The sequence below is a fragment of the Amphiprion ocellaris genome, chromosome 18, assembly GCF_022539595.1.
Source record: "Amphiprion ocellaris isolate individual 3 ecotype Okinawa chromosome 18, ASM2253959v1, whole genome shotgun sequence".
Taxonomy (NCBI): domain Eukaryota; kingdom Metazoa; phylum Chordata; class Actinopteri; family Pomacentridae; genus Amphiprion; species Amphiprion ocellaris.
This window is the reverse complement of record NC_072783.1, coordinates 11,428,423-11,535,118: the sequence shown is the minus strand read 5'-3', so window position 1 is coordinate 11,535,118 and position 106,696 is coordinate 11,428,423. Positions and strand designations below refer to the sequence as shown.

Here is a 106,696-nt window from a genome sequence, read left to right as displayed (position 1 = left end):
ACAGACCTACCATAATCCCAAGGCCTCAGTTCACTCAAAGAAATTACACATCATATTTACTTAACTTAGTTATGTCAACCGGTCCCACGAAACTAAGTTGAATAAATGGGAAAAAGACCAGAAAACTAATTATTACTACCTGCTTTAAATTAAATCTTAACAAACCATCTTGCTTAAATGCTTCATCATACAGTTGATTTTACTAAAGACAGTAATATTAAATGTAGTAAAAATTGTTATGCTGACCTCAATAAATACACTTATGCTGAATTTACTAAGCAACTTTTCTGAAGTTACCTACCACAAACAAGTTGTATTTCATTGACTGTACTTAACAAGACTCTATCTTACTTGCTCTGTCAATGTGAGTGGGTCAAATAAATACAAGTTAGTCATTTCACTTTACCTGACTTTTTAAAAAAATATTTCTGGCCATTACCAGTAAGGCATGCATCAAACAAACAGGCCCCAAGAAGTAAAGCTTGGTGCTAACTGACATGGAAAAAAACAACCAAAAAAACATCAACCCTGCAACCAACGAAGAAACCAATGTTAACAAAGTGACATGTAAACAAAACTACACTATTCAGTGCTCATCATTTTACACTTACAAAATAAATTGAGAAAAATAAATTAGAGAAAATAAATTATGGATAAAAAGACAAATGTACAAATAATGATCATGCTTTGGAAAAAATATTCTTGGTTTCTTCAAAGTTCACTAGTCATGACTAAATAACATTATCTCAAACATGAAAAAAAATTGATGAAAACTTTAATTACTTGTGCTTTATGTTACACAGATATTTTTTAAAAATCTGAAAGCTATAAAACGGCAATTAAGAAACCACAATAAACACAATTATGGAAACAAAACTATGCTATTTAGTATTGTGCATTTAAAACTTTAAATAAATTGAGAAAAGTTATAGAAAAGAAAAAAAACAAGTGTGAAAATAATCATCAAGCCTCAAAAAATGACAATACTCTGGATTCCTTTAGAGTCATGCCTGAATAACATTGTCTTAAAACATATCAAGAATTGAAATGAAAATCTTTCTTAACAATTACGAGAGCCTGATGTTACACATTAGATATTAAATTTAAAAAAACAAAAATTTCAAAACCAAGAAATGAAAATGTGTGTTATATTTGAGAGATGGTCGACCTCTCTGCAGCAACATTTACCACTTGAGGGTTAACAACAAACGAAAAAAAGCATCAGATGTAATGATGCTCAGCATAATAAACATATCATGACCCCCACTCCAGCCCCTGCATGGCTCCCTGCTTCTCCCTCCTCATTCTGTCTCACTCTCTCTCACTTATACTTTCTTTTCCTCTCTCTCTCTCCTCCTGTCCTCCCTACAACCTGCTGACCGCAGAGATTGGAGACAGCTGCACTGATCAGCTCACCTGCCCATAATGACCTCCCTCTATAAAAGCCCAGCTCCCTCTCTATCGATCATCTACTCTCTGCCAGACCATAACCCCATATGGATTTTATTCACCACTCTGTCTCCAACCTTCTCTCCCCGAGCCGCTGCCTCCCCAGTTTCGACAACACATTCACCAGCCGTTGTGGCTTCTCACCTGCCCGGCGATGCACTCGCAGGGCTCTGGATTCCCCAAATCTGCCAACCCCTTGAGTTCAGTTTCCCATTTTTTGTGAGTACGCCGTTTTGTTTGCTTAGTTGCTATCCTTTCCTGCTATGGTTTTTGGAGGATTTCCCTTTTGAGCTTAATTGTTTTGTATTTTTGCTTATTTTCTGAATAAGCCCTGGTCATGCTGGTTCCCATGAAAACCTTGACAAGGAATCCTACCAGTACTTGTTTGCTCTCATTTTTAACAGAGTTTGGAAGCGGGGGAAGAATGATAGAATTAAGTTGTCATATTCCTCTGACATGGCTCAGGGATTCATTACCTGCGTTTATTTTGGACTTTTAACATTTCTAAATCCCAGTCTACCAATTCCTGGCCTGCAAGCCTTGAGACCACACCATGAACTGTTAGGGTGGGTGTGGTGAGCCTGCAGCCAGTTGACCTCCAAGACTATCCTCCCCTGTGTCAATGAACCCATAGACTAACATTCAGTCCAACACTTTCTGGTCAAGCAAGAAATGTACATACTGGGACCTGACAGTTTGGCCAGACAAACAACCAAACGGTACCCGATTGGCCAGCTATAACCCATTTTGGTGACAAACGATCAAACATTTTGTCTAGGGTGGAGAACAAACTTTTGGGACATGGTGTAGTCTTCAGTGGTTGGTTCTTCACCTCTAATAAAAGTGCTTGTTTTTCCAGTTCAAGACTCTTTTGTTTCCCCTGCAGGATAATCAGGACAGTAATGGACCTTTCTGCGGCCTTTTCACTTGGTTGGTACATTTGCCTGTTGTACCTCATCTTTCTTTGACGGCATTTATGCTCAATTCTGGGCATCCAATTTTCCACAGTCTAGTGAGGTAGTTGGCCATTTTGTGCTTTAGGCTTATTTTCCATCCATAATTGTTACAAGGAAGCTGGAGAACCCCGGCGCAGACATTAAAAAAAACGGCAGACGGGAAGTAAATGAGAAGGGTTTTATTTAAAAGAACTAAACCAATACATAGAATTGGGAACTGAGGGGACTAAACTACTCAAATTCTACAAACATACACTACAACCTCAAAAATGGAAGTCTACAAAACTAAGAATGTGTACTCACAAGAAGGGGGGGAACTGAAAACAGAGGGGAAATCCAGGGGCTGATAGAAAACAAGATGGGAACAACATTCTGGAGACAAAAACAGGGCTGGTGAGAATTCAGGAGAAAAACTGAGTCCAGGTGGAGAGCAGAACAGGAACTGGCAGGAGTACGGGGGCAGAGTAGGATCCATGAGAGGCTATTGCAGTTTAGAGATGAAGCAGCAATCTGAGGGAGTCCAAAGGGGGAACTGGCATCCATGTGTGGCTCAGCAGTCTTTGGTCCAGCATAGAGTGAATGACTGAACGGGCTTATATACCATGAGGTGGGATTGAGAGCAGGTGAGTTGAGTGAGCTAATTACTGCAGCTGATTCACATAGCTGCAATCAGACTGCAGGCAGGTGGAAGGTTCAAGAAGCAGAGAGAGAGAGAGAGAGACAGACGGGCAGACAGATGCAGAAAGAGGGAGCCAGAGGGAGAGAGAGAGACAAGGTGTGAGGAGAACCGGGGCCGGAGCAGGGATCGTAACAAAAATGACCTGAGACTGACCCTTGCTCCTTTAACAGGAATGTTTTATTAGAGCCAGAGCCATATCAAAATCTTCATTCAAGGGATACATTTTGTATTTGATCATTTCTAATGCCAAACCCTCTGAGATGTCAGACTTGAGTTTGGATTCAGAAGAGTGCCACTGTTATGAAAGGCTGTACATATGAAAGACGTAGATTCAGGGGAGGAAAGTAAGTCTGCCTGCCAATAATGAAGAGGAATCAAAATCTAATCTTTGATGTGGAGCAGTACGGTGAGGGCTAGTGCGTGACTTACTGTGCAAGTAAATCATTTTAATGGTGCCCTTGTCTGCAAATTCTGTGGTACTTAACAAGTTAACAAACTCATTGTCAAAGTCTTTGTCTCTGTACTTTAGTCTGAAATTTCCAGACAAGTTAAAAGGTCTTTTAATCTCTTGCTTCAGGTCCTCTGCTGAATCCAGTATTCCAGTGGGGAGAGTCAGTTTGGATGCGTTGTCTATTTCAAGTATGACTCTTAGGGTTGCACTCCTCTTGTAATTACTCTGAGAAGAACAACTAATTTCTTTTAAAATGGTGGGTTATTATTAGGGCTTTGGTGATCACAATATATTCCTGCAATAACCCAATGCTTCACACTCTACAATGTATTCACAAACTGTCCAAAAGCGCTTAATTTAGCCTCAACAGTCTATTTGTAACACAGACACAACAGGGCCAAAGTGAGTCACCAATCTATGCACTGTCTTAAGGCATTGAAAATTCATTTTCTGAATCTGCTTTTTAATGCAAGTAATGTAACCCTATACAGATGCATATTTTTTCACGATTTTAATAAAACAAATGAAATTTAATCCAGTATCTCAAAATATTAGATTATGTAAGACCAAACAAAAGGATTATAAGGATTTACAATACATGTCAAACTTTCAATGAAGTATGTTCATTTATGCACTCAGTACTTGGTTGGAGCTCCTTTTTGCACAAATTCCTGCATCAATAGTGCATAGAATGAGGCAATCCGCCTATAACATTGCTGAGGTGTTATGGAAGTCCAGGATGCTTTTTAAAGCAGCACTTCAGCTCGTCTGCTCTGTTTGTTTGGTGTCTCTTATTGTCCTCTGCCCTTGACTGGACAGAAAACTCACCTGACCTGACCTCCAAATACAATCTGTGTATTAAGAGGATGACAAGACACCGCACCAACAAAATTCTGCTTCCATAACATATCAGCAGTGCTACAGGTGGATTGTCTCCATGCCAAGGCCCATTGATGCAGGAATTTGTGCAAAAAGGAGCCCCAACCAAGTACTGAGTGCACATTGTGCCATTTATAAATGACCCCAGCTGTGGAATAAACAACCCTTGCTGCTCTGTGGTCACTATATCATGCAAAAGGATATTTTCTTACAGCCAAATGCTTTGACATAATGACATTTGCACAACAATGCTTGGTAAATTGAGGATAAGGCTAAACTGCTACCAGGAGCTACATTAAGGAACTTATTTTGATAAGTGAAAGATGCTCACCCCTACTGTTGAGTCGCTGGCCTTGCATCCATCAACTGAACCACTCCCAAACATCCATCCATCCATTATCTATACACCGCTTAATCCTCACTAGGGTCACGGGGGGTGCAGGAGCCTATCCCAGCTGACTCAGGCGAAGGCAGGGGACACCCTAGACAGGTCGCCAGTCTGTCGCAGGGCTACATACAAAGACAAACAAGCACTCTCACATTCACACCTACGGGCAATTTAGAATGATCAATTAACCTCAGCATATTTTTGGACTGTGGGAGGAAGCCGGAGTACCCGGAGAAAACCCACGCATGCACAGGGAGAACATGCAAACTCCATGCAGAAAGATCCCGGGAAAGCCGGGACGCGAACCAGGGACCTTCTTGCTGCAAGGCGAAAGTGCTAACCACTACGCCACTATGCAGCCCCACTCCCAAACACAACTTGGGAAATCTGGAATTCCCAGTTGATAACGGCTTTGATCTAGTTCTAGTAATGAAGGCAAGCTAAAACAAAGCCAAAAAAAGTAACTAATGATTAAATTTACTTGCTATATAAATGTAGCTGAGTAAAAGTATTATATCTGCCTCTAGTGGAGTAAAAGTGTTGAAAAAGCTTCATGACATGGAAACATTCAAGTGAATTAACATTAAAAATATCTCAAATAAATACTTAAATGCAGTACTTGAGTAAATATAGTCCTTTGCATTGCATCACTTCACAAGCCTGACTGCAAGGAGTCTCCAAAACATGAGATATTTGCTTACCTTTAGCCATGCAGATGAAGTTTACATTACCAAAGAGCCAAATTAAGTTAAAATCATTATTTACAGACTATTAAAAACTTCTACAGATAAGGTTTGAAATTTCACTTCTCTGATGACGGATTCTGATACTTATAATACTAATAAATTGTGATGCACTCAGTTACCAAAATTATGAACACGTTTTTAAGTTGACAAGCTTAAAACTGTTTTGTTTGGGGGTTTTTTGTTTATTTTCTGCAGTAGCTCTTAAGAAAGGCATTCATTTGACAACAATTTATTCGGCAATAGTGTCGTTTAAGTTTTATTTTTGCTGTTGTGTGAAATACACACAATATTGAAATCTTGAAAACTAAAGCAACAAATAACAAAGCTGAGTTTAGTTTGCCCACATATTAAGTTGATGCAGTTACAAATATTATTCTGTCAGCCAAACGTATCAAAATATTTTTTTTATTTTTATTTTAAAGGTTTATCTAAGTTAATAAATTTGATTTTTTTTTGCATTTATTTAAGTGGTGGGTGTACTGGGATATATGTGACGTGATGTGTGATTTACTATTCTGCTTTGCAGGGGCTGTTACCTGTGGCTAATGATAATTCCACTGTCCTCTAAATATGAATATCCAGCTGCCTTATGTTGCAGTCAGGGACCTGTAATACACAAATTGCGTACTGGCCTTATTGTAAGAAAGACTGTGAAAATAAAGGTTGTAAAGAAGCAAACACTTCACAGTGAAAACAAACATTTAATTTCTAACTCTATTATGATGTAGCAAAGTTTCATAACTTATGCTTCAGTGAAACCATAAGCACTCAATTAAAACTCCAAAACTGTGAACCAAATTGCTTTTATTAATTAAATCGTTAGTGGTTAAGCAATGCAACATTATACAGGAATCAGTTACTGACAAAAACAAAAGCAAGGAAACAGTTAACCGTGAACTACATTTGTGTTTGTTTGGCACAGGCTTCGTTGCAGCTGCATGTTGTTAGTGCTCTGACAGACATGGCACTGTTGATCCATTTTGAAGGCCTGAGCATTAAACCACTGAAGGTCTCTACCACAACTGCACAAGAAAAGGACAGAATCTTTTTGGTTGCTTATATGTAGGTGTAAGGGTCATGTGTTGCACTGGGAAATCTATGCAAACATCATAATAAACACAGAAGAAGTGCAGGCGGCAGGCAGCAAAACCGCTGGCTTAAATCTGCACTGGGACTGTTTCACATTATATGAAAGAAGGAACACAAATGAAATGGTTATGAGTTTGAGCTCGAAGCTAAACTTTGATGCTAGACATACTGTGGTGACCTTTGGCAAATGCTCTTTTGTCTTACTTGGATTCAAACATTGCATCCTGTGTTTGTCTCAGCAGTAGCTCTTTTGACTACAGACCTGGCCAGGGTGAACACCCTTCAGCGTTCCTGGACAGGTTGCAACCTCCTCCATCCCTTGACCAGGATTACTTAAGAAAATGCATAGGCAGATGAAAACGTATCGGCTACAAAAATGCAGTCAGAGCAAAACATTCAAGAGAGAAAAACATGAATTCTTAAATTCATTTTTGCAAGGCATTCCTAAAATACCACCAGTGGCGGTGAATACACGAAACACATTTATACATCTTATTTCAAACAAGTAAATGTGAATAAAAGTAGGCATATCTGAATAAAATGATCATTTGAAACAGAAGCTGAAAGATCTGGTGAAATGCATCTTTAATCTGGAGCAGAGAAAATTATAGTGAGATGACTGGACACTAGAGGTCAGTGTCAGACTGCAGCAGTAACACACACTCACAGTGTCCATTAGAGTCTAAACTATGTGTGCTGAACATATTGGTCCTCATTTAGTTTATTTATGGAACACATTTTTGAATAACTCATAACAGATTTTAAAGAACAAAATTCTCATCAGAAAATAACACAAGTAAATTTCATTAGTGAGGGAAGTGTTATGTCTCTATTTTATATTTTGCAAACCTTCATTTTCACAGGTAATGATTATTCTTTGGGAGCAATGACAGCAGAATGTTTCATAAAAATACTGCATTAAACGAGTTGAGCTGAAGAGACGGCCATTAGGCTACATTCTGCCAGTAATGAAAAAGAGACAACATCTGCCTAACGTCATGAGTGATCATATACAAAATCATACACAAATACTTGTGCATATTGAAAGCAAAAAAATATAACAGACATCACTGTGTCACTAAATATGGTAAATGAAGCAGAGTAGAATAACACTTAAGCATTAAAACAGCTGAACAGCAAACAACGTGGAAGGAATAGTTCTGTGTGTGTGATATGTGATATTTCTAAAGCACAAAGAATGTCTGGATAAGCATGAATATATACTCAGTGTGTTGGGAATCTGCTATACCCAAGATCATTTTCATCAAACGCTGCTGAAATTCAATGGACAGGAGAGTCATTTCCATATTCTCATCACACTAGCTGTGAATGGTTAGTGTCTTGACATAAAAAATGAAACAGAAAATGAAAATCAGACACTTTGATGTAAGGGAATGATGGTGTCCTGTCGCCCACTGTATCTTCCCCAGCCCTACCCACCGCAAAGTTGTTCCATTTTTGTCGTCCTCTCTTAATTCATCATCATTTACTCCACAAAACACAAACAGACTCTAAACAACCCTTGAAGTGCTTTTGCAAATGCGAGAAGAATTCCATTAAGTCATTTAAATTGTAATTCTCATAAATGATAATTACATTTTTCCAAATTGCATCATATTTTTACAGTTTTGGCCATCATTCTTATTCTTAGTACTAAGACTGTCTTTTCTAAGTTACCTGCTGACACTTGGAAATGTAATAACCCATTGCCAGATTGGTGGCTGGAGGTTAACAATGAGCTGGGATTTAGGGAGCTAGTATCTTCCATTTCCTCCCACTGTTTTTGTTCCATGCAATTTTATGACCTTTTAAAAGCAGTACAAGTATCTATAAAGAACACAACACCTACCATCACTTTATAAAGTGTGTAAAATGTGTTAGTGAATACTTATTTACAACTCTGGCAAACATGAAGCACTGGCATCCATTTGGAGTTGTATATAGTCTAAGATATTGTAGTTAGTCCAACCTGAGGAAAATATCTGTCTGCTTAGCTGCTAGGTGTTCTCCTTTCTTCATGATCATTTAGATAGCTTTGTCTGCAGCTTTCACACTATTAGTTACTATTTCTTTATGAAAAGAATACAAAGGCGGACATGACCAGCCTCCTAGTATAACTTTGACCTGCAATATTTACCGGTGTTGTGCTTGCACAGACAGTTGCTGTGCAATGAAGAATTACTGCAAATAAATTTGGCAGCGCTGTTTCTGTTGGCTTGTTCACCACCAGTCTGATCATCTGGCTGATCAGTCAAACCTGTAGTGACATTGGCAGCATCTCAGAAGGTACTTTGATGAGTACAAAGTTATCTTAACTGGAAAAAATAATGGCCAGAATTATAAAAATAGGGCCCCATTTGTAATTAGCCTCAATCATTTTTTAGCAGTGTTCTGAATCCCAACATTTTTTATTTTGCTTTTCACAAAAGAACCTCAGGGTTGGTGCAAAGGACTTTGAAGAGTCTTGGCAAACTCCTTGTTCTATATTTAGTCGCTGTCTCTATCTCTGTCCTCATTCTCCTGCAAGGCATCATGGCTGTCCTCCTCTTCATCTTCATCAACCTCTTCCTCATCGCCGCCTCCATTCATCATCTCCATCTCAACCTCCACTGCCCCTTCCTCAACTTCGCCATCTACCCCACTGAAGGGGTCAGCATCCTGGGACACCTCCACCATCTCAGTGCCTTGGACCACCTCAACAGCACCTTCACGGACTTTCTTGACATGGAAGGTAAAGGGGGGCACCTTGTACACAGCAGTCTTGGACCGAGCGTAAACGACGTGGTCTGGTGTAAAGGCCTTCTTCATCTTTTCACTGGACGTCTTCATCTTCTGTTTGCGGTCAGGATTGACAGTCATGCGCGTTTGAAGCTTTCCCATCTTCTTCTCGATGTTGTGACGTGTTTTCTCCAGGTTCTCCTTGGTCTTCTGCTTGGTCTTTTCTAAATTCTCCTTGGTTTTTTGTTTGGTCTTTTCCAGGTTCTCCTTTGTCTTCTGCTTTGTTTTCTCAAGGTTCTCCTTAGTCTTTTGCCGGGTTTTCTCCAGGTTCTCTTTGGTCTTTGCTCTGGTCTTATCCATCTTCTCCTTTGAGAAAACGGTCTTCAGGGTTTGCACACGCTGCAGGCTGCTGCGCTTGATCCGTTCAGCTCGAGTCTCCTCAATGGTCTCCTCAAGCTCCACACCCTCCTCATCTGACGAGAGGTCTACATGGGGTTTGTCTGCCTTCTCGCCTTCTCCTCCCTCCTCTTCAGCCTCTTCCACAGCTTCCTTGAGCTCTAGCACACTGCCACCTCTGCTTCCTGACACAGACTCAGAAACCTTCATGGATTTAGAGATGCTGAGTTTTGAGGGAACCTTCACTTCATCCTGTGGAGAAGAGAGCACAAAGAATGTTACTCAAATAAAGTCTGATTAGATAAAAGATGCTCAAAGTTCAAGCAACAAGAAAAGAGTTGTTGAAAAACCTTCTGAAAATGTTATACGTGAACTTTTGGTCCCACAGAAGTCAAGGTAACTGCAATAGCACACATTATAATTAATATATGTATTATGTGTTAATTGATGATCTCATAAAGCTGATGAACTTGATACTTTTTAGAGTTTGACTGAGATGTAGAGGAACATCATGAGATCTCTCAGAAAGACAGCATTACTAAAACTGCATTTGCACATGGTTGGGCTTCTGCTAAACACTTCTTTCACATCTTTTTTAATCCCAAAATAGCTAAGTAAAGATATAAAAAGGAAGTTGTCAGTGCTCAGTTGGATTGATAGTTAAAGGAGCAAAAATGAACATCTTCAACCATTAGGGAGTGGTGGAACAGGTTTGAAATACAACACTGGCATATTATCACATTATAAAATTCATATGGCAAACGTGTAAGAAAATAGTTGCTTTTTGCATATCTAGTAGTTACAGAGCATGTTAGTGTCAAACTGATGGGGTTTAGTTGAATATTCACTCTCCATTTAGCTCTGCTTTGGTGTCCATATGTTTGTTAGTAGCAGATCACTAATTTGTGCGTCTTCTGGTCGGTGCTGAACAGGTAGTGTACAGTAGTGTACCAGCAGTGAGAGAGAACGAATAAAGTCAAGTCATGAAACAAACAATGCCTGAAAGGAAGTTGAAAAGTTTTGTAAAGCTCAAGAAAAACTAAAGTCAGATGTTTTTCTTTCTGGCCTGAATGTAAGTGAAAACATTCTGTTGTATTACATGTCATCATTTCATAATTAATTAATATAAAAGAGATTAATTGGTGATTCTTCAAGGATAGCTAAAACAGGGAGGTGAGATTTAGGGCTGTCAGGGGCTCCAGCTTGGGGACGGGGTGCTGGTGTAAATAATGAAATGGTCTTTGCTTATGTGAAATGTATGTTCCTCTATTTGTACATTTTTCCTCTCTGTTTCCATGTGCTCAGGTACACACAGGGTAACTGAGGTGAGAAAGATGACTCACCAGCTAGAGTTTGCTAGCTTAGATTACAGCTTAAACAGAGATGTTGGCTGACTACATTTTGACCAAGTGGAATCTGTAACAAGACTTCAGGGTTCACTGATTTATGTCATACCGGAGGGAAGACACGACAGAGAAAAATGTTACCGTCTCAGAGACAAAGGAATGGAATCTTGGTCATGGAAATAGGTTAGGGGGCATTTCTGTTAGTGTTAGGCAATACAGTCACAGCCGGAGTACAAAGCTGCGCATACTTTCTACTCACATTCATAAGATATGCACAGTCCTGAGCAGATAATACACACAAAGTGGCTGGAAGAATGGAGGGGAGGAGAGAACTAATGGATGTTTCCATCCAGATGAGGGTGAGTTGAAGTTTTGTGGTCTAATTGTGCAGGCTGGCACATGCTGTCATTCTCCCTCACCTCCGATTCACCCACAAACACTCCATCACTTGCTTTTGGAAACATGAACAGCCAAAACAGGAGAGAAATTCTATGTCAGTGGAACTTTGCTGTTGTTCATTATGACTGGATTTTGTGGGAGAGATAACCCAATAACTTAACTACTGTCAAGATGCTGATTGTCTGTGCTATGCATATGGTTTAGTACAGGGATGGAAGCTACAGGACGGGTTAAGTCTTGTTTTTGCAAGTCACAAAATCTCGTCTCAAGTGTCGATTATGTCTTGCCTCCAGTCCAATTGAAGTCCTAAAGTTTATGGTTTGAGTTCTACGCAAGTCATTACGCCTAGTTCAGGTTGCACATGTTTGTCACTCAAGCCAAGCACTGGAACTACAGGCTTTGCTTTGCATGTAAAGATTGCCAGTATGCATACTGAAATGACTGTAATTACCAAAACTGATTAATTATTAGCTAGATTAGCATGCTAGAACCCATGTGCACTATTGTTTAATAATGCTAACATAACAGAGACTTGGGTCACTTAATGTAAAAAAAAGACCGGTGCAATGAAAACTTAGCCCATGTTTAATGACTTCATGACCTTTCCTCCAGCAGCCCCTTCAGCACACAGTAGCTCCACAACGGGCAAGACTGATTGTAACGAGCTTTTCACCCTCCAGGGCCCAGGAGTTTGGTTTTGTACATTTTGTTACATAACATACAAGAAGACAAAAGACAAATAAGCATGACCTGCGTCCATCTCACCCTGGCCCACCCTAATAAAGCATTCCTGCACAGCATCGATTCCCCTAACGCTCACATCTCCCACTCACCCTTTTCTCTACCGTACCCATTTGCATTCCAGATGAGGGAGCCTTTCTTTCCCTTCCTCTCATGTGCTCCTTCACCTCATACATACAATGCTCTGGCTTGTTAATGAAGGGATGGGAAGGAGGGGTAAGGGGAAGGGGTCTTCCTCTTTCCATCACGGCAAATCTTCATCCAGTGGGGCTCCTGAATGTCTGCATGTACTGCTTGTTGTACATATTGTCTTTTCCTCTCTCCCTACACCACTTTTACGATCAAAACAGGAACACAGCAGAGTCAGAACAAAAGACTCCCAGGGCGGGAGGTGGAGGGGTGTGTGTGGAAAGTGGAGATTCTTTTCTGCTGTGGTATGAATCAAGTAATAGCACAAGTGGGATGATTCTTCTGTGTCTTGGAAAACCATCTGCTCAGCAGGAAGATGATAGCATCAAAGTGTTAGCTGGAAGGTGCCTATTGTGTTCTGTTGCAGTGTGATGGTGGTGTATTGTGCTGTAGTATCTTGGGTAAACTTGACTGTGGATGAGGGATTTTGGCTTTCCTGAACAGCTGTGTTGACATAGGGGGGTGATGGAAAATATCGGCCTTGCTCAAATTCATTACATCTTGTTTTGAACTCAAGGACAATGCAATGGAAGTTACAGATCGCTCTGACGTGGCCTCATGGTTTGTCACAGCTCTAATGAAACGTGGATTTTAGTGCTGAATGATTACATACAGCCTTGTGAAAAAAACTTAATGAGCTTCCTGCTGTAGCACGAGTTAAACAAATAAGTAACATTTTTGCATTCTTTCTGACTTGTACAGTATCCCAGTCTAGCCTGGAAGCAGGAATAAACAACCAGTCTGACTTAGTATGAAGCTAAAAATATATTCCCATGTACACTTCCAACACCTCTAAAGCTCAGATATACTCATACCAGCACTTCTAGACCACAACTTACCCACAGACTGCAATGTACATTGTACATGGACATCCATCCATCCATTATCTATACACCGCTTAATCCTCACTAGGGTCGCGGGGGGTGCTGGAGTCTATCCCAGCTGACTCGGGCGAAGGCAGGGGACACCCTAGACAGGTCACCAGTCTGTCGCAGGGCTACATATATAGACAAACAAACACTCTCACATTCACACCTACGGGCAATTTAGAGTAATCAATTAACCTCAGCATATTTTTGGACTGTGGGAGGAAGCCGGAGTACCCGGAGAAAACCCACGCATGCACAGGGAGAACATGCAAACTCCATGCAGAAAGATCCCGGGAAAGCCGGGACGCGAACCAGGGATCTTCTCGCTGCAAGGCAAAAGTGCTAACCACTACGCCACTGTGCAGCCCTGTACATGGACATATGTTTGAAAAGTCTTAAATATTTGATATGCAAAGCTAACATGTTGTCCTCTCACTTACCCCCAAATCATTCATGTACTGGGTAAACAATCAAGCAATCTACTAAATACGCGTTTCTATTTCAAAAGCAGTTATTTTACACTAAAAACAAGGCTCCTCTGATGAAAAAGGTTCAATGAAAAACACATCCACCTGTTTGAAGGGGCTCAGCATTGCTACACTACAAAACCAAGAATCCCCAATTCCATCCTAACATCTATGCTTTGTTCATGTACTTATCTCTAATCGCCATTAAGCACAGTACAAACAGCAGACAACTACTGGTAGCTGCATTATATTATGTCTCTTGTACAGTAACAATGAAAAATTACTCACCCATTTTAACTGAATTGAACTACCAAAATGGACTAATATGCAGCAAATCCGCATCTCTTTGGGGTCCTGGGGTCTGGAACTATGAAGCAATGGCTAGTTTGCTCTGTGACTTTTTCTCATATGGATGTCGTTGACATTGAGGGACTGGTCAGAGTTGGATGTTCAATGATGGACAATTTGAAGCACAGGGAATATGAATAAATGAAAATCAGCCTGATTATACTGGAGTCCTCTTATACTTCATGGAAAGTAATAACCAGGCAAATGCTGATGTAGATGAAACCTATTAGCGCTAAAAATGAGGTGTAGCTGGACTGCTACCTTATCTTCCAGGGGCCTGGAGCCCAGTCTGTCAGCTCAGAGAGTAGGAGGTCACTGGTTAATGTGTTTGCACAAGAAGACTTCACAGGGGCTGCGCTGGAGGGAATTCTATGCTGCGTGCATGTGTGTGTCCAAAGTACATGGAAAGAGTGTACGGGGAAGTTCAGCCATTCACCTTGGTGTGTTGACTTCCTGACCCTCCTAATTTAATGAGACATTGTTCTCCATGAGGCCGCTGTTCCAAAGACAGGAAGGTACACTCAGAGCCATGGAAAATAAATGAATGAGGTATGTAATGGTTCTGCGTGTGTGTGTGTGTGTGTGTGTGTGTGTGTGTGTGTGTGTGTGTGTGTGTGTGTGTGTGTGTGTGTGTGTGTGTGTGTGTGTGTGTGTGTATGTGTGTGTGTGTATGTGTGTGTATGTGTGGTGGTGGTGGTGGTGGTCTAGGCAAATTTGTGAGATCACATTTTGACTTTAGCTCTTGCAAAACACACACAAGGAAATAATTTCCATATCTAGTTTGCAGTTAAATTACAAAATAGCAGTTGGGACAGAAGTTTGTTGCAAAACACAGTGAATGACTGAGAGAGACGGAGGGAGAGACAGACAGACAGAGAGAGAGTGTCTCCTCACAATATTAGGCTGCACTATTTTATCTGTTTATGTCTTCATGTTTGTTGGGTGTTATTAAAGAATGTGTCTTTTTGAAACACACAAGTTTCAATATTGCTTTATTAACATAATTTCCTTTCTTTCTTTCTTTCTTTCTTTCTTTCTGCTGCTGGACAGATTCCTGCTTGACTCATGGCTGGTGGAAAAGTCATTAATCTGAGAGGTGTTTACAGTGCTTTTACTCTGACTCTCTCTTTCTAACAGTCCACCACCCACTATATGTGTGTGCTCTAAATCATGAATGCCCACACTTTCTTACATTCTGGCATAGTACATTATGAGGACATTGTTAACAATATAAACAATATATAGCAGGTCTGATTCTGTGGGGCTTGTCCTTACATGACAGCTGTATGTTGAGGAAATGTATGAGGAAACTGTAGCTGCTGGATGTCTCTGTTACAATTTGATATTTAAGATTTAACAGCATTTATCAATTGTTAAAACATTACACTTACACACAAGCTAGCCTCGGTCCCATTTTAATCAAATCTGATAACAGCATTGACGTGGAACATGAGTAGCCTGGTTGTTAGTCTGTCTTTGTATGTCATCTGTGTGGCTCATCCAGCCTCTCTGTCTCTTGTCTTGTATGTCTCCCACATGTTTCTAGCAGCAACACTCCAGGTAAAGGTTTTCAACACCAGGACGGAGCTTTATCCTCTCTTTGAAAACAGGATGTTAGGTTTAAATTAACAACAAATAAACAAGATGCTCCAAAAACAGCATAATGACTGGATATAGTTTAACCTTTCAACATAAACTTTCCCCCTTTCCTTACTCCTTTAAGCTGAGATTGAAATAATGTTACTAGGGAGTGGCGAAAAATGCTGTGAAGCCTATAGTTCTTGCAAAAGCCTGTCATTGTTTATGCTTGTGTGTGTGAGTGTCTCTTGCTGAGATCAGCTGACTGATGCTCTGTGTTGTCAGCACAACACAGTGTTTCTCTTTCATGATGAGTGTGCACAGTGACTTCTGTCCCACCGTCCATTCCGCTGCTGGATCACTCAGCACAGACCTCTAGAGCTGAGCATTTACGTTTTTCACGCTTTCACATTGGATGTTAACAGATTTGATTCCCAAGTACATATGCATTGCCTATTTCTGATGGATTAAATCAATAGATCTAAAATTGAGGTGTGCATATAAAGAAAGAAAATAGAGAAAGAATAAGCAGCTGTGGAATGACGAAACAAAAAAAGTCAGACAGACATGACTTTTTACACACATTATGGCAATCCATATGTCATCTGACAAGCGAATAGCGCTCTACAAAAAATGCGCTATGCTGCCAGTGGTGTTCGAAATGATGATTTAAACGTAAAGTGTCTCTCTTCCTGTGTAAAATCACTTGTGCTGAAAGTGTGTTTTAGGTGTTCTGAGACAGACAACACTAGACTACAGGAGAAATGACTTTCTGATCCTCTTGTTTTTCTTTTCTACCTAATCCATTATTCCCTGATGCCATGACATTTTGTTACACATTATTATTTGACATCCAGGGATGTCAGGTTTCAAGTCTGTGCATTTCCTGAAAGTCACCTTTCAGAGATGTCTTTTTCCTGTTAGAAGACCAGCATCTTTTATCTGCACCTTGACAAAAATTCTGAGCTGAAAAAATGTCATTTTGACCACTGAGTTGATCTGTCTATCAAGCTTGAAGGTCCAACTGGCCAAAGATAATGTTCTCAGTCTAATTTCCATCCAAATTTGAATATTTTTGAAGCAGTCCAGCAAGGGCTACATTGAGTCTTGCCTTTTTATTTTCCTCAACAGATAAATTTGTCAGCAAAACAATGAAAAGTAACATGTTTCCTAAAAATAGACCCCAAGTGCAGCATATATAATGAAACAAGAACTGGGTTTAAAAAGGAGCCTTGAGAGGCCCAGAAGTAAGCAGACTGCTACCTCTTTGACTTTCAGATCTGTGCTTGCATACTTCATGTCGTTATTGTTACATTGTAATTTGTAATAGCTGCAAATAAAAATCATGCCAGAACTGAGTGTTCACTGGGGGTGTGGAAACTTTCCACTCTCACACTGCAACCACTCATCAGGCTGATGGAGAGGGAGAAAGGAATCCTGCTGTAACACACCCCTCTCTGTTTCTGTTTTCCTGTTTAAACTCAAACCACCAAGAACTCCCCAAGTGCTGTGGAAAAGCCAGTGTGTGTGTGTGTGTGTGTGTGTGTGTGTGTGTGTGTGTGTGTGTGTGTGTGTGTGTGTGTGTGTGTGTGTGTGTGTGTGTGTGTGTGTGTGTGTGTGTGTGTGTGTGTGTGTGTGTGTGTGTGTGTGTGTGTGTGTGTGCGCGCTCTGTACCTGTATGACTCACATAGATACAGCACATACATGCGTTCTGTCCACATTCCATTACACATACACGCGGACTGAGGGGGTTTTCCAGTAAATCAAGGAAAAAGGGGAATCCTCATGACTGCTGATGTAGAGAGGAACTGAGGGCAGGCTAAACAAGGACACTTTTTTTCCTTTTGGGGCTTTGGATTCAAAAGAGCAAGTTACAATTTCACCACAAGGAAGTCCTTCTGGAGCTTTTATTCATGTCAGATGTCATGAAAATATAGTTCTGTTTTTTTCTGAAAGCTTTTAGTACTAGTCGGTTGTTAAATGCAAGCTCTAGAACAGCTATTAATCAGACTTGGTGGTCTTGGTGGTTCTCAGATGCTATTTCAAAGATCGCTTAACCTCAAGCCACTTACTGTAACTCACACACTTAATAGCTCAGAATGGGGGGGGGGGAAAGCGAAATAGAAAGGAAAGAAAAAGAACCTTAAACATCTTCGAAAGGCCTACACATCTTACTTTTAGGTAACGCAGGTTTTCTTGGCCACATGAAAGACATATCTGGTATCCACTTGTAAGAATTCATTCCACAGCATATTGTAAAAGCACATGAAAGCAACTAGATACACACAACACAACTTAAGTCAAGCTGAGGCCGGTGCCATGGAAACAGCTCTGGAACATTTTAGACTTGGGACAGATGGAACATTGTAGGCAGAGGAAACCCGCTTAAATGGGTTGTGTGGTACTGCATGAGACACATTAGCAGCAGGAGGGATCTTCCATCTCTAACAGCTGTTGAGAAAACAGCAACAGATGCTGTGGTAATTATTAAAAAAATATATATATATAAATATATATTTTATATATATTTATATGTGTGTGTGTGTGTGTGTGTGTGTGTGTGTATGTATATGTATATATAAATGATGAATTGTAAAAGTAACATCCATCTCCCTTGATACCACTAGAGGTATCTAGCCATGCTATTTAACTCATACATTTTGAAATGTTTATTTTTTATTTTTTAATTTATTACTTATCTTTTTTTATTACTTTATTCCACCAAGGAACAACAGAGTAATGTGGCAATTGGCGTATGTTTGTCCGTTGCTTGTCTGTCTGTCTGTCTGTCTCTGTCTGTCTGTCTGTCTGTCTGTCTGTCTGTCTGTCTCTGTCTGTCTGTCTGTCTGTCTGTCTGTCTGTCTGTCTGTCTGTCTGTCTGTCTGTCTGTCTATTCGCAACATTACTCAAAAATGGACAAACGGATTTGGATGAAATTTTCAGGGAAAGTCAGAAATGACACAAGGACCAAGTGATTAGATTTTGGCAGTGATGTGGCTTATAGTCTGGATCCACAGATTTGTTAAAGATTTCTGTATCATTGCGAGATAGCTGCACGGCGTCACTGTAACTATGACAACAAGTAAACACTACGTCAGCTGCCTGCTGATGATCACATGATTGTGATCCTACTACAAATCCACTGCTGCAGACTTATCAGGACTTACCCATCAGAAATGATACAAGGAACAACTGATTAAATTGTGGAGGTGTTTCTGAGTCCCATCAATTCCCGCCGCCCGCATATACATATTTAGGTGACACAATTCGGTATCCGTACATAACATACGTACACATGCATAACACACACCTGTGCTCAGCGCAAGGTCATATTGTTTGTGGGTGCATCTATATTAAATGGCCACACTCTATGTTGCCATGATTTTTGCTGCAAATTTTTTCAAGATTTCAGCCACTGGAAATGATACAATGACTGAGCAGCCTTGGTGGAATACTGCATTCTCTGACTGCTTTTCTTGTTTGTAAGTTGTTTAGACCAGCCTTCAGGATATTACTTCTGAAATAATATCAGGAAGCAACTGGGTCTAAGGTGCATATGCTGGGTTTACCATAAAAAAGCAAAAGGGCTGTTCAGCCTTGACCAGCACGTCAATAATTTGAGGCAAACAGTAAACAACAGTTTATTTTTAAAAAATATTGGTCATTGCTAAAATATTTAAATTTCTCACACAAAATCAGAGCAAAACTGAAATGACAGGTTAGTGTATGGCATGCAGCGTAAGTCTAATGCACAACAGCACATGATCTGGATTTACCTGACACAGTGACCACTGAGGCAACAACTAAAACCAGCAAAAACCAGTGACATATATTGGTCTAATCTTAATAGGCCGTCCTGTCAGACTGGCTCTATTGGGTGATGGATGTGTAGCTATTCACTGCTCTAACCAGGACTGTGTGTTTATGAAAGCGTTTCTTCTGAGTGCCATGGGAAAGAGTGTGACGGTCACACAGCATAAAACTCTGGGGAAAGAACTCCCTACTCTCCTCCTGTTTTCCACTCGTCCCCTTTAATCAGAGACATGGGACCAGAGAGAGAAAGGGAGATTTCTATATAAAGTGATGGCATGCCACAGCTCCCTGAAGGGGGAGAGAGAGGGATGAGTCACCACGCCTGCAGTTGCAGTGGAGTACAGCACCAGATTTCTTTTTCCTGCTTCCTCTCTCTTTCTTTCTTTTGATCTTCTTCACTTCATTTCTTTGTTTATTTCTGCTTTCCTTGGTTTTAACCTGCCGTGGTTTCCTTAGAGTGGGAGAGCAAAGTTAGGTTGTCAGATGATGAGATCGCTGAGGAATGAGACAGATCATCGTCACAACTCCATGGCAACAGAACAAATATTCCTATGCCAGTTGTGTGCCAGATCATAGCACTTATTTCTCATTCCCTTTCACTTGGTCATTGGTATGATGGCAGATTATTCCAGTGGTGTCGATTAAAGAGAGAAAAGATTTGCATGGAATCAAGTCAAATGGTCTTAGTTCACAGAATGTTATCTAACCTGGATTAAGCAATCAAGACATAACAAGGAAGTCAGCAATCTTAAAGGTGTTGCCAGGTTTAATTTAAACTTTAAACAGCATCAGGCTTGTTTCTTCATGAGGGTACTTTATAAAGTTTTCAGCCACACTAGAAAATGATACAAGAGAAAGATTGCTTTTGCATTATTTTTCAGTATAGTCTCCTTTAACTTCAGTGAACTTAGCCCACTGTTGTTCAAACTTCACACTCACTTCACAAGAAGAAGGTCACGTCTTGAGTCTTCTGTCACTTCTCAGTGGCATGCATGGCTTCATCATCACTCTGAAAATGGCTAACATGCAAGTGAGATTTCAGTTTGGTAATCCAGTAGAAGTCAGACGGTGCTGGGCCAGATGAGTACGATGCATAGGGCAACGGTTCACTGGCAAATTTGGTTGTTTCTGCCTGCTGGACTGTGTGGATCAGTCATTGTCCTGGAGCAACAGCAGCAGGCTCCAAACCTTATCCATTAACTGCAAACATCTGAGTTTTTGTGGACTGTGATGTATGACTTTATAGTATACAAATGGGAGTTATGATGCTTTTTTCTGGGTGAGGCTGAGAATTTTTTTTGAAGTACCCTTGTATGCTAAACTTGTTATGGGTTTCAGTTTTGGTTTAGTTACTTCCTGTTTCATGTTGAAAGAGTCCATCCTTTGGGAGACCACAGCTACAAGGTTAGAGCGGGTTGTCCAGAGGCCTGTTCTACAAAGCAGGATTTAGGGTTCACAAGGTAACTTCAGGTTTAACACTGAGTTTTCAGAATGATGTCAGAGGTTCACTTTTTACTGCGGTACATCATATTAATAACACTTATCCTGCTCCATTGCTGACTTAGATGACAGATCATTGTGTATAAAAGAATCACATATTGACAAACCAGCTCTGTTAAATATTGGCATCACCATTAATAGTAGATCCCATGGAGCTTGATGTGTGGATAGTGAGAGGGAAAGGTAAGAGTTTTGATACTGTATCTGCAAGAAAATTGCTAAAACAGGGATTCAGAACAGTCAAGTGTTTGATATTTATTGACCTTATATCTGCAGTAAGTCTACTTATCAACTAGAATTATGTCTTCAAACCCTCGGGTTTGGGGGGAGTTGCTTCCCCAAGTGAAGGAGTTCAAGTATCTTGGGATCTAGTTCATGAGTGATGGGAAAATGGAGCGAGAGGTCAACAGGCGGATTGGTGCAGTGGCAGCAGTAATGCAGGCATTGTACCGAACCGTTGTGGTAAAGAGGAAACTGAGTCACAAGACGAAACTCTCAATTTACCAGTCCATCTATGTTCCAACCCTCACCTATGGTCATGAGCTCTGGGTAGTGACCCAAAGAACAAGATCACAGATACAAGTGGCTGAAATGAGCTTCCTCTGTAGGGTGGCTGGGCTCAGCCTTAGAGATAGGGTGAAAAGGTCAGACATCCAGAGGGAGCTCAGAGTAGAGCCACTGATCCTTTACGTTGAAATGAGCCAGCTTAGGTGGCTTGGACATCTAATTTGGATGCCTCTGGGGAGACTTCCTTTGGACGTTTTCCAAACACGTATGCCTGGGAGGAGACTCCGAGGTGAACGCAGAACTTGCTGGAGGGATTATATATCTCGTGTGGCCTGGGAATGCCTCAGGATCCCCCAAGAAGAGCTGGAAAGCTTTGCTGGGGGGAGAGACGTCTGGAACGACCTGCTGTGCCTGCTGCCTCCGCGACCCAACCCCGGATAGATGGATGGATGGATGGATGGATTATGTCTTCATATTTATTCTCTATTGCTCTGAAAGCAGTTTAATATTTTAGATATTTGGATAACAGTGCACTGTTTAATGTGACAAACAGCATAAAATGACACTGTAATCACTTATTATATCTGGGTTCTGTAAAGCGTCTCGTGACAATATGAATTGTAATTGGTGCTATATAAATAACTGAACTGAACTGAATACCACCAGGGCTGCAGCTAAAAGATGTGCTGTTTTGAGACTGTATTATATTTTCAAACTCCTCACACTGGTTCAGGATTATAGTTTGTTCTTTTTGTGAAAAGCATGCAGCTCTAGATCCGTCCACGTAGTCATCTGGTGCCAACATCATGTGAATGTGTTCAAAGCTAGATTCACAAAAATAATTGATAACCAGCCTCATGTGACTACTCAGAATAATTGCAGTTTAGTGAAACCAGATAATAAAAGATGTCATGGCTATGAACTCGTTTTGTAGTACAGTCCTCATAAATGTCTCCTTGTTCTCATATTTTGTGGCCAACATGTGATCACGGTATTTCCTACAGTCCCTAAAGGTAGGAAGGAATGTTTCTGTGTATTCAGGATGTGGTGCTTGAGGCCACAACAATTTGCATAAACCTATGGTCTCCCTAACATAGGAGCTTTGTTGGGATGTGTACATGAATCTAGCACGAATAAGGATTTTTTGAAGTGTTTCCAAGGCTGCAGACACGTTTGCGTGAGGCAGCTCTGTGCTGTTTTCACTCGAACTCCTTTCAGCTCTCACTGCAAGACACAGCTTGCCATTGTCAACTATCGCTGTTGTTTTTACAGCATACTTTGCTTCATGGGTATTCCAAATCATGTACTTTCATGCACAAGCACACATCAGCAAATCAAATGCAGTCTTATAGACACACACAAACCCCGTGGGATGAGTAAACCCTGAACCCTATCGTTAATAACTCATCCTGTGATTGATGACATCTATTGTAGATACCATGAGTGTACCATTCCACTGACCTATCCAAAAGCATGTGAACTCTGTGGAAATTTACAATATAAGCTTTCCATTCAGAAATGTTACATTTTTCTTGCACCAATCAACTTCTGGTAAATCCTACTGAGAAGAAAGATAATTATGATATAATAAGTGGCTGACACTTCAGCTTTGTCTCCCTCACCTCTGTCCCTCTCTGGGTCAATGTGCAGTTCCCCATGATTGACTAACACAGAGTTAGGCAGCAGGGATGACAGTGGTCGTTTCCATGGCCACCCTGTGTTACTCTTTCCAATAACAATAGAGGAAGCTGATGTTTACGGTGAGATTTATGGAGCAGCAGAACAAGTGGCTTCCTCCTCTGCTGTTTGCTCTTGTTCTGCTCCCTCCATTCTGTCCTCTGCTCTAAGCTAACAGGAGTGCTAAGCTACAGAGGAACACCAACCATAACAGTGTGTGGAAGCTGAAAGTGGCCTCTCATTTTCAAAACCACTACAAACATTTTACATTGGACTTCCTGAGTGTTGATTTGAAACAGATGGAATAAAAGAAAAATGTTGAAAATCAACATGGCAGAGGTCGTAGCCAACAGTTAAGATGAGATAACCTTCATGGTGTAACTCATTTGGGTTATTTTCAGCTGAAAATTTGCAGCTCCCTAAAGTCCTGTTGCCATAGTGAGGTTGTATGTTTGGCGTAATCTTGCCTGTACACGAACTAAAATAAGCCATTACTGACTGATGAAAATTCCGCATTGAGGTAAAAGGGTTATTTGTGATGAAACAGATCCTGCATATGACCCCATTTAAAAAGCAAACATTGTCATTTTTACAAGACATAATTTCACTGTCTCATGGAGCCCACAGCTTTTAGCATTCACAATTGATACTGCAAGGAATGCAACGTTGTATGGCTCCATGAGAAGAAATGCAACAATTGCACCAATTGGATTTGGACCCATCAATGGAATAAGCAAGCAAGAAACAAACATAGCAGCTGAAAACGATGGTTTTTACTTTGGAACCCAAAATTAAACCACTGAGCGAGGAAACAAAGAGAAGCATTCAGAGAGAGAAGCCAAGCTGGAAAAGAAATTGTACACAAGGTCATATTCTGAATATATGTTTCTAATCAGCTATGGCAGATGTGTTTGCCCTACTTAAATGTGTCACGTATTAGTATTTCAACCAAAAAAGTTAAAAACTTACTGGGAAAACTTCTCATAATATGACTACTATTATCATCACTACTAATACTACACTGCAGTTCAAAAGTTTGGTGTCACCTAGACAATTTCATGTTTTCCATGAAAACTCACACTTTTATTCACGTGCTAACATAACTGCACAAGGGTTTTCTAATCATCAATTAGCCTTTCAGCACCATAAGCTAACACAATGTAGCATTAGAACACAGGAGTGATGGTTGCTGGAAATGTTCCTCTGTACCTCTATGGAGATATTCCATTAAAAATCAGCTGTTTCCAGCTAGAATAGTCATTTACCACATTAATAATGTCTAGACTGTATTTCTGATTCATTTAATGTTATCTTCATTGAAAAAATGCTTTTCTTTCAAAAATAAGGACATTTCTAAGTGACCCCAAACTTTTGAACAGTACTATATATCCTACTTTTGTTTTTTAAAGGTCTGTGATAATTCTAGATTGGAATTTAGGTCAAGAAGTCCATTTGTTTGTCAGATATCTCCTTGTGTGTCTTTGGGTTTAAATCATTTGAAATGTATGTGCTGTATGTGTATATGTATAGGCATATATGGGTGTATGAGGGGTGGCTTTTCTAGCTATGCTAGACGTATGTGATTGCAATGTTGCTCAGTTTATCCAACACTAGGCCCAGACTGAAAAGTCTGTACACATATCTAAGCTGCTAGAGGATCCAAAGGACTTTTTTCTTTAACATAAACAACAAATCAGAACTGATATGTCCAGTAAATGTTGTCAAACTCTACTAAATGTATTGGCATTAAAGAATGTAGACATTCATGATGCCTAGAGGATGAGTTCTACAATTCTGAGGACCCCTTGATGTTGACATGAGTAGTTTTTAGTAAATTGTCTTGTCAGTTATTGGAGGGATTGTGTGACATGGTTCACATTCAAGTTCCCCTCTGGATGAATTGTAATAACTCTTCATATAGTGTCGTAAGGTCAAAATTTCAATAGGTCTAAAAACCTTAAATAAGGTGGTTAGCGGTGTCATTGTGAGCATGCAGCACAATGCAGCCTCAGAGTCACTAGAACTCATGTACACTACTGTTCAAAAGTTTGGGGTCACTCAGAAATGTAAAAGAAAGAAAGGCAGTTTTTTCAATGAAGTTAACATTAAATTAATCATAAATCCAGTCTAGACATTGTTAATGTGGTAAATGACTATTCTAGCTGGAAACAGCTGATTTTTAATGGAATATCTACATAGAGGTACAGAGGAACATTTCCAGCAACCATCACTCCTGTGTTCTAATGCTACATTGTGTTAGCTAATGGTGTTGAAAGGCTCACTGATGATTAGAAAACCCTTGTGCAATTATGTTAGCGCATGAATAAAAGTGTGAGTTTTCATGGAAAACATGAAATTGTCTGGGTGACCCAAAACTTTTGAACAGTAGTGTAAATTATTTGTTTTATTGAGCTATGTGGGGAATAATCAAATGTACAGCTCTTTCTAAACAATTGAAATTGAGACATTTGCTATCTATACTCTGTCTACAAAAAGGCAGAAATCAATTCCATAAAATATATTGGTGCTTTTTATACTATTGTCATGTCAACACCGCAGGAGGCTCAAATAACATTTTTTCTATCCAACAAACAGAATTCCTGCCAGAGTACCAAGTGAAAAATAAGTGTTTAAGAAAAGGAGTATTTTTCAAGTCACAATCAGAAATGCCATTCAGTTTAATTCATTAAAGACGCTAACTTTCTTTGAAATGAAGTTTGCCGTTTTAAACAACAGAACACTAAATGGAAGAGAGTCTGTTGAGGCTAATGACTAAGAAGATCTACACAGCAAATATGACTCTTGCAGGCACTAAACATCTCATACACACAGTTTTAGATGATTGTAGATCAAAAGCAGATCCTAAAGTCTGCATAAGAGGGTGTAATTATCAAGTCATTTTAAAAGTAAATGAGTGGTCAACTTATCACAAACATCCCTCTTTTCAAGACCAATAATGTAACAGGCCATGAGAGGATTCAAAGCTGGAGTCATATGACTGAGAAGATCATATGAGGGAAAACAAACTAATGTTTTCAATAACCACAGCTTTTGACTATGAGTCACTGACATTTGAGTCATGTGGAACAGTTCCTACTTAGAAACAAACAAATAAAAAAGATCTTCAGTTTAACACAGATCTGACAGATAGTTTCTCCATGGATGTCAAGTGAGCTGCATTAGAGCAGGCTTGGCTTGCGTTGTGCTACAGTGAAAAAGTGGGAGGGCATTTTTGAACAACTGAGCTGAAACAAACTTTAAAGAGTAAGTAACAGTGGTAAACACAGTGGTAAACTGCTCCTGTTAAACAAGTAAGCACTGTGCATAGACAACCTACTGATGACTATGTGAATAGGATCGAGAGATGTGAGTGCTAAATTAAAACAAAAAATTCACACATGTGCTCAACAGAAACTGGGTTGGTAATGATTTAAAAGCCAAAGATGTGTTATAAAGCAGCATATTCCATTCTGTGGTCTCTTACTTATGGATGTTTTCTGTCTCGTTCCAAACTATTGTATTTGAAACACATAATTTCTGCACCATTTATGCCTAGCATCCACACTACTGCTGGACCCATTGTAGCTGAATGTTGGTGTGGATATTCAGGGATGAACACTCAGGGAAACGATGATGCAGACCTGTGTTTACTCTCTGACGGGGTCTAATGTCACTATGTGGTGCTCCCTGATTTGCCACATTCCTATTATGTAACAGTCTTCTTGAAGAAAATGAAGACATCAGCCTTGACCTCCAGTAATTATTTTAACATGGATAATGAATTTCAGGCTTGGCTGACCTTGTTGTCTCTGCTGGTAGTTTGTATGGATGGGAGGCTCATCACAGTTTTTGAAATGAGTCGATACATTGGTCACTAAATATTGCTGAATATTGATAGGTCAAAAATGTTATTTATTTGTCATTTTGTGTTTCTTATTTGGGAACACAAATTGCCAAATAATTATACATGCAGCGTAAAACCTACAACCATCTCCTTGGAGCCAGCAGCTGCCACAGGAACTGCCACAGGAACTGCCACATGGGTCAAATGCACTTGAGCATTCTGCCATGGAGGCTGCAGCTTCACTGAGATGCTTGAACAGTTCAGGTCTACATCATGATATTAACAGGGAGGTTTGCCTGCTGAGACAAAATAGCCCAAAGTAAAGACAGAACAAACACTGGAGCACATAGATACTAGTTGGTGTAAAGATGATGTGTACAGTAATGGCACCACAATACAAATAGTTCTTTTAAAGTTATTTTTTGGCCTTTATTATATAGGACAGTGGAGAGAGAGACAGGAAATGTGGGGAAAAGAGTGAGGGAAACACATGCAGTAAATGGCCATGAGATGGACTTGAACTCATGACCGCTGCATCAGGTCTATAGTCACTGTTTATGGGTCACCTGCTCAGCCAGCTGATCTATCTGGGCACCCAATACAAGCATTTCTAAGCAGAACTGCACATCTTGCAGAAATTTAGTAAATTTAATGTAAATACACAGGTTTTATAAATCTAAAGTTAGTTCAACTTAAAATCTCAGAAGATACAAACATAATTTTGACGCATTTTGACTTGAAGTGATGAGTTAAATGATTGAACTGCTTTAACATTTCATCAATCTTTTCAAATTTTAAAGATGCCCAGTCTTTCATTTTTACTCCACCAAAGAACATGGCGGAGTTATGTGTCGATTGGCGCTGGTTTGTCTGTCTGTCTGTCTGTTAGCAAGATTACTCAAAAATGGAGTAACGGATTTGGATGAAATTTTCAGGGAAAGTCAGAAATGACACAAGGACAAAGTGATTAGATTTTGGTAGTGATGTGACTTATAGTCTGGATCCATGGATTTGTTAAGGATTTCCCATTGAGATAATGGCACGGCGTCACTGTAACTATGAAAACAAGTGAACAGTACATCAACTGTCTGCTGACGATCACATGATTGCGATCCTACTACAAATCCACCACAGCAGACTTATCAGAAATGATACAAGGAACAACTGATTAAATTGTGGGTGTGTTTCTGAGTCCCATCAATTCCCACCGCCCACTACATATTTAGGTCACGCAATCCCTACATAACATACACATGCATAGCACATGCCTGTGCTCAGCGCAAGGTATGGGAATGAACAGTGTTGGCAGAGTACTGTGCTCTCTGAGTGCATTTCTTGTTAAAGTTGAAATAGCAAGATATATTTTACAGTGTAAAAATACAAAGGAAACTCAAGTATTCAAGCCGAGTGAGAGCACATGCATTTTTTAGCAGACACTTCAGAATCAAGCAGAAAACAAACTGATAACTGATGACAAACAGTATCTCCATGTCACAAACAAGCTTGTAATGTCTACGCCCCGTCCTCGGATCTCTACAACTAAACAGGAACACAGTCTTTTAAAGGCCCTTTCCTTCTCGCAATCAAACAAGTATGTGATAGTTGCTATTTTTAGATTGCTCTCCCCTTCTCTCGCTGTCTCCTTTATCCTCTCACCCTCGTCCTCTCCTTCTCTCTGTCCTGTCCTCCCCATTTTGTCATTAAGCTCTCTTCAGTGGAGCTTTGACCTGCCGCCTGATGTTCACACCACTCCTACTTACTGTTCCAAAGCCAAAAGCTCTCCACTAAAAAAAAACATGCTCCAAGCCCAAACAATGTTACACACAATCCAGGCTGTAAAATGAGCTGGGCACAATTCTGGCTCACATGTCCATATATGGACCTGGTCTGACCTGTCTGAGAAGAATGGGTTCACTCTTGATAAATGTAAATGCAAAACATCACTGTGAGTCTGATCATTCTCAGGCTGTACTTCATAGTGTTGCAGATATGATTCAAATCTACAGAGAGCAAACCATGAACAATTTAATTTGTAACTTATTCAGCTGAAGCTGTGACCTGAGCAAAGTAAGAGGGCAGTTTAAAACCATCATTAAAAAACGTAGGGAACGATATGGCAACAAGTGTTCAGCTTAGACAAAAAAAGCTGAGCAAGATCTGCTCTGACAGAGTGTTTATGAGATGTTCTTTCAATAGGCCAAGATCCTGATTCCTTTAAAGGTCAGGAGAGGCAGAAGAAAGAAGGAAAAGGACAGACTTGCATTTGTGTTTTGAGCATTTGGCTGATAGAGCATGAAGGAACACAGAAGAACTTATAAATTAAAAATTAAGTAGTGGTTGTGGCATGGTGACTGCTGTTTGGCCACTTACTAGTAAAGCCCCATCTGTGACATCAGCATCCCACATATATAGTTGCTACAAGAGACTGAAGTTAACATTCACAGTCTCTTATGTGGTATATCCTACAAAAACGTTTGGTTAAGGTCGGGAAAAGATGGTGATTTAGGCTGTGTGTAGCGTTCACTCTATTAAAGAAAACCATGGTCTTTCCATGACTGTAACAGTGGCTGCTGGGCTTCTTCATTGTTCCAGCACTGTTGAATAAGAGTCTTTGATTTCATTGCCACGTGGTCCATGTAGCTCTCAATAATTCTATATAAATCTGTCTTTGACTGCATTTGCTGTAATTTACAGAAAATATTAATGTAAAACGTGCACTAATTACCACATTCACAACAGCCCCTCGCTTTAGTATAGATATAGGATGTATTTTTTCCCTTGCTCTTTTGTCCATAATTACCCACATCAAGACCTTCACATAAACACACAAAACAACTATCAATATTCCTTAACATAAAACAGCACTCCTTTACCACAAAATCAAACTGTTAGTCAAATTTCCTTCCTGAGTCAACAATGACATCTAGATTCCTGCCGTGGGGATGTAGATTGGCTGACAAATGTCCTGAGAGGCTGGTTATGATTGTTGTTGTGTGCGGGGGGACCAAACACAATCACCTCCATTTTATTTTCATTTAGCTGACGCCAGTTTTTAACCATCCAACACTTCACCTCCTGGTAGCACACTAAAATGACCATGAGGGGTGACGGGACAGCGACACAGGCTGAAGCTCATTAAAGTTGGCAGAGCAGGCAGGCAGGCACCAGAGACGGATTGTAAGCAGGCAGACAATAACCCATCATATACAAACAATTTCCGATAAGAAAAAGTTTCAAAAATCTGTGTAAGTAGTTGGGGTTGGCCAGGACAAGACAGGACAGGAAGCAGGAACAGTGTTAAGAATGGAGTTGATAGAATTAGAACTTGTTGTTTAGAATATTAAGCAAGGCTTTAATTGCTATCATTCCCTTTAAGGCGTGGCTGCACAGTAAGTGCAAAGCTGGAATAAAAGTTTTGTCTTCAGATCAAGCGTAAAGAGACTATGGTTATGATGTGAGATACTATTGGAGATTCAATACTATATATGGATAGCAGTGTACATTCTCAAAAAAAAAAAAAAAGTCCCGGTAGGCAATGATACTGTCGTGTTGAATGGGATTCTTTACAAAAGCTAAAAAAAATTGCTATAGAAAGAGAAGTACTATGCCTAACATAGGGGGGACAATTACAGCAAAAACTGACTTTCAGAAAGTTACAGACCCCCATTCAACAGTCGAGAGATGTGTTAAGAGCAGCTCACAATACAAACTGAGCATAAGACATGCAGTTTGTTGAGACTGAAATTCCTCACTCTCATTACTCCATAGATCCGAAAGACTGAATACTCCTTAGAAACACAAAGATGCTTCTTATTTGGGTTTGCAGACAGGGCCCTTAATAAGTAATTTAAACATTACTGTGAATGATGAGCTCCAAGATGTTATGTCCAAACTGTATGCATTGCTTTTTGCTGTTACTTTTCATGACCTTTGAATTTTTTTCATTTCAGATCTCTTTTGACAACATGTGATGTAAATTATCCTGGTGGGTGGAGGACCTGGGAAGAAGGAGAAACAGAGTTGTGACTGATTCCACATGAGGAGGAGGAGGCAGGAGCAGGTTAGAATGGAGAGCTGAGGATGCCTGAGCCGTGAATCAGCTGTCTAAATATGGTCCCTGCTCTTCATCGCAACGCACCCACCCACATCCCATACAAAGTAAATGGACGCCTCCCCTTCTTCAAGTTTATCCTTCGCTCTTACTACTCCATATACTGCAAGACCATAAACTGTAGCATCTCTCCTTGTAGCCATTCATAGTGTTGCACTCAGGTGCACACAAAAAAGTGATGGAGCAGTGGGTTGAAGAATGAACAAAATGCTCAAGTACATGCTCAAGTGGCTCAAGATAATTTAGTGATTGATTTGCGCTTTGATTAATTTGCAGGACAGCATTAAAATTAAAACTGCAATCTTTTTTTTTTCTGCTAAATGTTCAACACTGATGAGTGGAGCTTTAATTTTTTCTCTCTCTCCTGCACACTTTGTTGTGAAGAGTCACATTCTAGGCTAAATACTGAGTGAGCACAGGAAACTCTAAACTCTGGCATCACCTGTCAAGCAACTGGACACAGATGTAAAAGAGTAAACCTCTGGCTCGCTGAATGTTCACGTTTAAAAGAGCCAAAGACAGACACATAGACCCAATCACATGCCGACACAAACACACCCACGAACAGACTGCTGCACATGCAGGGAGCCAGGCGCTTCCTACTGATGTGCTGACAGAGACGCCACTGATTAGCATCCACACCGTACAGTAGCCTGGGCTAGCCGGCATACCAGCGGCATTATGGGGTATTGTTTCCCTTGTTGGCAATACCTCAGCCAGATTTGACTTGGATCTGGCTGCTCCTAGATTTGATTAATTGTAGTGAGTCATGCTAGAATTAAATATAATATGTGACGGCACAAATGTTCAATATTTGTAAAATTATATTTAAACCCATGAGAAATATATTCTTGCACGTCAGAGTGCAATGAGGTCACTAAGTCTTTCGTATACTACTAAGATGCTTTTAGAAATACATAAATACATGTATAAATATTTGTTATATATGAGATTGATGACATTTTTCCACAAGAAAACAAGATCAACTTCATCAGTCTATGTTTTGTTAGGACCACACTTGTGAAGGGGCCCAGGAGAAGCGAGGCAAAGACAAGCAAGTCGACAGCTGCTAATAAAGCAGAGATTAAGCACCCTGTTCTCCACTACAAAGCCCTCTTGCTGCGTCCTCCCTGCGTGAGCTGGCCCTCTGTAACACTGAACACCACTCAGTAACAGTATGTTTTCATTATCAGCGGAGTGCCAGGGCTGGGCTTTTCCTCAGGGCTCTAACAGCACAAGTACAGATCAGGGTGTTTGAATCAGAACTCAATATCTTGTCTGACACCGTCTAAAAAGGGCTAAACACACAGAAAACCGTATCTGCCACACTGTAAAAACCACTCAGGAACAGCTTGAGGAACACAACAAAGAGCCCAAGGTGTTGACTTGGCCTCTAAACTCCCAAGATACCAATCCAATCAAGAATCCACAGGTGTAGCAAAACAAACCTGATTCATGGAGGCCCCACTTCACTACCCACAAGGCCTAAAGGATCTGCTCCCATGGTGCCAAACACTACAGGACAGCCACAGTGGTTCGGTGCTCATGCTCCAACATGTCAGAGGTGTTTTCACAGCACATGAAGGACCAACATAATATACAATAATAGGCAAGCGGTTCTGATGTTGTGGCTTTAATCTACAACTACATTAAGGCCATCTTCTTTCTGCTTTGCGTTATGTTCCTGGAGTACAATCACAGAATACAACTACTGCTGCTGCCTTGTATGTCCATGTATGTTGTGAGTGGTGTTTGTGATGATGCATGGAGGAATACATTGACAGCCCTGATGAGTCCCAACAAAGGCTAAGTACTAATGTGTTGACACACTGTCAGGGCAGCCAGACGAACAGTGTTACAGTTCACTAGGGGTGTTGGTGGGTTTTTCACTATTTACTGCTGATTTTGAAAGAATCTGACCTTAAGGAGCAACAGAGGAGCACAGAAAATTGAAAACAGAACAACACATTGTGGTTTGCTTTTTTAATGAAGATGAATCTGGTGTTATGTCATTGTTGGCAACCATAAACAAAGCCAGTGTTTTCAGTTAGTGAGGGAGCCAGAGATAAGCATTTCTGGGGGAGTTTCTCTTGCCACAGGGCCCAAGAACTTAGCTGATGCTGGAAAAATCCCAACCTGTCTTGTTTTTCACTATGCAGTATTCACGCATAGATTGTATTGGAAACTTTGCAACCCTCAGCTTCGAGACTTTATTAGATACTAATTTAAACTGATTTATGATCCTCTCAGATTGGGAAACAGCAGTCATTGAATTCCTTCATATGAAATAACGACATTAGCTTTTTCTTGCTCAGAGCTCTTCCATGCTCATCTGCAGATGGCAGGATAACAACACCATGGTGTATGCCAAGTCAAGGTAAGGCCAAATAAATTGTGCAAGCATGCTAGACTGGCATTATTGTACAACCATTCACAGTCAGTCTGGGTTGCTAAAATGGAGCACTCATTTGACTCCTGCCCAACTCTTGGATAAAAACTGAGGGAAACAGAGAGCGTGTGGTTGGTCCAAGCCATGATGTCTGAGTCAAGGGTGGAAACTCTGAATGTTCTCGCGCCACTGTGCAAAAAGCTGCAAGCTATTACACATCACACTGCAGCCTCACAGGCTAAAAAAAGAAACAGGGTTCTCCTCAACTCCCTCAAAGAAAAAAACATTTTGCTCTCCGTCTTTTTAAATGAAACATCTGCCCCTCAGAGCTCTCCTCTCTGCTGTCCCTCTCTGCTACCACTCCTCTACCTTGAACAGAACCTTGAGCATGCTTGTGGTATTTTCCATCTTTGCTTAAAAAAGTGGGAAAGAGTGAAATGACTTTCCGAATGGATCCCGTATGACTTTGGCAGGCAGTGAGCTTGGCTTACATGTGAAGGCTTCAGGGAAAGCTTGTGTTCATAGTCCTATGCATAGTGTTCTGCAGGAGAAAACTCTCTGGAAGCCATCTGTACTGGATACTGAATATTCAACCATTGTATACTCGATTTGGGATGGAACAGAGATGATGTAGAACAACATATAGGAACATAACAGTCATAGACCTATGATCTCTGCTTCTGTATGTTGTCTAACAATGCATGATCTAAGTCTGCATGGACAGTGGACACAATATAAATCAGAAGACACTGGCACAAATGTTTGTATACTGATCACAGTCACAATAGTGTTGCTTGGAGCATGTTAGTATCTGTATTTAGAAGCTATTTCATGACATGTAGTTCAAGAATACTTGGAAAATGTAACACATACCAAACTGGAAAATGACTGGAAGCTGTGTTATCTGATAAATAAGCGTGAATATTTGCCTGTTGTATCCATGGCTGTGGATGTGTCTTAGCAAGTTGCCATGTTTTATTGGATTATGTTTAGTATGAAAATGTCAGTTGCCTCATGCTGTAAGACTGTATATTGATTCACGGTCTCCATCTTAGCAAAATACTTTTTTTTGTTTTGGTTTATTCAATTATTGTGCATGGATTCATCCTAATCATATACTGTATCTTTATGTGCTTTGCTCCTTTTGCACATTGTGAGTATATTTTAATTACACTTTAATAGTTTCACTCCATACATTTGCAAATTTTGAGCCACTTTGTAATAAAGTAGTAGCTGACAAATTCAGATGTAACAGTGTCTCTTTATTTCTTATCTACAGAAAAATCTTACTGTCTGAGGGGCATGTTTTTAGTACTGTCAATTCAGCACTGAGCACTGGCCAGCAGTAATTAACCCCTCCCTAAAATCCTCTGCATTTAAGTAAAGTGAGCAACATTTTTGGAAATCCAAACGTTTTACATTTACTTGCTCTACACCACCTCTGTATCATTTTCAGTAAGATTTTGTGATAAGCGATGTAGCAGGAACTACACTTCCACCCACATCCAAAACCCCAACAGTTGTGTGGTTCACCCATGGGCCACACCCTTCCCTCATACGATAACATGACGTTTATATGAACAACCAGATACCACAAACAGACAGACATGATCACACATGGAAACAGGTACATGAACACTCTCTCACCTGGTAGATCATGACTTTAAAGTTGCGTCTCTTGAGCAGCTCTGCCTCGTTGTTCTCCAGCTTCTTGATCTGGCCTCCCTGCTTCTCCAATGTGGCCCTCACTGTCTTGACATTGACGCTCACCTTGCGTACCTTCTCCATCATCTTATTGACACTGTTGGATGTGGTGCTGTGACTCTTGGACAGTTTTGTCAGCTCGCCTTGGATGCTCGTTACTGAACGCTCCATCTCCTGCTGCCTGGCCTCCAGCCCACTCTGGGTCTGCTGGATCTGGTCCACTGCCCCAATGATCTTGTCAAGCAGAGACAGTACCATGACCCCATTTGCCTGTGGATCCAGCTTCGCTGCCTCATCCTTGTCTTCGGTGTTGTCCCCCTCTGCACCCATGGTGGACAGCTCTTTCTTGGCTGCAGCCAGGACATCATCTTCATCATCTGAGGGTGGGAGGTTGACCTCATCGTCTGAGATCTCAGTGAGGGTATGAGGCTCCAGCTGGCTACTTGATGATTCCAGTGCTTCCATGGCTGCCATGTCGGTGGATTTGTATTATCAGCCGATCAACCTCTTTTCAGCACTTTACTTTTAGATTCCTTCTCGACTGCTTGTCTTCTCAGCCGTTTCTTCCTTTTTTCTGTTCCGTGGACCTCTGTTCTTTTTCACTCCTACTTATGAACTCACTTGTCTCTCTCCAGCATACATGCACTCTGTATTTCTTTGCTGTCTGTCTGTTCTGCCTACTTCAAGTCCCTGGAGTCAGGCCAGTGAGCAGGGGAAGCCAAGCGATGCTGGATGTGAATGCCACACCAGGCAGAGAAACCCTCCAGTCAAGCGGCAGCCGGCAGAGTTTTTTCTCTCTCCAGCAACACCCCCCTTCCCCCTTTTTTTCCATTGGACTCTCCCTTTCACCTCAAACTCCTCCCTTGTCTCCTCCCTAAATATACTCACACATCAGAAAGACTCCACCTCGATCCAACCCTTCCATGATTCAATGACACACCCCCTTGGTGGAGCCTTGCCCCATCAGCATGGTAGGAATAGTCAGCAGAGCTGCACTGATCTGCTTGTATACAAGCCGAGGCACAGCCAAAGGAGGAATGTCAGGCAGGATTTGTTCCTGTTTCCACCCTTTTCTCCACTCTGAAGAGCATGTTCAGGACATGGGAGGCAAGGCTGGGTTTATTATGGATGAAGACATAAGAAAAAAGGACAAAAACAAGTCCTGATTGGAAACAAAAGATCCTTTGATGAATATGATAAATGTTGTCCCTGTAAAAGCTAATAATGTGGCTAAAAGTCAACTAGCTTTAGGTGAATACAAATAAGATTTTATGGTCCTCACTTAAACTCATTTACCAGTTTTTTAAATTTGCATCTCACTCATGAAATTATTTTGACTCAGTATTCATGAGTTTCCATGAAAATGCAATTCATTACTAACTGTAAAAGGCAGCTAAAAGTTCATGAAAACCTACAAATTAACTCTGATTATTCAGATTCACATTATTTTGTCAAGCTAATATTCTCAGGATCAGGAAAGAATATACATGCTCAAGCACTACCTGCAGCACTGGCTTTGACTTTGATCATGTAACATCTTAATAGTTTTTTTAAAAAATCCTGTTAATGTACAATTTCACCCATGATGTCAGTTCCAGGCAGAGCGCTTGTCTGAAGCATGTAATATACCCCAAAATACGAGCTCAACGGTAAAAATGTTTTTCTTAAATGAAGTTCGGCCGTTGCAGGTAATAACAGCTGAGGATCAAAGTCAGCAGCTGCAAGAAATAAAATGTTTTGGATAAGATTTTAGAAAGGCATTGTCTCATATGGAATCAGTGGAAAGTCTTTTTCCACAGAGCGCATTGGCATCATAACGTTCATACTGAATTCCATATGCAGCTCAGTGGCACTGTCTGTTTCACTCTGTCTCTGCACAGCAAGGGAAAACATTCTAATGCATGCATGTTATGAAAACCACATGGTACCCCAGAACGAGGCAGAACGCTATCTTCGAAAAGCTGTTTCTCGTAGAAGTCTGCCACAGTAATTTATGTACATTATGGGAGTTCCATGCTCCCAAAATTGCTCACTGGAAGCAAGCCAGTGTCCTGGATTAAACTCTGCACCATGTGGAACTGAGAGGGGTGAAAGTCTACTGTGGCCATTTGTAAGAGGAAAATTTCTGCAGGATCTCATTAGTACTGACTCAACACTTGGCCACTTGTGGACTATTCAGCCACATCTGGTAGGCCTTATTTCAGGATGTTTAGAGAAGTGGTATTGGTAGCACTTTTCTTTGGTATAAGAAATAATGTGTAATAAGCATCTCACAGATGAGTTACAACATGACAATCATTTAATCAGAGCTTTAAATGCAGTAGTGAGCCAAAGTTTTAGCATGTAAAAGTACAGGGAGGATGCTTTCAAATATTCCAGGCATCTTAGAGAACTTGTGTAGTTCTTCAGTGGATTCAAGCTGTGTCAGTGTCTCCTGTCTCTTCATATAATCCAGAGTGACTCCATGATGTTGACATCGGGGTTCTGTAGGGCTTTTATCACTTATTGCAAGACTCTGTTTTTTTCCTGATGGTACTGTGCTATAACAGAATCCAAGCATCTACAGTGCCTACAACTTTTGCACAGCACTGTAGTTCAGGCTGTAGAAAAGGTAGAATGTTTCAGGCTTCATGGCGTGACTGACTAACAGCTGCTATAATAAATGATTTTAGAATAATAGTGGATTAAATGACACGTAAAGTGAAAAGTGTTGCTCATGGTGATGGACCCTGAGACCCTACTACCTGTCCAACATCTAACAGAAGATCAGGCTGCATCGCAATGCCAACCCCTTTATCCTTTTGAATGAGTTGAAGGAACCTTACAATGCAAGCCCATGTCCTGCAGAAAGATGTTGCTTGGACTGATATGCAAGTGCACATTTTTGGTGGATTACGGCGACAAATATTATGCAACAAGTATTATTACTACCACACAACAAAAACACTATTGCTATAGTTTTACTGGAGATTGTTGCTATAAAAAATAAAATTATGGCCCCCATGGTAAACATTCTCATTATTTGGTAGAATCTAAATCAGAGCTTTAAAAAAAAAAAGGGCCTACTGGACTTTCATCAGGGGGACATTAAACTAACTCACCGGATGTGGATTTGGGGTATAAGTCTGGATTTCACACGACTCTCCTTTCCGTCTGTAATCTACCATTTTCAAAATCCCCTTCACTACGGAAAACAACAACCTCTGGGCCTGTGACTTACCACACTGAGAATTTCACATATTTCCAAAGGTTTGGATTGTGCAAAGTAGCAGCCTTGCTATTTTTTATTTCTTTATTTTTGGGGAATTATCCATTTTGATGACAGTTCTGGCCTCCATTCATGCAAATGTTCAACTAAAACAGTTCCCCTATTCTAACACTGTCACTGCATCCTGTTCTTTATCTCACCCAAGACAACTAGAAGTCATTTAGCTGAACAGAAATGACCTAAACTTTTTTCTTCCTATATCAGGTTGATGACTAGGTGCAGCCAGATCTTTCTGCACAGTGCTGTGTCAATGCAAGAGAATGCTCTTTTCATGTAAAATTAGGTGAAGACAAACATAATAAATAAATAAATAAAAGGTAATGCTGCTCTGTGTCTGCTGGATGTAAATGGAAGCAATAGTTTGGTCACAATTACAAGTTTGCTAAAAGGTGAAATCATGTCTGATGTTGTGTTTTCAGCTTCTTTCAACTTTTGTCTTCAAATGGACAAAATTATCAGTAAATATAGGTTTAGGAATCCAACGTTTTGCTGTTTATCTTCTCATTTACTTGCAAAAAACAGCAATCTCTGCTTTTCATTCAGTTCTCTGCCAGAGATCCATAACAGTTTATTTATTCATTTCAAGTTTTGGATGCACAATCAAACCATCAAGCTGTTTCATGACAAGCTTCACGTATTCCTGCCGACAGTAAATGTCTAAGCAGATCAGTGATAGCTTCTAATGAGGTTTTCATTCTTTAGTCTCCATCTTTACTAAATTATTTTTGTTTGAATTTGTATTTATTGGTTCTCCTTAAAACTCATTCACATCCTAAAACAAAGAATTCATTCAATCAATTCACTATCGCAATAACATGCGTGTATTGGTTATACTGATTTGATTATCCTAAAGTTAAGGTGATTGGTTTACCACGTTACATTACTTTTGCATTTTACATTTTTACATTCATTGTTCATTTAATTGAAAAACAAAACTCAATTACTTTATTATATTAATTTATTGTATTTAAAATCCGTGGTTACGTCATCTATAAATGTGCGATGTGGATGTTATGTTTCCGTTCATTCACCATGTCACGCTAATCCCTCACATCCTCCAGCATCCACGTCAAGTTGACCAAATTTCAAAATAAGCTACCGGTTGATTTTTCAAAATTAAAATCCAAATGACGAATCCATTAGCACGATTTTGTACAGAAGAAAGTTCAATTGCAGCTTATTAATAATATCACATATATGAAATGTATTGCTATTATTAAAATGTTTGGATTCATTTTCAAAAGATACAACATTTCCTTGAAGTAGCGACACAGTGCTTTTATTTTGTACTCCTTTACTCTCGGGGTTTATTTTCTACATTTCACTGCGGAACTTGACGCTCCGCGGTGACCTCCGCATCCAGCAGGCAGCATCCAGGAGGGAGGACCGGACGGGAGGCAGCAGGTTACCGGGTGAGTAGCTGCTGTTCTGGGAATTATTCATATAGACGCTTAATAAATGTTTGTCAGTGTTAGTGGGAGAGCTGTGAACTATGTAACCCATCAGTCGATATTTAAACGTGCAGGACTGTGATAATAAATGCTTATTTTACCGAATTGGTGTTCGAAATGACGCAGTTTAGCGCATTCAAGTCTCGTGAAGCGAGTCCTAAAGACCGTTACCGTTAAAACACAGTCTCTATAGAGGCTACATCATAGCCTGGTTTTGGGCCTATATTCAGCGCTCAATGTCAATTTTTGGCATAAAAACAAAAACAAAAAACGTAAATGTTAATACCTGTTATTTGAAATGAATATTAGTTATTAGTATTCGTTGGTATATTTGGAAGGAAAGCGGGCAGTGTGTGTGTGAGAGGAGCTAGGCCGGATCAGCAGCATCATGGCGTCCTTGAGCAGTGAAGGGCAAAGCAGCAGCAGCAGCAGCAGCAGCAGCAGCAGCAGCAGCAGCAGCAGCAGCAGCAGCAGCAGCAGCAGCAGGGATGCTTCAGCTTTAAAAGGCTCCACTCTCTAAGACAGAAATACATTTACGTAGAATAGTCACGACGTGTAATTCTGCGGTCTGACACTGCAGCCCAAAGCTGTGGCATTTGAGTTTTGCCCGTCTCTTGCAAATAAATGAAAATTAATAAACCTTCCGTTTCTTATTTAGCATCTGCTTCTTTTGCATAATCTATTTACGTAGATTACACTGGTAATGAATGGATAACATCAGACTCGTGGAAGAAGAGTGAATGGAATAGGTCTTTATTGTCACTGTTACAAAAAAATTAAAATCCATTTAGCACTCTCCACATAACAGCATTAAAAATAAACTGTACAAGGCAATATTAACACACACTAAAAATATATGCAACCGAAATATAAGAGGAAGTGTGGAAACAGTTTGTGGTTGGAGACCTGCTCTATGCATAATTATTGCACATGATATGAATTGCACTTAAACATGAATATTGCACTTGTTGGCATGTGATATTGTCATTCGGGGGGGGAGGGCGCAGACATTTGACATCTTGACTGCTTTTGAGTCAGTTGGTTGTGACTCTAAGTGTCCTGTAACGTCTACCTGAGAGGATGGGGGGAGAAAAGAGTGTCCTGAGTGTGAGGGGTCTCTGGTGATTCCCCTGGCTTTCCTCTGAAGTCTGCTGGTGTAAACATCTCTGAGGGGGGTAATGTTGTCCCAATCACCCGCTCTGCTGCTCTCACCACCGTTGCAGATCCTTCCTGTCCTCTGCAGCACAGTAGCTGAACCAGTCAGTAGGCTCTCAATGGTGGAGTGGTAGAAGTTTGTGAGCGGCGAGATGAGCCTGATGCAGCTTCCTGAGGAAGCACAGTCTCTGCTGGGCTCTCCCCTCCTGGTGTGAGGTGTGGGTGGGCCACGTGAAGAGATGTGGACCCCGAGGAACCTGAAGCTCTCTACCTCCTCTCCATCAATGTAGAGAGCAGAGTGCTCCGTTCGCTCCATGGTCATCTCCTTCGTTTTTCCAGTGTTGAGGTTCAGGTTGTTGTGGTGACACCATCGCCGCAGATGCTGGACCTCCTCCCTGTAGGCTTATTCATCATTGTCTCTGATCAGGCCTGTGATGGTGGTGTCATCAGCAAACTTGACGATGGAGTTGCTGGAGTGAACAGGAGAGCAGTCGTACGTGAACAGAGAGTAGAGGAGGGGGCTGAGGACACACCCCTGAGGAGTACCGGTGTTCAGGATGAGAGTGGAGGAGATGTGGTCTCAAATCCTGATGTTTTGGGTTCTGTTGCTGAGGAAGTCCAATATCCAGGAGCACAGTGAGCTGCCGAGCCCAAGGTTGCTCAACTTCATAACCAGTTTGTGAGGGAGAATTGGAGTGGTATCTGTCCTATATGTAAAATAATAGAAATGTACTGCAACCTAGTCCAAGCCATTTTACTTGTCTCTGAAAAGTGTGGCCTCTATACTCTACATTGCACATTATCCTACGAAACAAAACAAAATCTCAGATGACATGTAAAATATATGCCCTGCAGGTTAACATCCACATGTCTGAGCCTGTATGCAATGCTCCAGCTCACTGCTTATGTGCCAGTTTATTCTAACACAGCCTTCATGGAAGCTTCTTTTCCTTTTCTACATCAAAATACTGCCAAGCTGGTTTTACCAATTGTCGTCTGTCCCACTTTTTAGGTTGCTGGTTTACAACATCTGGGAATTTGCCAGGACAAGTGGCAGGTGGCTGTGTACTATCTTAGAGGGAACACGGATACAGCCTTGTACATATCAGTATTCGTATGATAACTAGTATATATGGTCCCAACTAGTGATGGTACAAATGTTTATTTGACTAACCACACAGGTCCTTAATAAAGAACCTGTTGTTATTATGTCATGTCAGGGCTAGCCTTCTTTCTACTAGCTGCAGTAACTCACGGCCTTCTCTCTTTGATCTGTCAGTGAAAAAAAGCTTTTCTCTCCATCTTCTGAGACAAATCACTTCAGCTGGAACACCTCTAGAAAAAACCATGACCTACATGACTTTAACCTGATCTGCATTTACTTTGTCAGCACCAAGAAAATGTCATGAATAGAAACTACTGGAAGTTTTCTATCTATAAAACTCATCAACATCATCAGAGTTTGATTGCAGTATTTCTCTTTATTAGCATTTAACTCAGCAACACAGACCACCTTTATTTATTTACATAATTATTTACATAAAATGAAAAATAAGTCTTCCAATGCAATACAAGACTACACATATTCCTTATACTTACTTGTAGGGGACAGTTACAGATTGAGGACAGAATTACAACTGTGGCAATAGTCAGCTCAGTCTTCTGCATTTGGTCGTAAGTCCTCAAGTCCTTTCAGTAGACTTGGGAAAGAATCTTTTTCCAGCTTGATCCGTCACTGGCATGTTATGCAAACGTGTACAGACATCCAGCATTCATTGCATCCAAAAAGGAGATCTGATCATGTGACTCATGGTCCTAAACTTTCCACCTCTGTACACCAACAAATTTCTCTAAGGGGCTAAGGAATGGAGAGCAATGTGAAGAGAAAAATTACACCATCCTGTAATGGGCTGTAAAACACAGTGACTGAATGGTGTTCACATATCAGCTCGCACAATTACAAAATTACAAAAACCTCTACATTTTGCCTTAATTGCTGCTGCTTTTCACCACTTGGTACAGCCCCTTTATGAAGGTCATCAACAGCAGAGATAGGAGAGTGGTTATGCTTATTTATTTATTTATTTATGTGGCTGAATTTATCAAGTTGCAGACACATTTAGCTGCCCAGTGCTGACCTGTGGGGGCACAGACTGGTTGTAGGGATGTGGAATGTCACCTCACTGGTGCTGGTGCATTAGGTGGAGCGTTACCAGCTAGATATGGTTGGGAGATCGCTAGAAGGGCTAAGACCCTGTCCTCTGTTGAAGTTGCCCAGGGTGAGAGACACCAGGCAGCTGCTGGGATACTCACAAGCTCCTGACTGAGCACCGTTTTGTTGTATTTCTTCCCAGAGAATGAGAGGGTCACCTGTCACTGCATGTCGCTTAAGGGAAAACTCTTATTGTTGTTTGTGCTTCTGCACCGATCAGCAGCTCAGAGTACACAGCCTTCTTGGAGTCTCTGGGTGCTGTCCTGGAAGGGGTTCTACTTGGGGGATTTCAAATCAAAATCGCAATTTCAAATGATTCTTTTTCCCTTAATTCATGTACATACACTCAAACCTTCAGGGCTTGTTTATGCTCGCCCACAGATTAATGTATACTACGTGGTTCAGGCATGTATGTTGTCATTCAACTGATATAAGCCCAGTCTTGTTCTTTAATAGCTATACCCATTACAGCATATCTGACCCAGAGTTTAATTTCCATGATTTTACAAATCCATGCTCTGTCCTTCTCCTGTGACGGTCATACAGACACACAACTGGACGATATGTCATGTGGTAATGCTTCTTCACATGTTGTAAATCTTTTTAACAGTGAGTTTTGAACTGAAGCTTGACTTGAAAGTAAATTGCAACACCTGTAAAAAAAAAAAAAAAAAAAAAAAATTACAATTGCATATTTTAATCAAATTGACTTTAGTATAGCAGAACAGATGAGTATAGTGGCACTGATTTTTATAGGATAGTAGTATATTATTATATTAGTGTTGTGCAAAACGTTAAAGCATATTTCAACATTTCAATAGACTTAATTAATCCCAGAGAGAAATTCTAATGTTACAGTAGCCACTTTACGTGAATCAAAGTAATAGTCATGCAGCTAAAATATATACAATAATTAAATATTGTCTAAAAAAATAGAATAGCACAGTACAAAAATGGAGAACATATAGAAATTTTTACATTTAATGGTTTAGTGGTTTATTTAATGGTTTGTGTTTGTGTCCTTGTTGCAGTGTTTCTTCATTGTAGGTGAGGCAAAGTGTGGTGGCCATCATGGGGGAGCTGTTCAGAAGCGAGGAGATGACGCTGGCCCAGCTCTTCCTCCAATCAGAGGCAGCCTACTGCTGTGTCAGCGAGCTGGGAGAACTGGGCATGGTCCAGTTTAGAGATGTGAGTGTAGATGTTGTCAAGCCAACATTTCTTCTCCTCAGAAGGCAGAAATAATGTCTATCGTCGAATAAAGGTTCTGTCTGTGTGTGTATATATATATATATATATGTATATATATATATATATATATATATATATATATATATATATATATATATATATATATATATATATATATATATATGTATATATATATATATATATATATATATATATATGTAACATTAATATAGCATTGACATAACAGTGAACAGCTACCTGCTATGTAAAGATACCGTGAAGTACTGGAATCCTGACCTGAGAATGAAGTCACAATCCCAAACACATGAATTGATGATAAATAATGATTGTATACTTGGTAGTTTTTAGTTAATTTTCTGGGGTGTTGTCAAGTTTAGTTTTATCAAAATGCTACAATTATTGTTGTTTGTAAGATTTTCTTTTCTTGTCTTTTTCCACTTACAGTTGAACCCAGATGTAAATGTATTCCAGCGCAAGTTTGTGAACGAAGTGAGGAGATGTGAGGAGATGGACAGGAAACTGAGTGAGTAATAAGACAAATGTAATGCTCAGATCAACCACACTCAGGTAGCTGCTAAATCTGATTTACTCCAGCTTCAGTTTAGGATTCTTTATTGTTCCTATCAGATGAGTACCACATAATGTTGTATTAGAAATGAATGGGAAAAAATGATCAAATTATTTTCATCAGGAAAACTGTGGTAACAGGTTGAATCTTTGATTTTTTTCCCCTGGTGAACAGGGTTTGTTGAGAAGGAGATCAAAAAAGCTGCCATCCCAATGGTGGACACTGGAGAGAATCCAGAAGTACCTTTTCCCAGAGACATGATCGATCTAGAGGTAATAAAAGATCAATCAGTTCAGAAGTTTCTTGTCCCACAAATTAATTTGTATAACTACATTGTCACAGTTTTTTTTATATCTATCAAAATGAATTGTGCAGTTGAACGCTAACTGTGATCATTTGCTGTTTTTTTTTTTTTGTTTGTTTGTTTTTTTCCGCAGGCCACATTTGAGAAGTTAGAGAATGAACTGAAGGAAATAAACACTAACCAGGAGGCCCTGAAGAAGAACTTCCTGGAGTTGACCGAGCTTAAACACATCCTTCATCGAACACAGCAGTTTTTTGATGAGGTTGGCCTTCTTCACCCTCTCAGACATACAGACCACCCATCTGGAATCTAATGTATCATTGAACTTATATATGGTGATCTGATGTAATCTCTTATAGCATTTGTTTTATTTTTTGCTTTATTAAACTGGTAGTTAGCCAAACTATCAGAGAGTCTGAGGATGTGGGCTATTGGAGAATGTAGGCCAGTCTACATTCTAATCCAGAGTTTAAAAACAAGTGCAAAACCACAAACATTCAGTCAAATGAAACGTGATCATCACACTTTAACAGGTAAAACAACTCAAATTTTTCTTCTTTCTTTCTTTTTTTCTGACAGATGGAGGATCCCAACCTCCTGGAGGAGTCATCAGCTCTAATGGAAGGCAGTGAGGGGGGGCGTGGGGCCCCACTCAGACTGGGGTAAAGCATGAGAGCCACATTATAATCTCTAAGAATCAGGATTCCCTTCACTGAGCAAATGTTACAATAGTCACATAGTCAAAAGTCACAGACTAAATGCATTTTGAAACTGCCGTTATTGTCAAGAATTTTAAAGAATTGTTTAGTCACAAGACTTTCTGATTCATCACCTGGCCAACTGAAGGCTGTAACAGAAAAGTTAGGAAGGTGATGTTTTCATATAAAATGCTACACGCCATGACTACTGGAGTATTTTTGTCAACACTGTTGTGATGTCAAAATACTATGATGAGAAATAATTACATTACTATTATCTAATTTGTTTAACAAACCGTGATAGCAGTTTATTCAGCAGGCAAAATAAGGGCTTACTACATACAGTATGTACTGTGGTCTGTTTTCTTTTGTTTGTTCCGCTCTAAGAACTTTGTCTGTGCAGGTTTGTGGCTGGAGTGATCAGCAGGGAGAGGATTCCCACCTTTGAGAGGATGTTATGGAGGGTGTGTCGCGGTAATGTCTTCTTAAGGAAGGCAGAGATCGAGGACCCTCTGGAGGACCCCACCACGGTCAGCACACAACAGATGGAGTTAGGGACAGTAGCAATATCAGAAATATTACATAACCAGAATATAACACTGCATAGCACAGCATAAAAGTGTACATATAAAATTCTCGGAAATTGTCTGTTTTGCATATTGCTGTTAAATTTGGGGTTAGACAACATTAACCATACAACTACAGAGCTATATGTGTTCTAACACCTTCTTCTCTTTTTAACAGGGAGATCAAGTCCATAAGTCAGTGTTCATCATCTTCTTCCAGGGCGACCAACTGAAGAACAGGGTGAAGAAGATCTGTGAGGGGTGGGTGTCGCATAACGCAACCATGTGCTCTTCCCAGCTCTACTTCATAGCACAAGTTAGAATCCTAGATTACATTTAGGCTGATGTAAATTAAGTGCATTTTGAAGCTACAAAAAAGATGGGATTAAGATGAGAATGAACATAACAAATATGAGAAAGTATGATATTAGAGTTCTTTTGCATCTGGGAACAAAACTGCAAACCTCTTCATGGCTGTCTTGTTTTGCAACTGGGCAGAGCAATTTTGAATAATACTGAGCTTCTTTAACTATTGTAGAGCAACTGTAACAGATTTTAGAGCGACTTTAACTTATATAGAGCAACTTTAACATATATAGGAACTTCAACTCATTTTTGAGCAACTTTAAATAATATAGAATAACTTTAACTCATTTACAGCAACTTTAACTAATAGGCTATAGGACAATTTTAGCTAATATAGAGCCACTGTAACTAATAATATCAACTTTAACTAATATAAGACAACTTTAGCTAATGTAGAGCAACTTTAACTAATATGGAGCTACTTTAACTCAGGTATGCTATCGATTAAAAGTTTGGGGTCACTTAGAAATGTTCTTATCTTTGAAAGAAAAGCATTTTTTTTTCAATGAAGATAACATTAAATAAATCAGAAATCCAGTCTGGACATTGTTAATGTAGTTAATGACTATTCTGTCTGGAAACGGCTGATTTTTAATGGAATATCTACATAGGGGCACTGAGGCCCATTTTTTCTGTGTCGTAATGGTACATTGTGTTAGCTAATGGCATTGAAAGGTTAATTGATGATTAGAAAACCCTTGAGCAATTATGTTAGCACATGAATAAAAATGTGAGTTTTCATGGAAAACATGAAATTGTCTGGGTGACCCCAAACTTTTGAACGGTAGTGTAGATTCAGGATATTCAAAGCATTTTAAGATACAAGTTGGGACTTTTTAAGGAGTATTTATTGCATTGGCTGTGCATTCAATGCTCGACTGTCACCATGCAGGATCAGAAGCTACACATTTATACCAGAAAAGCTGTGTTACAAAGTGGGGGAGAACGCATGTGTTACATGCAGTGATCTGACTCTGATGATGGGTACATTTGTCCAGGTTCCGTGCCTCTCTCTACCCTTGTCCAGAGACCCCACAGGAGAGGAAGGAAATGCTGGCTGGTGTCAACAGCCGCATCGATGACCTCCAGATGGTAAGTTCAGTATTGCCTATGTGTCACATTAGATAAACTTCAAAAAGGGGTTATGAATATGAAGAGGGAGGGTAGTTGACCTTGGAGTGATGCCTGATTACTGTTTAGGCCACATTACCAAGAGTGATGCAGTTGTTTTTTAATTTAATATTTTTTTTCAAAGGCTCTTTGTACTCTTTGTTACACTGCTGCTCACTAAACAACAAGCAATTAATCAGAAACTTTGCACAACAGGATGTCTTTGTTCAGACTCCTGCTCACTTTTCCTCGATGAAATTTATTTCCAATGAAATTACAAAAGCCCTCATATTGTAGGTGGGTGTTTTCTTGTGCATTAGTTCTTATCTGTGAAAGACCTTTTGTCCTGTTTCATAGTGTTGTTGTTCCCCAACTTTTCCCTTATTAAGCCTGGAAAAAGCTCTGGTTCTGCTTGGGAGCGCTGGTCTAGTCTGAGCCTGTCAACCACACACAATGGATTACACATACTTCAACAGAGCATACGCTTGCATGGAAAATTCAGATCTGTGCATTAAATGTTGTAGGCTAAATTTGTCTCTTGAAGTTAAAATTTTATTTGTATAATTTTCCAACACATTTCTTTGTAAATACTATGCATTCCAGGCATCCAGCTGACTTTTTAATCCAGAGAGAACATTATGTGTGTGCAGTCGTGAAGTTTAAGAATTTAAGGATCATAAACATTAAATACGTGCAGTTGGTAGGTAAGAAAAATCAAAGGTCAGAGTATGGCTGCACAATTACCAAATAGTAATAACGAGTTTGGCTTCCTGCAAATAAATAAACATGATCAGTTGCCAAAAGTTATGTTGGCAAGAAATAATAGCGATTCTGGTATTGTAACCCTCATAAGATCTAACGTCTGTCAACACCAGCTTTATCAGATACAAAGTTTTGTTTTCAACAAGGAAATGTAAAAAATGAAACAACCCCACCCTCACAAAAGACTCCTCCTGTGTTTATTTTCTTGGTTTGTTTATTTTTTTAATAGAAACATATAGGTCAGGTTAACCTTTAGCACTGGCAGGGCTCGATATCATTGAAACATCCAGTGATGATTAGCTCAGGATCCAGAGTCTCAAACAAGCCCTATACTTGGCTGTTGTAGGTGCTGAATCAAACCGAGGACCACCGTCAGCGGGTGCTGCAGGCTGCCTCTAAAACCATGCGGGTGTGGTTCATCAAGGTGAGGAAGATGAAGGCCATCTACCATACCCTCAACCTCTGCAACATCGATGTCACCCAGAAATGTCTGATCGCTGAGGTGTGGTGTCCTGTCTCAGACCTGGACTCCATTCAGTTCGCTCTGCGTAGAGGAACCGTAAGTTTGTTTTTTTTAATTTGGTTTATTTGTGTGTTAATTGATTAACAGTGTGGTGAAACAAACTGTAAAATGCCACATACTTCCCTCCTCTGTTCCTTTACACTATGGATCTGAAAGGTCATAGGCAACTATGACCTCCTTAAGCAACTAAGTAACTTTGAGTGAGTTTTCAAAAATGGTTTCTTTACGTTCATAACATTTCAACACCTGCTGAATTGATAGCAGGTTGTGCACACTCATCTACTGTATACATAGACATTAAACTTTATAAACAGTTTATACTTACATCCTTAGTCTGAGGTCACAGGTGCAGTTAAGCTGTTCTTCGGTTTATTGTTCAGTCACGTCTAGTTTTGCACCTCCACCATAGACAGTGTGTGCTGATAAGGGATGTTTTATTTGACAGGAGAGGAGCGGCTCAACAGTTCCTTCCATCCTAAACAGAATGCAGACCAAGCAGACTCCACCAACCTTCAACAAGACCAACAAGTTCACATCAGGCTTCCAGAACATTGTTGATGCCTACGGCATAGGAAACTACAGGGAAATCAATCCAGGTTATACAGGAATTCCTTTGTCGATATTTGAATTCATGACTTATGCCAATAGATAATATTAGAATTAATAATCACAAAAACTTGTCATAATGACACGCAAAACAAAAGTAGATATGACTACTGTTGTTTTTTCTGGCTGAGAATTGGCCATTCTTTAACCTTCCTTACATTAATAATGTAGAAATTATGCATGATGAGAAATGCACTGCTGCAATATTGTACAATTTTTGCTGCAACAATAATTTTCTATTATTTCTCTAATATTATTTTTTCTTTAATACTGAATTTGGTGTCTTTTTTCCACTATACATATTTATGCATATTTGGGTGGCTTTGGTTGTTTGAGCCTCAATATTTGATCGTCTGTTTCTGTGTTTAACCTGTTACAGCTCCATACACTATCATCACCTTCCCCTTCCTGTTTGCGGTGATGTTTGGTGACATGGGTCATGGTGTGTTGATGACCTGTGCTGCCCTCTACCTGGTCATCCGAGAGAGCCGCCTCCTCTCCCAGAAGAGTGACAATGAGGTACACTACTACATATAATCAGGATGCACAAGTATCTTTGCCGTTTAACCATATTGTACAAATATTCAAAACATTTATTTCTAAACGGTTGTTTGCCGCTGTAGATATTCAACATGGTTTTCGCTGGTCGCTACATAGTCCTTCTGATGGGGATCTTCTCCATCTACACTGGCATTATTTACAATGACTGCTTCTCCAAGTCGCTCAACATGTTCGGCTCTGGTTGGAGTGTGAGGCCCATGTTTGGTCCTAAAGGAGCCAACTGGACGTAAGTCATCCAGCTCTCTACTTGGACTAACAAATCCCTGATATTTGCTGTTTTCATCTTGTTGGTCGAGTGTTTTAGCTCAGTTCTCTACCACCTATCAATAGATGAAGTTGAGCATCACATCAGATTTATATATTTCTGTAATTATGTAAAGAGGAAACAAATGATCAGATTAATACTTCAGCATTTTGGGAAGTATACATATTAGTATTTTTTTCCAAGTGTGAGAAATTGGAAGTCCTTAACTACAGAACATGAGTAGGAGTGTGGTTTGCCAAGTTTAGCATAACGACTGGAAGCAGCTTGCATGCCTCTGTCCAGTGTTGAGCAGTAGACATACCAACACCTCTAAAGCTTTGTATCTATTTATTATTTGCTCTAGTATGTTGAAGTTGGACATATCTGGAGGAACAACAGTTCCAGCACTGCCTTTACAGAAACCTATACTTAAGCCTGTGCTCACTGGCCTGCACGCCACTTGTAACTAATTAGAAATGTTATTTGAACTCCAATTTCCAGGAAAACCTCCTAAAAAATAAGTTGTGAGTTATGGGCCTCTAAAGGAGTCTACCCAACTATTCAGCATATAGAAAGATAACCACATATTCAGATGCATTCACTGTCAGGAAATCCAATTCGACCCTGTAGAAACCTTCTTAGGCTAGTCAAATCCATTCAGGTATCTTCTCACTGTTGGTTCTGTCAGTATAGAAAATGTCACTAAAATCCATGTCACATATGTGGATGTCAGTAAAATGTGTGTTTTTTCCTCTATATTTTTTCCACTGTAGCATGTACTTTAAGTATTGTGCTTCATTTCAGTACATGTATTCATTTGCTGTTGATTTGTCCTAGGTTTGAGACACTTGATGGAAATGCAGTTCTACAGTTAGATCCTGCTGTTCCTGGTGTGTTCAATGGGCCCTATCCACTTGGAATCGACCCGGTAAAAAGATGCATACTCACTAACACAAAAATATTAATAGATAGTTGCCATTTTCCCTGGTGTAATCCACCCAAATACTCAATAGAGTATCAAATGTGAATGATTCCACTGCTAAAGGAAATCTACAAAAGAACTATTTCCTTCTGTTTCGGTCAATATCCAACTGTTTTATGTATTTTGACCTCTTTTATGAAACTAAATTATGTTTGTTTTTGTAAATATTTGCATCAGCTGAATCTGATGGGCTCATAGCTGACTTGTCAAAGTAACTAACGGGGAGGGAAAAAACATTTTGCAATTCAAATGAACTGTTCACAACACATTAGTATATAGTATATTAGTACACTTTGGAATAAATAAATGAAGAGGAACAGCCATATTGCTGTGGTGGTGTCAAACATTCAACCCTGTTTTGTGGTCTCTGCAGATCTGGAATGTTGCCACCAACAAACTGACTTTCCTCAACTCGTTTAAGATGAAGATGTCAGTGATCTTGGGTGTGATCCACATGCTATTTGGGGTGTCTCTCAGTCTCTTCAACCACCTGTAAGTGCCACACTCAAGGATTATTCTGAATGTTGACACTTTACAATAATGTATTTATTGTCTGCTATAAATTATTATAACTATTTTGGCTTTATGTTTAACATCTCCAAATTGAAAGTACCAAACAAAGCTTTATAAAAATCTGATATGTCTGAGGTTTGGTTGTTGTATGCACTCTCAATGCAATGCAGGTACTTCAAGAAGCCTCTGAACATCTTCCTGGGCTTCATCCCAGAGATTGTCTTCATGTCCAGCTTGTTTGGCTACCTCGTCCTGCTGGTCTTCTACAAGTGGACGGCCTATGACGCCTTCACCTCCAGGGAGGCTCCCAGCCTGCTCATCCACTTCATCAACATGTGTCTCTTCAACTACAATGACCCCACCAACAAACCCCTCTACAGGGGACAGGTGCTCCCTCCCTCATCCACCCTCTGCCTCTCTCATCTTCTCTTTCCTTCACTAACATGTCTAAACACTGAAAAAGAGGTGCCTAGTCACTCTTAAAGATCCAACACAGATTTCCTTCATTCAGAGAGGTCAGAGGTCAGCCTTCACTGCCAAACAGCAGCACAGGGGCTGGATTTTGTGTCTTACTCTAGGATTTTTTTGTAGGATTCATTTTTGCTGAATTGAGGCTTGAACTCATATCCCAGTGAAATGAAGCAATGAATATCAGTTTAATAAAAATCACTGTTATGTTTTGTTCTGTGCCAGCAGTGAGAAGGAAAGGTGATTTAAACCTCACCTCGATCTGGAACTAACTTTTCCTGATTAACCTCTCTCTGTTTGAATTTGTAGATGGGGATCCAGGTTTTGTTGGTGCTGATTGCCCTTGCATGTGTTCCCTGTATGCTGATTGTGAAAACAATGGTGCTTCGGCGTCAGCACCTGTGGAAAAAGCACCTGGTATGTGGATATGACTCCACCTATAACCTTACTGCTTCCTTTGATTGAATTGAACTTGATTGAACAGTTGTAATCTTTGATATAACCTTTTTTTTTTTTTACTCCTATTCTGCCATTCATTTCAATGCACATTGTATTGTGTAATGTGATTGGTTGTGTTGCCATGAAAAATGCTTAAAGCCTGCCTTGGAAACGCTAATATTTTGGTGGGAAATTTGCTGAAAAAAACTTCACAGACTGAGGGCACCCTAAACAGCTGATGATGATCCAGCCATCTTTATTGTTTATATGTAGTTACATATAGCTGCTGAATTATTATCTAAAATGTTTCACATAAGGCTAACATTTATCATCTAAATTTTACCTTGGAATAAATTCTATCATCATATCAGATTTTCACTACAGGATTTGTGGCTGAACAAATTCACTCCATATTCATAGAAAATTTGTCTTGACTATCTGGCAAATTCATTGCTGACTTTGTTTTTTGTATTTTGACTCTTTCTTTGCAAATTAATTACATGTAAAATAAGTGGAGAGAGCCTGTAATTCTAATGTTGGAGTGTCAACCAGACAGTTACTGGCTCTGGATTGTTTTCAATAATATCATGTGTGTTTTATTATCATAATTTAAGTATTTGATTATTCTAAATTCCAGTTGGTATTCAGTTGTGTTAAAGTTTTAATATATTTACGTGATTTCAAATTAGATGTTGTAGTTTTTTGTTTTTTTTTTAAAGATATATTGGCTTTAGTCAAATTTTAGCGAGCTTATTACTTTTACTTTAAGTGATCCCAAACTAAAGAAATGTTGTGTTTTGATCAAGGAAATTTTAGTCAGATATTTGTTTTGCGTTTTTTAATTTCATAGTAAACCTCCTAAGGCTGAGTTTTGCCCTAATTTACAGTAAGTTAAAGATACATTTATAAATAAATATAATAATGTTTTTTGCATTTAGAGCATCCATGTTGTGTTACAGCAGTTTAAAAATGAACTAAAAGTAATATTAATTACTAATATTGTGCCAAATCATAGTAGTAAGTAACTAGCTACTATTCCAGGTCCAAAGTAGGAACCAAAGCTCTTAGTTACAATTACAGTTAAACTTTACTAAATGAAGTCTTCAGCTTTATTTGATAGGGTGTAACTCAACCAGTGAGACTATTTCACACACCAATAAATGGTTATTCCACTCTAATAATTTACATATTTTATATTAAGGTACTGGATGTATTTCTCACTGTCTGGGTGTCCTGCTTGACTTGCAAATGAAGTAAATTGAGAAGGAAGCGTTCATCCTAAGGCTTGCTTTAAGCTAGAAACAGCTCTTGTGGCTTTTGTATCTAGTCCGAGAAGAGGGAAGAAACCCCTGCTGAGAATCTAGAGCAGTCTTTAGAGCAAACAGGCGTGTCCTCATCATGCACCGGACTCACCCAACAGGGCACGCAGAAGTTTGGAGGAGTGCGAGTGGGCAACGGGCCCACGGAGGACGAGGCTGGCATCATGGACCACGACCAGCTCTCCCAACACTCAGAGGAGGGAGATGAGGTGAGCCATGAAGTATCAAATCAGCACTAATTCCACCTCGAGATCTTTTTTCTTTTCTTTTCACATACTGAATAGTTTAGTAGGGTTGTGATGCTAAGTGTGCTTCCATTATGATATGTGGAGTTTGACGATTATGTGAGTTCTAAATGTTGCAAGATTTTTAGATTACCATAAAATGCAGAAATGAGATTTTCAATTAGGAACCTCAGTATACTCTCTTACAATAGAAGAGGCGTAAAATAAATTTAAAGGGCATGGTGGCTCAATTCGATTTCTTATGTGTAAAAAACATATGAAATATGGACCTCAAAAAATTCCCCTTTTACCTGCTGTGTCTTTTAAGCAGATGTTTTATTTACAGATTTAATTACACCGCACTGTGGTACTGAATCTTCTTCCAAACTTCTAGAGAAACTTGGTTTATCTGATGTATTTTTTCTTGTTAAGCGAGCCTTTTTGTGATTAGATGATAGTGAAAGATGGGAACAAGAGTGTACAAAGAGAAAGTTTAGGCTGGGATGGGCTGGAACAGATAAGAAATGGATTTTCCATTTCAGAAACATAAACAATGAGGTGGTTTTCATAAGGAAGTGGAATTTCTGGAAATACCATCCAATTTTTTTTCACTGCTTTCTGTGACTCAGAGGTTTGGTGTCTCCCAGTTTTCCTACATAATAAATGTGAAGGTTTATCTTGTGATAACATATTATATAACTGTAATGTAATAAGCCTGAATTTTGCCATCATCCCAGTGTATGAAGCTTCATTCAGGCATGACTTATCAATGAGGTTATGGGATGTGTATGATGTTTGGAGTACTTTAGCAGCTGACTTTAAGACTGAGTGCTACAGAAAGTGATAACATCCAGGTGCTTTTTATTGGTGCAGGTACCTATATGGAAAAAATCTGCCTTATCTCCTGTGCATTCTCTGGTTCTTCTGAGTTGTGTATTATCATTTAAAGTATATAAACTGACCTTTAAGCTTTTAATCAGTGGTTTCTTGCCATGATGGTTTTTTGAAAATTTAAACATATTCAGCTGGACAGGATCAAAATGTTAGCTCAAGGTGTGGGTGTACATTAGACTGAGGCCAGGCTTTTTGTAATTTTAATGCTGAGGTTAGGATCCACTTCGTTATTAATGTAATAAGCTCAAAAAGCTTTACCATGTCAAATGGCCCAATCACAACACTGTTGTCATTGTTTGTTATGTTTGGGTCACAACCTGTGTCATGTGAAATAAACTGCCAAACAGTAATCCATAAGTATGGTGAAAGGTCTGGATCAATGCAGTTGCTTTATTCTGCCACTAACCTTTGGCTTTTGCTTACTTTCAAGCACTCAGAGGAAGAGCCGGTAAGAGCCTGAGTTTATCATCTTCTTAGCATGTCTGGATGCTGTCTTGCCCAATCTGTTTTGTGCCAATATTACCAAGTAGTGCTATTTCTTTCTACTCTGGCTGATTTGTCTAAACATTCTATACTCAACTATGGAAATGCCAGTGCCAGGCATGCATATGTGGATGTGTACGTATGTATTTGTGTGTGTGACAGAAAGAAGGTAAAATATTTTTATCACTACAAATATATACAGTTGAAACCAAGGAAGCACTGTATTTAATGCTACCATCTGAGCATATTGACTTTGAAGCTGCAGTGTACCGATAACAGATTCACACTTCAAACTAAATTCAGACCTTCATATGTGACAAACCTAAGAACCAATCCTGACAGCTTGCAGGGTAGAGCCTTTTGTATCATTATTCTAGCTACAAGAACAATACAAGTCCAGTTCAAAGCCGTCAAATCCTAAGCTGTCTCTAGACACTGGAGAACACTTTGTCCCAACTTGAAAAGTGCTACCCAAATCATTTATTATACTTATTATAGAATTCTTATCTCTCAAAACTACATTTAATACAAGTCTGAATCTAAACCCACACGAGAAGTGTTTGTCAAAGCAGCCATGAGGTCAAAACAAGCCACAGTCAGAAGGTGTTTTGATTCAGTTAGGTCTGAATCAGAACACCTTGGGGGCTCAAAGCAAGTTTGAGACTAAGTGCTTATAGGCTCATGAGCCTCAGTCAACACCCACAAGACTGAGACAAGTCCAGAATACTGACATGAATCTGAGTATAGAATCTGTGTATCCACCTGAATTCTACATTAATACATCTTGGTCTCCAGCACTGCAGCCCTGCTTTTACCATTTGCTCTGATTTAGACTCAGCACTTGAGTTTTCTTCTGTCTCCCTTTCAAGTGTTGGTCTAAAAGTAGTTTATGGATACTGATGCACTTTTTTGGCTAAGCAGATTTTTTCTTAATCCATCTCAGTTCCAAAGTATTCCCTTTTGTGAAATGGTATATTGTTAAATGTACATTGTGGAACCAAATGATTAGATTCACTCACTTCTATGTCTTTTGCTGAGACTAATGCTTTGGCATGTTAGCGTTGTTTTCATTGGCCACTTTGGTCGGAGATCCTTTGAATGGAAACAATGAGTGCTGCTTCCATGAACTCTATTTCACGTGTCCAAGGACAAAACAAAAGCACGGAAAGAGGAAAACAGGCAAGCGCCAAGCCAAATCTAACAAGAGCAATGTAGAGCAATAGACACCCCCCGCCCTCCTCATACAGGAAAGGCTAGTCTTGCTCCAGGATGAAGAGAATGGAGGAACTGTGTTGGCTTTACAATACACAAACAAGTCCCTGGGCTGTGATCCTGCTGGGAAAGAAAGAGAAACAAACTTAAAAAAAAAAAAAAAAACAACTAAAAAAACATGTCTTTGCATTTTATCAGAGCTGAGTCTTAGGCAGGAGTGAAAGGTCAAAGCAGCTGCTCATTTGGATGACAGCAAAAGTTCCATTCCAAGTCATTTCCATGGTTCAGGCCAATCTGAAGTACATTTCTTTAGATTGGCCTCATTTCTAATAACAGAGCTATGTGATAATCTTCTCTGTGTTAAGTGTTTACTTTACACGTCACTTTTGATAAACTGTGATTTTTATGTAGTTAAAACATAGATTCAGACAGAAAACACACATTAGTGATTGGAGCAAAGCTGCAGACTAAAGAAACAGTACATTGTTGAAGGTGCAGTCCACTGATTTGACTGATGTCAAAGTTAGTTTGCAGGTTACTTAGGTATTCCAGTTTCAGGAATGGATGTTAGTAAAGCATTCATAACATGCCACAGCAAAAAAGAGAATTTACCTGGCAGAGGGGTCTAACAACAGACACCATACACGCATCAGCCACAATGTAAAACCTACTGATAGGTGAAGTGAGTAACATTGGTCATCTTGTTATAGTGCAGTGTTCTGCTGGGAACCCTGAGTTCTGCCCTTAATGTGGATGTTACTTTGACACATACCGTCATTCTAAACATCTTTGCAGACCAGGCAAAAACCTCCATGTCACAAAACGTGCTTAAGAACAGCTGGAGGAAGAGTCCAAGGTGTTGACCAGCCCCCAAAATCCCCTTGTCCCTGTCTGATCAGGCATCCATTCGATGCACCTGAGCAAATCTGATCCACTGGGACTCCATCCCTCAGACAACATGACCCAAGTGCTGTCAGTGTGTCAGTGCCAAACACCACCATATTAAGCAGGTGGTTTTTAAGCTGTGGCTGACTGATGTAGCATTCTATTATGGAGGATGTAAGCATTTTTAGCTCTTGACCACTGCGGCAGTTTTGACCTTTGATCTGATCTGACCTGGGAACTCCAGGACTTAACCAGTTATTGTTAATGTTCCTGTTGATACCACAGAGAACAGAGACACACTTGCCGATGAAGGCAGCAGAAATAAAAGCAGTTTAAAAAAAACTGCGTCAAATTAAAACACAGTGGAGGTGAGGTTAACCAAAGTTTTGTTAGTTGGTGATCCAGTTTATCACAGAGAATCAGTTCAACCTTTCGACTGGTAGGATAAGGAAAAGAGCAGGATTTGCACCTCACTACCACTGCTGATGATTCACTGCATGTACATGTGGACTAACAGGAATCAGGTTACTGCAATGCATGCAATGCGACCACATAAATCAGGTACTTGCTTGGCATGATTTCCAGTTACCTGGTATCTTGTGTGCATGTAAAAGTAATGGGTGATATTTTTCTGGTTAAACAAAGAATTGTACAAAATGTCTGCTTGTTTTTTAGCAGCTGTGCTGCAGCTTGTCTTGTGTTTTTAAACAAAACGTTAAAGTCAGTAGAATCTGGATTTTGAATGTAGAAACATACTAAATATACACAATGCTGTCTGTGCTAATATTCTTGTCTTTTCATCACAGTTTAATTTTGGTGATGTAGCTGTCCACCAGGCTATCCACACCATAGAATACTGTCTGGGCTGCATCTCCAACACAGCCTCCTACCTCCGTCTCTGGGCCCTCAGCCTGGCTCATGCTCGTGAGTATTGGCATGGACCACCAGACATGCGTGTTTTATGATTCATATTCTGTATAATAGTGTCTTGCCTAAGGACACTTAGGCATACGGAGGAGCCAGGGATCGAACCGCCAACCTTACAATCAATGGAGAACCTACTCTACCACCTGAGCCCACTTTTCTTTTTTTTTTTTTGATTGTGCCATTTATTTTATTACCACACACACATACACGTGACATAAAGACAAACACATTCTAGTACAATAAGCAAACATACTCTGCTTAAATTACTCAGCTACAACAAAGAAACTGGAAGTTCTTGTCTACAAATGTGATCACTGTTGGGGGAAAAAAACAAGAAACATTTCCTTTTTAAGCAAAAAAAAAAACCAAAACTAAATGTTAAAAGAGAAAACATACAACTAATATGAACACAAGCAAAGAGAGTGGTTTATTAAAAACTGTTCAAGTCATTAAAATATTTTGGTAGCTCTTTTTTAAAAATCCTCTTCTTTTTTGTTCATCTGGTGATTATTGAAGTACAACGTGGTGGGCTATTGTTATATTGTATGTTTTCCATTTTTTTAAGTAATATTTGATTAAAGGTCCATCAGAAAATGACAATATCTCAGATGTATTATACACATAATATTCACAAATGTTCAGAAATGATGGATTCAGTGATGCCTTGTCTCTATATCAATATTCTAAGAATGTGAATTTTGTCTAAACTTCGTTGTTGTCACCTTTGTGTGCATGCAGAGCTGTCAGAGGTGCTGTGGTCCATGGTGATGCACTTGGGTCTATCATCCCGGAGCGGGGGTGGTTTCTTCGGCCTGTCAATCATCTTCTCTGCCTTTGCCACTCTCACAGTGGCTATCCTGCTCGTGATGGAGGGGCTGTCAGCCTTCCTGCATGCCCTGCGTCTGCACTGGTTAGAAACACACACATACATAATACATATGATGCCACTTCTATGCATGATAGGAAATGTGTAGCGTAAATACATATGTTCACGGTGGACACGTGGAAACACACACATTATTTGTACAGAGCACATGCAGAATGCAAACACTCCCATATGTCTGCACACTGAGTTCCACATTGATGGAAAACATAAAACATTTATTTTTCACCTTTTGAACCGAGTATCTCTGCCAAAGCTGCAGTTCTTCAGTTTTTCATGCACATCAAGAATGCTAGCAGACAAGGCATTCCCAAGGTGGTTTACTAAACTGAGACGATACATAACTTCAGATAACCTCACACACCCTCCAGCTCCATCGCCTCCTAGCACCACCTCCACCCAGCTAATCCGACCTGCACCAGTGTACACTGCACTGACACAGAAGATAAGTCAAACACTGAAGCATGTAGAATTACCCCTGTAAGGTGATACTACTCTGGGCTGTCATATCTAACTTACATGAAACCACTGTCAAATACAGCTTTGCTGTAATAACAGGTTATAAAATGTGTATCTACAAGTTCTAGGTGTAATTATGACTTGTTAAAAGATAGCAACTGAATAACTGTAGATGAACCTGAGATGTGTGCACAGATTGATTACTGCTGGGCCCATGAGGAGGAGGTGCTGTGGAAGTGATGGATAATGAAATGTTCAAGATCCCAAGAGGGAAACATCCATTTCAGCACAGATTACACAATCAGATGCAGCCAGTAACAATTTCAAAGTGAGTCCATCCATCCAACTTGTATATTCTTTTTCTGTGAATCCAATATGGATAAAGTATATTCTTTGTCATTTACCTCCAGTGGTACTGCATGCAGATGGCCCATTGAAATATGTTTTTATACAAATTAACACTTTCACATAATAATCCCAGTGTCAGGTCAGGGGACATTGTGTTGTGACAGCTGAGTAAATCATCAGAAAGGGTGAGTTCTGCTGTTTCTTTGATAGGGACTTTGTGATTTGTTCAAGCAAGAAACATTAGGGCGTTCAGTCTAGTTTAATTCAGTGTAGCCACACCGACCGTTTCTTTGTCATGGTGTCAGTTAGTTTGGTGCTGTCTCCATGAGGCTGAGCAGGCCTTATGAGAGTAACTCCCATGATTGTCTCACCAATGAGAATTTTGTCAAATGAGAGCATATCGGTGAATCAACCTGTTGACCTGGGCACTAGTGCTACTAGGCTTAACTAAGCTAAGCTTGTCCTTATTTCAGCTCTAAGCTGAAACAAGTTTACTTCCTTAAATCCTTCTGGTGTGGTTCGTGCTATTAACACTGAGCTTAACATCATGGGCGTCAGACAGATAAATGAAGAGAGGGAGAGAATATCATGTGTGTGTGTGTGTTTTAGTTGGACAAAGGTATGGTGTTAATGCTTCACTGCTGCAGTGGTGTAAGCAGAGGAAGTTGTCTGTCTTGTCTTATTCTTTCACTCGTGTAAACCAGTGGAAAGTGATCTGAACTCCTTTCAAATACCAGCAGAGCTGCCTTTACTGTAGACTCCATCTGTAAACCTCCTGTATGTGTGGTATAGTCCACCTGTCTGCACATGGGCTGCTTGTATATTCCAGGCTGGAGGCCATGGAGCTTTCACATAGAACAGATATGTTATGAAAACAGATGTAATCAGCTGAGTTGAACTAGAGACAATATTAATTGCATCACTCTGGAATGTGCAAGACTGAAAAGCTACAGGTTGACTTCAGGCCAAACAACACACATTTGTCTTCCTATCATCAGCTGCAGAACCTTTATTAATGGTAGATCAGGTGGGGCAACAACAAGAGATCTCAGAGCAAAATACATTTAAGAAATGTCAGTGCTAGTTGCGATGAGCTAGTTCTCTTTTCTAGACTGCATGCATGATATGATGTGAGTTTATGCTTTGGCAGCAGGTGATGAGTTGGTGCTTTGCAACACTTTCCACACTGTTGTGTACATTTCATTCTTACTCTGCGATCAGTTACATAACATTATGCAAGAAAAAGAAGACACCTTCATCTTTTTATCTGTTGTTTATAACTTCAGGGAGGAATAGCATTTTAAAAGGCATCCTCACAGATGTTTAACCAGCTCAGAACCAACATTTAAAGCCAGCATTTATACTGCATACTTACATTTTTCCCCTCAAGTTGTGATATACAGCAAATCTTTGGCTCTTACAAGTGTGGCTTCTCAGCCCAAAATGTTCTAAATGATCATTTATGTCAGTATCAGAATTTTACAGAGCACACACAGCAACATGAATATGAAAGACTGGCTAATAAATTTGCAGAGAATGCTAGTCAGCCAACCAGTTTTCAACCAAGGATGATGGAGGTTCAGGCATCCCACAGTGGGTTTGTGTATCAAAACCTGATATGTCTTTTCCCTCTGGTCCATAGAGCTCCACTGTTGTCAGGAAACTTTTAAAAATTCATCATTGTTGCACTGGTTGACATGTTCCTTCCTTACCATGACCACACATGCTGCAGTTTAGTTTGACCAGTGTCATATACATTCTCCTGTTGCCAGAATTACTCACCTAGAGCTCTAAATGTGGATCAGTTCACTGCTGAAAATAGTCCCCTACAATGAACTTCTAGTGCTTCCTCCTGTTTTAGTAGCATTTGATTTAAAAAAAAAAAAAAAGTGTAAAAAATGTATCCACCTGCTTGTTTAATAACTAGCCCTTTTCTGTTAAAAAAAAACAACTACTATCCATCAACTGTACATCTCTGAGCTACTCTGGCTCAGAGCTGAGAGCCACTACAAGCTAGAGAAGTCAGAAAATATGACGAGATAGAATAATACATCGCTGGTTTTGTGAGTTGTTGACAGTAAGGTAGAATGTGGAATTTGAGTTTGAAATATAAAGTATCATGAACATGAGGTGAAAGAGTGAACAACAGAGAAATAATGTCAATGAGTGTAGGAACCACACCTCTGTCTGGACAGAATCACCAATTAAATGATCTTTTCTAATAAAAGAGTAATAAAAGAGAACATTTAAACTCTCAGTGACCCACAATAAGAGGCTACAGTTATATTACGCAGCTCTAGAGCTCTTGTATGTGTACCTGTCTGAATGTAAGGCATTTTGTTAATAAAGCAGCAGCATGTTGGTCCAGCAAGTCTCTGCTAAGGTTAAAAAGAGTGGTGGAGTATTTTTCACAGAGGGGAGTGAATGGAAATAGTCATGTTCAAATAAACAGCAGTGAACCTGGACACTCTGCTCTGAAGCTCACTCTTCACACACGCATGCTGATGAGCTGCCTCCACAAACACATACACACATTGCCGTATGTCATGCGTTGTGCGTGTGAGGTACAGGTATTTTTTCCACTTCCACTCCACTCCACTGTGCGGGGAGGCAAATGAAAGGATCACTCATTTGTTTCCTCTTTCTAAGTGCTGCCCTCTCACAGCTCGGGCAGGCCAAATATTTGCCACGGCTGGGAGACATTCCTGGGCACTCCCCTCACTCGCAGAGGCCAGGAACCAGCAGGAACCGACAGGAACTCAGAGTCCACTCTTAGTTTTTTCCACTTAAATGAAGTCATCAGAGGTTGTCAGGATTTGAGAATTACAGTACGCTACCACTGGATGCACATTTATGTGTGCATAGTAAAATTCTGAAAATACAAAAACACATTAACTGTAATAACACTGAAAGATACAAAATGAGCAGTGTATCATTTTACTACTGGTCCCTGGCAGAAAGCCATAGATTTAGTTTGTCATACAATCTGTAATTAACTGTGACTGGTTACAATCTTTGATTTATTTATTCAACATGCATTGAACTGACTGATCGTGAACAGATACCTAAGTTACAGCTTAATACACAGTTTCAGAATGCTTCGTTTCAGAATGTGGTGTCTACTGTTAAAAGCAGCTGACATGCTCTCTTAGGAAATATTTTTGGAATCCAAAAGAATGCCGTTATGTACTTGTATTTTTATTGGATTAGCCCTATGAGAGGACAGTGTAAAATTTTAACTGTTCACATTAAAAACTTAAACATCAAATTCTCAAGACATTTTTTACATCTTTCCTCCTTTGTGATCTGGAGCATCAGACACCTGAGACCAACAAACTTTCTCAAACTGCACTTTATCACACATACTAGCATGCTCTTCAGTGAGCAGACAGCACATTCAAGTCCAGTTTTATAGGTACAGATTTAAGGAGAAGTGTCAATGACTAGTCTAACTCTCAACAGCTATATTTGCTCAAATAGAGACCTGAGGCTATACTTGTTTCCTCAATAATGTCTCAACCACTGACTTTCATACTATATTTCCACATGCTGCTGTTGTCTGTGTAAATGTCTGTGATGTGAAACAAGCTGCTAATGTGAAGACAGTTCAGAGATCCAGAGGACTTCACTTCCCACCAGCATACTGCTCAGCTTCTGGTCTGTTCACGGTGGAACATTCAGCTTGTTATAGTACAGTGGGCTCCAGTACAAGTGGTCAAATGAAAGAAAGCAGTGAGATTGGCAACTGAGCTACAATGACTGTAACAGATCAACAGTTTAATAAAATTATTTATGAAGCATTAATAAAGTCATTATTTACAGCTTATAAACCTGTATAAAGTAGTATCTTAATAGCTGGAGGCATTGTGAACAGTGTAGTGTCGGTGAAATATGTTCAAATTCCTACATCAGTAACATAACAAGCAGGCTCAAAGCTTCATCTCCTAGGTAACGTGGAAACAGTACTCCTGTTTGCTGGAGTGAAACATTCTGTGGTGTATCCTGTACACCCAAGCCTTAGGTAGAGTGAGTCAGTGTTTGATCACTGGATAACAACACTGGCATTTTACTACAATCAAACCGAATCAACCAGCCACTGTCTTGTACTGTTGATATGATAATTTTATCATCTTCATTTTTTATGTTTGATCAGTCGGGGTCAGATGACTGACCAGTACTGTTATGTGGGAGGATTTAACTTTGACTTACTTGAATGGAATGTGCCCTGCCTTAAAAGCCAAATTACTTTTGTCATCTTATAAGACTGCAACCAATATTCCAACACTGCATTTTCTGGTGTTTTCCAGTCTCGTTTTATCTTTGTTTATGACTGGAAAAATGAGAGGACTTAAAAAAAAGCATATCATTAAAAAATTGGGGGGTGTGTTAATATTACAGATGGGTGAACCAGAGCAGATCTGGCTGAATAATGAGTCAGCTCAGTCAGTTAGTCTGTCAGTGCAATCTAGACCAGAAAACTATAGGTATCCTGGATCTACTGAGGTGGGAAAAATAATCTTTTTGTTGTCTAGATGCACTGTTTTGTCTTCTTGCAGAAATGCTAACATAGCAAGACGTAGAAGTCATTTTTAAACGTCTGGCTGTAGTGATGGTACTGCTGCTAGTTGGTTGATCTACAAATTTTGGTCCGCAAAAGACAGTTGTATCTCAGCCGCTGGATGACCTGAGATTGTATGCCTCCCAGGGTAAACATCTCGTCACTGAGACCCGGAACCTAGGAATGACTACCTCTGTCGTCTACTCCTGTCGATTCTCTTTTATCTGGAGGATTTTCCTCTTCCAAACCAGAGACACATCTTGGTCCTTTTTCAAGCACTTGTCATCTTCTGCTTGAACCACAGCAACTTCCTCCTCTGTGGAGTCAGGCAGCTAATCCAGATTGGTGCTGCTGGCCTGCTGGGTAGTGAATAGAACTCCTCCTTCTTACCTCCAAAACATAGTCAGTCCCTCCACCACTCTGCTCCTCTGTCTCTGGACTGTCAAACTCATCTTCCACCACAAACTGAAAAGCCCCCTTTTTGGACTACAGCTCAACAAATACATAGATAACCTTGTACCTTTGACTTATTTGACTTTTTCCAACAACAGGCTACGTTGTAATATAGCTGCAAGTCATTTGCACTGGTACTTAAACCAGAAGAGTCTTCATACTTCACATCCCCATGTACTTCACCACAGCTGTTACAGAGCTGAGGTTTTATCCATCTTACAGTTAGTTTTTCCTTTACAGCAGAGCTTATAGTTTCACACTGCTGCTAGTCCAAGCTGTTGACTGTAACCATCAGTATCCTGAAAGCAAAGGAGTGTGTGAACCAGTTTGTCCAACAGCATTTTCAGGCAAAAATGGGAAAGACCACGTCCCACCATCCAGTCGGACTTGCAAAACTAAATTTATTTAAAACATTTCAGTGCTAGACCTCCATCAGGCAAATGGTTTGGTACAAAGAGAAGCCATCTTGATGGAGTTGCTGTAGCTCTGCAGCCAATCACCATACCCCAACTACTATGGGAAGACATGAATGACAACTTGACAATGATCTCCTCTGTTCACCCTGATAAAAACAATATTTAACTGGCAAAACTTAATAACTTCAGATTTCAATGTTTGTGCTGATACATTTAACCAACAATACTTCTCTCTGTCTTGGCTTTTACCTTCAGGGTGGAGTTCCAGAACAAGTTCTACTCTGGCCAGGGCTTCAAGTTTGTCCCGTTTTCATTTGAGAGCATCCTGGAGGGGCGATTTGATGAGTGATTGGGCCTCAGTCCATCCAACAGGAATCAACGGTGTTCCCAGCATTCCTTCTCTCCTCTCTGTGTTTGTGTGGGTGTGCATGAGCCCCAGTGTAGCCCTCTGTCACCCTCTAGTGGCAATTTGTGAAAATTTATTGTGTATGAGCTACTGTGTAATGTAGGCTTTGTAAAGGTTTTTCCAGTGTCAAGCTTTGCTCTGCTCTTGCTGTAGCACAGCACTGAACGTGTGCTGTCTTTACCACCATTGTCATGACATTTTCTCCATCAGCTATTCTTCATATATCTTCCATGAGTTATCCATTATCATTTATATTTGATAATGGATGTGCTTTTAGCAGATAATACACAGTCCATCATCTACATATTATTTTCTGTAGTTCTATCTAGGTTTGATACAAACCAAATATGGTTGATAAACAAAACATTTTTAGACTCACCTGGCTTTACTTCTGGTAACTGAACTGATCATCCAGTTAGGTGAGATTTTTTGTTGATATGGTGGGAGACATCATAAAGCCATTTTGTCCTATGTGACGCTCATTGACATTCATATTAGTTAGGATGGTGGTCTGTCCTTACATAATTCGATGTTATTTTCCATTTTTTGCACAGAGCCTGCATTTATCAAGCACCTCAGAATCTCATTTGTATCACTGTAAAAATGAAACGTTCTCACACAAGTTTAGATGAGACATGGGTAAAATCAAACTGAGCAAAAACAATTCCACATGTAGACTTCATGTGTATGGTCAGTCAGTATATCTAGCTAACGATAGTAATTGGCTTAATGGGTTGTAAACGACATAAAAATACATATACTTTAAGTTTGACTCAGATGAACTAATATCCAGTCACATCACTTTGCAATGCCGAGGATTGTGTTGGATTATTTGTGATATCTTGCTTGATCAGCCATAAAAACATTTCCGTTTTTTTTCCCTAAAGCTCTGTTCTCATCATATAGAATGTGATCTCTGATTTCCATCTCTTGATATCTTCTTGGATTTACGACACCTTTGCAGCTCTCCTACAAATCAGCACTGATCGTCACTTACAAAGGAGATAAAATGTTCCTCTCCTAGTCCTAATACTAGATCACATGGGCGTCTCTCTGTGAAGCGCTGGTCTGTCAGGACTGATGTCCCACTCTGAGACACTGGATAAATACAGGCTCTGATTAACAGCACCACAGTTCTACTGGAAGAAGACCAACACCCAGACTGTGTCAGTAGTTATAGGGGCCAAACAACATGAACCAGTTCAGTTCTACATGCAGCACAGGTACCTCATGTCTATGCAGAGCTTGGAGCAGTTTTTCACTGTAAAAATCTTTCAAGATTCATCCTTCTCAAAAAAGCTGAACATCAGCTGTGATCTGTGTATTCAGCAATCACAGCTTTTATTTAAACTGCAATTCACAGTCATACAGAAAATGAGGTTAACAACAGTGTTTGAGTTCAGCTGCATATCATGAGAGCAACATTATTTACAATCACGTTGTAGCTTTAAAAATCCGTGTTTGGCTCAATTGGATGTATTGATTTGTTTCTTGCTGACCATGAACCAGTGTTGTATTGAGAGGAGGACAGAGAAGAAGATGTCATGTCCTCTGTGCTGTGATCTGTAGCTCTCCTGTGCTCACTCTGTGACTAAATGTAAACCACATGAAGTGAATTGATGAATTTGCCCTGAAAATGTCCAAAGTGTAATTGTGCGCAGTCCCTTCCAGTTGCTTCAGAAATTCGGCAAATCGTTATCTTTGTCCTTTTAAAAAATTCCATTGAAATGCCATTCAAACAGAGGCAGCATTTAGAAACAGCAACAATCATACTGGTCTAAAAATCAAGGTTGTTGATATCGGATATGATTTTTATTATTCTGATGATGCTGATTCTTGTGTTTCTTTTGTTTCATGAAAACGTATTTACTACCTAAAGTGTTATAGGTAGCTTATATTTGCAACTGGACGTGACTACTGACATGGAAGGTAATGTGTTGTGGTCAATGATAAAAAGATACCTGTGGATCCATTTTGTGTCCTGTTTTCTCTCCATCTCTGGGCAAAGCTACCAAATCCCCAAGACCCCCACCCTGCCAACTATACATGCATCCCCCTGCTTTTCTGAGGTTAAAGGGGCTTGAGATAAATCGAGCAAAGAGACAGTTTGTGCTTAAATAGATTGTAAGACTCTTGTGGATTTTTCATTGGTGCAAAAAGAATGAAACAATGAATTAAGATATCACAGATGATGGTACAATGTACACACAGACAAACCTACGAGATACACTTCTATACACAGCAAAGACAACTGACTTAAGGGAAACATAAGCAAATACACTACTCACCCAGGCAATTTCATGTTTTCCATAAAAACACGCTTTCATTCATGTGCTAACATAATTGCACAAGGGTTTTCTAATCACCAACTAGCCTTTCAACTCCATTAGCTAACACAATGTAGCATTAGAACACAGGAGTGATGGTTGCTGGAAATGTTCCTCTGTACCCCTATGGAGGTATTCCATTAAAAATCAGCCGTTTCCAGCTAGAATAGCCATTTACCACATTAACAATGTCTAGTACCTCCTATGTGGATGGAGGTAAATTACCTGAGTACATAGTGTTACTTTGCACCACTTCTGTTAGCTACCATGGACAACAGTAACCCAGAGTGAATGGAATTTAGCCATCTTTCATTTGGTTATTTGCACCTCTGCTTTTCCCACTTTCACATGTCCATGTACAAAATAGATTGAAATCCTTCATCTTCTATATTAGATCATGTGTCTTTTGGATGTTTTTCCTCTGACCATGATGGTTCAGCAGTTTAAAGTTATTGGGTGTATCATTTGTGCTGAGGCTCAGGCACACAAGTCTGTTAGTAGGTTGGTGTAGCACTTTGCTACTGTTTGACTCAGGTGATATAAAAGCTGCAGGTTTGATCAGTTTCTCATTTACACTTGGACTTCATATTACCTGCAAGAAGCTGTCTGCTGGCAAGCCGAACCTCTGAATATCGGCTAAAAAAATAAAGTGTTGGATTATTAAACTGAGGATCTGGAGAAACACTGTTGTAAAACCAACCTGCTCATATATAGTTTTTAATGTGCCACTGTGGAGGAGCACCTGCTGACCCCAAGAGGATCATTTATGTTGCAGCTAAGACATTTTGTAACTTCAGACTTGTTGAATACAAATAGTGACGAATTAACAGAATTTTAGTTTTCTGTTAGGATTTTTTTTTTTTTTTTTAAAGTTTAATGCAGATGGAAACAAACCAAAGCCCACTCCTGTGTAATCAGAGCAGACTGCTTCTTTTGCAACTGAAGCAGTTCAGAGCTGCTGTTCTTGGTGGGTCAGTTTATCCAGATGTTTGTAACTTTACAGCTGTGACGCTCAGCTCTCATCCCCTTGTGTCTTTCGGTTGTAAAAATGACTGAAAGGTATAACTGAATAATCTGATATATGACATTGGAACTTTTGACATTAGAGAAGATTCAGACTGTACTGGTGTGACAACTGTTGTGTATCAGTGTCTGAGATACACTGAAGCAGTAAACTGTCTTTCAGAGGGGAAAGACAGCTATGAGCTTGTCCTCACTGTAGTTTAGTATGATTGTCTGGTGGGGGAAAGAATGGCGCACAGATTGTGTTTCTGCTGTGTGGAGCCAGAATAAATGCATTCACTGTTTATTCTTTATTCATCACCTACTGAATAGGAATCTTTCAAAGGTTCACAGGCTGAGGTTTTGAGTTATCCACAAACTTGTGCTCTAAATACATCCATCCATCCATTATCTATACACCGCTTAATCCTCACAGTAATGCACTCCTGTGAGCGGCAGGGGGCGCTGGTCAGCCGTTGAAACAAGTGGACAATCCCGAATCAGCGAAAGAGAGCAGCGGCAGAGATCTGCGTGAGCCTGGCCAGAAATACCGGAAGTATGTTGCATTAAGAATAAAAGAGTGACTTGTTTTCAAAGTCTTGCATTTTCCCCGTGATCATTCCAGATTTTCTGACATTTAAATTGTGATCGGATTCATGATTTGTATAGGCCTAAAGGGTTGCAATTAGCATGTAAAACAAACAAGTGAACCTGATGTTTAATTACTCAGTTCAATGTTATTAATACAGCACCAGATCATACCATAAGTCATCTCAGGATACTTCAACACAGTAAGATCGAGACCTTCTATTATTATATTGTAGATCAGATCACCGAAACATTTAGCAAACCTGAGTATTAGCAGGATTACAATTACAAAATATATGTTCACACAGGCTAGCAAACAATATATTACCGTGTCCGGGTTGCCAACTCTGAAGCTTTTGAGGAGACCCTCGCTTCCCAGTCTCTAACACTCCATAAACATCCCAGACGGAGCAGACAGGCTGGTGGTTTTAAGTAGATGGTGCACACACAAAACTTCTTTACAGTGATTGTTGACTCATTGACTTTCTGCTGTAATTTGACATTAAAACGTTAATCCACCAGTATTACATACACCGATCAGCCACAACATTATGACCACTGACAGGTGAAGTGAATAACGTTGATCCTATTGGTGCTATGTGGTGTTCTGCTGGAAAACCTTAGATTTTGGCATCCATGTTGATGAGACTTAGACACCCAAATAAACTTTATCTCAGAACAAGCACACTCCTTCATGCAAATGGAAATCCCAAATGTCACTGGCCTACCCCTGTAGGAAGATACACCCCACCACATTGCAAAAACATCAATCAGGAACATCTTGAGGAACATGACAATTGCCCAAGATGTTGATTTGACCTTCAATTCAATTCAATTCAATTTTATTTATATAGCGCCAATTACAGTCAAATTGTCTCGAGACGCTTTACAGAACCCATATGCCTGACCCCCAGAGCAAGCCAAAAGGCGACAGTGGCAAGGAAAACACCCTTTTAACAGGGAAAAAAACCTCGAGCAGAACCCGGCTCTAATGTGGGGGGACCCATCTGCCTGCTGGCCGGGCGGGTTGAGAGGGACAGAAGAGGTAGAGAGGTAGAGATAGAGCGGTAGAGATAGAGATAGAGGGATACAGATAGAGGGGTAGAGATAGAGAGGTGGGGGGGTGGGACACAAGGACCATAAAACACAGCCACACATCTGAAGCATCCAGCATCCAGCTCTGGGACCAGGGACACTCGGAGAAAGGACGCATAAAGAAACAGAGTGAATGTAATGCAATAATGGTATATATAGTAAATACATAGGTAGTTAGAAAGGAAAACATCCTAGATCCCAAAAACTGCTGTAGATTGATTATAATTTGTGAAATTTCACTGTTAAATACACTTTTGACCTATTCATAGGTTCAGTTCATCAAGCTTAGTATATTAGTAGTTAATTAGTAGGTATACTATTAGGAACGGGCTGCACAGTGGTGTAGTGGTTAGCACTTTCGCCTTGCAGCGAGAAGATCCCTGGTTCACGTCCCGGCTTTCCTGGGATCTTTCTGCATGGAGTTTGCATGTTCTCCCTGTGCATGTGTGGGTTTTCTCCGGGTACTCCGGCTTCCTCCCACAGTCCAAAAATATGCTGAGGTTAATTGATCATTCTAAATTGCCCGTAGGTGTGAATGTGTGAGTGATTGTTTGTCTCTGTATGTAGCCCTGCGACAGACTGGTGACCTGTCTAGGGTGTCCCCTGCCTTCGCCTGAGTCAGCTGGGATAGACTCCAGCCCCCCCGCGACCCTAGTGAGGATTAAGCGGTGTATAGATAATGGATGGATAGACTATTAGGAACTTGTAGTTTTTAGGTTAGGAATGTTCCTTGAAGGTCCCCTAAAGTTTTTTTGTGACATTCAGAGAACCTTTTCTCAGAGGTGTTCCTGAACATTTCGTGAAAGTCCCTGGTAGACAGTTCTGGTAATGTGTGAAATGCTTCAGAAATGATTAGTGAATGTTGGATAAAAGTAAACTTCAGTACCATAGATCAGGGAAACTGTACAAAAGCAATTGTTCCACAGACGTCAAAAAAACCCAAAACTTTCTAGAGCAAGATTTGGGCGTAGCTTTAGACTATAAACACTATAAATTATTATGCAATCTATGGGTGTAGTAAATGCTCCCCAGACCTTCTGAAAAAGTGACGTCAATCCGTGTTTTATTTTGAAAGTCCTGACCGGAGCAGCCATGTTCCTGTTGCAGTTCGATTGACAGACTGTCCGGTATGAGTTGTTTGTAGAATAGTCGTCGAGGGTAACTACCAGTAGTGGTTCTACCGGTGGAAGAAACGTTGTTCTGACACCACAGTTCTGAAGAAGTCACGGAACAGAGCGGTTCTGAACGAGGACAGCCAAGAAGTGGAACCGTTTAAAGTCGCGACGGAACAATAAGGACGACAGAGCCGCGCACTGGATCCTGGCGCTTTACTGTCCAGCACTGCTTTCTCCCGCTGAATGTTTCCTTGTCCTTTCCAGACTGAGTTCAGCGTCTTTATGGACAAGAGAAGCCAGATGTGTCCTCTGGTATTTCATGGTAAGTTCTCCAAACCAAACTCCCCTTTGTCCACTGCTTCTAACAGCACAACAAACTGCAGCTCGTGTGAATGTTCTCACTGGGGTCTGGTCATCGTCATGAGTGTCGCTCTTTAGTCACCTTTTAAATGAAATAAACTTGTACTTTTGTAATGGCTGCTCTTGGAACTCACACCGAAGTGTTTCGCAGCTGTAAGCAGCTGTGAATGTGATAAAATGAGACCGGTTTGGCGGATTAAAACCAAAATAAACAGACTGGAGCCTTAAAGTTACCTGATGGTTAAACAGCAGGGCCACTGGGGTTCACACAGCTCCATCATAAAACTGGTGAGCTGTTGTGTTGCTGCTACTTACTAAATAAACACAATGGCTGCTAGTAAAGTATTAGGGAAAGAGACTGGCTGGTTTTCCAGTCAGATCAACTCGTTTAAACATCAGCCGCTTTGATCAGTTCTCTTAGCAGGAAACACGTCCAGCCCTTTAAACTCTCCTGGAAATGACAATGAATGAATGTGTTCCTGCTCAGGCCATGGGTGACTTTCTCCTAAAAGCTGATTCAACTTCAGTATTTTGCTCAAGGACAACTGAAGTGTGTCAACAATGTGCTGGTTGACTTTGAGAATGTTTCTGTCGCTGGTTCTTGCAGTAGGAGACAGTGACTTAAGCTGATCACATCTGACTGTGTGGCATTAAATAAACTATCCCTCACTGTGATTACACACTGTAAGGTCACTAACCTGTGTTTATGCAGTTGCACATAGCGATCATCTTCTTTGTTACCTCTGTTATGTTTTTTGAAATAATCCCTCAGTTATTCAGTTTTTAAAATGCTCACAATCAAACAATTAGTCAATCAAGAAGAGCCTTTAAGTCACAATTTTCTTCTTTTGTCTGACCAACCCTCCAAAACCTAAAGCTACCACAGTGATAAATTACAGAAAACAATAAAAAGTGGTGAATCGTCACATTATAGAAGCCATAAATGCTCTGTATTCATGTACCTGTAGTTGCAGATGACTTTTCTGTTGGTGAGTTATTTGATAGTCCTCCTGATTGTTTAGAGACTGAAACAGAGACTAAAACATTAACTTTCGTCTTGGCAATTTGTTGAAGATGATATCCTGGATATGAAAGAAGCTGCAAAGCAAGTGCTGGACAGGCTCAGTGTGGTTGGATGGTTGCTACCGTGAATATTCTGAGCTCTGTCTGATGAAACTCTGTCAACTTGTTGGTCACCTGTTGACTCTACATTCAGACATGTACCTCCACTCAGCACAGCAGCAGGAGAAGAGCCTGAGTGCTGCAGATGAGGCTCACTGGGAACTCTGCATTTTGGCTCTAACCAGGCCCCTTTGTGGGGACAGAAACTCATACTGGAAACAGATGTGTGTGTGTGTGTGTGTGTGTGTGTGTGTGTGTGTGTGTGTGTGTGTGTGTGTGTGTGTGTGTTGGGGGGAGGTGTGGATGTACAGTCATGGAAAAAATATTAGAACACCCTTGTTTTCTTCAATTTCTTGTTCATTTTAATGCCTGGTACCACTAAACGTATACTACCTGAAGAATACAACAAACACAACAAAAAATGCAGCTGATTACATAATATTGTATGTCCTACTTGACATGCTTCAGCTTAATTGTATTTCCAGGGTATATAGAGGCCATTTCATGTCATAAGCAGCACTGCACATGCAAAGTCCTAGAGTGGTTTCCTGCTGACATTCAATCCGTAGCACAACTCAGAAGTTGTCAGCTCTCACATAATGCCTAAAACAAAAGAATTATGTGAAGCCCAATGGCAGGAATCTTGGCATTGCTGGAAATTGGCATGAGTGAGAGACAGGTAGCAAAAAAACTGAAGCTCTCCAAGACAACTGTTCATTACACCAAGAAAAAAAAAGGTGAACATGGTTCTACCAAACTGCTAGCTGGTCATGGTAGGAAACATCTTTCTACCCACCAGATGACCGTCACTCATCAGTTCCTGTGTCAGGAATCATCCTCAGGCTTCCAGCGACCTTAAAAACGAGTGGGCACTGTGGAGAAACGTGACTTGTTTGACAAGGACAATTGGAAAGCGACTTCTTGAAGCTGGTCTGAAGTCACACAGGACACGGAAGAAGCCCTTCATTAATGAAAGGCAGAGGAAAGCCTGGTTATTCTTTGCTGGGATCACAAGGATTGGACTGTTGATGATTGGGCTAAGGTTCTCTTCAGGGATGAATCCAATTTTCAGTTGATGCCCACTCCAGTCAACTTACTGGTTAGGAGGAAGCCTGGAGAAGCTACAAACCAGACTGTCTTCCCCTACAGTAAAACATGGGGGTGGATCAGTGACCATCTGGGGTTGTTTCAGGTTGGGTGGATCAGGGCAAATGCAATTGTGTGAAGGGTGAATGAACCAGGTCATGTACAGGGCTACTCTTAAAAACAGTCTTCTTCCATCAGCTGGAAAACTCTTTCTTGCCTTGAAGGTCAGTTAAAGCCTGGATGGAGAACCAGAACATTGGAACCATGCCTTGGCCTGCTCAATCACCAGATCTAAATCCAATTGAAAACCTATGGAAAATCATCAAACGCGAAGTGGAGAACCACAAGCCCAAAAACAAAGCAAATTTGTTAGAATTTGTGCAACAGGAATGGACTGCTGTGACAGCAGAACAATGTCAGAAGCTGGTGGATAATGGCAGGTCTTGTCAAAGTAAATCTATACAACATTACCAGCTAAAACTACAGCTTGCTGCAGCTTACACAGCTTTATAGTTAGTTTCAGCTCATTGTTAAGGTGTTCAGCTGAACTTCACTGTTTTGTTTCATTCTTGCCGCTCTGTAGCTTTGCTGCCGGCTGCAGGAGGGAAGAACACGCTCCAAACCTCACTTTACAATACCTGCTCAGCAACAAAAGCAGACAGCTACAGTTGCATGCAAAATTATTCGACCCCCTATAAACAATGCTATACAGATAATTGCAGGACAGCTCAAATGCCATCCACCTGTACGTATACATTTTGAGGTGAATTCAACAGTGACATACACTAAACACTGAGTAATACTCATGTCTATAAAATGGGTACACTTTGTGTCAGTACTCCCCATACGCCTCTTGCAAGCAACATGGTTCAGACCAGAGAGATGTCCCTGAAGTTTAGAGGGGAGATAGTTACTTTGCACAAGAAAAGAAATGTGTACAAGATGATATCCAAGCTCTTGAATGTTCCCAGAGACGAAATCAACAAAGGCTTAGTTAGAGAAAAAAGCCTGGAAGGTTCTTGAGTGGCCATCACAATCTCTAGACTTAAACCCAGTCGAGAATCTGTGGTGGGATCTGAAGAAAGCTAACCCTAACCCTTGCAGCACGTAGACCTAAGAACATTGCTGAGCCGGAGACCATTGTCCACGAGAAATAGGCTAAAACTCCCAAGGAGCTTGTTAGAGACTATACATACTCTACAGTAGGGCATTGCAGGAAAAATGTGCTGCACAAAATACTAAAGATACAGCCTCATAGGGGGTTGAATAATTTTGCAACCTGCTTTTTGTAAAAAAGGTGAAATTTTGGATGGATTAAGAATTAAATGTTGATTTTTGCTATGGTATTATATTTCAATAAACTAACTGTTCACCTCCTATATGATTTAGTAATCACCTGCAGTTATAATGTTGCTCATTTTGCCAGAATGTCAAAAATGTCAGGGGGAGTTGAATAATTTTGCACACAACTGTAAGGTGAGCTTGTGTGTACAATTGAACATTTAGCTGCTAAAGATCCCACTTTTACCTACAGAAGTTGGTAGATACCAAAATAGAGCTAAATGAGAGTTTAGAACTCCCCATGTGGATACAAACTCCTCTTCAAGTGAATGATCATGTTACCCCTCTGAAAATGCTTTACAAACCAATGCTCCATACCTCTTAAAAGGTAATAAGGTAATGCTGCCTACTCCTCTAACTGCCAACGTTATTAGAGGAATAGGTTTTCTGAACTTTGAAAAAGCAAAAGGCAAATGAAGCATGAAACCCCTGCTTGCTTTGGCAGTGAACCCCCAGTAATGTGACTCCTGCCTGTTAGAAGAGCTCTTCCCTCTCCTCACTCAGGCTTGTCTTGCACCAAATGTGCTGCTTGACATGTTGAATAAAGCTTAAGCGTACGAATATCCTCTAAACACACTTTTGACCCTTTGTCTTTCTGTGCAGGATTCCCTCTGTTGGTGTGATGATGGGACAGCGTGGTGTTGGAAGTGACTGCAGCCCTGGAGGCTGATGAGCTCGTGCCATTGGCCAGTCAGGATGCACATAGCTTCAGTGGGTGTCAGCAAGTTCTGCTTCCTTTTCTCCCTCGCATTCTGCGGCCTCATCCTTCTACTTATTCCGGCACTCCAGCCACCAACAGGCCAGGTGACCCTGCCTCAGCCCCGACCCCAGGTTAGACCTGTCCAGGCGAGCCCATCACACCGTGCTGGGGTTCTAGCAGGTTCTACCTACGCGGGAAATGCAGACTTGGCCACAAGACTCAATAGAAGCTCATCATGGCAGGGGAGACCTATCTCGACTGGACTTAATAGGAATTACAATCACAGTCCCAAGAAGGGGGTGGACTCTAGAGGAGGCCCCGAGAAACATGCTCTCCCTGCGGGAAAAGTTGGTGGACTTGCAGGGTCGGACAAGTTGGAGCTGAAGGACATTTTTTTTGCAGTGAAGACTACCAGGAAATACCACAAGTCCAGATTAGAGCTGCTGATTCAAACCTGGGTGTCACAAGCTAAAGAACAGGTGAGGAGAGCTACAGTTGTTCATGTTGTGCATGTAGCTGAACTGCTCTGTTTACTATAGGAACTGTGCTGGAATGAGATTACTGCTTTTATATAGCCTTTGTACAGAATCAGTCAAGTACTGTAGTGCTGAAAGTGATCACACAGTCACATTTGTAATTACTGTCTGGGATTCAAAACTGGTAATATTATTTCAACTCAGATGCAGCAGAATTTGTTATTGTCGCACCTTGATAAGAAGAAGAGATTTAGTTTTGAGTATCTAGAGATCCTGAACACTAGAACTGCATGAAGCCACATAAAACATCCATCTCCCTTCATTATCTATACCCGCTTTAACTCATAGAGGATCACCGACAGCCGTGCACGCTCACACTGATATCACTAAATGACCTATCATGTATGTGCTTTGGGAGGAAACCAGAGTACCCACACAGTAAAGTGAGAACATACCAACTCCACACAGAAAGGTCCCAGCTGATCAACAAGTTCAAACCCAAAACCTGCTCATCTGTAGGTGATGTAGTACTGACCCTTGTACCACCGTGCACCACCATGCTGCCACACTTGAAGTGTCAGAAGGTATGTCAATGTGTGAGATAGACATTTAATCAACAGTTAGGTAAATATAAGTACAGGGGACCTCGGTTTGTGACGTCATTGACCTAAGGAGTTTTGTCGTTACATTAGAAGTGGTTACGTGGAACTAGTTGACGAGCGGAGCGGACAAATACGTCATCATGCGACTGTATGAGACGGCAATTTCCACCACGCATCCACAGTTTGATGCGACTTTCTTTTCTCCTTCTGCTTTCTTAATGTTACTGTTTAGGCCTGCTTGGCTCTTTCAGTGAATTAGTCACAGAGTTTCAGTCTTCCAACAGCAGAATGCTAGTAGCTGCAACCTGAACATTCTGAAGCACTGTGGAGGCACCTCTGACCATGTTTTTCACACATGGGATATGGGACACTGCTGGCTTCATCAAACCCTCCATCCATCCATTATCTATACACCGCTTATTCCTCACTAGGGTTGCGGGGGGGCTGGAGCCTATCCCAGCTGACTCGGGCGAAGGCAGGGGACACCCTAGACAGGTCGCCAGTCTGTCGCAGGGCTACATATATAGACAAACAACCACTCACACATTCACACCTACGGGCAATTTAGAGTAATCAATTAACCTCAGCATATTTTTGGACTGTGGGAGGAAGCCGGAGTACCCGGAGAAAACCCACGCATGCACAGGGAGAACATGCAAACTCCATGCAGAAAGATCCCGGGAAAGCCGGGACGTGAACCAGGGATCTTCTCGCTGCAAGGCGAAAGTGCTAACCACTACGCCACTGTGCAGCCCCGCTTCATCAAACCATTAAGGCCAATTAATGCTTTCTGCATCTGTGCTGACGGTTTGCGTGCAGCCCAAAAGGCCAATTCGTGGTTTCTGCATCCTTAAGTGGATGGCGGACGGGGCCGTGGCTCTGTTCATACTAGTGGCCGTTATTACATTCACACGCACTGCTTCCAGCTCTGAAACACTTCGGTGTGAGTTCCAAGAGCAGCCAGTGCAAAAGTACAAGCTCAAACTTTGGGCTGTGCACAGACCTTTGTTGATTGGGATGGATGAGGATAGTTACATCACACATAGGCATTAGTTGGCACTAGTTAATGACAGATTTGTTAAACGTAATTACAGAATAACGAGAAAATGATCAATGATAGTAGTAAAACTTACTTTACAGTTGCCATTTTAGTGCCACTTCCAGCGGTAAACTTAAATTTCCAAATTTTCGAGAACCACCCAAATGCTCTGACAATAAACTGGGCGCCAGATATTTAAACAAAAAGGATTTCAATAGAAATGAGTGACTGAGCAGACGTACAGTGCAAAATGACACTTGAAAAGAAAACAGGGATTGAAATAATAACTTGCTATTGTAAGTCAATCTTGAGTAATCTCACTTTCTTTCACACACACTGACTTAACACGGCCCCAACAGGAAGTTAAAAAGGTAGGGTCCTTTACTTCAAGAGGCCTCCTATCTCCACGGCAACCCACCTATATTTACCTAAAATACACCCTATTGATCCCTTCTCCATCCACCTTCTGGCTCCGGAGGCCGAAAAACACGGCAGCAACAGCAGGAAAGGCTGAATGTAAAACACAACACAGCCCATCTTCCTTCGTCCTTCGTCTGCTCTTCTTATTTCGTCGTCAGTCTGAAAAGCAATAGTTGACCAGATTAAAAATTGTGGAGCAAAGTGAGTGACAAAGGTGTGCTGTTGCGGTGCAGCTCAGACTCGTGCCATGTTGACAGTGATTCAGAAATGTAACTAGGTCTGATCTATTAAGGCTGCTTGTGAGACTTTTATAGAAATGTGGCCAGAGTGCTCATCCAGACATGCAGTAGACACACTCACTTGCCATTAGATTATTGAGACCACTGTGATCCAAGAGATAAACCATCCAAAATGGCTGCCGCAGGTGTGATGCATCTGATAACTCTGCTTTAGCAATAAATGTGTGGTGACAGAGGACATTCAGAGCATGTCTTTTAAGAAATAGGCAGCTCTCATATAAGCACATTCTTGTGGCATGTTGTGTTGACAGAGTGACACACACAACCACCAAGTTTTGGATTTTTGTTTACACAGCTATGTTAGTCTAATGGATTTGCTGTTGTCTACATACATTGTGTGTCTCTTGGGTGGATTTCAGGGTGTTGCCTTATCACCACCAGATTTTCCTCGTTCGTGCGGTTTATCCTCAGATATTTAGTGCAACCACAGGACATTTATAAGATAGCAAATCTGTCTTCCCGCCTCATTTGCGCTGTGTCAGGATCAAGCTATTTATTGAGGTCATTGTGGAATTATTCTACAGCTCCAAATGCTGTCGATTACTGTCTACGCTGGATAAGACCTTATACTTAAGATCCGTGTGTCTCTGTCTGTGTTTGTTTGTTCCATTGGGGTAACCATGACCTGGGCCTCTATGGAGGAAGTTCCACAGCAACCTGAAACTGGAAGACACATGCTGAAAGTCTTCTGTGCTGTGCTTGTATCTCCACTGCACCACATACTCTACATATACATCTCACATCCATCACACACCACAGCTCTGACTCTTCCAATAGGGTGGAACAAATCTGTTCTTGACAGTTTATTTGGAACCTTTTCAACTGAATTTAACCTTTAAGCCAATATTAAGAATATGTTGGCTCCTAACTGCTTCAGGCATACAGTTTCTTCTAGATCAGCTTTTTACATTCACTTGGGTTGAGGGTTTGGATATTTGATTAGTTCCAGAAACCGTCAGCTGTCTGGATGTTAGATGTCTGGGTGTTCTGACATGTCAGACATTTTGGACTGCAGTTCAGATCAGATTTATCACACAGCTGCTGTCAGATCTGTTCTAAACTGTAATGAGCTTGGTTTGATATTATTGGGCTAATATTTTACATGTACTTAATTTTCAGTCAGTAGGATTCCACAGTACTTTCTCCTTTTGATCCACATTAAGGACTTGGTATATAGAATCACAATTGTTAACTTACAAAACTGTTAAGGAGTTCTGTGTTTACACAGTTTAAACACCCATGTTGCAAGGTGCCAATCAACCTGTACAGTGTGAGCATAGTTGTATGTTGTTGATGTGTAGGAAAAGGGAATGACACATAGTGTGAGTTAATGCAAAATGCAAGATCAGTTTAATCAAACAATGTCTGCACTGTGTCTCTTTGACCCCTTCTGTTGGCCTTTAATGTCCTGTTTTATATTTACTTGATTTCCATGGCTGCTCTAATATGGAACAGTTGAGAGGCAACTTTTGTTGCTGTCGCACACTAAAGTGTAGTTTTGCTTTCAAAGACTCATTAATATTCAGCCAATGTGTTGTCTTTTTTTTTTTAAAACACAAAGTTAAATGTGAATGAATGACGACTTTCAGTCCCCAACATCAAGTTTAAAGCAGCCACCACAGAAAGCACTGTAACCAGCTCTGTATTGAGAGCAATTAAAAGAAATTAGAAAGGCCAACTCCAAGACAAAGAGCCTCAGTGTGGAGAGAAGAAGCTTTAACTGCAGAAACACTTTGCCCCACTTCAGCCACACATGCCACAGTCACAGACGAGTTCCATTTGAGTTTGTGCTTTCAGTATCAACAGCTTGGCTTGTACTGGCTCTGAGTTCAGGTCTGCTGTGAAAGGGCTCCTTTGTGGGTCTGTTCTGTGTTAGCTAACCAGATAGTGGGAGGCATTATGGGCCTGTTGCATTCTTATTTTACTGCCCTCAGGTCAGTAAAGTTTGCCCCCTGTGTTTACAGCTGACTGTAAAATTAGAAGCTTCTCAGCCTCATTTGTATTTAATGTAAATGTGTCAGTCCAGCTGCTACTTTACCAGTAGGGGTGTATATTTATTTGTTTGGAGCCCAAGGTCAGATTCCATTAGCCCACTGACTGCCTGGTTCACTTGATGGTCTGTAAAGGTTACATGCTGCCTTCTATCCTGTCTGTCTGCTGTACATTGTGCAGGACTAACTTTCCATAGACATTGGCTTCGGTATCCAGGTTCTGACTTAAACTGGAACGTAGACGTGGGGAAATTTTACCTTTATTGTTTTGTTTAGTATGCGAGGGTCCACTATGGGCCACACAGTTGTGTCATCTGCACAAGTCCACGAGAGTCTGCACTGATCCCTCTGCAGACGTTCATGTGCAGCCCACAATTTGTTGGTTCAGCCAGTAGATAGTTGTGCGCATACTTGGCAGTAGTGTGCATGCTGGGCATACATAGACGCTGATCTACTGTGCACTTGAGAACACTTACTCCAAGTGGAGTATAACTTAATCATGTGTCTGGTGTTTGCATCTGCAAGTGAGTATAATCCAGGCTTCAGAGCCAGGGTGATATAATGTGGCAGCAATGAAGACTGAAAAGCATTGAGCCCCAGATGTAAAGCACATCTTTCCATCTTTGGCCTCTGTGATTGTATGACCATGGGGCAAAGGGGGCAAGATGATATTTGCTTCAGTGGCTTGAATTAATACTTGCAATGAAGCCATACCAATCTTAGTAATAACATCTGCCTTTTTTTCTGCAGTGACCAGTCAGCATGTCTGCTGTGAAATATGATTCATTTAGAAAAGATAAACCAAAATGCAGCAGCAACGCACAAAGAGAAAAATGATGTGTTGTACAAGATGGACCGACAGGGAAAAATAGAAAAGCGATGATCGCACAGCAGTCAAAACCAAAATAGAAAGCAGCTTTGGTAAAAACTCTGGCTGTTTGAGCGTGCTATTTCAGTAAAATTGTAATTGAGTCAATAATTCATTGTGGTATTAGTTTCCTCAGTTTAAGTGTTGAGAGATGGTTTCAAGCATGGTCTTCCTCTGCTTTTCTGTTTTTTCAGCTGCATCTGGAACTGCCTGTTTGTCATTTTCGTTGTCTTTGCTCTTCCTCTTGTAATTGCATTTCCTGATCAGCTAGAGAAAACAAAGGAGCGCTTCATCGTTTTCTTGTAGAACAACAGTGTGTATGTACGTGTGCTTGCACAACACTCTTTAACAGTGTGTCCTTGTCTGTTTCAGACGTATATATTCACTGATGGTGAGGATAAGGAGCTGCAGATGAGGACAGGTAAGAAACTGGACCATTCAGCTGCTCTTTAATCTTTCTGTGTTCTTTTCCATATTTGTTAAGTTTCACAATTAGACTTTTTAAGGTCTTTTGTCTATTCTTCTCCATGCTACGCCATGATGCAGATAGACACAGCCCTTAGGTCCTAAACTTAAAAAAAATCTGCTGTTCACAGCTCATTTCATGAGTATATTCATGCAGTTTGGACAATTGGAAATCACAAGTGCACTCAGTTTAGTTTTAGTGATCCAGTGATCGCATGGTTTCTAACTTGTGACACTGATCACAAGTGTATTCACTGATGTTGTATTGAGCATTTATTTTAGAGCCTGATACAGTGTTACATAATCTGACATTTAGGTGACTTTGGGTGTACTCACTTCTGTTTTTTACTGCATAAAATATATGATGTTGTACTCAGCACTAGTCAGCACCTGACTGAACTGTGCTGTCCTGTACTGTCTGTTTCCCAGGAACTAACATCATCAACACAAACTGCTCAGCGGCTCACACCCGACAGGCTCTGTGCTGCAAAATGTCTGTGGAGTACGATAAATTCATCGAGTCTCAGAAGAAGTAAGTGATACATGGATCTGTGACACAGTAAGTAAATAGTTAACTTACCTTACTGTTGTTGGATCAGTCAACACCGACGCTCCACTTTGTTTTAGGTGGTTCTGCCATGTGGATGATGACAACTATGTGGTCCTGGCCAGCATGGTGCGGTTGCTCTCCTCCTACCACCACAGCCAGGATGTCTACCTGGGCCGGCCCAGTCTGGATCACCCTATTGAGGCTGCAGAGAGGGTCAAGAGTGACGGATCGGTCAGTCAGCTTACACCTTATTAGGAGTTTGTGGCTTCACTCAATAACAAATATAGCAGTAAGCTATACTGTAACTACTTTACCATATGAAGATGAGTTGTCTCTCTAAGTCAGAAGTTCACAAACAGAGGAACTTGTACTCTGGAGGTAAACATCAAGGGGTTTGGTTGTATACAAACAGATTGTGGAGTAACTCAGTGAACTTAAGAATATAGAGATTATGCTATAAATAGCAACACGTTGGCCCGCTGTAGAGTTGAGTAAAGAATGAATAGTAAAAATCACAGCTATATTGTTTAAGTAGTTTGCCATTGACCTAGCTATAGGTAAATGTTTAAAGTAAATAGTTGAAAGCAATAGACAGTTCAACTGGTGAATAGTTATGACAGTATCTACTTCATGTAAACGGTATTGTTAAATGACAGCCATCTTAAAATAACTTTAAATGAAACAATTTGGAGCTTTATGGATGTTGGTAAAGGCTTCAGCTCACAGAGCTGTGGGGCATTTCTAAGAAAAAGGTTGGGAAACACTGATCTAAACTAATGTTTTACAATGTCCAGTCAGACAAGTGGGCGAGATGACATGATGAAGTTTTTCTCTTAGATTTCTACACCCCTAACTGCCAGCTAATGTGCTGTTTTCATCTTGACTCAGGTGTCTGTCAAGTTCTGGTTTGCCACGGGTGGAGCAGGTTTCTGTATCAGTCGAGGTCTGGCCTTGAAAATGAGCCCGTGGGCCAGGTACGTCTTTGAACTCATCCACACAGTAGTTGTTTCTGGTACAGTAGTGCATATTGCATTAAAATTCCCCAGCCACTCCCAACCATTGCCCAGCCTCTGCTGCAGTGATCGGTTGTCAGTAAAGTAAGTTCCATTTGACATTTATCTCCTCTTCAATTCCCTTTCTCAGTCAAATGCAGTATGCAGCACAAGTGAGTATTGTACAGATGTGAGCACTGAAATGACTACTGTGCAAAATCACCTAAATGTCAAATGGCAAAAGGTATCGCCTCTCAATAACTGCATTAGTTGAGCAGCAGTGTATTTCCTTTTATGAACAATCACAAACAAGTACTTTAGAAAGACTATTTTGAAAATACAGGCCCCAAAGAAGAAACTCCATGCAACCAAAGTGAATACGCACATGATCACTGACATACACCCATCAGGCATAACATTATGACCACCTGCCTAGTATTGTGTTGGTCCCACTTTTGCTGCCAAACCAGCCCTGACCTGTCGAGGCACGAACTCCACTAGACCCCTGAAGGTGTGCTGTGGTATCTGGCGCCAAGATGTTAGCAGCAGATCTTTTAAGTACTGGAAGTTGCGAGGCTTGACCTCTGTGGATCGGACTTGTTTGTCCAGCACATCCCACAGATGCTCGATTGAATTTAGATCTGGGGAATCTGGAGGTCAAGTCAACACTTTAAACTTGTGCTCCTCAAACCATTCCTGAACCATTTTTGCTTTGTGGTACAGTACATTATCCTGCTGAAAGAGGCAGTTTGGCCATCGTCAAACTCACTCAAATTCTTCCAATTGCAAATGTTTCCTTCTTCTAACACATCAACTTTGAGGACAAAATGTTCACTGGCTGCCTAATATATCTAACCCACTAACAGGTGCCATGATGAAGAGCTAATCAGTAAACTATCAGCTAAATCTAACTTCACATGTTGCTGACAGTAATATATTTGTAAAAAGATAAAAAAAATAATTTATATTAGTCAGCTGTGTCTCTGTATGTGTTACTGTGTTAAGTGCTCCTAATGTAAATTATGCAAAGTGGTGTTGCTGCAGGATTATTAGAAGAGAGCTTCTCGTTAGGACTCTTAAGGTTAAGTATAATGTGTCAGTGATGCATATCTGACATATTTAATAATCCAAATAACTGGAAAATTAGTTAAAAAATTCAGTAGGTTGTGATTGCTATGACTGTGTCCAGACCTCCTGTCCTAACAGACCTACATGCTTTCGGAGCATATAGGTCCAAAAAGTGACATATCACTGCAATGAATGGCAGGCCCAGTAATGCATATTTGTTAATATACTAGTGCATCTCAGAATATTAGAAAATTGTGAAAAAGTTTTATATGTTTCATGAGTTTTTTCAGAAAGTGACATTTTATTATATTCTAGTTCTAATTTTGATTCAGAAATTGTCTCAAAGTATTACAATATTTCATTTGAGTAAATTACTATTCAAACAGTATGATTGCAGTGTATCTCTCAGTCTAGTTCAGAACATCAACCACAATCACAGGAATGACTGCTAAATTGAAAGTTGTCCAGAGGACCATCATCAACATTCTCCACAAGGAGCCACAGAAAGTCATTTCTGAAAAGACTGGCTGTTGGCAGAGTGCTGTGTTGGAGCATATTAGTGGAAAGTTGACTGGAAGGAAAAAGTGTGGTAGGAAAAAGTTCACAAGCAACAGCAATGACTGCAGCCTTTAGTGGATTATCAAAAGTCAATTCAAGAACCTGGGGGAGCTTCACAAGGACTGGGGCTGGTGTCAGTGCATCCAGAGCCACCAAGCACAGATGTCTTCGGAAAAGGAGCTTCAACTGTTTCATTCCTAGTAGCACGCCACTCCTGAACTACAGACAACATCGGAAGCATCTTACCTTGGTTAAGAAGAAAAAGAACGGGACTGTTGCTCAGTGGACCAAAGTCGTCTTTTCAGATAAAGCAAATCCTGCATTGCATTTGGAAATTAAGAGTGGAGAGGCTTAGAATCAAAGGTGTTTGAAGTCTAGTGTGACGTTACCTCAGTCTGTGATGATTTGTCATCTTCTGGTGTTGGTCCACTGTGTTTTATCAAGTCCAAACTGAACCATCTACCAGGACATTTTAGAGTGCTTCATGCTTCCATCTGCTGACAAGCTTTATGGAGATGCTGATTTCCTTTTCTAGCAGGACTTAACACCTACCCACAGAGGCAGTTACTATGATATTACTGTGCTTGATTGTCCTGCCAATCACCTGACATACGCTTCATAGAACTTCATACATAGTGGTGTAGGAAGATGAGAAACATCCAGCCCTAAAATACAGACAATCTGCAGGCCGCTATCATGAGCTGTAAGGCATAATCATCAAAATTAAAACAAAAATGCCTTAAAATACAGGGTGTCCATAAAGTCTCTTTACAGTTTTAAGAATTTATTCCAAAGGCAGTTGATAAGACATCTTAACCAGGTTTGTTTTATTGTAATCAGTGGTTGTCAAAGCTTTTTCTACCTCATTTAATACACCTCTATATGGGCACCATTAGTTGCACGAAGCACATCAAGACGGTACTCTATTCCTTGCCATGTTTGCTGTAGCATAGCCTCATCAATGGTGGCAATGGCATCAGAAATCTTTTGCTTCAAGTCAGTAATGTCCTGTACCTTTGTTTGATACACAATATCTTTAACATAACCCGATAGGAAGAAGTTCCAGGGAGTGATACCTGGTGAACGTGGTGGCCAAGGAATTGGCCCATCCCTTCCAATCCACCGGTCTGAGGAGTAGCCAATTTTTAGGGTTTCATTTAACAGTACCTCTTTCACCAACAGGATACCTGAAACACACAGTTTCAATGTGATTACAAGACTTTAATAAGCACTGATTACAATAAAACAAATCTGGTTAAGATATCAACTGCCTTTGTAATAAATTCTTAAAATTGTAAAGAGACTATGGACACGTAGTTAAGGAAAGGAATATAGAGTATATGAAAGTTTACATTTTTGAGTTAACCCCTTGATGCCTGAATTTATTTACAATTATATAAAAAAAAATTTTGTGTGTGTTTTTGCTTTCCAGCTGATGCTAAATTAAGTGGAGATTGTTAATTTGTCTATTATACATAGGACAGATATATAATAATAATAATAATAATAATAATAATAATAATAATAATAATAATAATAATAATAATAATAATAATAATAACAGATATATAACAATTTTGGTCCCACTACAACCGGTTCTATGAGAATCCAGGGCTTGCAAAAGGTTCTGAGGTACGTATTAAATATGCACAAACCCGCATTGGGGGAATGGATACGCTATCTCGGCTGCAGTCTGAATGAAAGTGGTATGATGTGAATTAGCGACAATCAGCATCAGTCAGTTAAATTCTGAAGAAAAAAAAACTTTCACAATGTTTGCATTTTTTGAGATGCAGTAGTATCTATACTTGTATGTCCGGCCATTTCTGTAACTTTCCTAATAAGACATTTGTACCTACTTCAGCTTTGGAGAGCCATGAGAAATCTCTCTTTTCATTTATTTTAAAAACATTACAAAAGCATTTTTGTCACTGTTCATGTGAACAACTGTGCCCAACACTCTGACATTATCCCCATATTAAACAATAAAATCCACCCCCTCCGACCGACTGACTCCCTCTCATGACAACTGCTGATTTCTGACTTAGTTTGACAACATGTCGTGCCCCACACGGCTGACGTCTGTCTTGTGGTTTCAGTTTGGGGAATTTCATCAGCACAGCGGAGAAGATCCGACTCCCGGACGACTGCACTGTGGGCTACATCATTGAGGCGCTGCTGGAGGTCACTTTAACACACACACACCTTTTCCACTCTCACTTGGAGAACCTGCAGAAGCTGCCCACTGACACTTTGTTGGAGCAGGTGAGCGAGTGTGTTTGTGGTTGCTTTTTTTCATGTCCACTAATGGAAGACATTTGAGGAACCATGGAGGGGGGAGCTCAGTGAAATTTGGCATGGTCAGATGTGATGTGAATTGTTGCAGTGGAAGCAGTTGTAATGTTGATCTCTCATCATTTCCACTGAAAGAAATTACTCACGGTGATTAAATGTTCAGTCATTCTTTGTTGTGTGATTGCTTTGCATTAGGTGACTCTCAGCTATGGAGGTTTTGAGAACAGAAGGAATGTAGTGAACATTGTTGGAGGCTTTTCACTGGCTGAGGACCCCACAAGGTAAACACAGACACCCTAAAGGGCCCTTCTGCTCTTCCACACTCTCACATGGCTAGGTTCTTAGCTTATTTATTGGTAGTAGCAATTTATTTCTATGGATTAGTGCTGCTTATGTTAGGGAAAAAAACATATTACAGAACTTTAGCATCCTGCTTCCCACTATAGTCGAGTAAGTCTTGCCAAGTGTACAAGTACACTATATGGTCACTATGTGTTCCAGTCATACGTTACAGCTGAACCTGTAATTCCAAACCAAGAGCATTAATCTGCTGTGGTAGCAGCCTCCACTTCTCTGGGAAGACATTCCACCAGATTTTGGAACCAGGCTGTGGGGATTGCTCCATTTCAGACAAAATATCATCGGTGTGGTCAGTTGCTGATGACGGCTGGCTTACAGTTGGTCTTCCAGTTCATGTTAAATGGGTGGGGCTGGTTTGAGGGTGTTGTGCAAGTTCTTCCACAAAATACTGGAAAAACTGTGCTGCACCGTACTAGAGCAGGGCATTAGGTTTTGGCGTTATCTATACTACCAGGCCTAGGCCAAGTCAACAGTCCATAGGTTTTGGTTATATAGTGTGCTTCAAGTGTGGACTTTGGAGCAGTATTGTGTATGGAAATGCACATTTTAAGCCAGGATATAACAGAATTGCTGCTTGATAATATAATTCAGTTTGGCAGCCTGTATGACTTTTGCTGAAATAAACAAGTTACACAGTTTTTTGAGTGAATGGGTGTGCTCTTGAACAGTATGAATGACATAACTTCACTGACTCTCTCTCTCTCTTGTCATCCTGCAGGTTTAAGACACTGCACTGTCTTCTGTATCCGGATACTAAGTGGTGTCCGAAGCTCAAACCTCACAAAAACTGAATGCCACTGTCATTGTATCCTGCAGCACTAATGCCTGTCACATCATTTGTCCCACTGCCTCACAGTACCACGGTTAAGCTTGGCTGGAAATCCTTCAAAAATCATAGGGTACACAAAACTAGTGTTGGTAATTTCTTTAGTACCTCTCATTGACACAACTCTTTAATGTGTGACATTAATCCAACTCATTAGGTGAAACCTTCACAGCTCTAGTGTTAAGGTGGCTCTAACCAGCCCCTACTGGTTAGACTTCCTCTTGGAACCAGCCTCAAGTGGCCTATCGAGAAACTGCAGTTTTTGACACTTGAGCATTGGCTTCATTTTTGAGCCTCAGGGCATGCCGTTTGGGATATCAAGAACACTTTGATAGAAAGCAGCCTTGCATCCTAATACCTAAAGGGATCTACAATCTAAAAGGAAATGGATTGAAGTTGCAGAGTGTAATCTCCACAGAGCTTAACTTCCAAATTCCAGTCGAGTGAATCAGTGTTGCCGCAACAGAATCTGAAGCTCACTTTCTTATCTCAAAGCGCCCTTGGCTCAGTTAACTCCTTGCCTTTTATTAAGGAAATAGGAAAGGTTACTGTGATCTTTTTATTTTTATTTTTTGGGCTCCATCTGCTGCAGTTTTGCTGAACCTATCTACCGGTTTAGTTAAACCAAGGGCTGCTCTGAGTCCCTGACCAAAGCTGTAGAAGTACAAATCAATCAGGATCGGCTAAAACTATCCTGTGGCTATGAATGACTAAAAGAAGTTGTTGCATTTAGATCTCCGTTGACGTTCATATTTGCCGGGAAGCTATCTTGTGTTTGGAACATGATGTTCTTCGACTCAACCAATGAGATGATGTCTGTCTGTAAAAAACAACTAGTCTGAGAGTGTTGAAATGATTCAGGAAAACACTACAGTATTTGAAGGACCTCACAGTATTATTTCTGTCAGCAGCATTCTCTGTTTATGAGGGTGTGAAGGTTTTTGTGTTTAATGAAGGCCTTAAAGTTACTTTGTCCCCAAAGAAACACTGATTCCATTTTCATCTTTCTTGTACTGTTGATCTAAATTCAACTTAAAAGTGAATGAAAAATTGGTTGCTGTACTTTTGTTGAGTCTGAGCTGATTGAATAGGAGCAGAAATGGATTGGCAGGACACCTCTGAGCATGGCCTATATGCACCATGGGCTCACATTTATTGTAGTCTGTTGTAACCAAACATATTCTCCTTGTATTCGCCCATGTCAAACAGGTCCAGGTTTTGCACTACTTCGATTCTGTCACTTCCTATAGGTTACTGACTGTAGCTGTATGTTACAGTGTTGGTGTAAATATAAGTGAAGTCTTTTTTATATATTGTTTTTACTTTGTGTATTCTTTCTTTGCCTAGGTTGTAGTTTCAGTTCTGCTTGTACTTCTTTCAGGCAGAGCTACCTTTGTCACACTTTTGTGGGTGGAGCCAAAGATACCTTATGAATGCCATGAAATCTGGTAAAATGCATGCATGAGTTTTGTTCTCATTTCAAGTGCTGCCAGCATCTCACTTTCCATTTAGAGCACATCTTTAGTTTGCATCAACTTGAGGACACATTTTACATTTGTAGCTCTGCTGATGGCAAATGTTTAATGTTCTGTTGTTGGGTCCTTTCAGCACATTTATGCTGTTGGATCTCTCTGAGCCAACCACCCTTTAACCGCATCAGTGAGGCTCTAGGAATGTGAACAGATCCATAATAATTCAATGGATGCCATTTTGTACCAACATTTATGATTGAAATTGCTGAACAACCTTTAGATGCATTGCCAGGAGGAATTCTAACACCTTTAACGACCCTTTGACTTTTCATCTGGCACCATCATCAGGTCAAAAATAGAATGTGTTCCAAATACCTGCAAAACGAATGACTTTCACATTAGCTTTAGCTGATGTTTAGTTCTAAACAACAAATTGTTAAAGCACTGCTGGGCCAGTATCAGCATCAAAGCAGATGCTTCCTTGATGAAGAAATGTGTTACTAGCCACAGTCGTGCTGTAGTTCTTTAAGTATGCATGTTTGCCTGCTCTAAATTCTATCAGCTCATGATAGTATGGGAAATGAAGCATCCCTAGCCCTGAAACTAAATTGTCTTAATCTCAGGAGCACAGTTCTTTCTTCAAAGGGGAGCATGATAAACTGCCTCTTGGTCTCCACCCACTGAGCTTATTCAAACTAGCATCAGTATTTCTGCTTATCAAAAGTATGCGCGTAAAGCACCAGTCTACCTTTTTGCACAACAGACAAGAATCCAAAACCCACCATGTGTCCCACTGCAGGTCAGAGGGCAAAACTGAATGATGTGTGTTTTTGTAAACCCTGTCACTGATGTATTGTTGCATTGTTTCATTAAGAATAAAACCTTTCTGCATTCTCAAGTGTCTCCAAATTCCTGCCATACCGAGCCACACCATATAACCATGACTATGCTTTGACAATTTCACAGTCATTCCAAACTGAATGACGTTATGTTTTATTGGGATGAAACGCCTGCTGCATTTATCGCAGCTTGTCTGTAAACACTTTAAGCTGAGGAGCTGACGGGTTTAAACACTGGTATACAGTGATTTAATGAAGCAATGGAGGAGAATGATTTAGTGCCTTCAACTGCCATACCATAATTGTGCATCTGAAGTTAACCGATTGCGTTAGCTGATTGCGCTCAATGTAAAGTCTGTGCTTTATAAAGGTTGACAGCTAACATCAGTAACTTCTAAGTGTAACTCTAAATGGATTCAAAAACACTTTTAAGGTTATCAGGAATGAAATTACATTTATCACTGGTATTTGCTGATTTTTAAGTTGTTCTTAAAGGTCACGTTTCAGTTTTTCTGCATAGATTTCAATAAGCAGCCAGTTCGCCCAGCTGAGTTTACTTTTCACATGCTGAGACAAAGTTCTTTCTTTTTTTCTTGGTATTTTACCAGGATTATTAAATAAAATGCAAAAATTTCACATTAATGTTTACCTTTTTAGTTGCAAAACTTCGGCAATGGAGGAAGAATTACTTAGTTTTGACTTACAAGTATTCAAAAGTATTAGCATCAAAGTTGATTGATTAGCAGTTTCTGTGGCCAGGTGTGGCCCGTTTCCTCATTATTTCATAGCAAATTAAGGAGAATTAAAGTCAGAGGTTGATTCCAAACACAAAGGCAGGATTAGACTTTGCTTAAAACATCCACAAACCAAATGCATGCCCAGTTTTGCAGCAAGATTAATTAGACAAACCAAGATGAACAGGTAATAGGATGATGAAAGAGCAAAGTGTGGAAAAACAAAGGATGGACTCAAGATCCAAAGCAGGCGACAGAATCTGTAAAACATGGGGCGGCAGTGGTAAGACACGACTGCTAACAGCTGCTGACAGAAGTAGCAGGATGGATTCTGAAATGTATAGAACTCTACTGTCTGACCAGATTCAGTCAACTGCTGAAAAACTAACAGGATGCTGCATCACTGTGGAGATGCAGAATTAACCGAAACATACCATGAAAGCAACCCAAGAGCTTCTTAAGGCAAAGAAATTAAATGTCCCTCTATGGCCGACTTGATCACCTGACCTCAACCCAGCTGGGAGTCAGTGGAGGAAACTGTGTTCCAATCATAGTAAAGGTAGCAAGACCACACTGTGAAAATACAACTCTACAAACAAAGCCTTGCATCCAAAGCCTTACTTAAATCACCAAAGTAGCTATTGTGTAAGAAAATATTCACTGCCAGTGTTATACTATGTTATATGATGTTTTTGGATTAGTACTACTGCAGTATTAAAGTGCTGCATACTACTGCTCTGTTCAACAATGACAGTTTCAAGAACTTTGTATACTGTTGGGTAGTTTAATCTGCAGTAATGCTTCCTATTCTATTGGTCCATCATATGGGTCAATATATAACTGCAGGACTTTTTGTAACATAGTTGACAGGTATTATGGTTGACATTTTTGCTGTTTTCAGGCCTAAAATCAACACGGCTGCCTATAACCAAACACCACATGGCATTTTTAGGGAAAGATTCTTCTAAAATATTATATATATGATTGAATAAAATTGAAATTGGAAGTTATTTATAAAGATATTTTAGTAAACCTGTTGACATGCGATAAATCCACACTTGACTCACGCTTATTTATATTAAATAACTAAGAAAGCCTTGGAGTCTTCCCAGTCTTTTCTTCAGGAGGAAATGACATCATGTGGAGCAGGTCATGTGATCTGGAATTAAGACACTTCCTCCAGAAGTGTTTTTGTAACGGGTAACTTAGTTGAAAGTGATTTCTTGGACACAGATACAATTTGTTATTTTCCATATAAAATTTGATTTATCGCCAAAAAAGAAATATCTGTCATGATTATCTCAACTTAATAAAAAGAATACAATCAAAAATATTTTGAATAAGCTTATTTTATTATTGTTTAGCTAATTAGAAGGTGGTTGTTATTAAATTGAGACGGCTAATTAGTTGACATTTTAGTGATATCCAGTCATTTTTTTATTAAGTGATTGTTTCCATAATCAGTAATTATGGAATTTGAAAAAAACATGATCATAGTGAACATAAAAAACATTTTTTTTAAATTTTTAATAAAAATGTATGCAAGATATTTCCCATGGACTTCAAAAGCCCCCAATTACATATTGACCCATATGTTTTTATAGCATTGCTGTCTTGTAGGAACCACGTATCTCTGAGATGCCAACTTCTTATGAGCTCAGAAAAACATCTGTTTTCAGCTTTGTGATGCTAATCCCAAATGATTCGTATGTCTTAAGAAGAAGGAGAATGTTCTCATCCTGGAAAAGACACTGCATCTTTCAGTTTACCAGGAAGATCCAAAAACTGAATCAACAAATCGGGATATACTGGATATAGAAAAATCTGATTTATGAAAGAATTTTAAATATTGAGACCCTACAGTGTTATTAGAGAGAAATGGATGGATAGATGGATAGATAGATAGATAGATAGATAGATAGATAGATAGATAGATAGATAGATAGATAGATAGATAGATAGATAGATAGTTAGATAGATAGATAGATAGATAGATAGATAGATAGATAGATAGATAGATAGTTAGATAGATAGATAGATAGATAGATAGATAGATAGATAGATAGATAGATAGTTAGATAGAGATAGATAGATAGATAGATAGATAGATAGATAGATAGATAGATAGATAGATAGATAGATAGATAGATAGATAGTTAGATAGATAGATAGATAGATAGATAGATAGATAGATAGATAGATAGATAGTTAGATAGATAGATAGATAGATAGATAGATAGATAGATAGATAGATAGTTAGATAGATAGATAGATAGATAGATAGATAGATAGTTAGATAGATAGATAGATAGATAGATACTTTCACAGGAAAAAATCTCCAGCAGAAGAGTCCATGTGTCTCTACAGCTGCTAACTCATGTCATGAAGAAAAAAGGAAAACAACTGAACTCTAATTAAAGGTATATATAAGCTGCCATCTCAGTTTTCACACTACTTTCAAGTAAATGGTTCAGTAGCCTTCAAGTCGCACACATATGGAACCTATTCAGTTATAAATTAATGTTATATTGATTTCAGTCTAATATTAATAATACTGGGACAGACACACAAACAGTTGATAATCAAACTAATTAAATTCGCATTAACAGTGATGATCCCACAGTAAAATAATCATTTTTCAGTACAATCTGGCTGGATCTGTGTGCTGGTTTCTGTCTGCTCACTGTGACTGAGCAGAGCTGACCTGGAAGACAAACACCACCTGAACATTAACTTCTGTGTCATTTTAATCTTTGAGCCCAACGGAACACAGACACACCACTTCCTCCTGAGGAGCCACAGACTGTCGGATCACTGCTGTGAGTATCGACCTGATCCTGAAAGAATCTGCTCAGATTAGTGTCAGTGCGTGCAAAACTGAGTGACACGTTTGAGCAGAACACCAGCAGTAGCGTTTGTGTTCAGACTGACAACTCGTCTCTGAGTTTTGCTCGATCTGTCCTGACAACACTTTTTAAATTTGTCGCGCTTCTCTTCTCTTCTGCTCTCACTACATCTGTGGTGTCGCTCTTCGTTCTGCAGCTGATCATGGAGATCTCGTTTCGAGGCAAACACGCTCTGGTCACGGGAGCAGGAAAAGGTACAAACGACAACGCAATCCATTCAACGACACACAGAGCGGCATAGCGACACCTGCAGGCTGCGTTCAGAATGACACCCACCCACCCACCCACCTTTAAATGGACTGTCTTTGTAGTGTTGAATTTAGCCACCTTCAACAATCCACACACAGCACAGGTCTCCTCAGAACCTAAAAACCATTCAGAGACAACAGGACAGTACAGCAGATTTGATCTTGTAATAACTCCATGAAAGAACCAAAGTGTATGACTGTCTTTTGTGACGACTGATGTGTTTCAGGAAATTCTGATTTATTGGAGTCATTGGAAACTCAAGATTGTCATGATATAAATGGTCTTTATAAGTGTATTTAAGCTTTTCCTCATGACTGTTTGACTTCATATAAAAAGTTATAATTACTGTAAAATACAGCACATGACATTTTGACACTTTAAAGTGTCTTTGTGATTACAACTACCCTGCCGGTCAAAAGTTTGGGGTCACTTAGAAATGTCTTTGAAAGAAAAGCAGTGTTGTTCCATGAAGATGACATTAAATGAATCAGAAATCCAGTCTAGACATTGATAATGTGGTAAATGACTATTCTAGCTGGAAACAGCTGATTTATAATGGAATATCTCCATAGAGGTACAGAGGAACATTTCCAGCAACCATCACTCCTGTGTTCTAATGCTACATTGTGTTAGCTAATGGTGTTGAAAGGCTAATTGGTGATTAGAAAAACCCTTGTGCAGTTATGTTAGCACATGAATAAAAATGTGAGTTTTCATGGAAAAGATGAAATTGTCTGGGTGACCCCAAACTTTGGAACGGTTGCGTCTATCACTGGGAATTAAAGTGCTGCTGGCAGCAAAATGAAGTTCTTAAAGCTCAGGGGATGAAGTCAACCATTAAGCTGCGTGTGAACTCAGCAGTGATCGAGGCATCTGATGAATTTGCACATACCCTGAAGAGTCTTGCCAGTGAGAGAGGAGAATTTAAAGGAGCTTTGTTCTTGGAGTAATGCCTCAGACATGTGTGGAATGTGTGTGTGAGCTCCACTCTATAATCGCTCTTTGTGTTTATGGATGTCTTGTATCCCAGGGATCGGCAGGGCCACGGCTCTGGCTCTGGCACGCTGCGGGGCAAGGGTCACGGCCGTCACGCGCACACAGGCCGACCTCGACAGTCTGCTGCAGGAGGTACTCCCCCATCCATCCTCACACCCAGTCACCCATCTGAGGGGCCCCTGGTGCTGGCCTCTGACCATCCACACACACCCTCCTCTGTTCTGTCTGTCCCATTGTGCCCCAATTCCATCTCTGCACCCGTCATCTGAGGTGTCTATTTTACTCTCCACCCCACTGCTCCCTTCATCTGCTGGACCTCTCCTCATCCTCCTCCATCGTCACTAGGCTCTCTTCACACTAGTCTGGTCGCTCTTTGGAATAGTTTATTCATACTGTGTGGAAACATGAAATGACTTTGACTGATTTTCATGTTTGTGACAAATCGAGATGTTATATTGTTACCGAGTCGACTGTGAGAGTTAATGTTGTGCACTGACACAGCTCTTAATAGAGACAGACAGACAGACAGATAGATAGACAGACAGATAGATAGATAGATAGATAGATAGACAGACAGACAGACAGACAGACAGACAGACAGACAGACAGACAGACAGACAGACAGACAGACAGACAGACAGACAGACAGACAGACAGATAGATAGATAGATAGATAGATAGATACTTTATTAATCTCAAGGGAAATTCAAAGACTATGTGAACAGACGACACACACATGCAGAGATTCCTTGATTTAGTAGACTGATGTCCTCAATGCTGTCCATCACTTGTACAGTATCTAAGTTTAAAAGTTTTCAGAGTCTTCAAAAAAAAATACCAGGAAGCACCAAAGTACCTGTAGTGTAAGAAAATATTCAGTGCCAGTGCTATACTATGATATATGATGTTTTTGGAGTATTAAAGTGTTATATCCTACTGTTCTGTTCAACAGTGACAGTTTCAAGTACTTTGTATACTGTTGAGTAGTTTTAAAATGCAGTAATGCTTCATATTCTATTGGTCCATTATATGTTTGTAGCATTGTTGTCCTGTAGGAACCACGTATCTCTAAAACTTCTTATGAGCTCAGAAAAACATCTCTGCTTTGAGCTGAAGTTATTTTCTGGCCTTTATTATATAGGACAGGGGGGAGAGAGGCAGGAAACGTGGGTAGAAGAGTGGGGGAATGACATGCAGTAAATGGCCATGCGCTGGATTTGAACCCATGACCGCTGCATCGGGGACTATAGCCCCTGTTTATGGGGCCAACTGATCTATCTGGGTGCCCTGACTTGTACATCTGAAGAAGAAGGAGAATGTTCTCAACCTAGAAAAGACACTTCATCAGTTTACCAGAAAAATCCAAAAACAAAGTAGAATTGTGCAGTATGTGCTCATTGCCACAGTTTACTGCCATGAAATGGACAGGACAAGCAGGAAATGGCTGATACTGTCTTTAATGTGGGTTATTTTGGAGACCTTTAATCCAAACTAGTCATGTCTTTTTTTCCATCTCATTCTTCTATTATCATCACGGTCATGTTTGTTTGACTTCCTGTCCTAGTGTGCCTCCATCACCCCGGTATGTGTGGACCTATCAGACTGGGGGGCCACTGAGGCAGCCCTGCAGGATGTGGGCCCCATCGACCTGCTGGTGAATAACGCTGCCTGTGCCAACCTGCAGCCATTTCTGGAGGTCACACCTGACAAGTTTGACCAGTAAGGCAAATACTAGATAGATATGCTAAATACTTTTGTGATTCTCACAGAGGAAGTTGCACCAATAACTAGTCAAAGGATACATGATAGGGACTGAATCAGAAGTTAGAACTCCTTCATGTCACAGTGTGTTCTGTTTCTTATGTTCTCCAGGACATTCAGTGTGAATGTGAAAGCTGTGCTGCACGTGTCCCAGGTAAAACAGTCAAGGCTGAATTACTAACCCTAGTTTACTCTACACCAGGGGTGTCAAACATGTAGCCCGAGGGCCAAAACCGGCCCTCTAGAGGGTCCAATCCAGCCCGTGGGACGACTTTGTAAAGTGTAAAAATTACAGAGAAGATACTAACTGCAGATTATAAATTTGTAAAACTATAAATTTAAAATAATTTCTAGACCATGACAAGTTGTTTTGATCATCAAGCAAACTACATTCGTTTTTATATTTTGTCTTGTTTTTGTTGTTTTTGTCCTTTTTTGCCTGATTTTTGTTGTTTGTCTCATGTTTTTGTTGTTTTGTGTTTCCTTTTTGTCTTGCTTGGGTTTTTTTTGTCTATTTTTGTCATTTTGTGTTTTGTTTTATTCGTTTTGTGTGTCGTTTTGTGTTTTTTATTGTCTCGCTTGTGTTGTTTGTCTACATTTTTGTCGCTTTGTTTCTTTTTTGTCATTTTTTGTCTAGTTTGTGGAAGTTCTTGCCTCATTTTTGTCCATTTTTTGCCACTTTGTAACTTTTTGTCTCTTTTTTGTTTAGTTTTATGTCATTTGTCTCATTTTTTGTTATTTTGTTTCTCGCTTTTGTCATTTTGTCTCATTTTTGTAACATTTTGTCTTGTTTTTGTTGTTTTTTGTCTTTTTTTTTGCCTGACTTGTTGTTTGTCTCATGTTTTTGTCATTTTGTGTTTCCTTTTTGTCTTGCTTGGGTTTTTATCTGTTTTTGTCATTTTGTGTTTTGCCTTATTTGTTGTTTTGCGTGTCATTTTGTGTTTTTTATTGTCAAGAACACAAGTTCTTGTACATTTTTCTCGCTTTGTTTCTTTTTTTGTCTCGTTTGTGTAATTTCTTGTCTCGTTTTTGTTTTTGTCACCTTTCAACTTTTTTGTCTAATTTTTTTGTCTCTTGTTTAGTTTTGTGTCATTTGTCTCATTTTTTTGTCATGTTGTTTCTCGCTTTTATCGTTTTGCGTCTAATTTTTGTAATATTTTGTCTAGTTTTTGTTGTTTTTTTTTGTCTTTTTTTGTCCGACTTTTGTCGTTTTGATCATAAAATAAAATACTACATCATTCAGTTCCAGATGACTAAATGTTTTGTGTCTTTGTAGACACTCTGTGATCTGGAAATTGTAATGTGTAAATGATAAACTGAGGCATAATGCTGTTGAAATTTTATTTATTTTCATCAAGAAATTTCAGGTTTTTCATCATGTTTTGTAAAAAGATAATTCCTCAAATATGAACATTTTTAGAATGTACTTTTTTGCACTAAAACAAAGGAAAAATGTGGAATTGTGGTTATTTATAGGTTATTATGTTGTGGTTTTACTCATCTGGACCACTTGAGATCAAATTGGGCTGAATGTGGCCCCTGAACTAGAATGAGTTTGACACCTCTGCTCTACACCATTGCTTTAAATTGAAATGTTTGCTTCCTCAACCTGCTTCTGTGGAATCAAACAGCACTGTGTCTCTGTGGGTAGATAGTAGCTCGTGGTATGAAGGCCAGAGGATCAGGAGGCTCCATTGTCAATGTGTCCAGCCAGGCCTCACAGTGCGCCCTCAGAGACCATGCCGTCTATTGTAAGTAACCGATGGACAGCTAGCGTTCAGCCAGAGCCTGACAGCCATGCTTCTCTTTACTTATACTTTAGGAAAACAAAGATTTTCATTTTTAGAGTGTCTGATTGAAAAAAGCTGAGTGACGGTAACAAAGTTAGTTTCTGCTGTTTCTGTCATTGTGTTCTTGCCATTCCTCAGGTGCCACAAAAGGAGCCCTGGACATGCTGACTAAAGTGATGGCTTTAGAGCTGGGACCACATCAGGTAGCATCAAGCCCAGTTTCAACCCAAAGTCCCAGAGACTGAAGTATAGTTTTAATGTGACAGTTGTTCTCAGTCTTGTGGTTGTTTTTGGTCAGATATCTGCTCTGTTTTACCTGTAACCGCACTCAACATGTCACTGACTTTGCTACAATAGAGTTTTATGACTGTCGTACTGTTTTCTGTACCCTGAGGTTGAACAGTACCAAAATACCCCTGACAATCATAAGCTGTTTTCACTGTAGATTGTTTTTGTGTTGTTGGGGATCTTCAACCTTCTATATGAACTCATTTTGTCTCGCTGTGTTTCTACTGGAGGAACCAGGATCTCAGTAGTTCTAATTTAAAAACAGTCCTTGCTGGAGCCTAGTGCTTTCTGAAAGAAACTGGTGGGGCTTAAAACGCTAAGTGTTGCTGATTGGTCAGTTACTTACGGTGTTTTTGGCAGCATTTTTAAATATCTGGAACTTCTAAAGAGGCGCAACAGCAAATATGTGTTTTTCTTTTTCCTGGGGCTGCCATTTAACCAGTCAGTGACGTTGAGACCTCCATTTGGCTCTTATGTTGTGTTTTGATCAGATCCGTGTGAACAGTGTGAACCCTACAGTGGTGATGACTGAGATGGGCCGCCTGGGCTGGAGTGACCCTGAAAAGTCCAAGACCATGATGTCCCGCATCCCCCTCGGCCGCTTCGCAGGTCAGACACTGCAGACTGTGGCCCCTTTTCAACCGAGCTGGTTCCAGTTCTAGTTCAGAGCCAGTGCCTGACTTAGCGCCAGTTCTTTGTGTTTCCACCAACTAAGCACCGGCTCCAGGCTCCAAAAACTGGTGCTTTTCAGGCACCAACTCTTTACTGGGACAGAGTTAACAATAGAGTACGTCACGGGTGGGGGGGGGCGGGGTTACGGTGACCAGCGATCAACGGTGAAAACACAGAACCGCCATTTTTAAACAGCCGAGCTAGCAGTAGTAATGTTTAGTGTTAGTGTTTTGAACGTTGACGTGGCTCTGACTTGGCTCCTTGCCAATGGAAATGCAAACCGGTTCTTAGGAGGCATGAGATTTGAACCAACGAAGCACTAGCACCAAATGAGCACCTGGTTCTTTTTGGTGGAAAAGCCTGTCTGTGTAGCTTAAAGCTCCAAGATTCTGTCTCCATACAATATCTATATCCCAGCATGCCAGGGTCATCTGCACCTAAAAGAATGATTTCTCAAAGTGGGATGAGTGGATCAACATCAAGGTTTTCATGAAGACATGATCCCAGATACTTTTACAGATTTTTTTTAGGAAGTGGGGATAATATAAACAGGAAAGCAAGTATAGAAAATATACAGTTGTGCTCATAAGTTTACATACCCTGGTAGAATTTATGATTTCTTGGTCATTTTTCAGGGAATATGAATGATAACACAAAAACTTTTCTTTCACTCATGGTTAACATTTGGGTGAAGCCATTTATTATCAAACAACTGTATTTACTCTTTTTAAATCATATTGACAACAGAAACTACCTAAATGACCCTGATCAGAAGTTTACATAGCCCAGTTCTTAATACCGTGTATTCCCCCCTTTAACATCAATGACAGCTTGAAGTCTTTTGTGGTAGTTGTAGATGAGGGTCTTTATTTTGTCAGATGGTAAAGCTGCCCATTCTTCTTGGCAAAAAGCCTCCAGCTCCTGTAAATTCTTGGACTGCCTTGCATGAACTGCACGTTTGAGATCTCCCCAGAGTGGCTCAATGATATTGAGGTCAGGAGACTGAGATGGTCACTCCAGAACCTTTACTTTATTCTGTTGTAGCCACTGACAGGTAGACTTGGCCTTGTGTTTTGGATCGTTGTCATGTTGGAACGTCCAAGTATGTCCCATGCACAGCTTCCAGGCTGATGAGTGCATATTTTCCTCCACTATTTTCTGACAACATGCTGCATTCATCTTGTCATCAGTTCTGACCAAGTTTCCTGTGCCTCTGTAGCTCACACATCCCCAAAACATCAGCGATCCTCCTCCGTGTTTCACAGTAGGAATGGTGTACCTTCATCATAGGCCCTGTTGACTCCTCTCCAAATGGAACGTTTATGGTCAGAAAGTTCAATTTCAGTCTCCAGAAGTTTTGAGGCTTGTCTCTGTGCTCTTTGGTGTATTGTAAGCAGGATGCTTTTTGGCATTTGCGTAGTAACGGCTTTCTTCATGCGACTCGACCATGCAGCCTAGTTTTTCTTCAAGTGCCTCCTCATTGTGCATCTTGAAACAGCCACACCACCTTTTTTTCAGAGGGTCCTGTATTTCAGTTGAAGTTAGTTATGGGTTTTTCTTTGCATCTTGAAGAATTTTCCTGGCAGTTGTGGCTGAAATTTTTGTTGCTCTACCTGACTGTGGTTTGGATTCAACAGAACCCCTCAGTTTCCACTTCTTAATTAGAGTTTGAACACTGCTGATTGGCATTCTCAATTCCTTGGATATCTTTTTATATCCCTTTCTTGTTTTATACAGTTCAATTACCTTTTTCCACAGATCCTTTAACAATTATTTAACTTTCCCCATGACTCAGAATCCAGAAACATCAGTGCAGCATTGGATGAAAATGCAAGGGTCTGTCAGGAGCCCAGAAACTCAATGACCTTTTACACAAACTCATTACAAGCAAACAGATCACAGGTGAGGATGGTTGTCTTTAGTAACCATTCAAACCTGTTTGTGTCAACTTGTGTCCATGTCATCAGGCCAAAATCACCAGGGTATGTAAACTTTTGATCAGGGTCGTTTAGGTAGTTGCTGTTGTCAGTATGATTTAAAAAGAGTAAACACAGTTGTTTGATAATAAATGGCTTCACCCAACCACTAGCCATGAGTGAAAAAAAGTTTTTCTCTTATCATTCATATTCTCTGAAAAATGGCCAGGGTATGGAAACTTATGAGCACAACTGCACTTGGTTAGATTACAAGATGATCACACATTTCTGTCTGCATGCTGGTTTCATGGAATGGAAAAAAAAGCATCCTCTGTCACAATAAGGAGGAAGCAGATGCTACTGTCTCTGATACAGAGGCTAAACGATGGCTGGAGTCAGGATGTAGTTCATCTAGCTTTGTGATATAATCATTTAGTGAAGATTTCCCTTAGCTGTCAAAAAAAAAAATCAGCTATTTGTACACAGTGCTGGTTCTGTAAATAGAAAACAAACTACATAGCTCTGATCCACACAACACTATTTCAGTGTGTCAGAGGAGATGGGGGGTAGGAGGCAGTGGGAGTAAGACACAGTAAATCTGACACATGTAATTAAATATGCTAATTAGACGTATATCAGCAATCTTTCTCAAGAATCGCAGAATTTGCCGTTAGTTGTGAACTGAACTGTATATATATATGTGTGTGTGTGTGTGTGTGTGTGTGTGTGTGTGTGCAGAGGTGGAGGACGTGGTGAACAGTATTTTATTCCTGCTGAGTGATAAGAGCAACATGACCAATGGAGTCACTCTGCCGGTGGATGGAGGCTTCCTGGCCTGCTGACCTCCGTAAGCCTCGCCGTGGCACATCGTCCCTCTGTTAGGGCGGAACAGAAAAACTTCCTATTTGTCCACTTGGCCACACATTGCACCAAGAGGTCAAGCTTACTTTCTAAATAAACTCAGCCACTGCACAACTCACTTGTAGATTTCCTGTTGTTTGTGGTTAATGTAGAATCAAGTGTGTTTTTCTCTTCTTTATTTCAGGGTTTCTGAGCATTAGCAGTCTCACTTTGCCAGCCCATTCTCTAGGACATAATGCTCTGGCTGCACTGTACACATTTACATTTTCTCATCTGTTTAGAGCTGGATTATGACCAATGTTCCCTCTAATTTTTCCTGAGTCTGAGAAAACACACAAACTCCCTGAGCGTCCCTTGGACCACTGTGAGCAACATCAGACGTGTGCACTGTGGTCACACCAGCATCACATCCATTCAAGTTACATGGTTCATTAAAAGAATCAAATTACAGCATTTACATTTCTGTTAAAACACTTTGTCAACAGGAGCCAGTTGAAGGCTGCAGTGATTTTAGTGACACTACAATGTATAAGAGTGAAGTTATTGAATATTTGTCTCTCTTTACTGTTGCAGTGGTTTTGCAAATTGCAGACGGACCCTGTTCACTCCATAGACACCAATGTTATTCCTGTAGCTTGAAAGACAGCTACTTTTGATAAAACTGGGCTTGTAGCACATTGTCTGCCTTGCAACAATGGGAAAGAGGCATCGTTTATGTTTTGACAACCTATATCTAATGAGTTATTGATGCTGGAAGTCTGAATCTGTAAATATCTTTCCAACTTTACTTAACTTGGGGCCACTACCACCTAAGGAGTGATATATTTAATTCTGAAAAAAGCATTTAGCCATACTTAAAGCTTTAAGTGCTTTATTAACACGGAACTAAAAATTTTGTATTGTTTTATTATCACAGGTTCTGTCTGAAAACAGGTGGCATCATTTTAAACAGTGAAATCAAACTAACAAAATGTAATGACCAACCAGTGAGCAATACTGGATTCTGCAAAAACATAAACAACTTTTTTTAAATCTAAATCTTATCTTAACACAGTTAATGTATTAACTTATTTATGTGTGTATGCATGTATTTATTGATTTATTTAGTACTGTTAACATATCAGAGTTCTGAGTGAATTTTTCTTAAGATAGGCAAAGGCCATTTATTGATTACATATAGGCTATTAAATGTTAATTAAAAACTAAAAAGCATTAAAAAAAAAAAAACAACTTAGGCAATTATTGAGTCACTAAAATAGTGTAGAGTACAGACCACATCAGCATGATTATAAGCATCCTCTGGTAAATGAACAACCAGATACTGATGTCTCTCACCATATGGACTTCAGGAGATGACTGGGGGATGATAAACTGTGACCTACTGGTTGGGTTCTCTCTGTTCTCATGGTTCTTACATGTTTGTCCCCTGACAGCCGGGTCATAATGTTTTTTTGAGCAACACACCATACTATGACGTTTTTACAATGATGGTTCTACTATGGAACCAGTTTGACATGTTCAGGTGTTCTTTGTGTGAAAACTCAGAGATTTCAGGTATCAGAAGGTGGTTTTCAACTTTCTTTGTTAACTTTCTGCTTCAACTTTAAACTAAATTTCCTTCACTAAACCAGCCCTCTGGACTTCCAGTAAGCTGTGTTCCTATTGGCTGTCCAGGTGGCTGCTTGGTGTTATCAGGAACACCTGAGCAGCTCAGTGTCTTCCTGCTTTATTTAGCTGCAGACAAACATTTCCTCTGTTTCTCTTCACCACTGAACCGGGTTTGGCTTCATTGCTTTAGTTTGTTCTTTAGGCGTTGGCTTGCAGCTTCCAGCAGTAAAATCGTCTTTAATGTGTTTCTTGGTGTGTTTTAGGGCTTTGTACTGGATAGTTGTCTTGGTAAATGTGGTTCTTTAGCCACAGTTAGCACATGTTGCTAATGTGTGCAGTGATTAGTGGATTTGAT

The 106,696-nt window shown here is 40.2% G+C and overlaps 4 protein-coding genes across 5 annotated transcripts; 3 read left to right on the top strand and 1 right to left on the bottom strand.

The window, feature by feature from the left end:
• Window positions 1-6,335: 6,335 nt before the first annotated feature.
• LOC111565178 (caveolae-associated protein 1-like) lies at window positions 6,336-36,025 on the bottom strand. Its single transcript, XM_023265198.3, has 2 exons — window positions 35,177-36,025; window positions 6,336-10,003 (listed from the first exon to the last, which is right to left on the bottom strand). The coding sequence occupies exons 1-2, from the start codon at window positions 35,705-35,707 to the stop codon at window positions 9,125-9,127; spliced, it is 1,410 nt and encodes a 469-aa protein (XP_023120966.2). The 5' UTR covers window positions 35,708-36,025; the 3' UTR covers window positions 6,336-9,124.
• Window positions 36,026-39,795: 3,770 nt separating this feature from the next.
• LOC111565179 (V-type proton ATPase 116 kDa subunit a 1-like) lies at window positions 39,796-68,676 on the top strand. 2 transcript variants are annotated; one of them, XM_023265201.3, is made up of 22 exons: window positions 39,796-39,913; window positions 44,351-44,507; window positions 44,973-45,051; window positions 45,271-45,368; window positions 45,534-45,662; window positions 45,980-46,062; window positions 46,502-46,628; window positions 46,843-46,925; window positions 48,029-48,122; window positions 49,249-49,461; window positions 49,871-50,021; window positions 50,411-50,550; window positions 50,655-50,818; window positions 51,674-51,764; window positions 52,192-52,310; window positions 52,502-52,718; window positions 53,109-53,216; window positions 54,658-54,765; window positions 56,105-56,122; window positions 59,061-59,178; window positions 59,920-60,091; window positions 66,554-68,676. In XM_023265201.3, exons 2-22 carry the CDS (start codon window positions 44,391-44,393, stop codon window positions 66,645-66,647), a joined length of 2,523 nt encoding a protein of 840 aa, XP_023120969.1. In that variant the 5' UTR covers window positions 39,796-39,913; window positions 44,351-44,390; the 3' UTR covers window positions 66,648-68,676. The 2 variants fall into 2 exon arrangements, with proteins under 2 accessions (XP_023120969.1, XP_023120968.1); XM_023265200.3 differs by having other exon boundaries at window positions 54,565-54,765.
• Window positions 68,677-72,812: 4,136 nt separating this feature from the next.
• Window positions 72,813-92,619, top strand: rfng (RFNG O-fucosylpeptide 3-beta-N-acetylglucosaminyltransferase). Its single transcript, XM_023265208.3, has 9 exons — window positions 72,813-73,153; window positions 77,344-77,919; window positions 83,508-83,556; window positions 84,030-84,132; window positions 84,228-84,381; window positions 85,039-85,124; window positions 88,868-89,033; window positions 89,259-89,344; window positions 90,142-92,619. The coding sequence occupies exons 2-9, from the start codon at window positions 77,410-77,412 to the stop codon at window positions 90,212-90,214; spliced, it is 1,227 nt and encodes a 408-aa protein (XP_023120976.2). The 5' UTR covers window positions 72,813-73,153; window positions 77,344-77,409; the 3' UTR covers window positions 90,215-92,619.
• A 3,401-nt stretch (window positions 92,620-96,020) lies between these two features.
• dcxr (dicarbonyl/L-xylulose reductase) lies at window positions 96,021-104,851 on the top strand. The gene is made up of 9 exons (XM_023265209.3): window positions 96,021-96,113; window positions 96,337-96,394; window positions 97,480-97,577; window positions 99,010-99,164; window positions 99,318-99,360; window positions 100,858-100,957; window positions 101,135-101,199; window positions 101,776-101,893; window positions 104,611-104,851. Exons 2-9 carry the CDS (start codon window positions 96,343-96,345, stop codon window positions 104,712-104,714), a joined length of 735 nt encoding a protein of 244 aa, XP_023120977.2. The 5' UTR covers window positions 96,021-96,113; window positions 96,337-96,342; the 3' UTR covers window positions 104,715-104,851.
• Window positions 104,852-106,696: the final 1,845 nt, after the last annotated feature.

Bases quoted from the DNA above. Each gene is read 5' to 3' on its own strand.
- LOC111565178 (XM_023265198.3), bottom strand. From the start codon at position 35,707: ATGGCAGCCATGGAAGCACTGGAATCATCAAGTAGCCAGCTGGAGCCT. The intron at 10,004-35,176 runs GTGAGAGAGTGT...TCTTCTCCACAG, and splicing joins TTAAAGTCATGATCTACCAG to GATGAAGTGAAGGTTCCCTC.
- LOC111565179 (XM_023265200.3), top strand. From the start codon at position 44,391: ATGGGGGAGCTGTTCAGAAGCGAGGAGATGACGCTGGCCCAGCTCTTC. The intron at 46,629-46,842 runs GTCAGCACACAA...TCTTTTTAACAG, and splicing joins CTCTGGAGGACCCCACCACG to GGAGATCAAGTCCATAAGTC. The intron at 49,462-49,870 runs GTAAGTTTGTTT...TTTATTTGACAG, and splicing joins TCGCTCTGCGTAGAGGAACC to GAGAGGAGCGGCTCAACAGT.
- rfng (XM_023265208.3), top strand. From the start codon at position 77,410: ATGAGCTCGTGCCATTGGCCAGTCAGGATGCACATAGCTTCAGTGGGT. The intron at 89,034-89,258 runs GTGAGCGAGTGT...GCTTTGCATTAG, and splicing joins CTGACACTTTGTTGGAGCAG to GTGACTCTCAGCTATGGAGG. The intron at 89,345-90,141 runs GTAAACACAGAC...GTCATCCTGCAG, and splicing joins CTGGCTGAGGACCCCACAAG to GTTTAAGACACTGCACTGTC.
- dcxr (XM_023265209.3), top strand. From the start codon at position 96,343: ATGGAGATCTCGTTTCGAGGCAAACACGCTCTGGTCACGGGAGCAGGA. The intron at 97,578-99,009 runs GTACTCCCCCAT...TTCCTGTCCTAG, and splicing joins TCGACAGTCTGCTGCAGGAG to TGTGCCTCCATCACCCCGGT. The intron at 101,894-104,610 runs GTCAGACACTGC...GTGTGTGTGCAG, and splicing joins CCCCCTCGGCCGCTTCGCAG to AGGTGGAGGACGTGGTGAAC.